This window comes from Fundulus heteroclitus, chromosome 16 (genome assembly GCF_011125445.2).
Source record: "Fundulus heteroclitus isolate FHET01 chromosome 16, MU-UCD_Fhet_4.1, whole genome shotgun sequence".
NCBI classification, from domain to species: Eukaryota; Metazoa; Chordata; class Actinopteri; order Cyprinodontiformes; family Fundulidae; genus Fundulus; species Fundulus heteroclitus.
The window spans coordinates 26,130,749-26,273,046 of NC_046376.1; the positions used below are offsets into that span (position 1 = coordinate 26,130,749).

At 42.1% G+C, this 142,298-nt stretch overlaps 7 protein-coding genes across 10 annotated transcripts; 3 read left to right on the forward strand and 4 right to left on the reverse strand.

Annotated features, from left to right (window-relative positions):
- The first annotated feature begins 10,470 nt into the window (after positions 1-10,470).
- On the forward strand, positions 10,471-49,939 carry LOC105933512 (trinucleotide repeat containing adaptor 6A). Its single transcript, XM_036148282.1, is given in 28 exon segments — positions 10,471-10,676; positions 12,088-12,139; positions 19,302-19,406; positions 25,075-25,411; positions 25,939-25,986; positions 28,210-30,183; positions 30,283-30,457; positions 30,980-31,370; positions 31,372-31,456; positions 31,573-31,704; positions 32,049-32,201; positions 34,706-34,894; positions 35,002-35,159; positions 35,322-35,399; positions 35,985-36,146; positions 36,739-36,882; positions 37,125-37,244; positions 38,984-39,109; positions 39,218-39,295; positions 39,369-39,543; positions 40,786-40,926; positions 41,164-41,334; positions 41,428-41,568; positions 41,663-41,770; positions 41,871-42,101; positions 42,466-42,536; positions 42,658-42,797; positions 44,105-49,939. Coding segments are annotated over 24 exon segments (5,538 nt in total). The 5' UTR covers positions 10,471-10,676; positions 12,088-12,139; positions 19,302-19,406; positions 25,075-25,411; positions 25,939-25,940; the 3' UTR covers positions 44,454-49,939.
- Positions 49,940-51,430: 1,491 nt separating this feature from the next.
- On the reverse strand, positions 51,431-54,324 carry ndufab1b (NADH:ubiquinone oxidoreductase subunit AB1b). Its single transcript, XM_012873101.3, has 5 exons — positions 54,110-54,324; positions 52,861-52,980; positions 52,552-52,639; positions 51,823-51,928; positions 51,431-51,743 (listed from the first exon to the last, which is right to left on the reverse strand). Exons 1-4 carry the CDS (start codon positions 54,278-54,280, stop codon positions 51,837-51,839), a joined length of 471 nt encoding a protein of 156 aa, XP_012728555.2. The 5' UTR covers positions 54,281-54,324; the 3' UTR covers positions 51,431-51,743; positions 51,823-51,836.
- A 202-nt stretch (positions 54,325-54,526) lies between these two features.
- dctn5 (dynactin 5) lies at positions 54,527-57,839 on the forward strand. Its single transcript, XM_036148284.1, has 6 exons — positions 54,527-54,699; positions 54,834-54,902; positions 55,006-55,124; positions 56,213-56,324; positions 57,154-57,256; positions 57,359-57,839. Exons 1-6 carry the CDS (start codon positions 54,652-54,654, stop codon positions 57,454-57,456), a joined length of 549 nt encoding a protein of 182 aa, XP_036004177.1. The 5' UTR covers positions 54,527-54,651; the 3' UTR covers positions 57,457-57,839.
- A 1,065-nt stretch (positions 57,840-58,904) lies between these two features.
- Positions 58,905-68,082, reverse strand: c16h16orf72 (chromosome 16 C16orf72 homolog). The gene is made up of 5 exons (XM_012859944.3): positions 67,678-68,082; positions 66,560-66,640; positions 64,628-64,695; positions 64,197-64,407; positions 58,905-61,340 (listed from the first exon to the last, which is right to left on the reverse strand). Exons 1-5 carry the CDS (start codon positions 67,871-67,873, stop codon positions 61,009-61,011), a joined length of 888 nt encoding a protein of 295 aa, XP_012715398.2. The 5' UTR covers positions 67,874-68,082; the 3' UTR covers positions 58,905-61,008.
- A 6,940-nt stretch (positions 68,083-75,022) lies between these two features.
- Positions 75,023-107,728, forward strand: usp7 (ubiquitin specific peptidase 7 (herpes virus-associated)). Of its 4 annotated transcripts, none has more exons than XM_012873104.3 (32): positions 75,023-75,249; positions 75,835-76,119; positions 80,185-80,289; positions 82,096-82,294; positions 83,078-83,216; positions 83,529-83,617; positions 83,714-83,822; positions 84,095-84,225; positions 84,378-84,432; positions 84,520-84,600; positions 84,924-85,014; positions 85,152-85,234; positions 86,926-87,035; positions 87,558-87,714; positions 89,581-89,725; positions 89,822-89,952; positions 92,531-92,665; positions 93,353-93,454; positions 93,792-93,897; positions 95,748-95,840; positions 95,965-96,032; positions 96,117-96,217; positions 97,064-97,217; positions 97,574-97,641; positions 99,299-99,407; positions 100,620-100,697; positions 100,808-100,908; positions 102,729-102,828; positions 103,081-103,200; positions 103,280-103,351; positions 104,053-104,143; positions 105,916-106,036. In XM_012873104.3, exons 1-32 carry the CDS (start codon positions 75,216-75,218, stop codon positions 106,020-106,022), a joined length of 3,549 nt encoding a protein of 1,182 aa, XP_012728558.2. In that variant the 5' UTR covers positions 75,023-75,215; the 3' UTR covers positions 106,023-106,036. The 4 variants fall into 4 exon arrangements, with proteins under 4 accessions (XP_012728558.2, XP_012728556.2, XP_021177497.2 ...); XM_012873102.3 differs by having other exon boundaries at positions 75,030-75,249; positions 87,558-87,735; XM_021321822.2 differs by having other exon boundaries at positions 75,031-75,249; positions 87,558-87,735; positions 99,305-99,407.
- A 2,279-nt stretch (positions 107,729-110,007) lies between these two features.
- On the reverse strand, positions 110,008-118,043 carry si:ch211-157c3.4 (LITAF-like zinc ribbon domain-containing protein). The gene is made up of 5 exons (XM_012873105.3): positions 117,936-118,043; positions 114,159-114,208; positions 112,478-112,576; positions 112,138-112,321; positions 110,008-111,370 (listed from the first exon to the last, which is right to left on the reverse strand). Exons 2-5 carry the CDS (start codon positions 114,202-114,204, stop codon positions 111,253-111,255), a joined length of 447 nt encoding a protein of 148 aa, XP_012728559.2. The 5' UTR covers positions 114,205-114,208; positions 117,936-118,043; the 3' UTR covers positions 110,008-111,252.
- Positions 118,044-127,939: 9,896 nt separating this feature from the next.
- slc2a6 (solute carrier family 2 member 6) lies at positions 127,940-138,274 on the reverse strand. The gene is made up of 10 exons (XM_036148782.1): positions 138,210-138,274; positions 137,767-137,822; positions 137,550-137,648; positions 135,772-136,043; positions 133,644-133,740; positions 132,134-132,233; positions 131,661-131,854; positions 131,337-131,512; positions 130,956-131,239; positions 127,940-129,863 (listed from the first exon to the last, which is right to left on the reverse strand). Exons 3-10 carry the CDS (start codon positions 137,601-137,603, stop codon positions 129,535-129,537), a joined length of 1,506 nt encoding a protein of 501 aa, XP_036004675.1. The 5' UTR covers positions 137,604-137,648; positions 137,767-137,822; positions 138,210-138,274; the 3' UTR covers positions 127,940-129,534.
- Between the last annotated feature and the right edge of the window lie 4,024 nt (positions 138,275-142,298).

Genomic DNA, 142,298 nt, shown 5'->3' on the forward strand with positions numbered 1-142,298 from the left:
ATATCGGGTAATCAGAGTAAAGGAGGCAATATATAAATCAACGGCACACGTTTTTGTTTAGGATTATTAATTGTAAGAAATGTTGACCTTTTTTAAATTTTTTTAAATTTTTTTTTTTTTTTTTTTGCTCTTCCCCTTTACAGTTATGCACTGTCTTGTATTGGTCTGTCACCTGGAATCCCAATAAAATACATACGTTTGTGGTTGTAATTTGAGACGTGAATATATGTGTGCGTTCCTAGTCAGTCAATCAATCTCCTCTCTCGGAATAGGAAGGGAAACGTAAAGGGCAACAGAGATATTTCAATGAGACTTGATGAAACTAATCTGTGTGCGTGTGTGTGTGTGTGTGTGTGTGTGTGTGTGTGTGTGTGTGTGTGTGTGTGTGTGTGTGTGTGTGTGTGTGTGTGTGTGTGGATATGGCTGAGCTCCTTCCTGCAGAAATATGATGCATTACATCTGGAACCTGCTCTGGCGTTGCCATGGTTACGCCCGTCACACTGACATGCTCCCGCAGCTCGCTGCAGCACACACACACACACACACACGCACACTTGCACAGGCACAGTGGTAATGAGAGACCCAGAGACTGGCAGCATGCCAGGGCAGCCTGAACACACACACACACACACACACACACACACACACACACACACACACACAGCCTCCCCCCACCCTGCACTGGAACATTCTGAGCTCACAAACAATTTGCATCGGGCTACTCACACTGTCCTGCCTTTTTTTCATCGGCGGGGAAAAACGTGTAACGCCAGTTGTGTATTTACTGTGAGAAATGTGTGTCATCCAAAGCCCTTTAAAGGTTTACATTTGAGAGTCTGGGGTCTCCACAACAGGATGGGGGGGGGGGGGGGAATTGGATTTTTGTGCCGTACAGTTGCATGCACCAAACTTTTAATGGAATGAAGCCTTTCGCCGTGAGGATGCAGCTCTTCGCTCCTCTCCTTTTATTTTCTCTGACACCGCTTCCCCTCCCATCAGGCCATTCTCCTCATTGTCATTCACACTTTGAAGTGCATTTACGGCCTCTTTCTGCCTCTCTACCGGCGCGAACAAAGGGTCAGCATTGACTCCGTCCAGTACAATGGTTCTCAGCTCAGTCTGCATGGTATAGAGACCCATCGCAGGATGAGGTCATGATTGCCTGCCGTACTTCCTTTTTCCTCTGGCTGAGATAGCGGCACCATTCCTTCTATCGGAGCACATTGTCAAACTCGCGGAAAATCCGCGAGGGGAATGTCAACGATCAAAGCGCTGATAAGTTGCTTTGCGCGTGGGCGTTCATTTTCGTTCATTTTCCAGACAACAAGCCCGTCAACAACAAAGACAGCTATCTGACGAAGATGTTTTGATTAGGATCCATATATGATGTCATCCCTTTACGCGTTCACCTTGTTACAAATCTTGACAAATGTAAATAGTCTTTCAAAAACTTGTAATGAACAAGAAATGGGTATAATATATCCAGAACGGTTACTGTTGGCAGCTTCAATATTTACCTTAGGTAAACTTGAAGTGGAGACAATATTACTAATTCATACTTGTGCTATTAAATAAATTTAATTTCCTTTTCTGGTTACACAAGATATTGATGAATATTGGTGGAAGCTTGTGATATTACCCATCACTACTTACTCAGCATTAAGTTATCTTTCTAAGCATTTGAAATCTTCCAGATAACATCTTGAGGGTGATGCCTAAAAAAGGGCATGGCCTGGTTCACACGGCAAGATTTAAAAATTGTCGGCACACTTTCAAAACCTGAGACTCCACACATGGCGGTAAAACAAAAAGAAAAAAAGTAGGTATAACAGGTTTGATCGTACAGTGTATTGTCTCCGGTCACACCAGCAGATTTCCCTCATGAACGTTCAGATGTCAGGCGGGAAATCTTGGAAAACCTCTCGCGCTCAAACGTGAGTTCGGAGTAAATAAGCCTGGCCAATGAGGAAGAGCGATGGAGGTAGTTTGTGGACTGCTTTTAACAGAGACAAGAGGAGACAGCGCGAACAGGGGCGCTACATTTTATGGAAGTGGGTTGTTGTGGTTTGTTTCTCCGGGTTTCCGTCAACTCGCTTTCTGACTGGCCACACGTCACATTCAACAGGCGGTGTGCTCGTTTCTCCTCGGGTGGAACAGCCCACACACTAGAGTATCAGGGCAAGACAACCCACCATCTTGGATTTCCCTGATTGGAGGTCGGAGCGGTCCCGACCTCTTCCAAGCAGACTAGATCACTCTTAACACATCGTCTGTTTGTCTTTTTAGTATATTTTCCCAGTGCCTTATAGCATGCTTTCAGATATGTGATCTTTTGCAAATTCAAAAGTACTGTAAAAAAAAATATTACATTCATAGAAACGGCCTTTTTGTTTCACAATGAAAGATTTATGTCTACATCAACACATTTTAAACCTATCGTTCTTACTCTATATCAAATCGCATTGAGTCGTTTTGTTTTTAAAATATATTGTTTTTGAATTGAACCGTAACCTTTGTATCTAGATGCGTATCGAATGTCCAACCCCAATAACTAGTCAAAATGGACACTTAGATAATTAATGGGTTGCTAAAAGTCCTGCTGATTTTTGTGGAAGAATAAATCCTACCCATGTAAAGTTCTCATCAGCTCAACACGTGCGCTGTCTTTATTTTTTTATCAGAGATCACATATGCCTTCTGAGCTGAGCCTAGGAGGAGCAACATTAAGGTTAACTGGTCAGACTGAGTCAATCTGATATTATGCCAGATGCAAACGACCCCTTTTTATTAAAAAAATCAGGAAAGAAACTGGAGCGACTTTAAGTAGCAAAGAAGCTGCTAGAAAGCAAAGGAGTGGAGTAGAGAAAATGTGTGCAGGATATAACCTGTGCGCTAAATTAACCTGTTGAGTTTTTATCGCTGTTGTTTTTTTTTTTTTGTTGTTGTTGTTTTACGTGATTCCAGTCAGACAGGCCAGTAATGGACAGAGCAGCATGACTACAGGTTAGCAAACACTCCCTAGATGGTATCATCCCAGACTTGGCACGTATTATGTTTGTGTTTTGGATGTGTTCAGGGCACACAACATTAAAGGTTACACTATATGTGTCTAAATTATTTGTTTTAACAATTGAAACGAGAGTCTGTGTTCAAAGGATAATATTTTTAATAACTATAGGCTGCATCCTGTTTTCCTGTTGTGCTTCTACGTTAACAATTTTATACAAGCCCAAGAAAAATAAATAAGTTGAGTAATTTCCTCACTGTGTTTGCATGTTTGGCACTTTCCTTATTTTTTTTTATTTTTTATTTTTATTTTATTGCATTTGTATTCTAACACTGTACATTCTATAATGTTTATTATTGTTGCTGTTATTGTTAGTTGTAGCTGAGGAGGCCAGTTTCAGCCGTGGAGTTGATGCAGAGGGACAGAGTAATGCCAGTCATAGCAGGAGGAGGAGGAGACAGATGAGGAGGGACAGGAAAAAGAGAATAAGAAGGTGACAGAGGAGGAGGAGCAGGAACCACCAAAAAAAAAAAAAAAAAAAAAAAAAAAAAGGTACAGATGCAGGGCTGGCTTGGTAATAGATGTTTTCATTGAATCATAAAAAAAAACTCAAAGGATTGCATTCTAAACCAAGAGTTTGATCAATTTCAGGTCTAGCTTATATTTGTAGGTATACCTGTAGCTAATATTTGCTACAGTTATATCTGTTTACCTGTATACCTGTATACCTGGTGGGGAGGGGGGGGGTGTTCAGGTGGGTTCTCACCTGGGGAGTAATTCAATGTAGAACCGCCACTGCATGGTTGTGAGTCCCTGCATTTCCCTGTGACCTGCACTAGACCTCCCCCACCCATGCGACCCTGCAAGGAATAGATGATGGATGGATAATAAGAACATCTTGATTATTTAATACCACAGCATTATGAACTAGGGAGAGTGGACAGATTTGATCTTAACAAGAAAGAAAGGAGCTTATATTTTGTCTTTGCACGCAGGCTAATCTTAGAGCGTCTCCTCTGACATAATGTGGACTACCAAAATGCACTTACATTGACAGAAATATAGGAAACCTCTCAAATTCAGTAATCGGCGTGAAGTCCCCAGTAGAAATGTAATGTGACACTTTATGCACGAGCAACGTGCACACGAGCCCACACTGTGAACGCTGCAGCTTACGAGCGTGCACGTCTGTACTCAGGACAAGCCTGATACTACTTGACATGCAAATCTTTTTTCTGACCTTCCGTCTGTCAACCAGTCTTTCTCATGCCCCCCCCCCTCACATAATCTCCTTGTTTCATTTTCTCTCATCTCTCTAAACTTCGCTCACTTGCCTCACTTTCCCCATTTTTTCTCCACAGAACTGAGGGATCCGGCTCAAGAATCTCATGATAGTTAAATCTGTGGATTGCTATACCGTTTTTTTTTCCTTCTCATGTGTTCTTTTTCTTTTCTTTTTTTTTTAACATATATCAAACAAGCCACTTGTTTGAGAAAAAAAATCAACGTTTAACATCTCTGGATGGGAATAATTTTCCTTTTTTAAGAGACAGACACATGAATATAATATATTCCATAATTCTTTAGCTTTTGAAGTTTCAAGGTGCTTGTAGTAGAAAAATCTAGTGGGCAAACAGCAAAAATGCAACCAACATGATGTCTTGGAATTATTGCATAATATGGATAGTGCTCTTGAGGCTGCAAGGGTGGGGACAGCTCAAGAAACATCATTTTACAGAGGGCAGCACTTAATATAGGGGTTTTAAAATGTATTGGAAGGTAGGGTTAGGGGTGGTTTAGTGTCAGCCATAGAGATGGATGCATACCTGTTGGATTTTTTATACCGGGAATCAAAGGTACAGTGTGTGAGAATAAGTGTTAATAGCTGTTAAATTGCAGAATATTATATTGATATATCTCGTTATAATATATATAATATCATCTTTGAAATTGTGCAGAGTGAGGATGCTGCCGTCAGGGCTCCAAGAGTGAGCACAGCTTGGGTTTTGACTTACAGATACCATATATGCAGGGGTTTTGAAAACCCTGCTGGGACGACATGTTAATGGAAAAATATGTGGATTTTTTTTTTCATCCATAGAGGTTGAAATATTAATACAAATATTTAAAATACACCAAAGTTTGACTGAGCAGGATTTAGTTTCATCTGGTGGCTAAATTGCAAACTACAACAAACATCTATTGATCTGTGCACGACAAAGCAACAGTGGGTACAGCTCAGGTTCTGTGAAACATAAAATTACAGACAGCGAAATTGTATGTAGGAGCTTTATGATCTGTAGGAGATCCTAGCAAATAAAAAGCGATTCATCGACTTCATCTGACCCGAATCTGCCACATTGATGATTCTGCGAAAGGTCATTTTTGTCTTGTATGGGTTCACCTGGCTCCCAGTAATAGATGGACATATGTTTCTACCCTGTGTAATTGTTTGCCCAGGTAACCAGGTTTGTTTCCTCTTGTTGACTGTGTAGTAAGTGTGTGTGGGTTTAAAGGAGTAAATGATTAAACTTTGACTTGCTGTGTTTACCCTGCTCTGCCTATCTAGGTGACCGGCTTATCAAAGACCATTATCAAAGACTCTGATCCCGATAAAGCTGTTTATTCTCTAACCTGAATAATAGCTTCCTATTGTTTTAATTTAATATGCATGGAGCCCTAATGTTGTTGTTTTTATTTTACTTTTTCTTGGCAACTTTACCTCAATTAAATAAATGTTCTATGTTTGTCATGAAATTGTTTTGTTTTCTCTATTTCTCTGTTGTTTTCTCATTCTTGTGTCATGTTTCATTCTGGCTGCCACTTTTGGTGTTCCCTATGCGAGTGTCTGAACTTTTCTCCGATGCATACTTTTACAATCTACAAGTTGACTTTATGTGAGGAGAGACCGATGCGTCACCTTTCCAAACTTGGAGTTAGCTTTGCCGTAACAGCAACATGTTTTGAGGGCATAAAAGAACACATTAACCCTTAGGTCTTTAATATATACCGACCACTGACTGAAAATGTGATCACTTTGTTCTCTGATCGACTCGGGGCTTTGAAGTTTGTTTGCGTGAATACTGTATGTCAAAGTGCCCCCAGCAGTTATCATGTCAGCACATCATGCTGTGCCCTTTCTTTTCTAGCTATGTGCAGCACAGAAAAAAAACATCCCAGATAAGTTGGAAGAGATTTCCAAAAAAAAAATCAAACTAACCATTATTAATAAAAAGAAATGCATAATTCTGGGGGAAAACAACAATGATAAACAAAACTCCTATAAACATGAATAAGAATAAAGTGATTGTGCAAATATTTTCTTAGAATCTATGAGTAAGCTAATTTTCAAAGACTATACAATTATCAAATAAGTATTAGGTATCTGATTATTGGATCTGGGTATACACTGCAAGTAAAATGTATTTTCCCCTTTCTGATTTTCTCTATTGTTGCTTTTTTGTCACTTAAATGTTTCAGGACAGAAAAACATAATCCATTGTTAAACTTACTGCATATTTGTTTACATTGCCACTGTCTACTGTTAAATCACTGCTGCACTTTATCCGGAAATCAATTGGAATTTATCCTGTAAATTACTGCAATTTATTACTGCATTTTAATCCTGTACTGTAAATTCACAGCAACGTATCCTGAAGAGTTACTGCAATTTTTCTGAGCTGTATGAAAACGAAATTTCGTTCTGTATGCACTCTGTGCACACAAAATGACAATAAAGAAAGTCTAAGTCTAATTCTAAGTCTCTAAATTGTTCAAAGTTTAAAAGATTTTAAACAGGGACATATTGTGCTTTTTAATGCCTTTCTTTTTTATTTTAAATCATTTGGTTGTGGTTTATATAAAGTGGAACTGCAATGCTTTGGTCTGACTTCCTTGTGTTGTCGCCCCATAAATGCTCTTTAAGTCCTGTTCTGAGGTGTGCAACCCGTTTGGTTACCGTCTCTTTAAATGCAGGTCGCTGAGGGTTCCACTCCACCCAGATCAGCCATTTTTGTAGTAGGCTGGGGGATCGTGTAATGAATGGTGTGAGGTAACAGACCCAACAACCAAACATTTTCACTTAACCACTTTGGCATTAAATAAAAAGGAAAGATTCCCAAAATTGGTTACCCAGAAGTCCATGACCTGGTTTAGCAGCTCCGTAGCAAAAAGATTGACGTTGTTGTTCAAAAAACCTAGTAGAGAACAGAAAGAACTGAACAGCTTGAAAAATGTGACCCAAAAAGAATATAAAGATATCTGCATAGCACCTGGAAAGACTAAATTCAAAAATGTTTGCACTACTAGAGACTGCAAATATGCAACAAAAAATGTTTAAAGTCTAAAAAAGTGGATTTTGCATGAAATGTCCCCTTTAAATCTCAAAATTATCACACAATACAAAAAGGGTTAAAATTGGTGTTGCAGTCAAGTTCAAGACTAGACAAGACAAAGACTTTGAAGGAGGCGAGACCAAGATCATGACCAAGGTCAGACTAATGGCAGATCATGCTTTTAAGCAAGACATCCAATATAAGCCATGTAATTATTTGAGCAAATGAGCAAGGCACCTTCAGGCACCTGGAAGTTGTATAAACCAGACTTTTGGGCTAAACCAGACTTTCTTCTTGGCATCCTCGCTGGTTTCTTTGAATTTTTCTATGATAATTACTTACACAGGTTGCAATTAATTCACATGTTGTGAATTAACCCGTGAGAAGCTTGCAAAGTGATGCCATCCTCTCCTAAATTGTTTAAGAGATATAGTAACCTTAGTTTATGTAAGCGTTTGACCCTTAACCCTCAGGTGGGATTTATTTCTGCCATGTATAAAATGTAAATGCTGTTCCAGTTTCATTTTTCATAAAATTGGAACAAGGATGCAACAACTGTTTTTTTCTTTTTTAACAAGCAGAATTCCTCTTCTAAGTTATTTTAAATCATCATTTTCGGGTCAATTACGGCTTAATTCCAGATCTGTGTAACACATTTGCCATCAATCTACCCGATGATTGTATATTTTAGAAAGTCTGTGTTGCAAACGCCTCGTTCATACACTACATAATGTAATCTCAGTGTCTTTGAAGCTTGGGCAAATAAAACCATTACTTGGCAGCAGTCAAGCCCTGCCTCTCGCTCTTCCTCGCAGTCAAACACACACAGATAAGAGAGTAATTTGCGAACAAGGATGGGGGTTGTTTTTACCATTGCTGTGTCAATGGTCGCTGCTTTCTGCACACACACACACACACTCACACACACACACACACACACACACACTCACACACACACACAGTAGTCAGTCTCCGTGGTGAAAGGCTTGCAGATTCCACGCACTGTATTTGTTTCTCTGTTGTTTTTGCTTTTCTCGAGTCCTTTTCTTATATAACAGTCAAAGCCAAACATGGATATCAGAGAAGAGCTTGTGATCAAAGGAGGGATTTTTTTTTTTAAATCTCAATGTTTATTTGCCACTGTGTGGCACATTTTTGACGTTCCTTTCTTCCAGCGTTCATACTTAGAAGCCAAGGAAATTCTTTATAAATAAGGGGTTTAGCTATCTTCCCATGGAATCTGTTCCTGGCAGCGGAAACGTTGGGAGCACCATCAGCCATATCTGGAAATAGTATGACTATTATCCGCAAATCTAAATAATTTTTGTGGCAACTGTGTTGGGAGGACCTTTCCAAATGCTGGATGCAGCTTCTGGCTGCAGCATCACAATGGATACTCGAGTCTCTAGCATTAGATTTCTCAAGGAAAATATCCCCATCTGTTTGTTCTCTGGTCTAAAACACCACAATAAGGAACATAGTACAGTAAAAACACAAAGGCGCAACTACATTTCATGAAGCACACGGCGTTTTAAGAAAATTCGTCAATAACATGGCAACAAAACATCTATCTGTTGTCTTCCACTTATCTGACATAAGGTAGTCAACCTAACAGGTCCAGAAGGGAACCCCAGATATTCCTTTCTCCAGTGTCTCCAACTCATTCTGGGAGATCCCAAAGCATTTCCACCCTATCCTCTAAAGTTAACTCCAACCACTTTATCCGCAAACCTAATTTCTTCCGCTTATTTCTTTGATCTCGTTGTTTTGGTCACGAGCCATTTGCCAGGACTGAAGCCAGAATCGACTCAGGGCATGAGTAAGCTAAGCAGCTGCTTAGGCCCTCTAAACCAAGAGAATGCCTAGGGCATTATAATTGTCCCACCAGTCAGGTGGACAAATGTAAAGTTTCTTTACATGGTAGTATTTGTGTGGAGCAAAACATGTAATGTTGGATATACAGAATGTTAATTAAATCAGCGAAATCAGAAAGACTTTCTTATTAAATAACTGTTCAAGAAAGCTTCAGACGTTGTCTGTGTTTTAACACGCCATTCTTCCACGCGTCAGAAGACAGCATAAAACTGTGACCATCAAAAAATATTCCATTGTCACAGTTTCACCAACATGAAAAAATATTTGATGCTATAAATATTCACCAGCATAAAAAAACATTCTTTTTTGGCTTTTTCTGAAATGATTAAAATCATATTTTTGAACTTAGAAGGTGGAAATCTGAGTGGATTTTTAATTTATACTTTCTATTCAGGTAAGTCAATGTTAATTTCTGAGCACTAGAAGATGCAACAGAACTTCTAGCAGAACCTACTCTCCATCGCTGACTGCAGGAGATAAACATTTATTCCCTGCAGCAACTGTTAAAAACTAGTTGTAGCTACGAGTAGCACGTCTGTCAAACGACCGACAGCAGTCCAGCTACATGAGCAGATAGCCCGGCTAATTCATCAGCTAATATCATTTTGTCATCTGTGTTAGTTTACAAAGAACAGAATTAAAAACTACTAATACTTTAGAGAGTTTTATACATTCTTTGTGCTGTGTAGCACAATTGAAATACCTGTAAAGATGTGCTATAAATTAAATAATTATAAATGTGATGAGAAATTTGTAATGCTATTCTAGCAGCGGCAATCACAATAACTCGACATTTCTTATAAATGATAGTATAAATGTGGTATCGTCTTTTGCAGTTTTTATTATTGTTTTATTACTATTGTGGTTTTCTTTGTCTAGAATATGTTCATAATAAAGCCTTTTCGTCATCTTGATTATAATCTTATAATCATTAATGTGTCTGAAACTTTGTTTACCTTGTCTGCTGTTGTCATTGGATTTGTTTTGATGAATTAGTGGTAGTGATAAGATGTTGATGTTTTGTTTTTTTTTATTTTAAAAGTATTGCATTTTAAAGACCAGCTTCACTTTCTTTACAAGAAATTTGCATCCCCCCCCCCCCCCCCCCTTCCTTTTTTTTTTTTTTTTTTTTTTTTTTTGTCGCTCTGTCTCACGATACCATTTGGCTACTTTTAATTGTGTTTCACTTCTCGGTGAGAGGAAGCGGTTATGTGTTTCCTGTCCCGTCTCCCCTCCTCCAGCAGAACACAGTCGGCCGCGCACGCGCACTCAGCCCCAGTGAAGTAAACGCAGAGCTCGGGGAGGAAAGCAGAGCAGAGCACAAGCGAGCTGCGAATGAAGAAAATGGCGATCACGCAGGATGTATGCTTACCCTCGTAGATGCTGCAAAACGCGTTGAATTTCTTTAGCCTTACAGTCGGCTTTCCTTTCCACTCTGTTGCACTTTATTCTTCAAAGAGGTGAGCTTGCTTTGACGGTGTGTATGTGTGTGTCCCCTTATCCGTTTGTTTCTGTCGAGCTGATGCACAGGAGGAGTGAGTGTGGGGCAGGGAGACCGGGGGGACGCTGTTGTTTAGTTAGCCATGACTGTGTTTCAACGGAGCTAGCTCATGTACAGAACGCCTCTGGCGAGATGGCTCGGTTGCCCTGCAGTTTATAGTCGCCTCAAACGACACACGGTTGAGTTTTCTTGCGGGCGGAAACTAGAAATCGGTGACATATTTATATCGGGAGGCGCTTTAACGTTAACCTTGCGCCAACTAGCACTAGTTTAACCCCTGTTCGACAGCTGTGCGAACATTTCTCTCCAAAGGAACTTTTTGTCGGCATATCAAAATGAGATTTTTTTTTTTGGCTGATATTTTTAGAATGTGTTTACGTGTAAATTAGTCATAGAGAATGTCGCGCGGTCTTCCTTTCGACGTTATTTATTTCCACAACGACTTGCATTTGAAATAACACCGGCTCGCTCGGCTGTTCGCGTCGTAGCGTTAGCATTAGCATTAGCCGCTATGCTAATTCGACGACGCAGTTACAGAGGACCGTTTGGAAATGTGTAACTTGCATCGAAACCACGGTCGCGTGAACGTAGCCTGGAAATTTTTACATTAAGTTTGTTTACATTTTTACCCGAATTTTATATCAAATTTAACTTGCAGGGCATGTTTTTTTTTCTTTTTCTTTTTTTTTTTTTTTTTAATCTGCACATTTAACGCCCTCTATCGGCACATTACGTCTTGCAACTGTGCAGCCAAATGCCCCCCCTGCCCCCCCCTCCTCCTGTAGCTATGCAGCCATATTTCAGCTGAAAGCATTCCCTGACCGGACAACAACCATACGCGTAGCGACGTTATCGTCCCCCTCGTATCAAAACACGCCGACACTCCGGGAAGCCCGTGGCCTTTAGACGCACCGAGCAAAACACCCAGGCTCGGGAGAAGCCATGTTGGTTAAGCTCTAACTCAGCAGAGATAATGGCCGATCAGGACCCGAGCTGTAACTTTGACCTACACACACTGTCTACCTTTAACGGGTCCGGGTTGTGTGTGTGTATGTGTGTGTGTGTTTTCCTGGTATGTTGTTCAACCTGCATTTCCACATGACGTCTTGAATCATGTTTCATGCTGACTGTAGAGTATGCATCCTGCACGGCTGTAGACTCTAGCAGATGTCCTCATACTGTGCCGCATTCAAGGTCTGGCCAAAACCCTGTCGGCGTGTGTGTTTTTGCTTTCAGTCGTTCAATCACAGGCAGGCGGTGTGTTCACAGCAGGAAGGTGTAGCTTAAGTTTTTTGGTTCGCAGTGGCAGTTGTTTTTTTTTTTTTTGGGTCTTTCGAAGAGTAAAGTTTTATCATTTGTGTTCGTTTCAGAGATTTGGAATCGAAAGCTGTTGCCACCAAAGAAACTGAAGCATCTTAACAGGTCGGTGTGCCGTCATAAATAAACACAGACACACACACACACACACACAGATGAAATAGACTTGATGCAATCTGCTGGGTTTCCTTAGATAGGAAACTGTTTCACCAATCTGATTTGATTGAATTTGACTTTGTGAAGTGCCTCGAGGTGACGTGTTGTGAATTAACGCTAAATAAATGAAAGGAAATTGAAAATTCACACCAGTTCATAACAGGTTCTGCCAGTACAGACTACAGCAGGTTTTGTGGTAGAATCAATTACAGAAACAATGTTATAGATGTTGAATTACATTTTTCTTTTTCGCATACCCTAATATGTATAGCTCACTTATGTTGATTTTTTTATTTATTTTTTTTATTATAATTTTCCTATTTATACCCAATTTCTTAGTTTCGTGTTGCTGTTTTATAACTGCAAAGAAACCGTTTTGTTTCCATGTACTCAGGCGATCGTGTATGAATGAATTTTTCTGTAAGTATTTTCATGAAATACGAAAATAACTGGTAATCACAAGTGCAAGATGCTCATGTATGATGAAATATGACAGATTTGATCCCTAATCAAACAAAATAGCGATAGTTGAGTGGCCTCCCGCTGTTGGAGATTATAAGTCAACCACATCTCCTTACAGTAGACAATCAGTGGATTATAGAACATTGCTTTCATTTGTAGATGATCACAGTAGGTAGGAAACATCCCTCGGTAGACGGCTCTGTTTCATCACCAAAAATCTTGACTGAAACTACCCAGGTTTGAAATGGTAAAGGCACAAATTGACCAGCAAAAATGGTTTGGGAGTACAACCACCATTAAAAACTCAAACTTTCACAAAGTCAGGTGGACAGGGCTGGGCGATATGGGTTAAAGGTAAAATCTCTGATTTTGTTATACCAAATATTTTTTATTTATTTTTCTTTTTGGTCCTCCTTTTTGTTTGACAAAAATAAACTCAAGAAATAGTTTTTAAAAGTGCCTGAAAGTTGACCTGAATCCAGAGTGCAACCTAAATACAAGCTGTGAAACGTGCCTCTAAAACAAGATGGCGGCCACTGCTATTGTAAACAATAAAAAAAATAACAAAATGTTTGCTGCTTGTTTTTACACAGTGAGCTAAAAACAAGCTTCACTTCACTTGTGTAACTTCAAGCTAACTTAAAAAATAAGTAAATGAGTAAATTAAAGTGCCTCTTCTTATGGTAAAAAAGTTTCCTTTTACAACATTTTGACAATATATTCTCCAAAACGTTTATTCTGCATTGCATGTTATTCTCTTCATGGAAGCCCAATGAGTGATTTTCCAAAAGTAAGATCTTACAAAACTGTAAATTTGAATTAAATCCATTTATTACCCATCCCTACAGATAGATGATAAATTAGCACCTGTACATTTTAGTAATGAGCAAAAAAAAAAAAAAAAACTCGCACCTGCTTTCTAGCTGTTTCTGTTGAGGCGATAAAGAACGTGTCTTTGTCCGAGCAAAGCGGGGTATGCGTTTGTGTCTGGGGTGGGACGGGACGGGCAACCCCTGCTTATGCTAGCACATGCAGTTCCGTTTGAATTGAATTGGTGGGTCGGGGTTGGTCTAGGCCGCTTGTGCTGAGTAAGCTTTGCTGTTTTAAAATCGCTAAACGAGAAGCCAGAATCCCCATGTTTTGTGTGGAGGGGTGTTTGTGCAGCTCTTTGTGCTTCACACGCAGGCACACAATGGGGCTGTGGGTCATCGTCTCATTCAAAACGGAACAGTTCAGTCTTTTTTTTTTTTTTTTTTTGTTTGTTTATAAGAGCCTGCGTTTCTTCACGAATCTTCCCCATGTTGCCAGTTTTCTGAGATAGGTTGTTTGATATATTTATCTGTGGTATTTAGTGTCTGGAGATTACTGCAGGTCTAGTTGGGTGCATTTTAACAGGTGAATCATAGTTTTTGTTGTTTAGGGAGCCTTGTAATGCAGGTTTGTTTGGTTGCTGAGCTACTTTGTGTTTAATAGTTTCCCAGCACTGGAGCATATTTTCCATTTAACTGAAAGTGCAAGTGTTGGAGACGTAGTGGGAGACGGAGCGCTATTAATATTCCAGCGTGCTGAAACGCTTTAGCCTTTTCTACTTTTCTCAGTCTTGGATTATTGCTCCCTGAGCTCAACTTCATAGTTGCGGTGGTTATTTTAAAAGTAAAATGAACATTGTCTCACCCTTTGTGCGGTAGTTTCAGAACTATGGGGAGTTCAATGTCAGCAAGGTATCTTAAAGGAGCGGCATATTAGCCAGCTGCAGTTCAAACCTGCTACCCTGCTTTGATTTGATTATGCCTACTTTTAGAATTCAATAGCAATATAATATAGCATTATGAATTAATCTTATTTTCAGTCTTTTTGTTGGACTTACTATGAATTTAACATAAAAATCAAACTTTTTTTAGCCCCAAAATGTATCCCTGTAGTTTGTTTTTTGATTAATGCGCGCAGATAGTGTATCTAACACGTACATTTTATTACTCTCGTTTTTTCCTGTTAGTTTTAGATTTTTATTTATATTTCTATGTTCTTTAATTTTTCATTTACACAAGTAAGTCACTGTTTTACTTTAATCCAACCAAGTCATTTCCTTTTTGGGAGTCATAAGGTAATTTGATTAAGCTTGTTAAAACAATATAATAACCAATTCTAAAAACTTATTTTTGACCTAAACTTAAAGGTTTTCCTGCTCGGTTGTCTGTTCCAATTTTCTAGGTCAAGTCTTTGAAATAAAAAGTGCAGTCACATTTTCCTAAAATCTAATGGCCTCAAGCTGATACGGTGGTGTTTATATTTTGATATTGCTGTGTCATAAATTGCCAAGATAAGCAGCTTTACTGCGTTGGGGCTACAAGGATCAGATAGTTGATCATTGCCCCTCTAAGCACTAAACCACACCCAGCTGGTGGTGAGATTGAAACAAGTCAGGCACAGAAGTGGAGAATTTGATGCAGTTTAGTCGTGCATGCTCAGACAGGATGTGAACCACAGAAAGGCAGTTTTGCATAAACAAGTTGTCGAGTCGTCTAGCTCTGCAGCGTCTTTGCTGTTTGACTCACTTTAGCACGATTTGGAGAAACAAACCCATGTTTTGCAAAAACTTTACGTTTTTGGAAAGCATTTGTTTTTCTGTTTGCTTCTGCTGCACATTCTGCATTTTATGCAAAACATGTTCATGGACTAAAATCTTTTAATCAAGATTTTTTTTCTTTAATGAATGTTTACGTTTTTGTCAACTTGTGCAGAAAGGTAAAAATTTGCACCCTGCTTTTATATAAAAGATTCATTGAAACATGTCAAACACTGTATTCTTTTTATGTAGCTAGATTAAAATCAAACCCTAAATCTAAAAGGTGCTCATTGCTCCCCTGGGGGGGAAAAAACAGCGTGGTTTCTTTAATTTCTTTCTTTTCACTGCGCAGCATCGTGTTGCCTTTCTTCAGGTTACCTTGACCTGAAATGAACCGGCCTCGTTCTGACTCCGGCGAGCGGATACTGTTTAGCTCGCCTGGAGACGTCACGCGTCGCTCCGCCATAAAAGCCTTTGGTGTTGGGCTGTTTGTGACCAGGACGTGTTTATCACCACCGTTAATGGAGGAACGCCTGTGCTGTTTAGGCTCTGTGAAAACGCACCAAATGCAAATCGATGCAAATGACGCGCACATTAGCCACGCGGCCACCCGGTGCCGTTTGTTAACCAGAGTATCGGCGACCCTTTACAGGTCTGTGTTTGTAAACGTGACAGGCTGCTTTCACACCAGAGCAGTTCGGTCCACTTTAAACAGGTTGGGGTTGGTTTCCTTGGCCTGTGCTCTTATTTTGGAGAGGTGTGAAGGTCAAACTGATGAGCTTTGGTCTGCCTGAAAACATGGATCTCGGTTGGTTGCATGCGATTCCTGGTGCGGTTCTTTTTATAGTGGAGTAATAAATGTACGACGAAGCGATGCATCGTTTTAGGGCATGTATGTGAACTTTTCAGTTCTTGTTGTACCTAGCTGCATCTGTTACTATAAGCACTCCCTCTTTGCTGACTTTATGCACTGCATCATTCGTCATTCGTGCACAGAGCGACGGTCTCAGTAGCTCCTCTGCTGTTCGGATGTGACGGCTTCTTACGATGGCCCCACACAAGCTGCTTTTGTGCCGTTCTAACTAATTTCTGGTTATTTTTCTCTGCAGGCTAAATATGTTATATCTTTAGCTCACCGCCAAAGCTAACTGCTTTATTCAACTATGCCTGCATGTGTGCCTGTCCCTCTGAGCAGGAATACTCCCTTATGTCTACAGGAACACGTGGAGCTAATCTTTTGGGTTTGTTGGTTGTCTAAACACCAAATGCCAGTTTTAGATATTGCAAGTTTGCACCGGTTTGTCTTCAGCAATGAGGTGTTGGCTTTTATGTTGAAAACGAAACTCTACGTTTTGTATTCAAAGAGGAATGTAGCATCTTTCCTGACGCTGTTTAAGATGTTGGTTATTGTAGCTCACGCAGAAACAGTGTTTACATCAATAAGAGTTCAAAGTTAAGGCGCCCAAGGAAGCCAGGTGTCTAGTTTTTGTTAGTATTTTTTGGCGGACAGAAAAAAAGACTTTTTATGTGAAACCATAGTGCAAATAGTGTTGTGCAAGGCACCAATTACAATAGGTAATCGTTGAAAAGAAAATTTTGACTGTTACCTTTTTATCATTATCGTCAGACATGTAAAACCAGGACATTTGTGGGGTCATAGTGAATCGAATAGACTTTGTGCGTGAATATATTGCTAGTGGGGAATTTTTTTTTTTTTTAATGTTTATTTCCAGAATGTGTAACACAAGGGAAGTCTGTTTAATTGAGTTCTTGAAAACAAGTCTTATTAGTTGTTGATGCCTTTATTTGTTCTTTTATTTTGTATGGGAACACATTCTCTTATATTTTTTTTTATTTAGATCATCATCATGATAATTATCAAAACTATAATGTATAGATTTTTTTGCCCAGTTACCGTGCTCAGAGTGTGTACAGCTTATTGAGGCGTTCTTTGAACATTAGCTGCTGTGGCCTGAATTATACACCTTAAAAATAATAATAATCTAGCGTAAACTTGTACTAATGTCATCTTAAAACAGATTCCGTCTTACCTGGCTGTAGAACAGGACAGAATAAATCCCCCTCTCTTGGGGTAAATGGCCTGCCCTGCTTTTCAGCTGTACTGGTTGGGGGGGGAAAGGCTGCTGGTGGACGAGCCATTCACAAACATACGCTCCCATAATGTGTATGTATGCACACTAGGGGGGCTCCCTTTGTCTTCCCGTGTTAAACCATCTGCTGAAGCTGTCGACGGCTGGAAGTAGATGCTTGGTGACTACTTGTGTGGGGGTTGTAAGTGCAGGGAAAAAAAAAAGATGCAACTAGTCGGATAGTAACTGATTAAAGCAAAAGAGCCGCTTCCTTCTACATTGAAAACAAGTTGACCAGAATAGCTCCTGCCACTTTCCAGCTTCAGTGAGAATTATATTTGGCTCGAACCACAGAGATTCCCGGTCCAGATCTTGGCAGAGGCAGCAATAACCTCCCACAGGCACAGACTCCCAGTTTCCAACTTGAAATGCGCTTCCCCATGTGAGTAGTTCTGTTTGCAGCACCTTGATATTTTAAACGCCGCCCACATATCCTGGCAGCCCTCTCCAAACGGCGTCCTGGTTGTAGGCTTCCTTCGTGGTGGAGCGGTGCAGCGATTTAACGCAGCGTGCAGCGCTTGGCAGGTTGACCAGTGGCTCGTCACCCATGCATGTAGCTTCAGAGCTGGTTTAATTCAGGGGCAAAGCGTTTGGTCGTTATTGTTTTCCTCATCCGGTATTCAGAGCTGCTGCTATGAAGGAGTCAATGCCTTCTGGATACGTGTTTAAATATAGATTTTACATAATGTGTGGATTTTGTTTCCAATTATCTGCTGTGCAATCCTACACGTTTTTTTCTTAAAGTCATTTGGAATAATAATTGATGTTGTGGTTCTGATGTCAGAGTTGTTTCACTGTCTCTGGGTGAGGGTGAAACGAAGATAAGTGCTGAGCAGTAATCTCATTATCGGATTAGGCCGCAGCCTTCTCCTGCTGGCGAAATGGCGCTCCCACCCGAGCCAGAACATCTAAAGTTTATCGCTCACACAGGGAGAAACAGGACCTCACAGGCCACTTAATGGTCGTTTCAGGTCAGGACGCACCGACGTCTGTTTTCTTGGCATTTTTTAATCAGTGCTGCAACCAACGATTTTTTTTTTTTTATTCTTCTCCCAATTAAACACAGCAGTCTTGGAAAAATAAGGCAGTTTTTTCTTTTTTTGTAATTTATTTACCAGTCTTTTTTGGTATTCATTGCATGGCACATAATAAAGACTTGGTCCATTCAAGCACCAAATAGTATTATGTTGGAGGTACTCCAAGTATGAAGCCCTTATTCAGTATTTGAAATGCGTTCCTACAAACTATAAAAAGGATATTATGCTTGTTGCAGTCGGTAATCTGCAAAGAATTGTCAAAAAGGAAAGTATAAAGATTATTTATTGGTGTCTGTTAGTGGTATATATTTAGAAAATATAGTCTTCATTTTCTAAACATTTAATTTAAACTCAGCAAATGTTTTTTATTTGCACCAATAAGCTCACAGAAACTTATTTATTTTTTATAGAGGGCTTTACTTTTATTGAAGGGACATAACTTTAATTTGCAATTATCAATATAAAATTGTAGACACATTTGTGGTATGAATAATGTGACATTTTTGTTATCTTTGGGCCAATAAGGAGCATGTCGTGCTTTTACAGATATAAAAAAAACAAACAAAAAAAAACATGTTCCAGTATATATTTATATACGTTTTTAGGATTTAGAGTTCAGGTGCAAAGTGCATCTAGTTGGCTGCTGGGTACTTTGTGTACTGTACATGTTTAACAAAGTCTTTTTTCATAGACGCTTCAGCTTCTCATGTCTCCAATTCCTAACTTTTAGCTTGAGGAGTTTAGTTGCATTTCATGGACTGAATGGAAAAGTTATGCCGGCGACTCCTGAAGGAAATAATTCAAAACTAAAGTCAACGCAGCTGCAGAAAAAGCACACTTCATGTGGTCGAAGGCCCGTGGTGCTGGAGACTGAGCTTGTCCTTGTCGTCTTGCAGGGAACGCACCCACAGAGGGAAGAACAGTGGATGGAAGAGAGGGAGCGAGAGAGTCGGAGAGACTGAAAAGAAAGGACTCCAGTAAGAAAGAGGCCTGGACAGAAGGTAAGGAGACAGAAATAACCGGACTTGTCCTGCTTACGGTGCGTCGCATAAACACTCCCTGCCTGTTTTAGTCACGGCGAAACAGGTTTTACATTTATTAGACTTTTTTCCCACAGAATATTAGATATAATTCATAAAACGAGTTCAGCATCTTACTTGGTGTCACCAAAAACATCAAATGGAAGGAGCAGCCGAGCGTACCTCTAAGTGCTCCTGGTGGTTTGGTTTCACCTCCCTGTCCCCGCCGTATCGGGGCTGCGGTCTCTCTGACCCAGCAGCGGAGTGTGTTTACTCGCACTGTGCTGGTGTGCGTTGCCATGCCACGCTGGGGTGTTTTCCATCTGGATTGCTCCGAGTTTCCACTCGGTCTAGTGTTACGAGGCAAACTGTCCTGGCTGCTCCGAGCCACAAAACCTCCTCTGCACTCCAAGGCTTGTTTTTAAAACGTAATTTTTAAAAACCCTGCTGCTGCTTTGCATTTCGTTTTCGCACATACCTGTCGCTGCAGTGTTCTACTTCCTGTACTCTCTAGGCTTTCGTTTCCCCCCCCCCCCCCCCCCTGCCAGGAGACTGCACGGTGCTGCTATAGCGAAGCCGTTTGGCAGCCATAGGGGCTTGCACGCACCTGTAGGCCTTTTTCACGGACGGATGTTTCTGGGGTGATGGAATAGATAAAGACAAGTTTGGGCTGTTGGGGAAAGCAGCAGATTGGTTGTCATTCCCGCCCGAGTCTTGTTTCCTTATTTACCGTTTTCGGTTTTATTCACGCGTGCGTATTTGCAAACCCGATCGCTGCTGAAATATTCTGTGTAAATTGAAACTGAATGTATGCATTTATACGTGAAAATGGAGCGTTTGGTCTATTTTATGGAGGACAGGCCCTGCAGCATGCACTGCATCGGCATTTGATTTCCCTCTGGGATTAATAGTGTTTTTGAGTTGAATAGAAAAAGTATGGAAAGGTCCAGAATGGACACTTTAAAGGCCTTAGCGATGTGAGACAAACGGCTGCTTCTTAAAAAGCAGAGCAGACTTGTGCGAGCCTGGAGGAAATTCACTCACCCTAGCATTCGAAAGAAAAACAAACATTAACATGGAGTAATCTTAAACTTTGAGCCGAGCAGATAAAGCAGAAATGTGGGCGGGCAAGCTACTGTTAAACCAAACGGATGACTGAATAATGTCCAAACCAGTGCAGTGGATGAGTCAAACCCAAAGCTCCTGCGCACATTTCCCTTGTATCAACAGCTCTGTGTGGGAGCCCCCCCCCAGAAATAAAGCTGCAGTGACAGCAGCGAACCACGACAAGGGGTCTTATCTGCCGCTGCACATAGCTAAGCTACACATGTAGCTTCGGTTCTGTGCTGTGAACACGGGACCTTTTGTTCAAAGCGTCCCGGTCGTGCTCAGGCTCCCATCAGCCACTTTGTTAAATTGAAGGAAACGTAAGAAGACGGAGGCGCTTTGCTCGCATTCTGTAACACGTCGACACGTTTTTACCCAGAAAGGTGTTTGCTTCGTAGAGGGAGACTTGTATGCTGCTCTTGACATTGATGTCATCCTGCTTGGACAAGCCCAAAGGAATGAGGAGTGGTGTTGGAACATTACCATCACAACAGGAGCCCATTAAGCGCCTGGAAGCATATTTAAGCCCATTTTTTTTTTTTTCAACAATAACATTTTAGAATGTTAAATTACTCACCACGTATGGGAGGGGTGGGAATGTTTTGGGCATACGGTAGTCGCTTTGGTGTTTAAACTATTATTAATCAAAACGGATGGGTTGAAGACGCACATTTTAAACCTTAGGTCAACTTTTCATACGCGTGCAATATTTTTAATTTGTATAGTTTCATGGTTTTGGTGAATCCAAGGATGGCTAAACTGACAGGATAGTTTTAGCGGTTTTGCCTGGCGTATTGTGCCGTGCCTTTTTATTAAAGTGACATTTTATTTTTTGTCCAGAAAGCGTGATGCTGCAAATAGATCTGTGGTTGCATAGTAACTGTTGGATAAATAAAGAAATGCTTCTTCTTGGGGGGATAAACAATGGATTGATTACATTTAAAGTATGGTGAATTTTCTTGAAATGTTTCCCAGGTACCTACAAGGTTCTTATATTAAAAATATGTTAAATAATATATAATTCTATAATAAAGTAACTATAATTCTAGTTTTGTATTGACCCAAAGATTCTGCTCACATTAGCAATTCTGCTGAAAGATCCTATACATTTCTCTAAGTGTTGGTAAAAATGTAATAACCTGCAGTCATATTCTGAGTTGGTAATAGATCACGTTGTTTATTTTTTACATGGTTCAACGTATTAGTTTAGTGAGTTGCTGGTATCTAGATACACCACAGGTTTCAAAATGACGAAAAATGCTGCGTCCTGCTGCTCCTTTCGTTAAAAGCTCGTAATAAAACGCCAGAGGAAGAATTTGCCCTTCATTTATGAACTTGGTGCGCCGCTGTCTGATCACGCTAATTTCTCCGGACACCGACTTTAATCTGACTTTTGCTTATTTGGCTGAAGGAGCATTGATTTCTGATTAAAATGAAAAATGTCTTCCTCCCATCACCCATCTTGTCAGGCTGCTGCTCCTCCTGTGTGAGCGAGTCAGTGCAGCTTCAACTCAGACATGTTAGATATTTTAAAAGAAGCCCGTCCTGACGCAGATGGGCTTCCCCCCGTATGAAAGACGCAGACTTAGCCCGCTACGCCACAGAGGGACTCTTCCTCTCCTCTTTGACTCATTTACTTGAACTTCACTACTTTGATTTTTTTCAAGAAACAAGACTGTCTGTGGAAGGGGCAGGAGCTGCCTAAGTTTGAATTTGTTTGATATTGATGTTGGTTTTCTATCCAAAATAACACTTGTATTGTAAATGACACTAACTGCCCAGCCCTACGTTACTGTGTTTGACATGTTAGTGGTTAATTTGTCTTTTTTTAAAATGTTTTCACAAAGTTGCAGAGTGTAAAAATAAGTTTTTGACTCGGTCTGATGTGTGCTTTGGTGGCGTAGGTTATTGCTTACTTTAAAAATAAAAAGCACACATCAGTTTGCCTCCCTTTGTTTTTCTTAGGATTACTGGATCGTCTATGCAGACATCATGGCAGCTGTTATATATTGCAATTTCCAAAAAAAAAAGGAATAATTTCCTTTTGTTAGTCTAACACAGCCGTCCTGCTTCTGCGCGCTCGGTGGTTGTCCACATGGGGTTTGTTTGTTCTCTTATCACGTTGGCTAGAGGAAAGACTGGTTGCTATTTGAACTGGAAATGTATAAATAGGTCTGTGTGCTCCACGCAGGCAGAAGGAGCTAACATGCTTTTTGTAACCTGATTTTTTTTATTTTATTCTTTTTAAGGAAAAAGAGGCAGAGAGGCAAATACAGACACGTCATTTCAAACACCGCTGCTTTTATCTCGAAGCGATGTATTTTTCTACAGCTACTTCTTCAGCTTTCAACAGCTCTGGTTTTCTTTGTGTAAGAAATTGTTAGCTTGAAAGGTTTCTGCTGCTTTGGCGTCCTCGTATAGCGCTGACAGCTTTAAGCCGGGTGTGTCAGAGGGCAATCTGAGATTATGTGACAATCTGAAGGAATGGTTTCCGATGGGCGACGACTCCCCTGAAACACCCGGTTGAGGTCTCTGGCGTGGCGAGTCAGCCCTGCCCTTCCCACAGGAGACCAAAGATGCAGGCTTGCACACTGCTGTTTGTTTTGTATTTAAGGTTGCCCCGCTTTTCTAATACAAGCCGAAGGTCACAGTGCTGGTGGCTCTGGGTTCCTCGGTGAACGTCTGGTCCTGCTGACGGACTCCTGCAGCCGCTGGCAGTCTCTCTTCCTGTTTCCCTCGCAGGCTCATAAACATTCCTGCCTCGTTGAACTTGTTCTCCTGCACACCTTCAGCCAGCATGACACGGCAACCCAGACAGGTTTTTGCTGAACAAGAACTCTACCTACGAGCAACTCATTCTAGGGGTAGATGGGTTACATGGAGGGGCTGCCGCAGCTAGCATGCAGGCAGAAACGTGAGAGCAGCTGGCGCGAGCTGGAGTGGCAATTACAGAAAATAAACCCCAGAAAAGAAGCTAATGTTGTAATCTGTTGTTGTTTTTGTCATATAAGTAGTGATAATCGGTTGTTCCTTCCTGGGGAAGGTTAAAACAAGACAGTTACCCTGTCAGTAACAGCGTTTAGTGCCGTTTTGTTCGCAGCGCACCGTCGGCTCCCCTCGCCGCCGTTTACTTATCCAGCAAACCTTCAACCAGAGAACAATCAGTTAAAGTCCAACAAAGCGCCGTTAATTTTCACATAACAACCACAGGCAGCGCTTACTTATAGGTACTCCACATGATCTGTTTATTTTTTTCATTGTTCTGACTAGCAGAACAATTTGTACAAAGCTCTAAGTTCAGGGTTAGCATGAGCCAGGGCTATTTTCGTGTGTGTCCCCCCTCCCCCACCGTAGCCTGAAGATTGAAGCTCTGTGTTTCCGTTTCAGCGATCGTATTCCTGCCCCTGAAGTATTTCCCTGCAAGCCACCCGTAGCGCACTGCCTGGCTGTAAGCATGACGCAGCCTGCTCCCAAGCATTCCCCGTCTACGCAAAATGTTCTCCAAATGTACTTTTCTTTATTTTAGTCCTGCTCAGATAAAACGAATAAAGGTGGAAGAACTGTGAATGTTGGAGCGTGTCAACAAAATCCCAGCCTGTTGCAGTTATGTAAAGACACACGGGAAAAAATGGCACGTGTCAATTAATATGCACTTCTTGTTTACATTAGTGTCGGGATACAGGTGAACAGATTTCTTTGTTTTGTGGGAGGGAAAACATTGAAACTGACGGCTCAAAGAACGCAGATCAAAGTGAAATTGTTTTGGGCTAAAAAGGCCTGATTTGTAGTGATTATATGAGCTAATGTTCAATTAGATTTAATCAAATGAATTGCATGCATGCAGCAGAAATGCTGGCTTTGGTCTTGTACTAATGAGGTGTAGAAAAAGCCATACGGTTGGCATAAAGATATCGATCATATCTTTAATAAAAAGCAGAGGGATTGTTGATAGTTACAGCTTTGGTTTTACCCTAAAGCACTGAAGAGGAATTCCTTGGTGAGATGTGGAGGCCTGGACGCTTTTCGCTGCGCGCCTACGGGCTTGCACAGTCATGCTTTGGCCGCCCGGCTTTGCCAGTTTCGTAACTGTCTGCTACATTAGATCTTCATCTCGGGATGACAGGAATAGTTCATCATCTTCGGCCCGTATGTAGATCACTGATGCAGCTTGTTTACACTGCAGGTACCGCCCGCCTTCTTCTGGTTTGTTTTGAATCTGTTGCAGCTACAGCAACGGTTCCTGAGTTGTTTAGCTTTGTCCTTTTAGCTCTCGCTGATGTTGCTCCTGGTCTGATAGATTATTAGGGATGGTAAATCACAGCGGAAGGGTAAATAAGTTAAAGTTATTTACCAGTGTAAACCTCTTTACAATGAAGGTTAAAATGGTAAAAATGAAGTTTAGGACACATGTAAAAATGCTTTTTGCGTTTCAGTACAGTGGCTTGTGTGAACGGAGGAATGATCTGATTTACAGTGATTACAAATATAGATGTGGATTAAAAAAATACTAATAAAGTTTTTCTTTTCTTTTTTTTTTTTGCAGAGCCAGAGCATACCTGGTCAAGACACAGACCTTAATCAAAACCACACCCCCTCCTCCCCGCCCATACGTACACACCCACACACACCTACACTGACACAAACACACACGCACACACACACACACAGTCCCCAGCAATGCCAAGGTGGGCTGATCAGCCTGCTGCCTGCTCTGACAAGCTCTGCCTCCTCGCCTCACACCCTTGAGGCTGTGCGTAACCAAGCTTTGACCACTGACCTCTCCTTCGACGTGCTGGGAACCAAGGGTCGCCTGTTCTCCACTGAAGTCGGGGGCGTCCCCCTGTCCAGCCAGGAGCTGCAGCCACCAGTGGCACTCACAGGTAAGCGGTGAAAGGTGAATGAGTTTCCAGCTTTCCCACAGCGACACCAAGCTTCATAAGTGCTGTTTCCTAAGGATGTCATTCCTAACGAGGGCCTGTTAAGTGTTTATTTGAATTAATTTTACTGCTAGTGGATGGGTGTCCTCTCGCATCTTATGAGCGTTGGGATATAAGTTGCTTTTATTGATTTCAGCAGATAATTGACAAATATAGAAAAAGTTTTATGATGCTTGTATTAAAAAAAAAACTTTGTTTGCAGAGATCCATAATTCATTAAAAGTGAAAACATGTTGAATTTCTCAAAATCTGAATAACTAGAGGTCTCTGGTAATCGAGGTGTATAAATGGACTACTAATATGCTGCTGGCTTTTCTTCTCCTGAATGTTCCTGACATTGCCTCTCTGCACTTCCGGTTTCTCGTTGAATTGCGTTTTAGCTTCAGCTATTTCTAACATCTTCTCTGTTTTCCGCCTCTGTCCCCCTTCAAGTCTGATCCTTTCCTTTCTCTCTCTCTCTCTCTTTCCAGGCATGGCTCCCATTCGGGACTCCGTCAGCCATTCCCCTAATCAAACAGGTGACACAACATCATTGCTTCTTTCTCCACTCTTTATCTGCATGCCCTTCTCCCTCGTAGTTCCCCATGACCACTGTTTGCTTAGAAATTGTTACACTGGTCCTTGACCTTGACAGAGGATGCATTGTGTTCGGCGCCAATCGGCGGAGACGGAGATAAACGTGAGAGGGAGTAATTGTGGAAGGGTGCGAGGAAAGATCTGGCAAACGGCAAGATGCGCAGACCAGGATCTATTTTTTTTTTTTATATTTTTTTGAGATGGAGACTTTAAAAGTGGAGAACGCTAAATAAAAACGGCAAAAGAAAAACTTCCCAGAAGGCCTGTAATGTTTAGCTGTTCTGTATTCAGTGCTGTTGGCAAGCTGCACCAGTTACCAAACTTGGCATGGCTTCTTTAAACAGCCTCTGTTGTTTAGGGACTTCTTCAGCTACAAAAACGGATAATTTATTAAAAAAATTGTCATGATTATGTGCACATTTACCATGATGGTTTCGTTTAAATGTGTGTTTATAAAAAATAATGACAAAACAGATAGACAGCATTGTGCCGCTGCAGCCGAAAATTAAAAACCTGTTTGTGCTTGGAGCATCCGAGAAGCTGCATTAGATGGACAATCCACCGAGCTAAAGGTGCTGCAACCACATATGGTTTTATTAGGAATCTCTTTGTAAAATTTAATTACTAACAGTTTTTATCATCGTAGTTAGATTTTGTATTAAGACAGACTAGCCCTGTCCTTTGCATTATGGTTGCAAACAGCTTAATTGTTGCATTAAAGAGTCAAATTCTCAGGGTTAGTTTTCAGCATCAAACCTGAGCTTCCTACAATAAGAACGGTAACGGCAGTAAATGTGCCTCCTGAACATTTAGTGACAGAGGGGTGTGTTTTTAATGGTTAGGAAGGCATAATTGGATGCAGTGTGTGAAATCTAATTTTAGAAACGGGCCAGATCTGAATGCTGTTGATTTCAGTCTTGGACGCCTTCACCCCCCCCCCCCCCCCCCCCCCCTGCCAACTTGTGCCTTCTCTTCCCTCACTCAGTTGCCACCCTTCCTACGCCCTCCAGCTCCTCTTCAGCAGCCAGTCGCTTGCCTCAATGAATCTTATTTAATAGCTTTGGCGTGCTTTTGTGTCCTGCTGTGGAAACAAAATGGTGGCAGCTGTGTCCAGGCTTAGGTTTGGCAGCAATACTATTCAGAACAGTTGGCAGATTAAAGCTTGGAGGGAATAGCAATATATAATAGATTGTGAATGGGGAGATAAATAAAAACCATCCAGCGGGCCCAACACACCTAGCCGATGTTTGTAGTATTAGTGGACTTCTATTTCTCTCGTCTCTTGTGGCATGTTGGACTAGCTTAAAGACTTTGAATAGGCGTCACGTGGTCGGCGAAAGATCAGTCAGTAGGTTTGTAGCATAATTAAACAACTTTTTAGCACATCAATTTAAAAACGGATTCTTTGAAGCCTGGGGAGCAATCGCTTGATACACATGTTTTACTAATCCACCCTTATAATGTTGTTGGTAAACCACAACTCCAGAGATGCTAGAAGAACTGAGGGAGAGCTTTGTAGGATTTTAAGCCCTGTTCAAGCCGGATAAAAAAAAAAAAAAAAAAAACATTTCAAGCTGGGATTAGGAGGCCTTCTCGCTGTCTGTGTTTTCTGAAAGTAGCAAGGTGGCAAAAGAAGCTCAGATCAATGGTTATTAGTCCTCTGTGATTTAAAGACAATTAGTAACCACCCTGCAATAGTCCTCCTGTGAAAGGCTTGCATAGATTTTTTTTTTTTTTGCGTAGGTCTTCTGCAGCCCAGTTCTGGCATCAGGATGAATGGTGTTATCTTTTATGCTGCAGTTTCAGACTGACTGCTCACTTCGGTTCTCATTTTCCTGTTGCGGTCATAAAAATCTGCCTGTGTGCAACAGGCTGTGGCAGAAGAAGAGTTTGTAGGAAGTCTATCCACCAACTGCATACAAACTAGAAAGTTTGACCCGAGTGTCTAGCTGTTGCCTGGAGGCGAGTTTTGAACTCAAGACGGCAATTTATGAGCAGCCAGAGGCAATCCGGACAGGTACTTGCCCTGCAGCCAAATGATAAAATAGTTTAGATAGTGGGGCTACACATTTGTTTAGGTCTTTGTCTTCTGCTGTTTTTTGAATGTCTTTTATTAAGATTAGGTATTTATTCCTCTAATTCGGCATTCTTCCTGTTCTCTCCAGGTTTGGAGCATCCTGGCTTGGATTCGCAGTATGAGCCCTCCCCCTGGTCCTCTGGCTCCCCGTGCAGCAGCGACGGCAACAGCAACTGGGGCAAAGTCCTAGTCGACGGGACTTCTGACAAATCCAATAACACTTGCTCGCCCAGCTCCTCCGTCTGGCCTCCCTCCTCCTCCTCATTTTCCTGCTCCTCATCTTCCTCTGGCTGCGGTTCCGGGTCCGATCCAGAGCTGGCGTCAGAATGCATGGATGCAGATTCTAACTCTTCAGTGGGTTCAGAGAAGAACCTCGGCCTTGCTGCGACCACAGTGATGATGATGTCAGCCAACACTTCTTCCTCCGTGTCCTCCACGGCTTCCTCCCCCTCCTCTCTGACATCCGCCATGATGGTCGGTGTGAACGGAGACAGCAACAGCAACCTTTGTCCGGTCGGAGGCATAGGAACCTTAAGCAACGCAAATAACGAAAATCTCACCGGACCCTCACACTACTCCATGGCTGGGTCCAGCAGTATTGGCAGCAATAATATGAGTAACCACAACAACAAGCTCGTCGGCGGCAACGGCGTGTGGAGCTCCCAGCCAGGCGCCAACATAAACGCCATCGGCGGCAGCAACTCTTTTATAAACGGAGGGCCCGACCCAAACATTTTAAACCCAAATGCCAACCACGGTGCCTGGCCACAGAATCCAACCCCGAACCCGGTGTGCCAGGGCCAAAGGCCTTCCCAGGCTCAGGGGATGACCTCCAAACTGGGCGTGGTGCAGGGGCCCCTACTGGGCTGGGGCGGCATGGCAGCTCCAGACAGCAGCAGTATGATGGAAGACAGCGAGGTGAATAATGGTACATCGAGCAGCAAGGTGTTAGGAGGCGTCAGCGGCGGAAACGGCGGTCTGCAGCCTACCAACCTTAACACTGAACCCAATGGACCAAATAACACTATCATGATGATGAATACTACTACTACTACTAACACCACAATGACCTCTAGTCCACCAGACTCTACCGCCTCACCCCTACTCAGCGGAGATCGTTCCTGGGGCTCCATTGGAGGAGGAATCGGGGGGCCGCTGGCCAATGGAAACCCTGCATTAGCTCCCCAGCACCCACAAGGAGAACCAGGGGGTACTGGGGCTTTTGGTACCCCTTGGGGCGCAGCTACCTACCCCGTAGACAAAGCCCCCCTTAATGTAGACACTGTGAACCCCCCGGTCTCCTCTACTGCTGCTTTTAAGAGTAATAATAACCACAATAACACTGGGGCCCCACGGTGGGACCAAGGGCCCACCAGTACCCCGAACCAGCCTCAAAGTAACTTGTCCTGGAGCGTCGGCTCTAATCAAACCCCAGGCTCTACAGGTCAAGCACCGGGAAGTGGAAACCAAACTACTATGGGCCCTCAGGCGGGGATTCCTCGGCCCTGGGGGAGCAGCGCGTCCTCTTCTTCGTCGTCGTCATCGTCGTCTTCTTCCGCCTCCAAGATGTCAAACGCGGACTGGGGTTCAGCAGCTACCGGCAGCAGCAGTTCAGACGCTGGCGTTCTAAAAGGAAATACTGCCAACAATGGGTGGAAAAGCCTAGAGGATGATGCCATGGGCATGGGAGGAGCTGGAGGCGGCGGCCAGGCTTTAGCCGGCGTCACCGGAGGCTGGGGCCGCTCCGGAGGAAGCGAAGGAAGTTGTGAAAGCTCCGGCGGTCGATCCAGCTCAGACAGAGACGGCAACCAGTCTAAAGGAGGGAACCGCAGGAAAGGTAACCACACGGCGCCAATAATATCAGCCTTAACCCGGGCCGACGTAGACCCGAGGGTTCTTTCCAACACTGGATGGGGGCAAACGCCCGTACGGCAGAACACCGTTTGGGACGTCAACTCTCCTGCAAACAATCAGGGTACTAAAGGGGATGACAGAAAGCAAAGCAGCGGAGGGTCCGGCTGGGGCTCAGCAGCAGCAGCGGCACCGTCCTCCCAGAACGCCGGTATGTAGGAACATTGAGAGCTGCTCTTTAATCTGAAATATCTGCCGTATATCTAACGAGCAGGAAAAGTTGATCGCTGTATCTTGAATGTGCCTGCAGGTTGGGGGGTTGGGCCGAGCAGCTCAGGCCCCAACAGCGGAGGCTCTGGCTGGGGCGAACAGAAACAAGCGTCAGGCTGGGACAGTAAAGGAGGAGGCGGCTGGGAGGACGGACCCACTTACAAGGGTGGGAACAGCAGTAACACGTGGAACAACAACAACGTGAAAGACGACAGGTAACAAACGCCTCAGCTTTCAGCCGCTTTGAGCCAAGCTTTCCAAACGGTTAAATTCCTCTTTCTTTAAGGTTTAATCCAAAAAAAGGTAAAAAACAAAGCAACTGGACTTGTTTTCCGTAGTTGAAGACGTTTCGCTTCCTCTCCAGGAAGCTTTCTCAATTCAAAAAGTCTGGAGTAATGTGGAGTACCAAGCTTTATACAATCGGCAAACAAAGGCCTTGTAATGGCTTAGATAACATGCAAATTTTTACCTTTTTTTGGAATGACCATGACCTGGATGACTGAGAATCTTCACCAGCATATTTAAGGTTTAATGTCTCTTTAATAAGCGACTGGACGAAAATAACCAAAACCTTTTTAAACTTTGGTAAACCTTCATCCCAGTAACCGTCTTTTGCCTCCTAGTTTTCTCTCCACCATACTGTGAGACTCTCATAAGGCCTCCTGCTTAGCAAAACACTTTTTTCACCGTTTACTTGCAATTCATCAACTTTTTTGTTGTTTTTTTCCCCCCCTTAGGTCAATGACATGGACTAATACACCCAAAGCGCAGCAGGGCTGGGGGTCCAACAGTGGTAACGGTAGTGAAGGATGGGGCAGCAGCGCTGACGGCCCCAGGACAGGAGCCAGCAACCACTGGGGGGAACCTCAGAAGGGCGCCGGCTCAGCGGGCTGGGACAGCGACAGCGACCGGTCCGGCTCGGGATGTTGGAGCGAGCCGAGCCGGACCACCACCAGCAGCAGCAGCAACACCTGGGTGGGCAGTGGAGGATCGAATACTCCTGATCAGAGCACTCCGAACCCTGCCTCCAACTGGGGAGAGCCGGCCCACAAAGCCAACCCTCAAAGTAGCAGCCAAGGCTGGGGAGAGCCAGGGAAGAACAAGCATGGAGCTCAGAGCTGGGGCGAAGTCTAACACTAAAGCTTCCAATGAATGGGGTAAAGGCCCCGAGTCCAGCATATCCAGGGGAAACCAGGCGTCCAACAAATCCCCAGGTAGGGCTCACAGGTTTCACCACTGTTACAGTTCATCGAAGTTTTAACTTCAAGTTTTGACAGTGAATCTTTTCGGAGTTATGAGCAACACGCTGGCATGTTTGTTGATGTTCCAGGCTGGCTCGGAGGCCCGATGCCTGCCGTGGGTCAGAAGGAGGAAGTTGCCACCGGCTGGGAGGAACCCTCTCCTGAGTCCATCCGTCGCAGGATGGAAATTGACGACGGAACCGCAGCTTGGGGAGATCCTGGTAAAGATATATTGAAATGCTGATTTCGATTACCCAAGATAAAAAAAAAAACATCAGAAGCTATGTAAATTGTAAATGCTATAAGCTGATCACTAAAAGCTATTTCAGAATAGAAATATCCGTTATTGTTCCTCAGTGGGGGGAATTCAGCAAAGTGAAGCATGTAGATAAACACAAAAGAAAAGTTACAAGATTTAGAAATGAGGCTTTACAGTGAAGGCAAATTTTACAACATGATAAAATCAATACACTTATTGAAAATAGCATGTTTATATCCAAAGAGACGTGCAGCTGAGTGTGATGATTAAAAATGCCTTAAAAAGAATGTGATCAACGTTTCACAGGTAAATACGGCGGGGGCTCTGTGAATATGTGGAACAGGACGACCCAGTCAGATCAGGAGGCCGTGGGCCCGTCCTCCCAGAATAAGCCCCATCCTGCACACGCCTCAGTGCAGCCTGTGCAGCATCACAACCAGGACAAAACCTCTGGCTCAGGTAGGACCGAAATGTCAACATGCATGTATGATTTATGTTTTTAATATGAACAGATTACCGCTTAAAACCAGACCTTTCCATTTCACACGAGATATTAAACAAATGCAGAAAGATTGGCTTTCTTGGAAATAAAGAATATCAAGGTACACAGTTAAGGCAAGGCTCTGTCGTCTGTTTCGCTTTAATAAGAAGGAAATCCGTCTAAGTATTGCAGAAGTGCAGATGCACCTTTTTCACCTTTTTAGAAGATTAGAATCACATGAAAATAAGTCGTAACCTCGGAAGAACAGATGTTCTTTTATGCCGAGGAACTTGCGTATGTCTCTTTGCTACATAAGGCAAACTTAAAGCACTTCATCCCTGCAAGTTTCAGCCTTCTGGTAAATTTAGTAAAGTGTTGGCAGTGAGCAAAGTTGTGCCCCTCCCTTGTAGAAGACATTGTACACTGCAAAAACAGAACTAAAAATAGGTCAAATATTCTTGAAATGAGTGTATTTGTCCTTGATTTGAGCAGGTAAATAAGACTATTTGCCAATGGAATAAGATTTTTCCACTTAAAATAGGAACAATTCATCTCCAGTATCTCATTTCAAGTGCAGGGTGTCTAATTATGTTATTTTAGGGGTAAAGATACTCATTCCATTGGCAGATAATCAAGCACAAATACACTAACTTTAGGAATATTTTACTTGTTTTTAGATGCGTTTTTGCAGTGTAGGTGTGCAGATGCTCACAAACGCAGCAACATGCATGGTTCTCAGAGACGCCTGGATAACAGATAAGCCACCGGGACACTTTCTCAGACCTACTGTGTGCTGAGAGCCTTTTTCCAAGGCTGGTTGAGTCATCCCTTTGGAATGCTAAGAAGCATCGTTCTTTTTTCTTCTTCTTTTTTTTTCTTCTCCTCTCATTCACCTCTTCTTCTTTTATTTTTTTCTCCGCCCGCCAATTCTGCACATACACTTTTAGTTGGTTCAAGTAGAAAAGAGCAAGAGAGAACATGAATGGCAGAGGAGGAGGTCTTCTGTGTTAACAACGGGAATGTGTTCGCTGTAAGGCAGCTCTTCTGAGAAAAGGGCCTGAGAAAGAGACGCGCAGTACAGGGGTTGTGAGGGTTACTAACTAAAACTGCCTTCAGTATTCATAGCCGCCATTTTGTCATATTACGCCCAGAAATGTCAGTGAAATTTCTTTTTATATTGCACGGGCTAGAAAAGCACAAAGTATTGCGGAACTGTAAAGTAAGGGGGAAATAGAAATGGCCTTAAAAATTGTAACAGCAGTGATGAGGGCATCATGCAATTTTTAGCACTTTATATTGACTAAGGAAAAAAGGAATTTGGCAAAGCACGTCTGAGCTTTACTGGTTAATCATTGTGAGTTCTTTAGTACTTTAATTGAATGCAGAAAGATGTAAATGGTTGATTCTGACTTGGAAATCGTGATTCTGTCTGTCTGGAGGCGTGCCTTTTGGGCCAGTATCACTGCACACCATACAAGGGATTGCTTGGACTACAATAAATGTCGGCTAACTATTTTAGCTCCATGCGTTCAGGCTCTCTATGCTTATATTTGGTGTCACAGGTTGTATACTTTATTGCAAAAAGGGAACTAAAAGTGAGTAAAATTGTCTTGAAATGAGTGTTTTTGTACTCAAATTAAGCAGGTAAATAAAAAAAGAGTATCTGCCAATGGAATGAGTATTTTGATCCCTTAAATAAGATAATTAGACATACTGCACTTGAAATAAGATAATGGAGATGAGTTGTTCCTATTTTTAAGTGGAAAAGTCTTACTCCGTTTGGCAGATCGTTTAAACTTGTCTGCTCAAATCAAGGACAAATGCACTTATTTCAAGAGGTTTTTACTTTTAGTTCTCTTTTTGCAGTGTTTGCCTTAAAGTGGTGGTCATTTAGTCAGGTTATTAAGAAACCACAACGTTATGCCATTGATATTCACCAACATTACTGCATGTGATATGTTTTCCTTTATCTTGCAGCCCTGGTGCATAAAAGCAATTCAAATCTCGTTTAATCCTTTAGCGCTTTATTCATGCCTGCTTCAGCATTAAATTCACCCTTAGAAATGTGCCTTTAAACCCGTCTATAACTGCATACGTGTCTACCAGAGGACCTTTGCAGCCTCTGGCTACCCCCCGGTCAGACCTATTTTTATAGGGAGGTATCCCAGGCATCCCCCCCAACTCCTTCTGTGAAGGGAGAAAGTTGCAGGTCTGTGTGGTCAGCTGTAACAGGAGCCTTTTGAACCCATCCATGTCGTTTCTCGCCATATAAAGGCTAGATATCAAAATAAAAAGGTGCACAATCAGTCTGACATTAGCACAACCCTTCCTTAGAGCGTTGTGTATTAGTCCAAGCCGGATAGAAACGCTGTCCTGGCACAACAGAGAAACGCTCCTAAATGCCAACAATGTGTCAGCTGCTGAAGAGGACACCTCAGAAGTCACGCAGTGGTTCATATGAGGCCCTCCTCCTCCTCTGCAGGTTGGGGCGAGCCCTACTCCCAGCAGAAAGACTCTTCGTCCTGGGGGGAGCCGTCAGCCGGTCCACCTGTGACGGTGGACAATGGGACGTCTGCCTGGGGGAAGCCCATGGACACCAGCTCCGGCTGGGACGAGCCCAGCAAAGATGTCAGAGAGTCTGGGCCCAGCTGGGCCAACCAGCATAAGTCTGGTGAGTGTTTTTTATTTTTTTTTTAGCTAGTATGTGTTGTGTAAGAAGTGTTTGTTTTTCCTCCCCCGGTTACTACATCCATCCCTGTCCTTCCCTGATATCTGCAGGTCCTAAGCCCATGGAGACGTGGGGTGGTGACGTGTCCATGGGCAACAGCTGGGATCAGGAAGAGGAGGTAGAGATCGGCATCTGGAGCAACAACCAACAGGACAACAGGTCTCACGACCAGAACACCTGGAACTACAGGCAGAAAGGCCCCAACAAGGTCTGTGGAATTTAACAAGCTTATTCAACAAAGGCAGAAACACTTTGGTCGTTTAGACTCGACTCAACCGTGCTGAATCAGTTCTTTATTAACCGTTGTCTTTTTCTGCCGTTTTTTTTGTTGAAAAACTGACAAGCGTCTTTGTTATTCTGTGTTTTTTAGATGAACAAACCAGTGAACAAACAAGATGAGCCTTGGATGAAACCTTTCATCGGCCAGTTCAACAACATGTCCTTCCCTGTAAGCTTCGTCCTACTCTGATCACCGTTATCCGCTTCTTTTTCAGCGCGTCACGTTTTCTAAATGATTCTAAATGACTAGAGTAACGTCTTCTTGATCAAGAGCAGGTGTTTCTTAAACAGTTTTCTGTAAGCCCCAAAATGCAGCTTGTTTAGTGGCGGGCAAAAATGTGCAAGTGACAGGAATAGCCACAGGTTACTGGGAATGTGAAGCACTGCATCTGCAGTCATTGCTGCCACCTCACCCGTTCACTACATCGGTCACTCGTGTTAACTTATCCAAACCCTAACGCAATACGTCCAGAGGCTCCTGCATGGGCTAAGGAGATGAAGGACTGAAGTCTACATTTCAGATGAAGTCTATTCTCACATTGAAAACAGAATCTTTTTGAATGTAAAGACTGGGAAAACAAATTAACTTCTTAGGGATAATTTAATTTGAGATGCACTGGAAAAACGTCACATAATTGTGTTTATTTATTTATTTTTATATTTATGTCGCTGTCTGGCCAAGTTACTGTGCCCGCCAAACACTTTGTCTTAAAGTCCTAATCGCTGCTCAATGCTTTGGTCTTTGAACTTGCAGAGAGACTCTGACGACGGCATGAAGCCAGGAGCAGGGATGGGGACAGACAAACGTATGGACATGAGCAGCATGGGAGACTACAACGGAGTCATGGGCAAGAACCCAGTTTCCCGGCACCAGTTCCACAAGGACCCTGTCATGGAGCGTTCTTACTTCGACAAGGTACTCAGCCCTTTGGTGTGATGGACGTCTGCTTAGTTGCTGCTTTCTTTGCGCCGGTGCGCCCCTCAGTGGTGGTCCTGACGTACTGCATGTCTGCGCTTCACCAGCTGGGTTTTTTTTTTCTTTACTTGTTAAATGTTGTTGTTAGTTTGAAGCGTTTGGACTCTACTCTGTTGCTGCCCAGCTTTACTTGTAGTTTTCTAAAGCATTTTGAAGTAACCTTTATCAACTGTGAGGTGTTGGCAGCGACACAGTTGCTGCTCGGTCCGTTCCTTTCTTTCTAGCTTAATCTCTCAGGTCTGTTCGCTGTCGTTTGCAAACCTCCTTTGTTTTCCACTCTGCTTTTGTTCCGGCTCTTACTTCAGTCCATTTCTTAATCTATTTTTTGCTTTGCTGCTGTCTTCTAGCGAGCCTCTTTGTCTCGCAGACCTCTGTTCCGAAGATTTATCTTCCGCCCTCCCCGTTATGCAAAATTTAATTACTTTGTTTCTTTTCTCCTTCCCTCTCTGCGCTCATTTGGCTGCTGATGTGCTTCCTGTCCCTCTGTGCTTGCCGTCCGGTCGCTGTGCACACCCGGCCTTTGTTTCCGCAGCTTTCTGCTTATGATAGCCCTGCTTCTGATGAGCTCTCCTGCAGTCAAAGCATGAGCCTTTCCCCTAGCAATTCTGCTCAGCCTATCCCCTGTTTCAACTCTGGGCCATCCCCTTCCCACTCTAGTTCTGGGGCTGCTCCTCAGGTGAGTGTGGGAGGACCATGAGGTGGTTGTCTTTTGCGTTTGAGCTTTTTTTTCCAGCCTTATAGATCTGTTCGGTCTGTGTATTACATGGCTGCTGTTTGGGCTGATTTAAACTTTTTTTATTTTCTGTTAAAGACTAGATCTTAGTGTTAAAATGCATGTGGTCATATTATGGTCAATTTGGAATAAAGTTTAGGTAGCTTCATGTAAAATGATTTTTTTTTTTTCTTTCTCTGGCTCAGAATGTAAACCCAATGTTGGGTGGCAGCAGCGTAGCACAGGGCCGAGGAGGCCCCCAGTCCCAACCCCCACCTCAGCCCAACCTTCGCAACCAAGTGCCTCCAACCATCCTGCCCGCTCAGGTAGTACAAACCAGCAATGCAAAAGACAAATTATCATTTGACATTCAGACCGACTGGTCAGTGGGTGTTTGTTCCATTTTCCTATTGTCTCTATAACATAAGAACAGACTTGCACAAATGTCTACTTAAAATAATCCAATCCCTTTTGTAAAGTCTTTTAGTTAATGGTTTAAATATGAGCAAGAAATGATTAAAACCTGACACCAAATGTAAAACTAATAGTTTGACACATCCAGTCAATAAAAGAAAAGACGTCCTGCGTGCTGACCGCAAACGGTCCAGTGATTTTACTGGAGTGTAGGGCTGAACGATTTTGGAAAATAATCTAATTGCGTTTTTTTTTTCTTAATATTGCGATTTAATGCGATTTTTTTTTCTTCTTTTTTTTCAGTTTAATTTATCATGTCTTTTTAAACATATACAAACAATAAATCAACTTGTTTCCTCGCTGTGCAGATAAGTTGCTAAAAGACCCGCAGCATCTAAACTCGGTGCAGAAATGATTGCGTTCTGCCTACAATATATTTCAACCAAAATTGCAATTTTGACTTTTCTCTGCTTTAACCACAAGCAACAAAAATGGCTTCTAAATAAAGATGTTTGTAAACAAGGACTATTTAAAGCAAGAACTTTTAATGTTTCTATTAATCAGAATATTATTCAAGAGAACAGCTTTTAGTTGATTTGGACATCAATCCTTGTTGAACATAAAGTGCAACCAACAATCAAGTCTATGTATTAAACTGATTGACCTGTGCTTAATGCTATGCATGATTATATAAACTCTAAAACAAGTAATACAATTAGATTATCTCACTGCTGCAACTGTCTTTCCTTCCATGTGGAGGCAAACCCACTTTAAACATTTTACCAACACCTAATGGACGTGTCTAATTCCCTAATTGTTACATAGGCAAAAATTGCAGACTCTGCGATTTGGAAATTGCGTTTTTTTTTAAATCGCGATTATATTGAAAATGCGATTAATTGTTCAGCCCTACTAGAGTGTAATTACTATCTAATACCCTGTGCAATAATCCTGTTAAATTATGTCACTACCTCACTGTTGTTCCATACCTGGTACCACCTTAATGCACACTTTGTACCTGAATGTACATAGTCATCTCAAATCTCTGCTTTATTTCCTTTTGCATTTTAATTTTTAATTTGATACACTGTATACATGTGTGGACCCACTGTCTATACCTTATGCACCTTCTCCCACTTTTTGGCACCTTCTTTTGATCACTAAGATGATGCGAGAAGTGAATTTCTCCAATGTAAGATCAATAAAGCTTATCTTATCTTATTATGGAGAGTTTTCAGCCAGCCTTCATTACATGCCCAAGCTCATTTTATTTGTTGATTTCGAGGTTATAGCTTTTCTTTTGTAGCTTATTTGCCTCTGCAGTCACAGTCTGTAACATAATAGTTAACATGGTCAAGACAACAAGGCAGCAATTTCCAGAACTAGCTTATCTTTTTTACTTCAAAATAAAAGTCTCAGATACAGATACCGGGTGACGAGCTTAAAGCCCTGACCTTTGCATCCAGGGCTGATTAATAGCTTCAACTTAAATCAGCAGATAAAGTCCCATTCTTACTACAGTAGTTAACGTTAGGAGACACTTCCCGTAGAAAAGAAACATGTTTTACCGTCTCGTCTGACCATGACAGGCGGGCTTTTAAAGGCAGCATGTCTTAGCTAAGCTGAATCTTCTTCTTCTTCTTCCACCCAGGTCTCTCCATCTCTGTTGAAGTACCCGGGAGCTAACGGTGGTCTGAACCCTCTGTTCGGTCAGCAGGTGGCTGTACTCAACCAGCTCAACCAGCTGTCGCAGCTCAACCAGATCAACCAGTTACAGGTATACGGCTGACGGCTTGCGTAGTCACAAGTTAAAATCCACCAGCTTTCATCATGACGCTTGGCTTGGCTGCTGATTCACATCTTTGACTGCTCCATTTGTCTGCAGCGTCTTATCCTTCAGCATCAGCAACAGCAAAAGGTCCAGAACCAGAGAGTCATGCCCGTGGGTCGTCCGGTCGAACAGGTGAGGGTCGGAGTCCCAACACAGCTCTTCCTCCTCCCTCCTGGATTTCTCTAACCTTCCCTTCTCTCCACAGACGCGTCCCATTGGTTCGTCTCCGTCGATGATGCAGCCGCCACGGCACCTGGACCCCTCCCTGTTGAAGCCGGCCCCGCAGCTCAAACCGTACTCCGATGGCTACTTGTCCCAAAACACCCCTGACCTGCAGAAGGATGCTTCTCCTATGGGATCCTTCAGCAACTTCTCCTTTGGTATGTTGACTTCTAGTCATTCCTCTGAATTACACTTCCCACTTTCTCAGCTTTCAAATAAAACAAGCTTTTTCCACATTTCTGGGTTTTTATGGATGCATTGTTTTTAAGTCCCGAGACATGGGTCTCAATCTGAAGGGGGCAGGTCAGGCAGGGAGAGCATTAATCCCTGACGCAGCCAAAAGGCCCATGATGACTCTGGAGCAGCTGCAGAGATCCACAGCTCAGGTGGAAGACTGTGTTTAAAGCTGTATAATTTATTGTTCCTTTTACAAATATGGCCTGTAGGTTAGAGTGGCAAAAGAAAGCAATAAGAAGTCCTATTTGGTATGAACCATGAGAGTGGTGCTCTGCTTCCTCTGCAAGAAGAAAGCCATTTTAAAAAGACTTGTTTGAAACTGGCTTAAAATGCCATAAAGGGAGACGAGCGGGTAAGGAAAAAGTGCTCTGGTCAGACGAGAGCAGAAATCTAACTTTATGGCCTCAGCCTGCTTCGTTGTGAGAAAAATGTAACGCTCAACATCATCCTGACCGGAGCGCACGGTGAAACAAGGCGGCGTCTGCGTTCTACTGACGGGATGTTTCTTCAGCGGGAGAAGGGAAGCTGGCCAGGGTTGAAGGCGGTGCTAAATTCAGTCAAGTCCTGGGGAAAAAAAAAACACCTGTTGGAGGCTGCAGAAGACTCAAGCTGAGGCAGAGGTTCACCTTTCTGCATTATGACCCTAAACATACAGCCAGAGTTAAAGCAATTTTTAGATCAAAGCATATTTAACCAGATAAGAGCCCCTGAGATCAAGACCTCCTTCACAAAGGTGAGCTGCTGCTTTTCCAGGCCACGTCACCCCTGTGAAAGAAGTCCTAATCTCAATTGGTCTTTTATCTGGTTTAATAAAAAAAAGACAGTCCAGTTTTAAGTCCAGACCTAAATCCTCAGAAGGACTGGGGTCAAGATGTGAAGGCGGATGTTAAGATGCTCGGTAATCTTATCTGACTGGACTTTTAGCAAAGGGGAACAGGCTGCAGATGTGCAAAGCTGGTAGGGACAAATGTCAGACGACCCGTTACTGCAGTGAAAGGTGGCAAAGCAAAGAATTGACTCAGACTTTTTCACATTTCTTTCACCTCAGAGTAGAGCTGACAAATGTGGCATGCATCCGTTTCTGCCACTCTAAGCGCTGTGAACACTTGTAGGAGCCCCTGTGCTTCATGGTCCTGACCTCTGCCTCCTTCCCTTGCACTCAGGCTTGAACTCTAACCAGAATGTAGGCCTGGACATGGGTGGAGGTAGCGCTGACGGAGGACCTGTGAACTACAAAGAGCCGCCCCAGTCCAGACTGAAGAAACTTTGGGCTGCTGACCCCCTGGAGCAGAGCAGCAAACTCGGTACGTGACGCCTGGAGGCCGTTTTGGAAATCGTACAGCAGATTGAGTTCCTGTTATTCTTTGACTCTAGCCATGAAAGTGAAACCTTACATACTCACAATCTCTGAAAACGTTATTTTTTTTATTATTACTACCCAAAAAGCTGAATTTATAGGATTTGTGGAGTTTTTTTATTTTTTATTTTAAAGCGCTGGGTTCTTGTAGACTTGTTTGTGAGTGCGTCCGTCTGTCCAACAGGTGCTATGTCGTCTGGACTCCGTCTGGACAACTCCCCCTTCTATGATTTCCTGTCTCCTGGCCCGTCTCCCCTGAGTCCTCCTGGTCAATCAATGGGCTCGGTGGGCGACGGCTGGCCACCCCGTGCCAACTCTCCCCCTCCCCATGGAAATACTGTCACTTGGCCCCCAGGTAAATGCATCGCTGCTTTAGGAGAGTCTTTTTTTATTATTATTATTACACTGTTTTGTTTGGACGCATATTGACTGGACTGGCTGTCCACAGAGTTCCGGCCCGGGGAGCCTTGGAAAGGTTACCCCAACATCGACCCTGAGACCGACCCCTATGTGACGCCCGGTAGTGTCATCAACAACCTTTCCATCAACACCGTCCGTGACACAGACCTCCTCAGGGACAGGAACAATGGTAGGACACTCACACACACACACACACACACAGTGAAAAGGACGACAGTCCAAAAACCCAGCGGAGAGAGAACCGTGTCGCTGTTGTTTTCCAGGGCCATCCTCATCACTGAACACCACGATGCCTTCTAACAGTGCCTGGTCATCCATTCGTGCCTCCAGCCACAGCGGTTCCCTCACCAGTACAGCACAAAGCACTTCAGGTACGCTTCACATCCAGCCTCCTTCACTCTCGTCTCCCGTCCTCGGCTCCACGATGAGACATCAACAACGAAGCTGAACTCTTGTCCTCTCCCGTTGCAGCTAGACCCAGTGAGTCAAAGTGGTCTCCTGGCGGCGGTTCTGTGTCCAACTCCTCGTTAGCCCACGAGCTTTGGAAGGTCCCCCTGTCTCCCAAGCCGCTGCCAGTAGCAGCCCCCTCCAGACCGCCTCCCGGCCTCACTAGCCAGAAGCCCAGCCCCGCCTCCTCTGGCTGGGATGGCCCCGCCCTTAGGCTCGGGGGCTGGACCTCCACCGAGTCCAGATACACGCCTGGTGAGACGGCGCCGAGGGTTTGGCATCCAGAACTGCCACGACCGCCTAGATGCAATGTTTGATCCAGAGTTAGAGATAGTCAGTAAAATATGTCGGTATGAGGAGAAGAATCTCCTAATGTGTAGACCGCCACTTCTTAGTCTTCATAGAGATTTACGCAATTTAGGAGGATTGTTGTTGAACAGTAAGGTTTGTTGGTAACCCATAAATAATGCCTAATTATTCCAGTTAATATAACTTAAGAGATTAGTATTTTAACACCATTTAGTTTTTTTGTTTTCATGTCCAGATCAAACTGTATTTAGATTTGAATTTTTCTCCTTTTTTTTGACATTTTGATTAAACTACTTTCGTTTATCGACAGGCTCCAGTTGGGGTGAAAGCAGCAGCTCAGGGAGAACCCAATGGCTTGTTCTGAAAAATCTCACACCTCAGGTACTCATAGTAGTTAAAGAAGTCACATTTTCATTTATGTGGTTTCTGCCTTGGTCTATTTAAGCCATAACATTATCAAAGTGCCTAACATTTAGCCTAAGTGCGTCTCTTGCTTTCCCAGATTGACGGCTCTACTCTGAGGACCCTGTGCATGCAGCATGGCCCTCTGATCACATTCCACCTCAACCTGCCACATGGTAACGCCGTGGTTTGCTACAGCTCAAAGGACGAAGCCGCCAAGGCCCAGAAGAGCCTGCACATGTAAGGGAGTCAGACGGCAGGAAAACTAATGTCAGGCCTGTGTCTAGGCTAATAACTGGGCAGGCACTTTACACGCCATCAGTAACACAACTTTAATCCACTCTGAATCTGATTACAGTCAGTCGTCTTATTTAAATGCACTAGTTTCAGTAAATGCCATTTCCAGTTCAGTGACTTATAAGACTGGCTTCTACAGTACACTAAAAATATTCATATGCCTTTAACGTTTGCTACAAGTTCCCATTTATTGTATCATTTATGTTGTATACAAACAAAATGGTACCTTAATATAGAGAAGGGGTTGGCTTTTGTATTCAGCCCCCTTTACTCTCATACCCTTAAATGAAGTCCAATGTCACCAGAGGCCTTCAGAGGTCTACACTGCAAAAAGGGAACTAAACGTAAGTACAATTTTCTTGAAATCTGTGTATTTTTTTGTTGATTTGAGCAGATAGATAAGACCATTTGCCAATGGAATGAGTATTTTTACCCCTAAAATAAGATAATTAGATAAACTGCACTTGAAATAAGATGATTGAGATGAATTGTTCTTATTGTAAGTGCAAAAATCTTATTCCATTGGCAAATAGTCTTAATTACCTGCTCAAATCAAGGAAAAATACACAAATTTCAAGAAACTTTTACTTACTTTGAGTTCCCTTTTAGCAGTGTAGTAGGTGTCAGGTAATGAGGAGGATGATGTAATGAGCAGAAAGCTGCACATTACCCTGAACACACCGTCCCCACGGTCTTCTGCAGGGACGAGGAACCTGGTCAGAGTTGATGAGAGGCTCACGCCTTCCTTTATTTACCAAGTATCATTTTCCCCATTTCACAAAGACGTGCCGCCTGCCGGTTGCCTTTGTAAAATGTGCCGTGAAAAAGGTTCAGGATGTCTGAATTTTACTCCACATGTGTGGAACTGTGTCTATCAGTCTTTAACTGTCTGAAACGCAGCGTTTGATTAGGAATAGCCTCTACCAGCCAGATTGTTGGCATTCAGAAAGCAGGTGGTCTGATCAGGATGTCCTGAGTTTTTAACCAACCAGTCGACGGTTTCACCCCGCAGTCAGATAAACGAGCAAAACGCTCAACAGGCTGGTTTACTTTAAATAAACCCGGCTGTAGAAGAACCTTTTATGATCTTTTGTGAACTGGTGTAAACGGGAGAACTCTCATCCCTGCTGGTTCTCCAGCTGATCTGTTTTAAAGGAACGAAATGTCTCAACGTTTTTTTTTATCTATTTATATTTTATTCAGTGTGTTGTGTTGGAGCAAGCATGCACTCATCCTCCGTGTCTCTGCAGGTGTGTTTTGGGGAACACTACTATACTGGCCGAGTTCGCCAGCGAGGAGGAAATTAGCCGCTTCTTTGCACAAGGGCAGTCATTGGCCACTCCCTCCTCTGGCTGGCAGGCCATTGGCTCTTCTCAAAGCAGAATGGATCAGGCCCACCCCTTTCCCAGCCACGCCTCTGAAGCCAACCAGTGGAAAAGCAGCGACCTGCACAGATCCTCTCTCTGGGGCGGGCCCAACTATTCCAGCAGTCTGTGGGGGAACCCCGGCGGCAGCGAGCCAGGCAGGATCGGCAGCCCCTCTCCAATCAGCTCCTTCCTCCCGGTGGATCACCTGACGGGGGCCGGCGACTCCATGTGAACTGCCCGGGAGAAGGGTCAGTAAGAAAAGTTGTCAATAATCAGCTGAAGAAAACAGTAGTTCTAAACGCAGCGGCACTAGTTGGACTCTTTCTCACTTACAAGATATTCAACAAAATGGGGTCTCCCCTGTGGAAGACAAGTTACGTTTCTCTTTCTGCACATATGTCCACTTTGTTTTAGCCCAAAAACATATCAGTCGGAATACTTGAATCATGCAGGCCAATTCTATAATGTGAACGGTTGGATATTTGCTTCCAGGTAGTGCTCTTTCAGACCGAAAAAAAGCTTCAGTCAAGTTCATTATTATTATTATTATATATTTTTTTTGTTTCATTCGTCATGTTTATTTGAATTCCAATTCTTTTATTTTCAAACATTATTCATTTTATTTCATTTTTTTTTTTTTCGTTTTCGCGTTTTGTTTGCTGACAATGTTGGAGTATGAGCTTTTTTTTTTTTTTTTTTTTTTAACTTTGCACTGAATGTGGTTTTTTTCTCAGTATATATAATCTGCAATATAGAGGGAGCAGCCAGTTTTTTCCAGTGTAGCTGTTTACTCATTGAGGTCCTTATCGTACGTGTGTGCGCGCGCATGAGTACTTTGTGTGTACGTGATCGCATTGTGAACGAGTATGTGTGCGCTCCTCTCTGCCTTGGCACGCCTACCTTACCGCGTTGTTGTGGAGTTCAAGATCAACAGATAGTTAGCGAATAAAACCTGACTTAGGGTGATTATCTGGTGATACATGAAAAAAAAAGAAAAAAAAAAGAAAAAGTGACATTTAAAAAGTATTGCACCGATTTTTATTTTAAAACTAAAGAAAGTTGAGCTCTGCAGTGCAAAGGACTGTAGCCGCAGCTGGGACTAGCAAGCCCCTCCCGCTCTAAGAAAGTGGGCGGGGCCTATCTAGCAAGCCCTCCCGGTCGCCCCCTAGCGGGGCAGGGAGGGAACAGCACTTTCAGAATAGGCTTTCAATGTTTTTGGAGGTGCCACACTGCAACCTCTTGTTTACAAGACTTAGGAGGCAGAACGTGTGTCCATTCTTCATTTTAAAGAGAAGATAAACTAAAAAATAAAAAAATAAAGAAAAAAAATTTAAAAAGCTGAAAAATGTATATAAAAACTATAAAAAGATATAGAAAAAAGCAAAAAAAAAAAAATACTCTTTGAGGATGAAGACGATGCGTTGTAACTCTGGGAATTCGGATCAGTGTTTTTGTTTTTTTTGTTTTCTTTTTGGCCATGGCGTTGGTTATTTAAACTATTCCTCTTGTCTGCTAAATAACCAGCAATGGTTCTCAGGAAATCAAGCCAGTTTCTCCTCGCCCCTTGTAGTTTAATTTAAACAAAAACAACAAAAAAAAAACTACTACTCCTTGTAGGAAAGGAAAATCCAACATCTAGCACTGAAAACTTATGTAAAGGTCTTTTTTTTTCCCCCCCTTTTTTTTTTATTTCTCTGCCAAATAACTGCTTTAAAGCTGGAGAAGCTCACACACTGCTTTCAATATGCTGTCTTTTTTTTTTTTTTTTTTATGGAGGGGGAGCGTTCCCGGTAAAGGGAGTGGGGTGGACGGAGGAGGGACTGTAAATCATCCCAGCGCTCCCTCCCTCCCTCCCTCCTCTCTCTCTCTCCTCCTCCACTCCATCGTTGAAAAAAACTTTGGGGGCTGTTTTAAATGTGAGTGTAAAATGTTCTGTCTCGTCACTAATGAAAACCAAGAGAAAAGGCGAAATCTGTATCTATGCATACTGTAGCCTCTCGCATTCACAAGGCCTGCCGAGAGGTTTTATTTTTCTTTATTTTCTTTATTTTGTTCCCTGTCTCTCAAAAATGTTTGAAATGTTTCATTAAGTACGACTACATACTCTTTTTTTTTTTTTTTTGTGTGTGTTTTTTGCTTTTAATCATTGCCACAAATGGTGTTTAAAAAAGAGAAAAGAGGAAAAAAAAACAAAAAAAAAAACGAAGAAAAACGTAAAAGTTTTGGTTGAAGATGTTTTAACAGTGCAAAAGTCGTCCACATTTCATTGCCTTGATCCTAAATGTGTCCGAAGATGCAACAACAAGTCAAGTGGCTTCTACCTGTTTACAAATGGAATATGATTGTATTGTTGTACTGTTTTCAGTTTTATTTTGTTTTTGGTTGGTTTTCTCTTCCCCTCCTTTGGGTCAGGGAAGGGCGGGGTACTCATCTGAAGTTTCTGACGTCATGAATATGTGTGTGTGAGTGTGTGTGTGAGAGAGAAAGAAAGAGAACAGTGTGAATGTAAATGTGATTTAAAAAAAAAAATACTTGCGTGAATATTAAATTTACCTATTAAACCAGTGATTGTTGAGTTACTATGATGCACAATTTTAGCGCGACAAGGCGAAAGCTTCAGAGCACGTTGGGCGAGAGATCAGCATTAGCGAAGCCATGGACCTTAATTTCCTTTTTTTTCTCGTGTTCTTTATTTTATTTTTATTTTTTCCCTTCCTCCCACTGTGCTCAGCTTGTTATGCGTTCGTGTTTATCCCCCTTACCCCCACCCCCCAGACACCAATATAGGGTTGTTATTTCAGAAGTACTACAAGCATTGGCTTTAGTTTCACCGTGAATATATTATACATAAAACGACTTTAAGGCGTATGTAGTGAATAAACCTTGAGTATTAGCCAGACTTGACGGTGGTGTGTGCCAGTATTGAAAGCTCTCTACCAAATAATTCAATCATACAAAAGATTAGTTTACTTAATTCCACATCTCTGTGCTTAAACTATATATATATATAAATATCTATACATTTGTGTTTTTTAGTTTTATTCTTGTTGAAGTTATCAAATGGAACATCTGAACTGTGTTTTTTTTGTTTTGTTTTTTGAGTTAACTTGAGTTGACAGATTGAACTGAGGAGCCTTGGATTTTGCACTTGGGCGAATCGGAGGAAAGACCAGGGTCGGGTGTCAGGCGGGCGGCGAGGATTTAGTGTGGTGTTTTCAGTTAGTCTAGCAACAGGGTAACTAGTGTGTGTGTGTGTGTGTGTGTGTGTGTGTGTGTGTGAGCTGCGACTAAAGTCTATGGTGCTTAGTTTTTCCTCGCCAGATTGTAGCTGAAAAGGCTTAGCAGAGCTCTGATCGGACTCCTCTGGCCCACTCAGCATCTTCAGCCATGTCGCCACTGCTGCTGCTGCTGCTGCTGATTGGTTGGTTTAGGGAGGGCGGGGGTGAAGGAGCAGGGGATGTTCTGACCGTACCTGGTGATTATGGCCGTAGATGCCCGTGACTGAAAGTAGGTTTCCTCTCTTTTTTTTAGCCCCCTTAGCCAAGAGGACGTGACTTGTAAGGCTTTTCAGGGACACGGGGTCGCGCTTGCTTCCTCGCCGGCTCATCTTGAATCGACTCTCCCGAACCCTAAGCTCATTTACAGGAGGGGAGATCCAAAAAAACTGACAGGAGAACACGGAGCAAGTCGACCCCAATCTGTCCATTTTTTTTTTTTTTTTTTTACCTTTCCGCTCGTTCAAAATACCTTTTTTTTGTTCATCCTGATTTTTTTTTTTTTTTTTAGCAATGCACATTTTCCGGCGCTGATTTCGGAGCAGTTCTGTCCTTCCTTGCTATCCTTACATTAGTGGGACGAGAACTGATCTCCGTGCAGTCCAGGGGGCTGCGCTGTTGGAGAAGGGACAAGCGACGTCTGTAAAACGCCTCTCAGTAGTAACGCTGTTTTTGTTTCCAGCAGAATCGTGTTAAGTTTTGTCTTGTTGAATCCACTGTTGGTGTGTGTGAAGACGCGTGTGTGTGTGTTTGTGTTTGTGAGTGAAATTATCATGCCAAATCGAGGAGGGGGGGGGAGGTGTTAGGGAAGGAAAGGGATCGACTTTTAGGTTTTATTTGTTTTTCTGTTAAAGCTGTACGTGTGCATATGTGTATTTAAAAAGCTGGACAATTAAATGCTTGAAGAAAAAAAATACATTTGCTAAAGGATGATGATATGAGGAAAACCACCATGAGCAATGTACAATCCCCAAAGCTGCCAAGCAGCTTCATGACAGGGCCAGAAGAGGTGAGGGAAGAAGGAAAGAGGAGGGAGGGTCGCTGGTGATTACTCTACTACTTTTTAAATATTTAAAGTACAAATAATGTGACTCGTTCGTTGTGTTTCTCTTAACTATCCTGTGACTAAATGCTATATTATACCATAACACACCCAACGGCTCCTACAGTCGATCAAAAAGTGCTAAGGCTATTATAATTTTTTATTTTTTTTTGTTGACAAGAAAAGAAAAAGGAAAAGAAAAAAAAAAAAGCGAAACAAAAACTGTGAGAATCTGCTGTCCTTGTTTTACACTTGGTATGACCACACATGTACAAACCCTGAAAAGCTTTAGTCTAACCAGCACAAAGATGTGGGGGCGGGTGGGTTTCCGGGGCGGGTGTTGCTCAGAGAGACTATGCAGTGGAGTGTTGAACCCAGGCTTCCATGTCCACCTTGGGTTTTCTTTAAATTATAAAAAAAATAAAATAAAAATAATAAAAAAATAAATAAAATTACAAAAATTGCTAACCCTTTGTAGAAACGCAGCTGAGATGGGATTCCCAATAATGTTCCTCAACACGTGCCATCTTTGAATTGTACTTCTTGTACTGCTTCTAATAATCTTAAAAAAAAAAAAAACTAAACAAAAAAAAACAACAACTTATCAACCTGATAAACCTTTATGACCTAGCAGGCGTCGGGCCAGGTGTAGCAGGAGAGGACAGGTGAAGATTTGCAGAGTCCATTTATTTTCCCAGCTCGGCCGGTGAAACTGCAAATTTTACACGACTACAATGTTTTTTATAGAGATTCTATCAATCCACAGTGTGTAGTTGGATCACCTTTTAAACCTATTATGCACATTGCTTTGGGGGAGACTGTTGAAACTATATATATATATATATAATATATGAGAATATAAGCGTACAGTGTCTATAATCATCGAGAGGACGCCGTCCTTTCCAACAAACAGAACAGGAAGTACCTTTTTTTTTTTTCATCTTCCAAATGTCTTCCTCGGCTCATCAAAGGATTTTATCTTAACTTCAGTGGAATCTGCACTTTTTGAAGGACAATCTTTATTTGTATGGGTATAAATTGACAAAAAAAAAGAAACGAAGTCGCCTGATATTACGTGGTATAGAAAACCAACTCCAGTGTGCTCTAATAATGAATGTCTCCTCTGATGCTGTCTATATGTTTGGGTTCATTTAATCTTATCCTTTCTTTCTTGCTTGGTTTGTTCTGTATTTTTATTTTATTTTTTTCTCCTTTTTAATTTTCTGGATTTTAGTGCTCTTATGAGAATCTGTATTAAGGTGTAGAGTAGTAGTTAGTAGGTCTTCTGTTGGCTGTACTCGTATACTGATTACTGTTTGTAACCCTCTGGCTCCTGCAGCCAGCATACAAAGCTGTATAACTTGGGTACAACCCTCAATAAAAGACTAACAGTGACAAAAAGCTCAGCTCCCGCCGTCTTTATTTCCAGGTCTTGATAAATGTGAAGCAATAAAAGTATGTAAAAACTATTTGTAGTTCCAGCACAAGGAAACAACGTGAAGGATGGGAACAAGTTATTTTCCTTCCTCCCCCTTTCATAGTTTACTTCCCTGCCTTTTCCTTTCTACCTCCCTCTCTTCCCTCCTTAACTCTGTCCTGCCTCCCGTGTTTGACTTTTGCTTTACTCTGTGACCTTCCTTCGTGTCCTACCTCACTCCATATCATCCTTCCTCGTCTCTCCCTCCCACACTGCAAAAACGGTTCTAAAAATAAGTAAAATGTTCTTAAAGTTAGTGTATTTATCCTTGATTTGAGCAGGTAAATAAGATTATTTGCCAATGGAATAAGTATTTTGACCCCTAAAATAAGATAATTAGACATCCTGCACTTGAAATAAGATGATGGAGATGAATTGTTCCTATTTTAAGTGCAAAAATCTTATTCTATTGGCAAATCATCTTATTTACCTGCTCAAATCAAGGACAAATGCACTCATTTTAAGAACATTTAACTTATTTTTAGTTCCGTTTTTGCAGTGCATGTGTCCTTCCTACCTTTGTCATTTCTTGGATCCATCTTGTTCCAGCCATATGCTGTGAACACGGCGTACCAAGCGGTGTATTGAACACGTCAGGGTGCATTTCTAGGGTCCAGATTCAAAGCCAGCCCTCTAAAGTTGGTGAATGTTGGTATATTTTGTGTTAAATTGATTGTAAAGGACTGAGAACTCTGGGAAGTTAAGTATAGGGAAATTTAGAGCCATTGCTCCTCTGCATCAAGCCAGTTGATCTGATCACTAATGGTTCATTAGAATATCATTAAAGAGTTGATCAAACACTGCAGCCCTGCAGACCACACAGCTCTTCAAATCCTCGCTGCCGGAGGGAACGTCACACTGGAACTCAAGGAACTTTGGTTTCTGTGCCTCTGCAGACTCTGGGACCTGAATGCAACACGTTTCCTAGGGAAATTAGGCATAACTCAGACCACTAGACGCAATTAAAGTGCTTCCAATTGGTCCTGGGTAGCTGCAGACACCAACCTATTTGAAAAGGAGCTACTTGATCAGTACTGACCTTTGAACTAGAACAGTTCGCCAATTAACATAGTTGCAATCCTTAAACCTATGGAAATACAACAGATTACAAAAGTAGAGCAACAGACTAAAATAACATTTTAGATGCAGCTTACTGGAGGGTTGTGCTAGTTTTAGAAGAGGCCTGAGCACACCACATGTGGTCCTTGGGGGGGGCTACCTGGTGACCTGTGATGGTCTTAGAGAAATTTGTGAGAGCGGCAGTCTTTGATACATCAAAGCCACTAAATCACAAAACTGTTACATCAGACCCAATCTCAGTGAAAAACTATGACTGGATCTATAAAATCCACCAGGTGTTTATTTTTACCTAGCAACGTCAGACGTCCCTCACATGAAATAAGAGCCGAGCAGCATTCACAGAACCGTACATCCTGCCTTTATTCATCTATTCATGAGAAACTTATACATCAATATCACAGGCTGGAACCTGAAGAGAGAAAATAAAAATAAAAATCAGGGCTGTGATGGATGCTCTTTTAAGAGGGTTTTTAATAACCAGGCTCCCAAGCACACGTTCATTTTTTTTTTTTAAATACAGTGACAGATGAGACAGGGCGGGCGATCCAGACGTCGCCACGATGTACTGAAGAGCTGACGGGGGGGGCTGAAGTGGAAAAACTGGTGCCGACCTGCTCCGCAAGTACTTCCCATGGAGCGGACGCCACTCTGAAAGCAGAACGTGAAAGAAATTTGGTGTCAAAGCCGTTGATAAACAGCAGAGAAGCTGAGAGCAAAGTGGACGCACCTGGCTTTGAAATATTACTCATAAACATCCTTCTTGTCTGCAATGTACTGTACAATCTCCTCTGGACTCATGAGCTTCTCTGCTTCGGCGTCTGGGATCTCAAAGCCTGCAGCAGAAACACAGAACAAACGGTCCACTGAACAAGACGGACTGGACAACAAAATATGTGGGGGAAAAAAAACATCTTAACCAGAAGAGGCGTATAGACATTAAACTCAGTGAAGGTTGAGGCGGTGAGCACGTGTTTACGATGAGCTGGAAAGAGCTAACGACTTTTCCAGCTTTAGCTCTAAATCGGGGGAGTCAAACTCATTTCCATACTGGGCCACTTTAAAGTCATTAAAAAGGGGCTGGGTGCACGTGTATAGATGATACTTCTGATTTTATAATTTCATTTCAATTCACATAGAAGTATAAAAAACATGCACAGCAACCTAAAATTAGCACCCTTTTGGCCCAGTTTATACAGTTTATCTGCAAAAGAAAGTTGATATTGGGGTGAGTTACACTTTAAACTCATTATTCTGCATCACCTTTTTCTCTTTCTGGACATTTCTGGCCCGCGGGCCTTGAGTTTGACACGTGCTCTAGATCATTTTATGGTATAAAACGAGCCGCTGCTGTCTGCAGGAAGGCAGAGTTCTCCTTGCACCGCACGTCAACCTGGATGACCAACCCCAGCCGCCCCGGACACCGTGCACTCCAGAAAGACCGCACGCCGGCTCTCACCAAACTCGTCTTCCATGGCCATTATGATCTCCACCTGGTCCAAGCTGTCCAAGCCCAAATCTTTCATGAAATGGGACGTTTCCTGGAGCTGCAGGACAAAAATTACACATTTAGTGACAACCTTTACCAGAAAGGAATCAGTCATCCAGAAGAGCACACAGTGACAGATGTGGTCAGAACTAGGATCGTTTTTAATCCAATTATATAATAAAAAAAATAAACCTGTTTTCTTGTTCCAGACCTAAAAACACTGGGATCAAGTTTCATGGCTTTCTGGACCCGTTTCTGTGAGAAACCTTTAATACTCGCCTTTTCTGGGTTGATCTTGTCGTAGAGCTTCAGCACGTACATGACGCGGTCTTTGATGGTTTCTAGGGTGAGAGGCGGCAGGTCGCCGTACTGTCGGCACAACACGACCACCGACGAGATCTAAACAGCGAAGAAGAGAAAGCAAAGGACGCTGAGGACGCCATAACTCTACGTAGGATCGCCCGTGTGCGGTCTCCGTGTTTAAGCATTTTCCGTGGGTCATTCAAGCTGCGATGGAGAGCAAGTGTCTCAACAGACAACAGGAAGGCTGAGAGGAATATAGCCAAGTTGTCTTTTTTTTTTCTTTTTTTTGTCCAGAAAATACAGGTCTGAATGTGACCACAGCACCCCCTGCTGTTCGGTCTGTACCTGCAGTCAATAGTATGGTGAATACTATTAAACTCCTAAATAAAAAAAATTAAAAAAAAGTACAAAAAGTTTTTGTTTATTATAATAGATTGATATTTTTGCCATATGAGGTTCATAGCTAGTAAGAAGTTGACTGCAGCTACGAGTCGTTGCTAATTGTTAGAGACCGTTGTTATATGTTACATTTGGACCCATATATGTATATAAAAGGCATTCTGGGTAATCTTCAGAACGGCCGTTTTAATGCATTAAAACAGAAAAACGATAAATATTACATGTTCGACCCATTTTGTTGGGACGGGAGGAGGCAGACGTGGAGATCATCTCCAGGGGGGAGAAGGTGATCCATCTTTTAATTTACATCAGATCAATTTCAGGTAGCCAGCACACCGAGGCGGTGTTTGCATTACACGATAACCCTGAAAGCTCGGGGTTTCAATAACAAACCCAAAGTGTGCATGTTGCAGAAACTAAAGTGTTCTGGTGTTCCTTCTCAACCTTGTCATTGTATAGAAAACAGGACATTTTTTTAAGCGTACAATTTCCCATCTTTTTTTTTTTTTTAAACAGGCGTTTTGAGCTGAGTTCTCTCATACAAACACAACAACACATGTCAGTGAGCCCTGCTACCAGCTAGCTTTCTGTGCTAACAAGTGACAAAACACCGCGGCTGCACCGACATATTCCTCCCCAGTGTGTCGTGAACCTGGACAGACTCTCGTTTTAAACGCGCCTCTCTGCTGAAAAGGAAAAGGCCCAAACAGAGCACGGCAAAGCCGCCTCGGAGTCTGATACCCGGTACCTTTGAAAGACATCGTTGTAGGTCACTCAGCTGCTAAAGCTAGGCCGCGGCTCGGCGCCGCGTTAGCAGGGGACTCACCCTGCTCTGTCCCAGCCACCGCGTCCTCCGGCTGTCTGCGGCGAAGGACACGGGTCGGTGGACGCCGACCGCCGGTGCGACGGCCGCTCTGAGCGCGGCGCTAACCGGGCAGAGCCTCAGCGAGGGCCGGGCGAGCGAGCGGACACACTGCTGCAGGACACGGGCCGCCATGTTGTAGGACAACCTGCTGCCGGATGAGACGCCAGTCAGAAGAATCCAGGTCAAGGGCTCCAAACTGCGCATGCGCATCATATTAACGCCAGTATATAATATAAACCGCTATTTATTTTTAGCTTCATGTTGTGTCGCTTGTTAAAGAACCACCTCAAAATCATATTCATACAAAAAAAAAAAACTTAAACAAAAAAAATTGGTACGGAACTTTATGGAAGTCTCGAGGTAAGACCAATCGATCCCAGAATGAGGCTGCGCAGAACACCGGAAGTGAAAAGGGGCTGAGCGCAGAGCTGGAAATAATAAGTACATGTTATTGCCAGCTAGTAATAACTGCTGCCGTTGATATTTTTACGTAATTACTCGCCATGGAGCTGTCTGAAATACTGTACAACAAAGCGGAGTACATCGAGACGGTAATGCGTGTGGCGATTGAGACATTTTTTGGAGCTAAAGCGGCGGCTCCTTTAACTAGCCGGTTGCTAATGTTGGAAAAAGGGCGTCGGATGCTAGAACCGGCTAATAATGCTGCTGTTGTGACTCGTTGCAGGCTTCTGGGAACAAAGTGAGCAGGCAGTCTGTGCTGTGCGGGAGTCAAAACATCGTTCTGAACGGCAAAGTAAGGAAGCAGCTTAAAAGGCGCAGATCTCACCTCCTCTATCGCAGAAAGAGAGCTGCTGTTTTTAATGCCCTGCGTGTGTGATTTCCCCCCCCCCCCTCAGACTATTGTGATGAACGACTGCATCATCAGGGGGGATCTGGCTAATGTCAGAGTGGGCAGACACTGTGTCGTGAAAAGCCGGAGTGTCATCCGACCCCCTTTTAAGAAGTTCAGCAAAGGGTAAAATATTCTTCTCGTTTTCCACAGATTCAAGTCGCGTTCTACGAGCATCTCAGGTGCTTAAATGGCGATACTGTGTTACAAAGTACACAACACATCCGTGTAACCCAACTGTCAATCCTTCTTTTAGATGTTGTTTGATTTTGGTTTTGTGTCCCAGTTACATGCCTCCCATCAGGGCCGGATTATCCATAAGGGCCAGTGGGCCAGTTACCTGACTCCGCCAGATAGATTTGCTCCGCATATCCATCTGGAAACCTTCCGTTGAAGTAATTTTGGGAAGGGGCGAAAATACTGGTCAGCTGATTGGCCTATGTTGGTGATAGACGGGCCAAATAAACCAATCAGATTCGTCGTCGCTCGTAACAGAGCGACGACGAAAACACAACCACAAGCCAAGCTACTCTTGCTGCTGCAAGTAAAGGCTCGTTAGCTCAGCAGAGAGATACTCTGTAATTCCGATAAAACTTGCTCGATAGCCGCGCTAACGCTAGTTTCATCGGCTGAAGCCGCCATGTTCTTTAGACTGAACTGTCGCGCTTCTCGTTGCGTCACACCTCAACCCGCCTCAAAGCCAACGCTGATTGGACGTTCGTTTGGTGAACGGCTCCAAATTTTCTTCAACGGAGGGTATCCAGACTGATCTGCGAGTGAAACCTTGAAGTGCCCAGGGGGACCAACCATGGGGGGGCACCACATGACACATGCTTTAAAAATATATTTTTCATAAATTTTTACATTATTTACTTGAAATTGTTAAAAAGACCATGCATTATTCGTTTTGTGAACACTGATGTCACAATAATAATAATAAATGATAAATAACTCAAGATTTTTTTGATTTCAACATTTTAAAATGAGATATTTGAATATTGCTGACTGCTCATATGCCTACATGTAGTTGTGTAAGTTAGTAAATAGTAAATTACATTACAGAAATCCCCTTGATTATGTCTGATGTTTTTGACCGGAGGACAGCACGGGTAAAGGGGGAGAGGGGGGGGGGGGGCTTTGAGGTATAGTGCCCAGGGGCACCACATTGTCTTAATACGGGCCTGCTCCCATCTGTCTCCCTGTTTCCCCTTCAGGGTGGCCTTCTTCCCGCTCCACATCGGAGATCACGTCTTCATCGAGGAGGACTGCGTGGTCAACGCGGCGCAGATCGGATCCTACGTCCACATCGGCAAGAACTGTGTGATAGTAAGTGAAGTAAACGAAGCGAGCATGCATGCAACCAAGACCCAGGGAGCAGTTAATAGGCAGAGATAAAAATTAAAAACAGTGAAACGGCCTTCAGTGTCCTGCAGTCACACGGTGGTCATGTTTTTAAAGGGGCGTGAAGAGCAGCAGAGACAAAGTCCTGGGAGGCAGCACTGAAACAACGGATTGCTCTGTTCAGGCTGTACTTTCTCCTGACTTTTTTTTTAATATGGTTTCATGTCTATTGGGGAAGAAATGGTGTTCATGCACAATCTGGAAAAGCGATGGAATAAAAGTAGGAAATGATTGCCTGGGCGCCTGTTGAAGATAAGAGTGTTCAGAAATGGCTGCATTTTCAGGCTTTATTCCTTAAACCATCGTCTATCTATCCACGCCTCCTTTCTGGTTTTGCAGCTTCTATGTTTAAAACCTGACCACAGCAGAAATATGTGCTATAAACTTTTTAGTCTGGGGGGAAAAAACGTGACTTTGCCTGAAAGTTCAGAACCCTTTTATTTGTGGAAAGCAAGGATGCATCAAGACCCCCAAATCATTCTCTAGATTTGGAACGTAAATCTTTTTTTTCTTTCTGGCTACAGTAAGGGACCGCTCTATCTTCCTTTTATTTGTTATGATTTGAGATCTAAACGGATCTTTAATGTGATTTATTTTTATTTAGAACCCTAACAAGGCAGTAACAGTGGCACAGTTAAGAGTAAAAAGGGAGATTGAGTGCATCTGCCTTGAGTTTTGGAAAATACTGTTTACTGGGGGATGACGGGTTTTAAATTCAACCAAGTTTCACAAATCCTACTTCTGCTGCATATAGGGTCGTCGATGCGTACTGAAAGACTGCTGCAAGATCCTAGACAACACGGTGCTTCCCCCTGAGACAGTCGTGCCGCCTTTCACAGTCTTCTCCGGATGTCCAGGTCAGCGGGACACACGGCAGACCATTTGTCTCTCCTTTCTCCTCCCTGGCCTGCCTTTTAACAGCATTTTTTTTTCTTTTTTCTGTCTGGTGCTCCATGAAGGTCTGTTTTCAGGAGAGCTCCCAGAGTGCACGCAGGACCTCATGATTGACGTCACCAAGAGCTACTACCAGAAGTTCCTGCCTCTCAGCCAGATCTGAGTCACACCACTGCACTTTAAAGCAGCTCTTTGTTCAGATGGGCTCCCCGTCGGACTGCAACGGACATTTGAGAGCTCGTCTTTGTCATCAAAACGTCACGTTAGGGTAGTATGCAATGGGATTCAGCCACAGACCAAACCTCAACTGACAGATCTTCAACAATATTGGCTGTAAGCCTCCACCTGAGTAGTTTTGCTTTTCAACTAAAATGGTATTCTGTATCTCACTTTGTGGAACCCTTATTTTTGCCTTTTTATTGATTCCGCTCTCGCAGGGTGGCCCTGTGTGCTTTGCATTTGTCATCTCTGAAGTTTTACAGTTGTTGCAACAAACACTCGATTATTTAAGCCTGTAAATAAATGCAAATGTCAGAAATTGTCAAACCAATGATTTGCGAAGCTTTTGTATGTTGAGCACTATGAACAGAGCCACACCTTAGATCAGAAAGTACTACAAAGCAGTCTGTTCATGTGAAAGTTCTCTGTATTTGGAAATGCAAAAATAAAATAAACAAATACAGCAACTCTAAAGAGAAAAATGGCAAGCCATTAAGTAATATGCTAAACGCGCGTTTCAGGATTTTTTAATACGGTCTTCTGGCGCCATCTAGTGGTTCAAGGCGGGACTTCAGAGAAAGTCAGACCAGCTGCTGGGGGGAAAAATACATTAACTGATGGGAGACAAAAAGTCTAAAGTTTGCGAACTTAATCTTTTGTTATTGATGCCATGGCTGCTTTTTTAATTATTGCTTACACAAAACCAAGAAATACTACGCTTACATTTTATGCTGCCTTAACTAGTGTAATATTTATGCTGGTTTTTAGAGAAAATGTGACATTTAATATTCTGGATCTTTTGTTCTGATATGGTAGAACAAAGGCAATGCAAATGCAGAAGTTACTTCTGTAGATGACAAAAAAAAAAATCTATATTTTAAACCGAAAACTAAGTGACACTTTAGTCATTTAGTGAACATCATGAGAGTAAAGTAGTGGAGCTCAACTCCTTTCTTTATTGGGACCATTAACTCTTCTGATTGGCCAGAGGGCAATACACCCAGCCAATTAGTGACTGAAGACTAATTGGCTAATTTCCAATAAAAAAAAAAATTGCCTACAGGTCTTTGTATCAGTTATCAAATGCCAAAAAGCTGTGTCACAAACACTAATCTTTTCTACAGCCATGCTGACTACCATCTCAGGTGCTTCACTGCAGATCCATTTTACCAGTGTAAACTGTTGTTGGTACAAGACGTTTTTGCTTAATTATTACAACAAATCTTCAAAAAATATTTTCAGGTAGCTTTCAAGTTCAAATACCTTTTTGTTTTGCTTAAAACAGACAAAGCTCTTCAAATAAGACGACCTCACTCTGAAATACTTCACCGGTTTAGTTCTGGACCGCAACACAGGCGTTTCCTTTGATTTATCAAACATAACTCGCACAACTTCAACTGAACTGTTTTATTGTATTTTTTTTTTTTTTTACATCGTGAACCACACATGTCATACCAACAATTATTTGTTAAGAATATAGATTAGCCATTCATCTTATTTTAGACAAGTATCCAGAAACAGCTGATCGTGTTTTGTTTTTTTTTTTGGCTCTGAAGACATCATGTGGCGTGATTCAGTCTGATGAAGGCCATGACCGACCGAGGAAAAGCAACAGAAACAAGTCAGCTCTAAATAAACCCAAGCGCTAGCAGACGGGCCAGCTCTGGAAAGCACAGAAACGACTCAACTGCGGGTGACGTCACTCAACGTTTAAAAAAGGAGCGGAAAAAGTCTCGCGACATTTCTTCTCCCCCTCCTCTCTGCTGAGAAAACGCCATCGCCTTCAGCAACAGGAGCTCCCTGCTGAGCTCTGAGGCCAAAAAAGGAGGGCTAGATGCTAAACGGCGAGGAGAGGACGTTTTTACAGGCCGGGTTCCTGCGCAGTACTCTGGCCTCTAGTCATCAGTCCGGCAGCAGGAAGTGATGAAAAAGCGGTGCCCAGCACAGGGGAATCTGATTCCTGTGGCCCCAACAAGCATTACTTAATTCTCTTGGACGCCTTCCCCCCCCAAATGTCAGCAGATTCACGCTCAATTATCCGGGACGTCGTTTTCCATCTCAGCGTTTGTCCTTTTTCTTTTTTAAAACTCCAGACAGAAGCGCGGAAATCAGCCGGTTCTTCCTTTAGCCACCAGCTGAACAGAAAGGAAAGCTTGAACTCTGAATACACAAAATAAATAAGTGCGAAAACAGGTGCAAACCAAAGTCGCAGAGGGGAGCGAAGAGACGTCTCAAGTCAGCAAAATTAAAACTTTCCAATCCCACAAAGCCTCATCAGGATTTAGAAACGGGGTTTTTACACCCGCTTCTGTTCCATTTACCTGTTCGACCCATAAAAGTTGGCCTCTGACTGCCCTGCTCTCCTCTTTCAATCTTATAATTAAAGGATCTTTCCAAGATTTATCCGCTGCAACAACCACGTTTCTTCTACACGGCTCCTTTCAAAACAAGCGTCCCCACAAAACAAGAGCAGCTGATGTGCAACAAGCGGCCAGAACATCAAGAATAAATTAAATCACTTCTCCCACAGGGATGCACACATCGTTTTACTCTTTTTTTTATTATAATTATTATTATTAATTAAAGCACCTAAACACAAGTGGGGGGGTGGAAGAGCCGATTTGTTTGCATGAGTTAGAAGTGCAAAAAAAAAAAAAAAAAATTAAATACTTATTGCAACTCGTCAGAGCTGTCACAGGAAGGGCATCAGAGAAACTAAGACTCCATCTGTATTCTTCATCGAACCGCGACGCTGATAAGTTTGTGTAGGCGTGACTCGGCTGCAGAGGATCGTCTTAACACTGGCGGCTGGAGAGGAAAAGTGACTGCGGGGCCTCAGAGATGCAGCCGTGGTCTGGATGCCGTCCGCCCCGACAGACAGCCGTGAAACTGGCTACAAGCGGGACGCTGGGGGGGGATGAGCTGCACCGCTGTCAGGCAAACAGGAAGTAACAGAAAACACAAACGGGTGGTCTGAGCAGGAGAGGGGACCCTCCTCTTGTTTTTGGCGAGCGACTCTTTGAGGCGAGCGCGGCGTCTGATGGCGGCCCTCTCTGGCTTTTTAAGGTGACGGGTGAGGATGACGGACTGAGGGATGGACGCGCGTCACAGATGAAGTGGCTTTCTGCTCGTCGGACAGCGCGGCGCGTTTCCGCTCGCTGAGAGCGCTCTGCATCCCAGAATTAGTAGGTGACCTCCTTCTTTGTCTCCTTTCCAGGGCAGCTCGGTCTGAGGAATGTGTGAGGCTGTCCAAACATCCCAATTAGTCTCTCCCTCTCTCTCGCACACAAACACACACGTATACACAGACTGCTCTGGTTGTGGATCTGTACTTAGTGTTTGGAAAGGAGACAAGGAACACAATTCAAGAACAAATGCGACTGAGAGCCTTCAGGCCCCCTGCTTTCCCTCCCAGCCCAGACGCTGAGGAGTCTGGGTCCATCCTGGGTCTGGAGGCTCCGCCGCACCCTTCGCTGGCAGGCAGGCGGGCGGCGGCTCAGATCACCCTGTTGCGTTTGTGCGTGGGCGAGTCCGTGATGACGTCGCTACACTGGGTGGAGTTCCGTTTCCTGGTGCCTCCTCCTCCTCCCCCTCCTCCCCCCGCGGCGGCGGAGCCGGTAGAGTCCAGATGGCGGGCCATCTCCTCTGTGATGAAAGTGTTCAGATCCACGTCCTGGAGCCCGTTGCGCCGGCTGCGGCACACCGGCCCAGAGCCGGAGGACGGGCCCCCCGCCGCGCCCCCCGTGGTGCTGCTGCTCCCGCTCACGTGCGTCGGAGAACCCGGAGCCCCGGAGCGCACGCTGATGCTCGCCATGGCCCCGCTCAGACCTGAGGAGGCGCAGAGGAAGAGAAAAAAGGGTTTACTCAAAGGTGACCGTAACAAACTGAGCTTTTTGTTTGTTTTATGTTGCCTCGCAAAACTATTCCCACCTCTACGACTTTTCCACACTATGTCACCAGCAGTGAGACGTACGTGCAGACTGAAACGTCTTTTTAAAAGACACGTCGCTCAGTTTCACACATAAAAGATGAAGTTTTAGCCCCTCAGTCTTTGAAAAACGTCTAAAGCTCAGTAACAGTGGATGGCTATTGTCTGAAGCTTTTTAAGCCTTACCATACTTCTGAACTGGACTTTGACTGGACCATTTTGTCACAATTTTATCTAAACCACCTCTGGCTGAATGTTTAGGGTAGTTGTCCTGCTGCTGCCATTTGTCTGACCAGTCCAACCAGCTTCCTCTGAAGAAGATGCTGCCACCACCACGTTTCCAGTGGGGAGGAGAATTTTCCACCACAGACAGCGTTACTCATGTCACTAAACTATAACACTGGTCAAAAACTACAACCAGGACTACTTATGTTGTTTTTTCCCCTTTTACATTTCTTCACTTCTTCTGTGCTTCTATGATCAACACAGTCCTGGTAGGTTTGAAGTTTGCCGTAATCTTCCTGTGCTCAGATCTCTGTGAGGTCTCCAAAGGTTGGGCTATCCTAGTATAACCCATTTATACTAGAAAAACATTAAATTACTGTATAAATTACTGTAAAACATTGCCTAGATGACCACCAGTGACACTCTCTGTCTGATCTTGGTCACCGGGGTCTAAATAAGTTGTGGGCGTGAACGACAGAAACTTCCCCAAGGGACCTCAGAAGACGCTGAAAGGACTTGAATGGATGGGAAACTATACTGATTTTCTTTCCCTTAAACCCTTGAGACCGTCACAGCAAAGTCTCATTCACGTTAAATCAGACGTTGGTGGACCCTCAGCTGCACGGCGATTGGCTTCACAGGGTCAGAGTACGGGGCTGAATACTAAAAGACGCCACACTTTACACACATTTCTCCGCAATCATTCCTGAAACTTTAATCAAGATTCTTCAGTTTCATTATTTAACCATAATAAAATATTTGGTGCAACCTTACGATATGCAATTGTTGGTTTATCAAATAAAAACCATTGATGCTCGTTGTTCTAACAAAATGTGAAAAATCAAAAAGGCGTATGAACACTTTGACCACAACATTGTAGCCTTAAAGCATTCATCTTCAGGACGAGGTGACGTCTAACGCAGCCCTGATGCAAAGAGTCACCACATTTTTTGGCTCCTATAATAGTTTCCTAAAGCTCCTGATTTAAGACAACATGTGCACCGTTTACTCTACAGCATGAGTGGCGTCAGAGACGTACAAGTAGAAAACATAAATAAAAATCTACTCAATACTTTAGTGGGTGTGATCTTCCAAGGTGACAACTGCATCCATAGCAAAAAGGTGCAAAGTAGTTGTTATCAAAGACGATGGTAAACAAACGGCCGGTCCAAAGAGTGTTTAGACACAGAATCTTAGACTTTGGACTGTTGAGCAGAGAATGTGCTGAAAATAAGTTTTTTATGTTTAATGCCCAATATCTAGCAAACACATTCAAATAAAATGTGAAGACCTTAATCTGATCCTCTAAAAAGGAAGACAGAATTGGACTTACGCCGTTAAAGTCCTTACATTTGGGTAATCATTTATATTTAGGAACAAAAAGTGTCAAATGTCCCAAAGCATAATAAGCACATGGAACATAGAAGAAGAGTATAGATTACAGATAAAGGCGGGACACCAGACAGACGAACCCACGACCCAGCGTCACTTCAGATCCAGCTGAACACGTTTACTTCAATGCAAGAAACATTATTGTCATTTTGTCACATGTTGGGAACCAAATTAGATTCCTTGGTTCTAATACCAGCCCTGATAAAAATAAAATCTGAAATATGTTTACAAATATAAACTTTTTAAAACTAACATACTGAGCCTTCACACATACAGACATGCGTCTGAAAAGGCAGAATCAAAAAAACGTGATTTAGCTTAAAGTGCTGTGTGACATTCCCACGGTGGGACCAGCCAACGCCGACTCACCCCAGCAAAACAAACTTATCTAATGGTGACATGCGACGGAAGCTGAAGCACGCCATATCACACACAGACACCGAGTCACGTGATGCACAACTACACACACAATTCAGACGCCACTTTGGTAGAAACAGATCATATAGAGTGGAAACACTTTAGCATATATCTAACATCTGTTCTAATGGTGCATAAAAGTGACCGCTGTCTGTGTTTCCTGACCCGAACGTTTGAATCTTATCGGCTGCTAACGAGCATTTAGCTTCTCAGGACGTTGGTTTAATTAAATTTATATAGCGCCAATTCATGAAACGTGTCATCTCAAGGCACTTTCCAAAGTCAAATTGAATCAGATTATACAGATTGGTCAAAAAATTGCAACATCCAGATTTTTCTAACATCCTTGAAATACCTAAATTTCATGCAGAACTGATGCACGTGCAAAATCTGGTGAGTTTTCTTGCATGTCTAGGCCTCCAAAAAAATGTATTTGGCTGGAAAATTACAATAAACATTCATATACAAATAAGCTTTCAGAACGCTGACCTGTATCAGGTCTGATGTGGCAGAATATACCTAAAGCACAGATGTTAGCAACAAGAGTTGTTGGCAGAGATCTGCATCAGTACATTACATACAGTATTTAGAGTGGAAACCCTTGGTGGATCCATCATTCACAATAAGCACCTGGCAATGGCCACTTCTGACTACCTCACACATGGCAGCAGACGTCTCTCGTATATTACGGCCGCGTCGTAGCAAGGCTGAACCCTCCTTACCGTGCAGAGCTATGGCCTCCCTGAACGGCTGCAGGTCGGTCTCCACCGATGAGCCGGTCTCTGCGGGGGAATTAGCCCGGCTGGGGGCCACCATGGCCAGGCGAGAGTTGGTCCTGCTGCTCCTGTGTGGGGGGGCTTTGCCACACAGAAAGCTGATAAGATCCTCCCTACGGATGGTTCTTCGCCGCTTCTTCACCCAAGCCAGCATATCCTGCAAAAAAATAACAACAAAGAAATCAACACCGGACTGAGTTCTGGTACGTTTCTTTTTCTTTGTCGGCAGCTGCTGTGTGATTCCAATCTGAAATCAACAGTTTCCGACATCGCCAACAAATATGAGAGGAATGTGTAAACAGCAAGAGACGCTGAGGACAAGACAGCTTGGCCCAGAAAGAGGAAAGCAAAGCCAGCAGCAACAGAGACAGACCCACCTTGTTACGTCGCTGGTTCCCTATCTGGATGCCCCGGTCACAGCTTCTCTGGTGGGCTTCCACGCTCTCTGTGATGGAGAACGTCACTGATCATCAGCTCAAAACTCTGCCGTCACTCATCCAATAATCAACAGTCAAACAGCACAATACTTTATAATGAAAGTGAACCATTACTACACGCTGTGCCTTACACAAGTATTTGCACCCCTTCAACCTTTTAACATATTGTAAAGGATTTGGTGTGACAAACCAACACAAAGCAGCACATAATAGTGAAGTTGACGTCAAATGCCATCATTTTCTACATTTTTTACAAATCTGAAAAATGTGATATGTCTAACATCCTGTAATAAAAGCCACAGTCCAAACAACCGCCTTCAGAAGTCCCCTAATTTGCAGATAAAAGTCCACATGTCAGTTTTATCCTCAGTATAAATGCAGCAGCTCAGTGACGTTCTTAAAGGTCTGTTCAGTAAAAAACAGACATGAGGAAAAAAACAGCATCATGAAGACCAGTGGAGGGTCCAGTTTAGGGCAGGGTCACGCTATAAAATACCGAAGCTCTGAACGTCTCATGGAGGTCCAGTGACTCATGGAAAAATGAAATGAATATGGCACACATGGCTGCCCACCAACACCGGCACGCCAAGCATGGAGAGCAGCGATCAGAGAAGCAGCCAGAGGAACATGGCAAGTGTGGAGGAGGTCGGCGGCTCGGGTGGGAGAAGCCGTCACTTTGTGGCAGCAACATCGTACGGTGGTGATGCTCTACTGTTGTGAGTTGAAAGGAAAATAGATAATGTGTTATAGGCTGTGAAAGACTTCAGACTGGAACAGAAGATCACCTGGTTAAGACCGGCATGGACATATCCCAAAAGACTTGCAGCTGTAATTAAGGTGAGAAATGTGTCCGTTAAAGCAGCGGCTCGAAGAGACAGAAAACAGATCCACAAATCCCATTATATGCTACTTCACAGGGCTCCATAATATATTGTGAATGTATCGTCATCACAGTATCAGTGTGAGCTGTATTCAGGGTTCTCTCCAGCGCAATGGACCGTTACGCTGAAATCAGACCGCTGCGCTCATTTCTTAAAACCCTGATCAGCTCAACACGGATGTTTGAGAGCAACAGAGAAGTCAGTACAGCTCGTGAACGTCCATCAGCGCAGCTATAAACCTCCCGGACAACATTAGCTAACGCTAGCTCTCATTAGCTTGACCAGCGGCTACCTTCGAACTGCACTACGCAGCGCTCCGCTTTGGGAATTCATCCAGGGACCGCAACGACACGCTGGCGGGGTGCCACCGCTACGCTGAAATAAAATCCTTACCAGGACCCCATAACCATAATCACAAAAGAACTCCAATAATTGTTGGCCAATAGGTTTTAAATGTTATGAACATTAATCTTATATGCCAATGTAATATTTAGCCAGCAGATGCGCACCGTACACTAATGACATTGCCCAAATTGTACACAGAGATCTATGAAGCACAGATAAGAAAGATTGCGCAACACTGTTGCTTTCTACTGGTCTAGACAGAAACTCAATCAATTTTGAGGTTGTAAAGTGACAGCATGAAAAAGTTGAAGGGGTGTGAATACTTTATCCTGGCACTGTCACACATGCTGTATAAGGACTAAACGGCATGAGATGTAAAGTCAGCCAATTTAGCTCTTTTGTAAAAAAGTGTTTCAGTGTCACCTGTGCAGGCTTTGATTTTGTGAGGTTAACTTAATCCAGCAAAAGCGCCCCCCTCACCACTGACTCCACAAAAACAACAGGAACACCTGCTCACTTCATCATCTTGGGTGGAACAGTAAGTGGAGACATTGCACTGATTGCCAGCTGTGACCACCCTAAAGTCTAAACTTTTAAATTCATCTTAAAAAAAAAAAAAAAACATGCAAATCTTAGGGACAGTTACCTTTGTAAAGGTTGGTCACTGCCGTGGCGGCGTTCTGAAATGGCACCCACAGCGACAGGCCCTGCTGGTGGCATACCCTGTCTGTGGGAGAGAAGGAGACCACGGGTCACCGTTAATTCCACAACACACCGGAGCTTTATGCTACACGCTCTCCCCCCACACACCCCCCGCGTGAGGCACACTGCGACCCGAAGCGCCGCAAGGGTCGGGCTGGGAAGCGAGGTTCGCTTTTAAACGCCATTTTGTCTGGGCTCTACGGCTGCAGAGATGAGAGGGGGGGGGGGTTGGCATAAAAATAGATGTCAGCAGGCAGCGAGACGGCCAACAGGGCAGCTGGGAGAAAGCGCCGAACTTAACTGCACCCTCAGCAGGAAAGTTTAGAGGGCTCGCGAAACGGACACACGCGACAAAAAGCACCGGACACACGCGCCGCGGTTGTGGCGTATTAACATAAAAAGAAAAGAAAAAAAACACTAGACGGGGGGAAAAGCGGGGAGCCAATATTAATCTCGCCATCTTGTGATTTTAACAGTCGCCGAAAAGCAGACCCCCCAACTCAGCAGGAAAACGCGAGTTTTCTTCTCCAACAACCGTGCAGTCGCGTATTGCCATTAAACTTGTAAAAGGTTCATTTCCTTGCTTTTTTTTAAACCCCACTTTCACACTTAGTAGCATTTTCTTTAACGCTGACAGTCAGCTGAGAATGTCGCGTAGCTACGACTGTTGTTACCATCGCCATTTTGTAACTACTTGGCTAATGTTAAGTTAGCTACGATCTATTTAAATGTCAACAAACGACATAATAGAAAAGAAACTAGTCGCTAACACTTATTTAAAATAGCTACGCTTGATTTAGCCAGACAAAAATAGCGCGTAACATTCGAGGTATGTTTAAGAAATAAATGCTAATCACTGGCAACCACAAGCCAGCTAACTTTAGCTTGAAGTCACCTGTAAACGCTATCCCTGATACCGGGGATAGCAAGCTGGCTAACCAGCTAGCTAGCATTTAGCCAACAATTTGTGTAGATACAGAGCCAGGCTGCTAACCAACTAGCAGTCGGTAAAATAGCTTGCTGAGCTATACCAGGCTGAAAAGAATGCGTTTCTTTTTTGACCTTTGTATAACTGGGCTACGGCAGTGGCGGAGTTCTGGAAGAGATGCCAGAGTTTATCCTGGTCGTTGTCGGCCTCCTCCTCGCCCGGCTCCATCTGTTCGGCTTCGGCTAAACATTGCCGCTCCCATTTTGAGAACCAGTGCTCCGGTCCGTGTTCTTGTATCTCCGAGTCCCCGTCTTCCTTCTTCTCCTCCATTTAGTGCAACGGAGCTCGGAGGAAATTCGTTTCTAACTTTTTATTTGATAATATCTGGACAACATATAGTGTTATATAATTAAATTCATAAATACTGTTGTGTATTTTTTCCTTTTTTGTCCTCTAATGTAGCACCGCTGCCTCTCCCGACTATCTCGGAAGACAAGCCTAGCAACTATTTCTCTCGACTTGCCGACGTCGGGATATATACAAGACACACAACCGTGTTATGTACTTCACCCCACCCAGTGCTAGCGATGTCAACACCCATTGGCTACAATTACACTGTGGGTGGGCTTTAGGTCTTTACGCTCTCTGATTGGCTTTCCAACACGTCCATCCGGAAACTGACACAATACAACTAGAACTTCAAAAAGAGTTTGAGTTTTCAAATATAATTATATTATATTATATTATATTATATTATATTATATTATATTATATTATATTATATTATATTATATTATATTATATTATATTATTATTTATAATAATAATTATTATTATTATATTATTATTGCAGATGAATGGACAGGTGTGATGTTCACCAACTCCTCATTAATACAGAAAAGGCAGCGAAGAAGCAGGTGGATCCCACCTCTTGGTGGCAATCCATGGGCACAACATCCAGCAGGTGAATAACAGATTTGGTGTTGTTTACTGTAGATCCTGAGATGACAACAAATATTTTATCAATTTCTAAAGAGCAGAAATGTATTTAGTGAGACAGTAATAAACAAATGTATAGCATCTGCATATGAGGATAGATAAATTACAGACCACAGATTTCAGGTTTTAATGTATTACTTAGAATGTAGTAGCAAAACAGGCCCTCCCTGCCAGCATCCTCTGTTAATTTTAATGAGTTGCAATATGTTCTTATTTGTTAGAATTTGTGTGATAGGATTTGAAAAAATTAAATTTTTAAATCCACTTTAATAAAAACTTACTGCCATAATCAAATATTTTCAAATATTAAATAAAGCCACTTTATTTTATCAAATGCTTTTTCAGTGTCCAGAGAAAGAAGAGCCTGAGAATTATGGATAATGTTATGGATCTTTCTAACATTATGAAATCCTCGTTTGGACCATTTAGGTCCAAGTGCACTACACTTGGAAGAGTTTGTTGCAGTTTCCATGCCAGAGGTTTGCTTGAAATTTTTACCACTAGGTGGTGCTTGAGCACTGTCTGTAGACCAAAACAAAACCCAGGCCCTCCTTTCTCTCTTCTCACGCGTCTCCTTCAGTGCACATATTTGTAAAGGACAAAAACGCAGCAAAACAGCATCACCTTTCTGAGGAACATTTAAAGTGAAGAAGTAAGTGACTCATAACGTGATAATGCTGTTAGCAAGAGAACATTTTGATCTGCTGGGGGTGCTCGCCGCCATGTTGCTCCAACACTGTACTGCTCTGACTGTGGTATTCTAGGGCAGGGAGGGTCTAGGCCCTGAATGGCAGCTGTTCACATGCACGTACAGGCGCTCGCATGTACATGTAAAAAAGTGACTGGAGAACAACACAGAGAGCTGCGGTGTGACGTCATGTCATAGTCCATCTGAAATATTACCTTTAGTTCTTCACATCATTATTTTTTAGTTCTTTCTATCCAATATATTGAAATTTTGCTTATTACTCCTGTAGTAAACTCATAGCTCTCGTATTTACAAATATATCGTCTGGGTTTCCCGGGTTGCGACAGTGATGTTATTAATACCCATGTCATAGATTTTGGCAGGTTACTATTTTAGAATGATTTTAGCTACATTTCCATTAGTGACTTTAACAATTTGATTTTGTATTTCTCATAAAGATCAATTGGCAGTCAGTCGGGATCTTAAAATTTTACCAGACATACTTATTTCTTCTTCCTTGAGATCAGTCTCCAACTCTTTCATTAGAGATAGTGGGAACTTTGAGATTGTTAACAAAGAAATTTTCAACCTGAAGCTTTTGGGTTATCTGAGATTTTTATATAGTTTTATATAGTTGAAATTTCTTCAATGTCATTTTTAATTCAGAGTATATGTCATCACAAATCTTGTTTAATCTCCTTGGTCAAAACCTTACAAGACTATTAATCCTGATCGATCATACCACTTTATTTATAAAACAAGTGCAACAAACACTATAAAAACACAGACAAAGCCAATATCTCACACTAGCAAGTTGAAGGCCTTAGAATAAAAGTTCAAGAGTTTACAAGCTACAATAGAAAAAAAAAAGCTCTGTCACCTCTTGCTGTTCACATCCTGCCTTTGGAAGGGAACCACCAATCTGCGAGAACAAGGCGGTATATATGGGTGCAGAAGGTCAGACAGATTAAACGGGGCCTTATTAAAGGACTTAAGGACAAACAAGAGGTGTTTAAAATGAATTCAGCAATAAACAGGAAGCCAGTGAAGGGAAGCGCAGACCTGCTAAAACGTGCTCACGTCCCAGTTAAAAATCAAAGGATGACGTTATATATGAAGTGTTGGCATTGAGCAATGGAAGCCTGACTAATGCCAGAGATGAACACATAGCAATAATTAAGACCAGAAGCAATAAAAAACATAGATTACTATCTCCAGTTTGCTTCTGGAAAACAAAGGCTCGATTTTTGATAAACAACACAAGTGGAAAAAGGCGGATCTTATCGCTGAGTTTCTACAACCAGCAGGTTTTACAGCGCACCCCATTTTCACGCCTCGTTCATAATGAAATTCTTCTTGGATGGCAGGGAAGAAATCTCAGTGTAAGAGGTTCTGTTGAGCCATTAGAGCTGAACAACATGCCTTTAGTCTTGTTTTTATTTCACTTTAGAAAGCTCATTGCCAAGTTATAGATTTACCAGTTTGTATTCACCTTTCACAATGCTGAAGCTCAAACAAAGAGACTCCGAATGGTACAAAACTCTTTTAAACTCTGATCTCAAGACCATTTTTAAACAAGTCCTTGGTGATTTATTTTAGGGTTTTCATTAATTGTCTAAATATTGTCACATAATATTGCTAACCTTAATAATTCTCTTGCTAATTTACTATTTTCACTGTTTGTCTATGCTTGCAGTAAAAAGAAAGCACACCTTTTTGAAAAACAGCAGAAATGACAGAAGAAATTATCGCCATTCATCAATCAATGTATCTGTGTAGAGCAGTTGCCTGAAAAAAAAAAGCCTCCTCTCATCAGTGTGGTAGCATTACGAAGAGTTTTATCTGAACAAAGAGCTTCTGAACCATGTTCATTGGATAGATGGTTACCCATCATGAAAATGGACATATTTGGTGAAAACCAAATAGCACAAACGCCTCATACCACTGTCGGGGACGGTGGTGAAGAGATGATTAGGACTTGTTTTGCAGTCATGGGACATGGCCGCCTCGCAGTCAGTAGTTGAAAAAAGGAGTTACAACGGCCCAGACCAAGCAATGGCCTCGGCAATTAAATTCTATGGAGGATTCCCAAAAAAGTGCAAAAACAAACTATAGAACTGTTAAGAGGAGTGAGTCAAAAATTCCACCACAATGACTGTGATACTCAGACAGAAAATTACTACTGATATGGTCCAAGGCAGCTCTACAAGCTGTTGGAGTGAAGTGAACTTGGCTTTTTCACATACCATCTTATTTTATTTAATAAATAAGAACAGTGTAGAAGCAATAATTACTATAGAACTATATGTTCCTTATTTTAGGCAATAGGATACATTTTGGAAACATTTCTTCTTTTCAAACAGGAAGAGGGAAATATGCTTCTATACTATTCTTTTTACCTTTCTTTTTTTACAGTAATTGATTTTTAAAAATATTTCATTGATTTGATTTAGTAAAAAATCTTAATGTGCAGCTTTAACAACTGAAAATCCATCTGCATTGACAAATCAAATCAAAATAAAATTTGAAATGAGCATATTTTAAACTTCCTATATAGTATATCCTTACACAAAACAGTATTCTGTATTTTCAATTCAATTTCCAATTCAGTTTTATTTATATAGCGCCAGTTCATGAAACATGTCATATTAAGGCACTTTCCAAATTAAATTTCAATCGGATTATACAGATTGGTCAAAAAAGGTTTCCTATCTAAGGAAACCCAGTCTTGACAACCAGCATCCAGTCCTCCTGAAGAAGCGTAGAGCTACAGGGAGAGTTGTCTGCATTGTACATGGCTTTGCAGCAAACCCTCATGCTGAGCAAGCATGAAGCGACAGTGGAAAGAAAAACTCCCCATTAACGGGAAGGAAAACCTCCAGCAGAACCAGGCTCAGTATGAACGGTCATCTGCCTCGACCGACTGGGGGTTACAGAAGACAGAGCAGAGATACAACAAGACAGACAAAAAAGCACAGAAGCACACATTGATCCAGTAATTTTTTCTACATTAGATGGTAGTAGTGGGTGATCTGTCTTCCCTGGATAATGTCAGCTAACAGAACGCCAGACCAGGTGTACCTACTATGAAGAAAAAGAGAGAGAGCAAAAAGTTAAAAGCTGAAATGACGACACGTAATGCAAATTGGAGAACAGTAGAACTCAGTAGAGTGAGAGAAACAAACCCTGATGTCCTCCAGTAGCCTAAGCCTATAGCAGCATAACTATAGAGATAGCTCAGGGTAACATGAGCCACTCTAACTATAAGCTTTGTCAAAAAGAAAAGTTTAAAGCCTAGTATTAAAAGTAGACAGGGTGTCTGCCTCATGGGACCAAAACTGGGAGTTAGTTTCACAGGAGAGGAGCCTGATAGCTAAAGGATCTGCCTCCCATTCTACTTTTAGAGACTCTAGGAACCACCAGCGGACCATTGCAGTCTGAGAGTGAAGTGCTCTGTTAGGAATTAAGGTTATTTGCAGTTTTCTGCTGTTTCTTTTAAATGTATGTCTAGATTTTACTTTGGTTTTTGTATTGTTGTACACTATGCTTTTGTTTTTTGTTATATTGCTGTATTTATGTTTTTTTGTTGACCCAGAGCTGCTGAACAGTGTTTCAGTGCTACCAAATAGTGACAATAAAGTTCTATTGTATTCCATTCTTGTTCAACTGAACAATGGCCCACATATTGTAGTTCCATCTCTCCTTATAAAATGTTCTTGGATCCTGCAGAAGTCTTATTGGAAAGTTTTGAATGTCCGCTAGATGGAGACATTTCCATCAAAATCTGAAGATTCGAGATTTAATCTGACAGGACAGACTGCTCATGAGTTGTTGGTAATGGTTTGATTTTGAAGAGAGAGACATGATACACCACGACCTTTCTCCCTAAAAATCATTTACCAGGCTATGTCAAGACAAGAATAACACAAAAAAGCAAGCATAGCTCCAAATCAAGACAATATTAAATATTTAGTTCCTTATAACGACACATTAAAACGATGTACACCTCCAATACTTTTCATTTATCTCTGTAAAAGAAAGTGATTTAATTGCAGATAATTAACAAAAAAATCTTTTTTAAGAACCTTTCTGTTACTTGTCAAACAACTATGAAGTAATAGAAAAAAAATCATATGGCCATGAGGTTATTTTCCTTGAATGCTGTATTCGGTTTACACCAACCACATTCGCTGCTTTTGGATCCAAACAATTCAGTTTTACTCTGATTTGTTCAAAGAACATTATTCCAGAAGCCTGGCATTTGACAACGTTCTGTCTGTCGAACATTAGTCATCTTTTTCTTCAAGCTTTCCTCCTTGCAGGCATTCCATAGGAATTTTCACAATTTATTACTTACCAGGAACAGAATTTGAAAGTGTTTTTTTTTTTAAGACAGAAAATTTTAAAAGGTCAGTATTCATTGTTTTGATTATTTTTGGCTGATTATTTTTGTATAGATATTTGATATCCAAAGATCCTGATATGTTAACAAAACCCACCGGCTCTCACAGCATGCAACCTCATTTTTTGACAGGCCTGTAAGAAAAAATAAATACACGCTAAACTATATCCCGCCTGTTACAAACATCAAACCTAATCTATTCTATTAGTTAACCTTGTTTTTTTTGTTTTGTTTGTTTTTTTAAATTGGTTCTCCATCTCCAGCAGTCATTGGATGAGATGCAGGGTATACCCTGGACAGGTCACCATTCCATCAGAGGGACACACAGGACCAACAACCATGAATGCACACGCTCTCACCAAAAGGCACTTTAGAAATAATAGTTAACATTCATGTTTTTGGATTGTAGGATATGCCAGTGTACTCAGAAAGAATCTTGCACAGGTGGAAAATACAAGGCAACAGTGCAACCAACTGTGCCACTGTGCTGTATTGTTTAAAGGTTTTTCAGTTTTTTCTTCTTGTAACGACTCACTGAAGTTAGCTATGATTCCATTTCTGGTCCAAAGCTTCAGTTTCTTGGACAAGTCCGACTTAGGATTCATAACCCTAAAGCTGCAGTTGGGAGCTATGACAAAACCGTGGACTTTGCATTTGAACAAGCACATAGTTCCCTCCCCAGAGGAGCCTATCGTGCTGCTCCAGTTGCCTGTTTTTGATTTCTGAGCAGGCGCCACTCAAGAAATTGACCGTTTTTACGTAAAGCCTGTTGTGTCCGCACCATATCTCCACACAGCTGCAGCCCACCGGCAACCTTGACCTTGAATGACGGTAGCATTGTGAGGGGGAGGGCTGTGTGCAGTAAATACACATGAGTGATCGGCATTGCTAACAACCAATCAGAGCCAGACATTCCACCTGGCTCTGATTGGCTGTTTATGACCGGGAGCGTGTATTTTTTCTGCAAATGACAGTATGACCACTGGGAAGACATAGGGAAGTTTTTTTTTTTAACAAATTATCTGTCTCACCTTTTTCTGTCACACAGTGACAGATTTGCCAAATATGTAAAAAAAAAAAACATTTACACAAAAGTGACCTACTGCAGCTTTAACTGCAAATTGGAAGTTTTGACTCCTGTACTTTGTATGAAAGTTGTGTGCTCTTCGGTTCCCCCTGCTGCCTTTGGATGAGGTTAGCAGCAGCTTGGTTTACTTATGCCTTGGGAAGGCAACGCTAATATAAAAAAGTTGCATTTGTTTAATATTGCCTAATCGTTTTGCTATCCATACAACATACGTTTAAAAAATTGCGGATAAACATTTCTCAAATAAACCGTGCTGGTTTTACTCCGACACCAAAAACGCACTATTAGTTGCATTATCTCCAATTTGTGAGGACCACGCCGGGCCAATGTGAGTTAAACGCAGACGTGCACCTCGCCGGGGATGGGCTCGTGTTTGGATCACCATGCGGATGTGACATTTCAGAGAAGAGCGCGGCCGCCATTTTGAGATTTCCCTCAGACCCAACACATCACAAGCCGCGGGAGAAGCGGGTTCAGAGCCGCCGCACAGCGTCGCATGACAGGGCAAATTCCTCTGAAAGAGACGAGAGGTTAGTTTTAAAATGCAGCGGGGAGCCGCGTTGGGTCGTTTGTCGTTTTAGGGACGTTTAATTTTTTTTTTTTTTTTTTTTTTTTTTGCGGTGGGGGGGTTGTTTATTGTCGGGGCCCTGGTAACTCTCGTCTCCGTGAACTTCCAAATCGCCATCAGTGGAAACTGGTTTGAATGGATAGCTTCTCCCTTCGTTCTTCCCCGGTCGTTGGGCAATCGGAGGAGCGGACGGACTGGGGATACCGTTGGCAAACTTGCTAATTGTCTCCTAGCAAATGAGCCTTTGTTTTCATTGTTGCAACTCTGTTACCGTTTGGCTGCCTAGTGTCAGGTAGCCGAGCGCTCGCCGCGAACGGGGTATTTTGCTGCCGAGGGTGCAAAGCCGCCGTTTCCCGGGGTTGATTTAGTTCATTTCAACGGGTCTCCGTCCCCCCCCCAGGAGTCCCAGACCTGCCCCCTTGCCTATCAGCCAGCGACGTGTAACCCAACAAAAGCGCCGAGATTGGGCGAATAGCGAGCAAAAACGTCCGCGTTTCTCTACCCGCTCCCCAGCTGACCTCCCCTCCTCACTCCCCGGCGCTGACAGCGGACAAGGCCGAGGTCGCAGCAGAGCAGGCCCGGCCGCTGAGGCTAGACCTGTCCACCCCACCTCCGCATCCCGCCGCCACACCTCAGCCGCAACAGCAGCAGCAGCAGCAGCAGCCCAGAAGCCGGTTCCCCGCCGAGCCTGCCCCGGACAAGGTCGAGGGTGACGGAGATAGCAGAGAGCACCGCATCACGACAGCAGCTGGCGACATGAACCACCACCACACGCAGCAGCAGAAAGCCGGCGAGCAGCAGCTCAGCGAACCGGAGGACATGGAGATGGAAGGTAAGCAGGACAAGGGGGGGTTGGGGGGGGAGGACATGCCTTTTGCAAAAGGGAAGAAGAAAAAAATGCTTGATACAATTTTTTTTTTTTCACCTGCCGCATGGCACATATGCGAAGTTTTTTTTTTTTTTTTTGTTGTTGTTGCAGCCATAGCGCAACGTTACAGTAAACAAGGCCCGAGGCTGGCTGAGGGTAGCCGGTTGGATTTCTGCTGATTGTGCGCTCGTTGCAGCATAATCGTTGCGAGGCTGACCTCATTTTGCGTTTTGGGCACACCGTGCTTAATCTGTCTCCCCTCCCCAAACGTTTGCGTTAAAAAAAAAAATAATTTGCGAATACAAAAAATAAAAAAACCCATTCGCTTTTGGTTGTCTTCGTTTCTAAGAGACCCCACCACATAAATCATTCATCGGGGCTCGTCGTCCGCCGCGTTTCTCACGCCGTTCGGCTTGGCCGCCGCCGCTGCTGCTGTGACAAGCAATCTAAACAAGTTTATTAGCTCATCCCTGGTTTAGATTGGACACACGATCTGCAAATTCCAGGTCGCGCTGACTGTTGATAACCTCAAATATTTGTAAACAGCGCTGTTGTGTCCTAAAAAAATCGCACGAATCCTTTTCACGGCAAATTGGATCGTCGCTTCACAGCTGGAGCTTGGCAGATAAAAAGATCCTGTCTGCGTAACCCACCAGCTCTCTCCTGCCATTAAAACCTAGTTTTCCCCCATCCAATTTGTTGTCGTTTGCGAACCGTTCGGTAGGCAACGTCGCTAGCACGACGAGGGTGAGCGCTATAGCAGCGTGTTTGAACCGAAGCCTGCTAATTACATGGTGAAACGCTCCACAATTCAACTATGTTAACGTTTTTTATTAACATACACACTCGGAGACCGTATACTAGTTCCTCTGTGTGGTTACACGGTTCTCATAACGCAGCGGACACCGCCAGACAACCCGTTTGGAGCTAGCGAATTAGCTCCAAGGCCCAGTTCGTTTTGTGTCATCGCTGGTTAGCATGCTAGTTAGCCGATGCTAACGGAGGGGGGTGTGTGGCGTTTCAAAATGGTGGCCTTTTCGATTCTGCTAGAGCGCTTGGGCCTCGGTTGCTAACCCGGTGCGCATTTTTTTTCTTTCTCTTTTGCGTTCTCCTCAACGTGTGGTCTACGGAGTTGGCAGTTTTATCGCACGTTTCACCCGGTCTGGGTTTTAGCATCCCGGTTAGTGTCGGTGCTCACAGCTAACGTTGCTAATAAGCGGCCGCGGATCATTAGGTAGCTACTGTTTGCTAGGTGGCTAACGGGAACGCAGATGCGTCAGTGGCGGCTTGTGTTCCGCGCGATGCATCCGCTTTATCGTTTGCGTTTTTTACCCGCAACCGTTTCAAACGGCAACAAAAAAGTCAAGGCCCCGCGAGCTTAACCCGCCGCCTTGATACGTGTTTCAGGTGAGACGTTTGGCGAGGCTGGGGAAGTGACTGTTGTCAGTGGTGCGGCACGGCAGGCCCGCACGGTGGTGGCGGTGGTGGTGGGGTGGGGGGTAGGCAGCGCGGGGATTTGCTGCTTCATTGTATGGAGGACCAAACGGCTCGGAGCTCTCGCCATTTTTAATGATCTGTGTTTTTTTTGTTTGATCGATTTGCAGTCGGGGCGAGCGGTTGGAAACCCGCGGGGACTCGCGTCCGTCACGCAGCAACAGCAGAGTCTCCGCTTTAATTCGGCCCTTCGTAGATGTCAACTTTAGGGTCCGGGCAGACTTGTGAGAAAACCTCACTGCGTCATTCAGCCTCGGTGATTTAACTTTATCTCACCTAAACACGCATTGATGATAATCGTCTAGCAACACGCGACCAGCAGAAGTTAGTTTGTGTTGACTGAACGTCAGCATCTGCAGTATTAATGGGTTATTGTAATAGTTGCCTCACTAGTAGCAGGTGCATTTACTAGTCAGCCTCCCTTTAGCACATTTGGCTCACTCTCTGAATCAAAGCCTCCATAAGTACTCTCAGAACAAAATGTCATGGTGAACTGTTTACATTTTTAGCTGCTTATATATAAAATACCTAACATATAGCTATTAGTCATTGTACTTGGTCCAAGTTAGGTTGCGGTTTAATCAACACGTTGTAAATCACTTATCCACATCACTGCAGGTTGCTCACTAGGATGGCAGGTGGGTTTCATATTGAGAGCAAGGCTCTCTGTTTTGGTTGGACTTGCTTTTGAGGTTTTCTAAAGGAAAAAGATTGTCTTCCCGTATTTGTTTTAATTCCAAAACACCCAAAGCCCTAAATCACATACACCTGGATGCCTAAAAATAAATTACGTTAACAACCAGGGTTTAGTATGCTATACATTTAATAAATTAAAAATTATGCGTACAATACGCATGTTGTCTTAGCAGCCAAAGCACCGCACTAAAGCTGAAAACTGGTGCTTACTGTAGTTGATGGAACGCTTTCTTAGCCGGCTCTCAGCCCGCCATCTAGAGTTAAAAAACGATAACCTTTAAATAAGGGGGTTAGGCGGCACTCCATTGACTGTCCCCTCCTTTTTTTTTCTAAACAAAAGTATCTCCATATGACCGGATTTGTCTATTCTGTGAGTATGGGGACAAATATAGCAGCTTTCTTTCAGCATGTAGACCAGCAGTGTGCAGTGACTCTTGAAGTCTCCATGGTTCTGCTAGTCTTAAAACATTTGTAGATTTATTTTGTAGACATAAGACAGGTGGTTTAACAGGTCTTACTAAAATTGGGCCCATATTTAGTCACCCCCCCCCCCCCCTCCCCCAAAACAGTAGAATCTTACGCAAAAGGGCAAAAAATGTAAAGGCTGTTGATCTCAGTGGGACCGTGCGTGGTTAAATGTGTATAAATCAGCTTGATGGCAGTTAAAACAGCATCTGCTGTTCATTTCTAGGGCATGTTTGACTGTTTAAAGCGAGCCAAGAAATCTGAAAGCTAAGAAAGTGACGGAAATAATTGTTGGCACTGCGAGAAAGTATTTTGCATCATTTATATGAAGTCGACGTTACCAAATCTTTATTTATTTATTTTTTCAGTTTACACCATGATTAGGAAAGGCAGTGGTGTGCCGATATTTATAATGATCTGCTGTGGCTCGTGGGCTAAATCACTCGGGTGTCGTTGCGTTTTCGTCAGCATGGTTTAATTTTCCTGCGATAGAATAGGCGAAGTGGTGAGGTTTGTCGCTGTCGTACGATGGCTGGATCGAGCCTTGTCGCCTGTGATTTCTATCTGTGTGGCGTTCTTAAGTAAAGCCTTTCCAGTTTTCAGGCTAGACTCGTGCAGTAAGCGGGACAGGAGTTGTCATGCACCTGACTGACGGGCTCCATTAATGTGTTGTAATCCACTTGGGGAAACCAGGTCAGCCGCTAAAGGACTGGTTCAGTAATGTTACCAGAAAGCCTGGTGGTGCGTCTGTAAACTGGGGAGTCAATTAGAAAAGTAAACAAACCCGGCAGAAGGGGAGACGTAACACACTTAGGGACGCATGTAAGTCACCGTAGCGTCGTCCTCATCAGATTTAAGTTGATCTCCCCCTTGAAGCCAACCTGATGCAGCTCTGCCACTGTGATTGTTGCGTTTCTTTGGATCACACTCTGCCAAGTTGTCTCATTCAGAGCGGATGATTAACGTCGTCTGCGAGCGCGTGTGTTTTGTTTGAAGGATGACTTGGAGCTTAATCCTTCATTATATCCCAAATTATCCACCCTACTTTTGCCTTCTATGCTCACGTTTTGTTCCATACGCTCACACACACTCTCTGTGTGGTGCAAAAGCTGGCCACACACACACACACCGGTCATGTCATGCTGCCTCAGCGTGGTTTTCCCAGCAGGGTGTAACAACGTGGCTTCAAATACTCCCATTTAGTTGTATTGTCATGACCAGGAGTTCCAAAAAAAACGGGGGTAAAAACTGGATGGAAATGTCTTTTTATGTTTCGCAGGTTTTTAAGTGAAATTACTCAAGAGTGGGAGGGAAAAAAACAACAACATATCCATTAATTGTTGTCATCTTCTTTCCCCCCCCTTGTCTCCCCAGCTGGGGACACAGATGACCCTCCAAGAATCCCGGCTAACCCGGTGATCAATGGTAATGTGGCCATGGCAGATGGACACAACAACACAGAGGAGGACATGGAGGACGGTGAGGAGGATGACTGCTCACGCTAACGGATAACTTTGGGAGAAATGTGCAGAATCAGGCTTTTACTTGCTGCTATAAAGTTTTATGTGAGATTTGCTGATTCTTATGGCGACCTATTTAAAAAAAAAAAAAAGAGAACTACAATGTTTTTATCGATGAACCAATCTGGCCTTTTCTTTATTGCTGTTTTTTTTTTACTACTTTTATAAAAAGAACTGCAGCTAGTTCTAGGTAAAGGATTTGAATCAAATAGAAAAAAAAGCTTATGAGGCTATTCCTAATTGTGCTTCAATATCTCTAACCTTTAACTTTGCCACACAGAGTGCATCAGAAAGTATTCCCTTTGTTAATGTGTATACAAGGTGAAAAAAGAGGGAAGCCTCTGTTTTGATGCATTCAATAAATGTGTTAAATACATTTTTCTTTATACATCCATCATAATAATAATAATTAATAATACACAGTATTTTCAGACTATAAATTGCACTTTTTTTCATAGTTTGGCTGATCTTCCAACTTATAGTCAGGTGCTTGTATATCAATTTTAAATGGTAAATCATACTGACCGACATGAACCAAGTAGTAAACATTACCGTCCGTGGCCACAAGAAGGTGCTCTAGGCTTGTGAAAACTATATGCTGCTCTTGTACCACTTAAAATGTATCGAAACATTAACTTATAGACAACAAAGATTAAACAGATGTCTGTATGTTGTTTCGCTGTTTCAGTCTGCATCCACGCAGCGGAGCGTTGTGTGGTGCAGCTCGAAAGGGCCCATACCACAACAGAACCCTGTTACTGTGCTGTCTGTGAAGCTAACAGCAGCTAGCGCTATTAGCTTCTGTTGTGTGGGCGGTTTACAACTTCACTGATGAACGTGAGCTTTATGATGCTCTGAAACACGCGTGTCATAATGTTAGCTAAACAGGTAGCACACCTACGCTTACGGTCTTAATTTAGGCGTAATTTTGACAGCTTTCAGTGTAATGGGCCGTTATGCTGAAACGCGCTGGTGAGAATTACCTGGGTTGTAGTTGCTGGCTTGTTATGCTAATTTACCCCAATCAACCTCCCAGGTATGTTCTATATTACTCAGTCGATTGTGGATGCAGCTGTGTAATTCAATAGATTGGTTTACCAGATTAAATGTCAGATTTTAGTCTTGAATTGTATGAAATACATTTCTAAATTATATTCTGGAGCAATTTTTAGTCTGAAAAATACGGTGTGTAGTGAATACATGGAGATAATTTGGATGTGATGAAACTGAACTGCAGGGATTATCTGTCCTGGTTTAGTTATTAGGGTCGGTTTCAGGTACAGAACAATAGCCCAAAGCTTCATAAAGTCTCAAATTGGGTTTTATCCTCATTGTGCAAAGTGACGAACTGATAGGCCAGCAGAATGTCCAAAACAAATCAATAACTCGGGTTTTTCCAAGATCACAGGACCAATTGCTACTTTGTTCTAATTGATTTTGGATAGAAATGAGTAATTTAGATGAAAAGTGTGCTCTCGGCTTATATATTTAAACAGTAACTGGACCGAACCAGCTAGCTTTGTGTGAGCCGACTAGTTTTCTGAGTGTGAACGGTGACTCACTCCCCCGCTGTCCACAAATGTCAGAGGAAATCTGCCCGTGCGTTGAGGCTGACGTCTTTTCCTCGCTGAATGAGGGTTCATGTGTGTGTAGATGAGGAGAATAAAACGATGCAGGTCCCACCAGATAAAAGCAGCTCCCCGGATGATTCCCGGTTTCATTGGTTTGTTGGTTTACGCATTTTTTTTTTTTTGTCTCCTGGCAGACACCAGCTGGCGATCAGAGGCCACCTTCCGGTTTGTTGTGGAGCGCTTCAGCCGGCTGAGCGAGTCCGTTCTCAGCCCGGCCTGCTTCGTGCGGAACCTGCCCTGGAAGATAATGGTGATGCCGCGGTTCTACCCCGACCGGCCTCACCAGAAGAGCGTCGGCTTCTTCCTGCAGTGCAACGCAGAGTCAGACTCCACGTACGTGTCTTCGGCTTAATACTTTCTCTGTTCGTATTTTGGATCAACCCTAACCTCGCCTCCTTTTTTTCTTTTTTTCTTTTTCTTGCATCTTAATTTTGCCTCGTTTAGCAGATCTAGGTTGTGTAGAAAAGTTTTTTTTTTTGGTAAGAAATCCTTCATGGTTCCTTTGTGAAGTATCCCAGGAAACTTTCTGTGGACATTCACCCAGAGGTTCACTGAGTTTTTGTTGAACAAATTTTTTTTCTTTGTTCTTCTATAACTATGTTAAGCAGCACTGATAGTTTTATCTTTTAATAGGTCGCAAAGGAGAGGAGGGTTTCCTTCCCTTCCTCCCTTGTGTCCTCCTTTGCTCCCTTCACATTCCTAGTGCCCTGCCTCTCCATCTTGTCTTGCTTTTTTCCATCTTTATTCTTCCTTTCTTCCTTTAACTTCTTCAGTAATTTCTTCTTTGTGTCCTCCTGCCTCTCCATTCAGATTGGCTTTATTCCATCTTTATTTCCTCAGTTATTCTTCTTCACTCTTCATCTTTTCTCTTTGTCTAGTTCCCAAGTTCCACATTTAAAGCCTGCCCTTCAGAACGATCTGCCATCAACTCAGTGGACTTTGTTTTGGATTTTAAAATGTAGAAAGTGTCGGATATCCTTTTAGTTTTGCACTACATTTTAATGACTGTAGGCTTTTTTTTTTTTTTTTTTAAAGCAGCTTTTAAGCAGAGAGAACGGTCTGAAATCTGTTGTATTTCACAGCGTTTGGGGAATTAATGGCGGCGCTGTGTTTCAGGTCGTGGTCATGCCACGCTCAGGCCATGCTGAAAATCATCAACTACAAAGACGACGAGAAGTCGTTCAGCCGCCGCATCAGTCACCTCTTCTTCCATAAGGAGAACGACTGGGGCTTCTCTAACTTCATGTCCTGGAGTGTAAGTATGCAAGACTAATGAGAGTTAATGCAAAGGTCGACGTTGCAGTAAAGGCGCAACGTCCCCACACAAAACCCGAATATAATCAACAATGTCGGCTTCGGTTTCATGGCTTGCAGCGTTTATCCATGTTGGGATAAAACAATATGTGGAAATGACATTTTAAGCAGCTTAACGGCTGCGTTATACATGTTTGATCTCATTATATCTAGCGCATTCATATCTTTGCTGTTTTATGGCCTTTTGAATTCAGATCATCTTGACGATATGTTTCTTTTCTTCTTCTTTTTTTAAATCCCCTTCGTATCTTAGGACGTAACGGATCCGGAGCGAGGCTTTATCGACGACGACAAAGTCACGTTCGAAGTCTACGTCCAGGCGGACGCTCCACACGGAGTCGCGTAAGTCGATTTTCCTCCCGCCGGCTGGGGTTTCGCTTGCGTCTTTTTTCTGAGCTGAGACTCAAAGGGAATCTTTGTTTGGGCTCCGCTAACCAGCTGGGACTCCAAGAAACACACGGGCTACGTCGGGCTGAAGAACCAGGGAGCAACTTGTTACATGAACAGCCTGCTACAGACGCTCTTCTTCACCAACCAGTTACGGCGGGTACGGCTCACTCCTTACGTCTTTTTATTGTCACATCTAGCTCGTCATTTTTTACCCCCCTTATAGCCACGTTCATTTGGCTTTATCGGGGAAAACTGTAAATATGTTAGATTTAGGCTTAGTTTACCACTGGATATTTGCCGTTTGAACATATTTTATCACACTAAGAAGCTCTGAATAAAATCAACCTGCGTCCCAAAGCGGTACTTTCTAAAACATGTGTATTTTTATTTATTTTTTTACCTCTTCTTCCTGGACCCTTCATTTCGTAGGCGGTGTACATGATGCCCACAGAAGGCGACGACTCGTCCAAGAGCGTCCCCCTGGCGCTGCAGAGGGTTTTCTACGAACTGCAACACAGCGACAAACCAGTCGGCACCAAGAAACTCACAAAGTCTTTTGGGTAGATGATGCATATCGAGACCTGCTCCAGGCACCTTTTATTTTTAAATTGGAGCGCTAGAACCGTGGAAACCTCCACCCTCAATGTTGGTAAAGTTTGGTTTTTTTTTTTTCTATCCTAACCGCCCGTATGTGTGTGTTTTCAATGTCAAGGTGGGAAACACTGGATAGCTTCATGCAGCACGACGTACAGGAGCTGTGCAGAGTGGTGAGTGTTCTCGTCAAACTTAAAAAAAACAAAAACAAAGGTGCAGGTGCGTTTGCTGAAAGGTGGCGCGCTGTGTTGTCCTTGCAGCTGCTGGACAATGTGGAGAACAAAATGAAAGGCACCTGCGTCGAAGGAACCATCCCCAAACTGTTCAGAGGAAAGATGGTGGTAAGTTTGCTCCCCCCCCCCACCGAGTGGCCGCCGCCGTCCGGTCACTCGCAGCGTTACGGATCACGGTCCTGCTCTTTGTTGCGTTCCATCTTAAACCGTCCAAGCTGTGCTCACACGTACCATTTTTGTTACATAAAAGTGAACTAAAGCAGATTAACACGGTGTAAATTACATGTTTGAGCAGCAGCCTAAGAATAGAAGAACGTTAAATCCAGACGTGTGACCCCCCTGAGAAAGATTATTTTTACCCGTCCTGCAGAGCACATCCTGACCTGTCTGTGTGTGTGTGTGTGTGTGTGTGTGTGTGTGTGTGTGTCCAGTCGTATATCCAGTGTAAGCATGTGGACTACCGGTCTGAGCGGATAGAGGACTACTATGACATCCAGCTTAGCATAAAAGGAAAGAAGAACAGTAAGTAGCAGCACAGTTCTGGCCTTCCTTTCTATGTTTTTAAAATGATTGATAGCCAAGTGAAAGTTATAAGTCAAGAAATTAGTTTTTTTTTTTTTTTTTTTTTATTTTGCTGTCATGAATTTGCTTGTTTTCAGTATTTGAGTCGTTTAAAGATTACGTTGCGACTGAACAGCTAGACGGAGACAACAAGTACGATGCTGGAGAGCACGGTCTTCAAGTAAGTGCTCTACTCTCGGATCAGGACCGCTCGTCGGTTTTTCCTGCACAGCCGCTTAAAAGTATTCACACGCTTGCAGAGACGAACACTTTTGTCACATTTTGAATCTTCTGTTGGGGTTTTGTGACGGACCAATATAACGTAGCACGTTCTTATGAAGCGGGAAGAAAATGGTTTTCACTGTTATTTAGAAATAAAAACCTGGAAATCCTGGGGTGCATTTATTTTCAGACCCGCTGGGCCAAAACTCTATAGAATCACCTTTTGTTGGGTTGAGATGTTTCTGCTTGCTTTGTGCGTCCAGGAGCTGAACTTCTTTTACTTTTTTTGCTAGTTGTAGCTCAGATTGTCGGCTTCACAGAAGGCTTGCCACAGCTTCTTATTTGGCCCGGGGCTTGACTTTGACTAGGCCACTTTAACACTCAATCTAAATGACTCTATTGTAGCTCTGGTCGTATTTTTAGGGTCGTTGTCCTGCTGGAAGGTGAACCTCTGCTCCAGCCTCAGGCCTTTTGCTGCCTCTAACTCCAGTCCTCGAGGGCTGCTGTAGGTTTTGGATGCTTCCTTGCACACTGGATCAAATAATCGGGTCATCAGCGGGGCTCTGAAGAACTTGGACTGCATGCTGAGGCTGCAATTGAGCCGATTGATTGAGGCGATTTGGACCAGAGACGCATCTACAGGTTGATTGAAAGCAGCCGTCGGGGGACTGGACTTGCGAATTGCGGTGCATCTGTTGCCGTCCATCTTCCTACCAGCTGCGACCTTCTTCCTTATCCCTTCTTGCACAAACGTATCGTCACTGTGTGATGCTGCCGGTACCTGTGGGGGGTGGTGTGTTCAGGCTGTGGTGTCATGCGTAGCCTTTTCCATGACGCTTTTGGATCATCTGACCAGAGCGATGTCTTCCGTGCGTGGCAAACTACAACGGAGGCTTAACATTTAATTGCTTTTCACCGCGGGTTTGTTCAGGCGGCTCTTCCGTTTTAGGTCTGGTCGGTCGAGTGCACGACTAACAGTTGCGTAAAAGGACTTTCTCCCCCGAGTTTCAGCTTTCTGCAGCTCCTCAAGAGTAGCCATGGACGGCGTGCTTGTTTCCCTTATCAGTTCTCTTCTCTCCTGGCGTACCGGCCTGGTCTTGGTAGGTTTGCAGCTCTGAGAGATTGTTTTATAACCAAACCGTGCTCCAGACTTCTCTACAACTTTATCCCCGGTTCTTCATGTGTGTTCGTCGGTCATAATGTTCTCCAACGATCTTCTGGTGGCTTTACGGCACAGCTGGACTTATAATCTGATTAAACTACACACAGGGTCGCTACTTAATAAATGGCTGATGTCTGAAGGCAGACGTTGACAAATAGCTTTCAACTATGGGAATCAAAGTGGGGGTGGAGTTTATAAAAGCATTTTCCATGTCTTTTGAGATTTTCATTTGTAAAAGTCAAAACATTTGAACCATTGATCCTTTTATGCTCACTCTGCTACGTTGTTTTGGTCTATCTACATAAAGTCCCAGCGAAGTATACTATAGCTTTTGGTTGTAGTATGACGAGATGTAATGCTGCTCATGGGGTATTTTTTAGCTTTCCTTCTCTAAGACTTTGTATTTATTTCACCCATAAACGATCACTACAACAAAATCCAGCGCCTCGTCCATCCAAGCGTCTGACGTGGGTTTGTTTGCATTGCAGGAGGCAGAAAAGGGCGTAAAGTTTCTCACTTTCCCGCCAATCCTTCATCTGCAGCTGATGAGGTTCATGTACGACCCCCAGACCGACCAAAACATCAAGATTAACGACAGGTAAAAACGAGACTCCTCTTCTGTTGGGGTTCAGCCGTCCGTCACGTCACGAAAGCCCGCCGGCCTTCCCACAGCGGCTCATTAACAGCCTCGCCGTGTGCCGCCGGCTTACGCCTTGGTATAATTTTAGAGCGTCTGCTCCATATTAGCATAGGTTAAAGGCTGCCGCTCGTTTCCAGAAAAGGCTGATGTGCACGGAGAGAAAATGTATCTAAAGGTTATTGTGACATTTTCAGAGCTCCCAGCCATCTAGGACCGATGATTTCCTTTTACTCTGACTCATCGTCACTATGGTAGCGTGTGTACCTGGCCCCCCCGAGGCCTTTATGGGTATATGGTCTCAGCCTGTGGACTGGAATCACAGTTTCCTCCCAGAGCGCCGCCATTTCTTTCTTTTACTCTTCGACAGACGTGTTGATCTCAAGTTGTTTTTGCCATCGCCTCGTCTCCTCGTCTCCTAATCGTTTCTCCTTCCTTCCCGTGACTCCTCCCGACTTTCCCCCTCCACCTGCGTTCTCACAGGTTCGAGTTTCCCGACCAGTTACCTCTGGACGAGTTCCTCCAGAAGCCGGACTCCAAGGACCCGGCGAACTACATCCTGCACGCCGTGCTGGTGCACAGCGGGGACAACCACGGCGGTCACTACGTCGTCTATCTTAACCCCAAAGGAGACGGCAAAGTGAGTGTCAAGGAACCAATCGTGAGGACAACTTTTTTTATGCACCTTTGCACCAAAAAATTCTGTGGGTGTGGGGTTTGAGGTACATGAACATGTTTTCTTAGCGTATGATAAGATAAGACTGCAAAGCTTTCGATCTGAGCTAAACTTGGTTTATTCTGTTTGATAAGTGATTCAAACAAGAAGTCTGCCTAGTTCTGTGTAAGAGACATACAGCGACACGCAGCAGCATCCACGCTTTAGTTATTTCACTAGTTGTCGTTTTGCAACCACAAACTTTCATGGGTTTTATTCAGATTTTTACCAACACAATAGCAGCAGCGCATGTTCAGGCCATCATCTGAAAACTGAGTGTGGCGCAAACGTTTTTCTAATGTGGACCATATACAGTAGATCTTGAGCCATTAATATTATTGTGGTGTAACAGAAGAAAAATGCTTGAACGCACTAGACCTGTGATATAGATAAAATAATTTTGTTGACGTTAGATTTTACATGTTGTGCCTAGAAGCCACATCTGAGAGGAAACGCACAACTTGCGGCGTTGTTTCCACTACTTCAAATGTTTCCTACCTCTCCGTTTGAGGCAGGTCGTTTACTTTTGGCTCGACATCATTTGGCGTTAGTAATTAAGCTCCACATGGAGCACGCTGCCTAGCTTATCGCTGTTATACACCTAAAGCTTTGCTTCAGTCCCACCTTTCTTTAGCGATGTTCACATGTGCAAAATTCCTTCATCGAAATCCGGGGAAAATCTGAATATGTCATTGAAGTGGGAACAAAATCAATGCGATCGTGACATGCACCAGGCTTTATTCAGAATAAAGGCACTTTATAGGTTTTCCTAAAAAAAACCAGAAGTTGTACTTCCATCTGTATAGATTTATATATATATATATATATATATATATATATATATATATATATATATATTTATATATATATATATATATATATATATATATAATATATATATTTCTTTTACTTTATTGAACAAACACAGCAAACGAACAATACACATACAAACTAGTACAAACAAGCACAGAAGCGTTTTCGTTCTGTATGTTCTGAGCGCCCAGAACCGACCCGACCAGGTTCTAAGGTTGGTTGAGACGTTGCCGCTTTCGCTAATAGCGCTACGGGCCCAGCAGCACATGCTGTTGGTCTGGTGGGTCTCTGTCCTACTCTAGGGCACACAGTCAGGGCAGGTTGCCATAATCTGAGCGACACGATGGCAACCAGTGTTTAGATGGTCACTGTTTGGATTAACGATCGACAGGAAGCACCCATTGAGCTTAATCCAATCACAATATTCCGATTGCCCTCTTTACATGATGCGTTTTTATCCCGATCGGCCCTTTTTTTTAAAAATTACGATTACTTATGCCCGTGTAAGCGTCGCTTTTGTCACGGTTGTTGACTGAAAATGGCAACGCTCCCTGACCTTAGAGATGGTCGGGACTGGTTAAACTTTGAGAAGTTGCGCTGCTGATCACAAAGTTCTGCTCATGACCGTTCTGCGTGTGTGTGAGGCTTTAAAACTACGCTGCACTCGTTCGTTACGCGGCAAACCGAACGGCCATGTTTGCTAAACACCTGAGCTGTTCCACCAGGCCCACCAGACACATGTCTGGTGGGCCTAACGGATTGAAGGGTCTGTCATGCGTACGGCGCTGTCACTATTATGCAGTTAGTCGTGTTGGTCTGGGACTTTAAATTCCCAGTAAAATGTAGTTTGTGGTTGTAACAGGACAAAATGAGAGGTAGATCTGGGGGGGTTGGATACAACAAGCTGCATGCAAAACTGTGAAAGTTCAAGCCTGTGTTTTTTTTTTTTTTTTTCTTTCCCCTCCCGGCCCGCTGTAGTGGTGTAAGTTTGACGACGACGTGGTGTCGCGGTGCACCAAGGAGGAGGCCATCGAACACAACTACGGCGGGCACGACGACGACCTGTCGGTCCGTCACTGCACCAACGCCTACATGTTGGTCTACATCCGCGAGTCCAAGCTCAGTAAGCGCGGCGCTTCCCGGGAACACGGAGCCGAGAGTTCCTCAGTCGGTTCGGTTTCCAGATGTTAATTTCTCGTCCTGCGTCTGCCTGCCTCAGGCGAGGTCCTCCTGCCGATGACCGACGTGGACATCCCCCAGCAGCTGGTGGAGCGTCTGCAGGAGGAGAAGAGGGTGGAAGCACAGAAGAGGAAGGAACGCCAAGAGGCACACCTCTACATGCAGGTTCAGGTAGGGAACCAATTTGAGTCACATCGAAAGAACTCGTTGAAGGCTTATCCTCTTTTTTTATTTTTTTTATGTGCAACGTAAAACCGTGGCTTACACACGATCATTTGAACTCTTTCTTTGGCTTTTGTTGACCAAGGAGGAGAACTCTCTCTGCATAAATGGGTCTGTGTGACGCAGATGTGCAGCAGTTTGTCCAAAAAACTCTACATGGCTGAAAGAAACGCGAAAGCTCTAGTAGTCGGCAAAAAAACGCAATTCATTAGATTCTTAAGAAATTAAAGGGATCAGCTAGTTCCGGCTGGCTGAAGAGTTGTTTTCATACTCGTCTGCTGCCTGCTAGCGGATGTTTGCGTCACCTGATTGTTTCTGTGCTGTGTTAGCTCCCATGTTCCCATCATCCCCCGGGCCTTGCTGAGTGGATCATAGGAACGTGCGGTCTCTGAAACCCTGCCTGTTGTTCCAGTCTTATGGATTATGTTCTGCTAGACAAGCCTCTGCAGCCCATGTTGTCTATGGATATGCGGCTAATTGCTAAGAGCTCTCTGGCTTATGAACTGTGGGAGTAGTGCATGAACCCTGCAGGATCAGCAGCTCTGCATCTCCAGCTACAGCGGCGTTCTCATTACTACAGGAGATGCAGGACAGGGGGAACGTTCCCCGCTTCTGTTAGGGCGGCACAATGGATCACATTTCTGATCCAAGCTCAGCCTGTGCACCATGAATATTGCAAAGGACTGTTAAGAGGCAACGTTGGCTTTTATTTATTTCCACGTGTGAGGAGCTCACTGTCTGCATGGCAATAATACGTGGAGCCTGTTGGATGGAGTCTTAGAGTATCGGAAGAGGGGATTGGACCCAAGATGCTAAAGGGCTGGAAGTGAAGAAAAAGTGGATTTATTGCTGCTGATATCATCACTGCAGTTTTTACCAAAATACCTTAAAGGAGCTTCAAGTAATACTGGCACCTGGTGGCTCAGATCCGTACTACAGCCTGCCAATCACAAGCTAATATACCGTTTTTAAATGGTGTGAAACCTTTCTGAATTTTTACTAACATTGGACAGGTATATGATGTTATAGTCTGTTTTATTTCTGGTCTCCTTCTCTTACTGGCTTCCATGTTTGCAGGCTGCTGCTTTTTTTCTTGCCAAAATAAAATGTCAAAAGCTGCGCTCTGTTTTGGGAACCCTAGGAACTGTCATATGATTGGCTCAGGAACCAGGAAGTAAACACAGGCTACACTCTGAGCTGAAGTAGTTCCTGGCCGTACCTTTAGGTTTGAAAGGAGAAAAACTTGACTAAGACATCGTTGATTGAGATGGACTATTTTGTTTATTGGGAATGTTACTTCCATCCCGGGTGACAAATGAGAATGATTTAGGTTGATTTTACAGTAAATATCTTACTTATAGCTCCTTTAAATATGATTTTAGAGAAAAATGCTAGGAGAATTTTGCTTAAGGTGATTGCTGTTTAAGTTTCAAGGGGAAAACTCGATTTGTGGGATATTTTGGGAAGTTTTGTAGCCTTTAGCAATAAGGTATCCTCATCCAGTCTGGCCCCTATTCGTAGCCTGTGGTGTTTTCTCACTGTCCCCATTCATGGAGGTATTGGTCCTTTAGGGTTTTCTTCCAGTCCAAACTAGATTTATTTCAGTGACAAAATGATAGAAACATCCCGCTTCGTAGACCAGGGCCGGATCAGCGGCAGCTTTGCACTTGTGTGATTCATTTGGAACGTGCACACGCAGTGGAACAGGTCTCCTTGGGCAGGCGGGCTGCAGGCACTCCAGGGCTTGGAAGGTGGGAGGCGTCGGGCTCGCAGCAGCACTTGCCGCTCTCTTAAAACAGTAAACCACAGACCGATCCATGTTGTTACACCAAAGTCTCCAAGAACACAGAAAAGTCACCAGAGGCGTCTGATCCTGGTCCTCTCAGCGATGCCAGCGCTGGCAAGTACCGGTCCCACCCAAATGCAGAATAGTATTGTTTTCAATACCGCAGTACCCTGGTACCAACATTAGTCCCGGGTATACAGTTGAACCCTAGTCTAAAATATAGATTTTAGGTAATTTACTTGATTTTTCTGAGGAGTTTTGATGGAAAAATAATCCACTTCCCTGGAAATGAGCTAAATGGGTCTCCGTTTGTATTGTTATATTAAGTCTGCTATTATTGCTGATTTTTCCTGCCGGAGGATGTAAATCCAGAGTTTTGTTTTGGGTTGAGTGAAATATTATTTTAAAGTCACGCTGAAGTTCGCCAGAAGCAACCTTTTCAATAAATCCTTATTTAAAATAATGCTTTTGTTCTTACTAGCCGGATACCCTGGTCATTAATTAGTCTGTTTGCTATTAACCTAAAGCAGCCAGATATTAACACAGTTTAATGATTCATTTATCACAAGCCATTGTCGTTGCAACATTCATTAATAATGTCACTTTTCACATGGTTGCCTGATCTTCTGCAGCCCTACGGAGACAAGGACGTTCGCCTTGCCCTGTTTGATGTGCAGAGTGCTAAATGGTGACTATTTTCCCATTTTTCATTTTAAATGTTGATCTTTCTCCTTCATGCAGATGGTGAAAGAGGACCAGTTCTGTGGACATCAGGGCAATGACATGTATGACGAGGAGAAAGTAAAGTACACGGTCTTCAAGGTCCTGAAAAGCTCCACGCTGCAGGAGTTTGTCCAGAATCTCTCCCAAACCATGGTGAGCCGCTCACGTTTGTCTGCACAAAACACGCCGCCGTGCAGCGTACCTTTATATCAGATGCTCTGTATTCTAGTCAGAAGCCGCTCTAAAGAAGTCGTGCGATTCAGTTTGCGCAGATGTGGGCAAACCGATTCAGCCGCCGTTACTCAGCCGCCGCCCCAAATCAGCATTGATTGAAGGCTTGTTGATTTTCCTGTTTGCCTACAAACTAAACCGCCAGACAGAGAGAAGGTGCAGGCGTTGAGTTTAACGCTCCTTCCTTTTGATCAACAGCAACAGCATCTCCATATATACTGCTCAAAAAAAATGAAAGGAGCGCTTGTTCATCAGAGTATAGCATCAAGTCAGTCTAACTGCAGGACTATTGATCTGGTCGGTCCAGTCGCAGAGAGGTTGTTGATCAGTGTCTGGGCTTCTTGGAGTAAGAGCAGCACTGAACTTGGGGAGTGTTGGCCGAGTGGTTAGAGCAACACGCTTGCACTCAGAGAACGATGCAAGTACACAGTTCGATCCCTACTGCCTGCACTCTGGGTCTCTGAGCATTAATGAGGCATCCCTTTGTTGAGAACATGTTACACGTCGGCCTGTACATCCAGCAGGGTCTTGTTTTCCAGTTGAGATCTGATGTGATTTCAAAGTGTTCCTTTAATTTTTTATCCTCATTATTTCTTTTCATTTCTGCAGGGTTTCCCACAGGACCAGATGCGGCTTTGGCCGATGCAGGCCCGTAGCAATGGAACCAAGCGACCCGCCATGCTCGACTACGAGGCTGATTGTAACAAACCGGTACGTGTTTCTGCGCAGCTCTGAGAACGGTTTTAGGGCACGTTTTCAGCAGAGGTATTTGTGATCAAATTTAGTTCAAGTCACACGCTCTAGTTGTCTTAATTTAGGAGGAAGTCTTTTTAAAGACCACAAGTACAAGTCCTTGACATTGTTACTGTACCACTACTAAGTTTTTTTTTTTAAGCACAATTCTTAAGAAATATGTCCTCTGTTATATCAGCTTATTTAAAGTACAACTCAGATTCCAGGTCTGAAATAAATGTTTAGGAAATGACCACGTTTCTGACTCAAACTATGATCAAGGGGCACATTTTAGACGTTTTGTGTTTGTTTTTAGATGATCGACTTGAGTGACAATGAAAACCCCTGGACAATATTTCTGGAGACTTTGGATCCAGAGATGGCAGCCAGTGGGGCCACGTTACCCAAGTTCGACAAAGACCGTGAGTTTCTCTCATTATCAAATGTCTCTGCTTGTCACACAGTCTTTCGTGCTGCTGTAGTAAGCAAACATTTATTTAACGGTGTCAGGGTTTCTAAGCACGTTTTACCTGGATGCAATAGAAAAGTTCAGTTGTTTGTTGTAAACCTGCCATCTTTATTGTGCATCCATTCTTACCATACACTTTAAAACTGAATTTATCAAAACAGTAAACCAATGTTTCACACACCCTCTCCTTGTTATGAATCTTGGTGGAATCCTAAATCATAACAGGTTGTGTTTTGTTCCCCAAATTCCAGTCGCTTGGCCTCTTTTGGAAGCCTGTCACTTTAAATCATAATCTTAATACCATAAATGTGTTTGTGTTATTAATTCTCAAGGCTATATCCATCTAAAACACATTCCTGCCAGAGTTGTCAATACACTAAAATTTCAAACTCGATTTCAATACTAAAAGAAATACTTCAAAATTTCAATCATTTTTGGTATCAGGGAAACATGTTCAAGGCTTTTTTTTTTTTTTTTTTTGGGTTAAGAGCAAAAATAATATTTATAGTTGCAAGAGCAAAAATAATATTTATAGTTGCTTATGCTTAATGTACCACTGTGTGCTTCCATTTGTCTTTCAATTTGCAGAAGAGACAATGCAATTTAATTACTTGGGGACAAATAAAGAATTATTCTAAAATACATTGTTTCAAAACATGAATTTGCTGCATATAAAACAGATTTTTACAATGTAAATGAGGATCTGGTCCAGCAGATATATTCTGCAGCAGCCCTGCACAATTTACATCTTTCTGGTAGCTTTGTATTATATTTTCTTTAGTGATCAGCTAAAGCAGCAGGGCAGGTTGCTACTTGTTTCTGCTCTAATAGTCAGTTCCAGTCTGACTTCACCATAACCTGTTATTATTGGCCACATTAGTCTCCAGAGCTTTTACAATGGGACTAGGTCAAGACGGGGTGCTCTGGTTTGGTTTATTACTTCACTGTTTTAGTCAACTCAGCTGTCGGCCAATCAGCAGGTTCCCGCCTTTAATACGTACCGGAGCCGACAGAACCCGCCACTGGGCTGTCTGTAATATTTAAAGCTATAGCGTTTAAATGATCTGTTTAAATTTAAAACATTTAAAGAGATGGCATTAGATTATGCTGTCCGGGAAGTTTACTACTTCACTGTTGCAGCTACAGGAGCTTTACTGCCCTCATTCAGTTTCTGTCATCAGTATAGTAGTGTCAGCCTATGTAGCATCATTTAGCGTTGTCTTCTTATGTTTTTTGTTACCAGTCTGCCTTAAAGGGAAAGTTCCTCTAAACAGTATTCTGCTGTTTTTCTTGTCAATGAAGAGGGTCATATTTTTCTAGCTCAACTTGATATGTTAGCGGAGTTAACGGAGTTATTATTAGAGCGTTGCAGTTGGAAGAAGTGTGACAATTTGGGCAAATCTGAATAGGCCAGTTTATATCGATTTTGGCTTCTTTTTCTTCTTTTTTAATCAAAAAAAGAGAAATTTGAGAGGATCTTTCTTTGTTTAAACATTTACCCTCAGACTTTATCAGTCTGTAGAGTTGTAGGATGTCTGTCTGTCTGTCTGTCTGTCTGTCTGAAAACAGGTATTTTTTCTACCTTTTTTTTTTTTTTTTTTTTTTTTGTCAGAATCATTTTAGTACCTATGACTCAGAATGCCTACCTAGATTCTTACCTATTAGTCTGAGTTGGCTGTGCTTCAGTGCAACCATTATAATTGATCTCTGATACTCAGTTGGACTTATTTCTTTCTAATTAGGTTGGTTGGTCGATATGAAAACATGTATCTAATGGGATTTTGTTTTTCTATGTTTTCGTAGATGATGTCATGTTGTTCTTGAAGATGTACGACCCCAAAACCAGAAGCTTAAATTATTGTGGACATATCTACACACCTATATCCTGCAAAATAAGTAAGTACCAGCTCCCTAGTCTGTTTTTGATTTTAAAACAAAGCCATATTGGGTCTAGTCTCTGAAAGTTTATCTTTAATAAAAGTGCTGTTTTCTATTAAAACAATGTTTCTGCTTCATCTAGGAGACTTGCTGCCAGTCATGTGTGAGCGAGCAGGGTTTCAGCAGGAAACTAGCCTTATCCTCTATGAGGTGATCTATGTTTGTGGTGTTCACTTTTGTTTTTCTCTACATTTTCACCACTTTGACTTCATCACCCTTTGATGTTTTGTACAGGAAGTAAAGCCCAATCTAACAGAGCGGATTCAGGACTATGATGTCTCTCTGGACAAGGCCCTGGATGAGCTCATGGACGGCGACATAATTGTCTTCCAGAAGTGAGTTTATGCACTGATGTTTTTTTTTTATCCTGAGAGATGTGAAGAAATTAGCAGTGTTGTTAACTGTAGATTAGAATCAGCAAAACAGTCTGGGGGAAGTGTTAAACTCGGTTTAGGTATTTATCAGATCTGGATATGCAGGGGAATAGAAAATGGGACATGGAAACGTATATTTCCAGAGTTTATCTGTCCCGTCGTCTGCAATGTCCACCCATCTTTTTGCGCATCTATCAGTCTGTCCATCTTTTTATCCACCTAGTATTAATCCATCCTGACTTTCCTCATTCCTTCCTCACTTCTTTCTTTACTGCTTAAATTTCTTTTTCTTCACTTTCTTACTTTTACATTTTCCTTCATTTGGTCCTTTGTTGCTTTGTTCTTTTTCTTTATACTTCCCTATTTATGTCCTTTTTGACAGTCTGTAGTTTTTGTGTATTTAAACCCCGACCACTGTAGAAATATCCACTTACATCCCTGGTGTTTTCAGATTTGCAGATTGCAATAAAAGCACTGAGAACTCTGGAAGTTTCAGTATGGAAAAGTTGGGAATTTTGACTTGAAAGCATGTTTGGTTGTGAAACAGATGCTGTTCTGGTTTTCTCTTTCTTAAAGTGGCAACAACCCAGTGGTCATCCATAACACTGCTTGTCATTTAGTGGGAATCTGTGCAGATCTTCGCTTTGTCTGTGCTACTTTCATTTTATTGACCGTAGCTGTTCACATAAACCCAAAACGGACATGATGCTGATAGACCGCTGGACCTCTAATATTGATCTATGGAGTTGTTGTCAGACTCACTACTTGACCTGCATTTATTCACATTCTTCTCTCGCTCCCACACAGGGACGACCCAGAGAACGACAGCAGTGAGCTGCCCACAGCCAAGGACTATTTCCGGGATCTTTACCACAGAGTTGACGTCATTTTCTGTGACAAGACCATCCACAACGACCCTGGCTTCGTGGTCACGCTCTCAAACCGCATGAACTATTTTCAGGTACAGTCGCTTGGCTTGATTAATGCTGTCTAAACAGACCAGTGACCTCTTTTCAGCACTTCATACAGTGGAAATGGTCAGAAATTTTCCCCAGTAAAGAGGGTGTTTAGCAATGACCGGGTCAAATTTATTTCTTCATTGAAAGTTTAATCCTTCTTTGGTTCTTCTGGGGCATTTCAAGGTACAGCTAGCAATTTAAAAATCCTCTGTGTGCCTGAACATGTCGAGTTCTCTGCTTGTTGTATACCGATCTTTGTTTTCTTTATCGTGTTTGTTTGAGGCAGCTGATGTAGATACTGCCTGACAGGCCTGTAGTGGTAACCTGCTTCTAACGTGTGTGTTTCTGTTTTTACCAGGTGGCCAAGACAGTTGCACAGAGGCTGAACACAGATCCAATGCTGCTGCAGTTCTTCAAGTCCCAGGGGTAGGAGGCTTGTCTCATTCGCACAGAGCAGCCACATGCTGCGTGCATGTCACCATTAGCATGCCTTTTGCTAAGTAGCTTTTTATTTCCTAGTTTACTGTTGATTGTGTTTATCTTAGATAAAAGATAAACAGGGTTTCCAGAGAGTATTAACATTTATAGTAATCTAAATTGAAGACCATAAAGGTATATAGCCACATTATGTGCTTATAAAAAGACAGAAAAACAGTTTAATCTTGATTAAAATAAAGTATTTACACCATTGTTGATAAAAAATAGCTCCAGCACTGGCCACGATGACCAGACTTATTAGACAATTTTTTTTTTCCCCCACTGGATTTTGGACCATTCTGCATTGTTTCGCAGGGAGATGCTACTAGCCATTAGCCGCTTCCTTGTTTTATCCCCTGCTGCGCATGCCATGCACAGTGTTGTACTTCCTCTGTTATTAAAAATGAACACAAAAGGCTTTATTTACTAACAAAATGAGCAAAAACAAAGCATAAAATGCCAAAATAACTATACACCAGCAGGACGTGATAGTCTTTCATAAAAACTTTGTATGCAACCAGAGTGAGTTACCGACGTATAAATAAAAAAAAGTCAAATAACGTGGCTATGCACCTTTAAAAGCCTTAAACGTCCAATTTTTCATAGTAGGTTTTAAACTAGTTTGCTCGTCTGTTTTGCTTCTTCCATCACCTTTATTTTTATTTTTTTTCTATACTGCGTTCTTTGGCCTGTGTACTTTATTTCTTATGCTGCTGTATCAGGGATCATGATCGCTCTGTGGTAGCACCGTTAGTAACGGCACCAGCAGTTAAAGTCCAGCCTCTCCCTGCTTAGCTGCAGTGGGAGATTAGCCCAAAGCTGGAGCCAAATTTAAGCACCACACTGAACAGAATTGAAATAAGGATGGCCTCTGAAAACAGGTTAGTCAGTGGATGCTGATGTGGGAGGACTGTAGGATGAAATCCTTGAACGTGATACAAATAATCAGTTTGTTTTATCACTGGCTACACACAACATCCACCAGCGATCTCTGAGCATTCCCTCGCCAACCACCACCATATACCAAAGCTATGGATGACATTGTCATCCATAGCTTTGGGAATTAAATACATAAACTCTTCTCTGCCGGCTTTTTCCTCATGGGAGAGTTCTATATCCATTGGGGGTTTTTCCATGAAAACTGGGATTTCCTATCAGGCATTGTTGAAAGGATAATGGAGCCTATTGTATAATGTGAAATAGGCTCATAACTCTAAAACCCTTAACTAGTAAAGGTACAATTATTTAGATAAAAACATTCCAACTTCTAAGTAGTAGAAAAAATGTCATGGATTACATTTGAAAAGAAGTGCATAGTTTCCAGTTGCATTTTGGACTTTGTTGCTTCCTGTTTGGTAATTTTCAGCTGTCAGAAATGTTGTGTAACCTGTCCCCCCTCCACCTCTCTCTTTGTTTTCCTCTAACTCCTCCCTGTCACCTCTCACTCTTCTGTACATCTTTCTCTCCATGCCGACTTACACATTTTCTCTCCTCCATGACTACTTCTGCCCTCTTAATCTCTCCATCCGTCCTCTCCTTCCCTTCCCTTCCTTCCCTTCCTTCCCTTTCGTCGCCCTCCCCCCCTGCCTGGTGGTGTGGTGGCCAGGTACAGGGACGGTCCGGGGAATCCTCTCAGACACAACTATGATGGGACACTGCGGGACCTGCTGCAATTCTTCAAGCCTCGGCAGCCCAAGAAACTTTACTACCAGCAGGTAGGAAAGCTTGGACGACTTTTCTTTTTTCTTTTTTATCAGAAAACCAAAGGGCCCCTCCATTGACCTACGAGGGACTTTAATAAGCAGTCCTAGAAAGTATGCAATTTGATTTAGTTTTGTGTAGAAAACAGAACTGATTATGAGGACAAAGGTAATGTCACCATTACAAAAGCCTGCTTTAGATGCATTATTAGGATGATATGTTTCATGCATTCATGCTGTTGGGTGGAGCCTTAAAAAGCATGATATAGATCAGGGGTGTCAAACTCATTTTGGTTTAGATCAGCTTTATCTGATCTCAAGAGGGCCACACGAGTAAACTGATTGCAAGATTGAATAGAACTAATAAAAGTGGACTTGTTGTTGATTTTTATATTAAATTAATTTCACTTTTACACAATATATTATGAATAACCTCAGCGTTTTTAAGAAAAGTATGTGCAATTTCAACAATACTTTTGCTCAGTTAAACATTTACTTAAGTGCATTATGCATAAGAACTGATCACAGTGATTGTACAATGTATTGATTTTAAAATGATTTAAAATCAATTGAATTCCACATCTGAAGCTCAGTGCTACCATCTGCTGATTAAAACACAGCGCCCCTCGTGGACAATATAGGAACTGCAGATTTTCAATTAAACCAAGTACATGTTTTTTTTTTTCAATAATTTTATCATTCTCTTCCTTTTATCTCCTCTTTCACCTTTTCTTTTTTCTTCTTGTTCTTCCTTTCCTCTCCTACCTTCCCATTGTAGTGGCCATATCGTTTGAGATATTCCCAGCATGAATCATAGTAAAACTATTCACATTCATAAATCAAGCAGAGCACTATGGCAAAAGCAGTACTGCTCCACAAATCTGATGAGCTCTTTTTTGCATTAAGACAACAATTCTTATTGCCTTTTTTTTTGTTGTTGTTGTTGTTGTTGTTGTTGAATAATGATAATGCATTTAGCCACCGGGCCGGTGTAAATTGTTCGGCGTTAAGTTTTAGTTGGAGCTTGAAGTTTAAACCAGTACATCTCTGTAGAAAATCACAGCCTCCTTTCACTCATCGTATTCACTACTTGTACTTGTGTACGCAACAATCCTCCTTCCAGCTTGAAACTCGGACCTAATTAACCAAGAGGTCAAATGGGGTCTCAGTAACCAGAGTGACTCTGTTACGTCTCTAATATTCCTCTTTGTCTTTCTGTGTCCACAGTTAAAGATGAAGATAACAGACTTTGAGAACAGGAGGAGTTTTAAATGCATATGGCTCAACAGCCAGTTCAGAGAGGAGGTAAACCGCAAACTTTCTACCACGGATGATGAGATGTCATTTTGTTAATCAAGAAAGGTAACATTTCTGTGGCTTGTTTTTTTTTTTTTCTTTTTCTTCTTGCATTTCAGGAGATCACTCTCTACCCTGACAAACACGGCTGTGTACGGGACCTTTTGGAAGAATGTAAAAAGGCAGTGGAGCTGTCTGAAAACAGCTCTGAGAAGCTCAGGTACCTATCACCGTCAGACGGCGTCCTGCTGGCTAACTAAGTCAGCTGCTCTGTCTTAGAAATCCCCACAGTTTATGTTTGAAGAAGAAAACAAACTTGATGATGCATTTAGCGCAGCAGGATTACTGGATTATTGGTTTACAAAATGTATAGTATTGATTATTTTGGTCATTATTGAGGTCAGGTTTGTTTGTGAGGATTAATCATTTAGAGAAACGTATCGTATTATAATACTTCTATTTCCATGAGTATTTTCTAAATTACATCTTTTATTTATTTTTTTGTGTGATGATTTGGACAATTTTTTCCAGCCCCAAATCTTCTGATCAGATGGTTTATTTATGGATCATATGAGCAATTCAATAAAAATTTATTTAATGAGTTTAAATGAAAACGCAACAAAAAGTGGTTTTAATTCTAGCCGATTTTCAATGTTTTTGTAAAGTTATGCTTGAAAATTGATCTTTTATAAAATAGGTTTTGTAAAATTGAGGATCTCAAACGTGTTTTTGCGTAAAATGAAATGCACGTAACCTCATTTACTTCCTCAATGTCCAACGTGGGCCATACAGCTTCAGTCTAAAGTAAACTTGCTCCTCTTTTTGCTGCTTAGGAAGCAGTTTCCTTAATAAAGTCGAAGGCTAAAGCTAAGCTAAGACTTGTTTTACAATTAACTGGGTGAGGATTAATTGACTGTTTTAATGGTATATGTTTCAGCTCTGATGGGGTCTGTCCCTCACGCAGTTAGCTGTCTGTGTGAGGGACGCAGGACTTGACCTGTGTGGCTCACACCACACAGACCGGGAGCTGCAGCCACTAATGTGCTCCTTCTGCTTATTTAAATTAGAAAAACTCATGATTTGTTAAGAAACTGTTTTTTTTCTCCCCTCTCCATCAAAAACGAGAAGGAAAGTCGCTCTTAGTCCAGTGTGATGTTTCAAATATAATGTTATCCAATCAGCTGTTGCAGCCACTCATCAAATACTGAATCCTCTGACATTTACTAGATTACAGGCCTCCTACACATTCCTGGAAAGCATGGAATTAGATTTTCTTTTCCAACTCTGGATGCATAATGAACAATTACAGTGGTGGTGACTTGAAAAGTGACTTTGCACTTATCTTATACTACCATCTAAAAGAGGAAAATTTTAAGTCTCCGGATAAACAAAGCGCTTTTAATTTGTATTTCTACGACGGCCCCCCCATTCTAGTTTTCCACATAATTTGCGTTTCTGTCCAACTCTTAGATCATTTTGGTCTTTGAGTTACTAACAGGAAAAATATGCGTCAAGAGAGGAAGAAATGTCTTTTATCTTTTTAAATGTCTCAGTTTTAAACCAAGTTTGATTTAGACGCAAAGCAGCCATGTTGAAACTCATTTTCTGGTGGGACTTCTGTGAACGATTACTATCACTGATCACAAACAATGACCACAAGCATAAATATTTGATGTTGGGTGATAGATTTTCGATTTTTTTTTTTTTTTTTTTTTTTTTTTTTGTATTCCAGGTATCAGCTGATTTAAGTTTGTACAGATGCCACACTGCTGAATGTCAAATGTCCAAAATCTTGTGCAACAAAGTAGAGAAATCTTGAAAATGTAGCTTGGAAAAGCCTAGAAGTTTTAGATCACAAATCTCCAAGGATACCTTAGAAACTTTTTTTTTTGTCCTGGTTATGAATATCTATGATGAGTTATTTTCTCATAATTTAACACGAGTGTCCAGTATTTCACAGTTAGAAGTGTTTGAACAGCTGCTTCTGCACATTAAGCCCCTTTCTTCTCCGTTTCTGCCCCCCCCCCCCCCCTCCTCCAGGCTGTTAGAGATAGTAAGCTATAAAATCATCGGGGTTCACCAGGAGGACGAGCTGCTAGAATGTTTATCTCCTGCCGCCAGCCGCACCTTTAGAATAGAGGTAAGTGCGTTCGGGGAGGGAGGTGTTTTATTTTTAGCCGCGGCGCCTCCTTCAGACACCGAGCCTTTGACGCATCTGGTTTTGGTTTGCTTCTTTAGTCTCAGGTTCTTGCTGCATCGGCGCTGAAAATATTCCAGTAACAGAATAAAAACACCCCGGAGTGATTAGCTTTGAATGAAACGTTTCTACACGCGGCCCCGCTTCCAGCACAGCTTATAGCCTAACCTCTCCCACGTTCTCGTCTTCCTTCAGGAGGTCCCTTTGGACCAGGTGGACTTGGACAAGGATACTGAGATGTTGATCCCAGTCGCTCACTTCCACAAGGAAGTGTTCGGCACCTTTGGGATCCCCTTCTTGCTAAAGATCAGACAAGTACGTACACACACAGTGCCGAGCGTCTGGTTGTTTTCCCCCGCATCAAATCACGGCAACTTCTTCATCCTCCCTGCAGGGCGAGCCGTTTAGGGAGGTGATGAGGAGGATCCAGACCATGCTGGATATCCAGGAGAAAGAATTTGAGAAGGTACGGCATCATCCTTGGGTTCCCTCAGCGATGCACATACCAGATATGTGAAAAGGCAGCACAGCATTTCTTTAACACTGATTTTATTAAAATTGGGTTGTATGTATGGAACATAAATATTAGGCTATATAACCCGGGTCTGGGCAGTATAGAGTTGCTTCATCAGCTGAACCGACTCGGTGTTCTGGCCCACAAAAAGGCCGGAGGGAGCAGTCCTTACTACCTTTCCTTCCTTTGGTTCCTTTTTTTTATTTCCTATTGTTCCTACCTTGTCTTTCCTTTGTTGTCATACCTCCTTTCACTTTTGTATTATCCTACTTCCTTGTTTCCTTCACTCCTCCCAGTTTCTGCCTTTTCCATGTTTGAAGTCTTCCCGCTGTAGAGGGAGGGTCATAAAGTCACGATAAACTTTAGTCTTTGGTATTTTTTATGACCGTTGAAGGCTAAGAGCTCAGGGAGGTTGAGGCTGGAAAAGTCTGTAATGTTCACATGAAGAATGTAAACGTTGTAGCTACAGGAACCCTGCTACCAGCAGCGTGTGCTCCTCTTTTCCTCTGTGGAAGCACGCTTAAAATTTGTTGCATATTAGGTTTTCAATAAATGAAGACCTAATGTCTTTTCTGTCCTAATGGTGAAAGTGACTTTTGCCTTTCGCTTTTCTCATCTTTAAATCTTCCATTTGTGTTTTTTCCTCCCTCCAGTTTAAGTTTGCGATTGTGATGATGGGCCGGCATCAGTACATCACTGAAGACGAGTACGAGGTCAACCTGAAGGACTTTGAACCACAGCCAGGTATTTCCTGCCGTCGACACAGCCGTCGCGTTAGCTTTGCCAGCAGCTGTACGGGAAGTGCAGGAGGCGGCTGGAGTAATAGAAATGTGTGGATGTGCAATAATCAGACTGCAAAGGTCTCCGTTTCTGGTTTGAGGTCATTGAAGTTCAGAAAGGATTTCCTCTCGATAAGAGGGAGAGTTTTCTGCAACATCCAGCAGTCTAATGCACCGGCTAAAGTCAATAACAGATAACTGCAGCTGTGGAGACAGCCAAACTTTAGCCCCGTCCTACTTTAGTCCCCATATTTATGGGGACTAAAGTAGATTCATTTATTTGCCGTTTGCTCTCACTTCTATGAAATGTGCCATATTTTGTTTAAATCTGGTATAACCACATGGCGTTTCCATGGTTTCCCGTTCGGGTTGAACGGGAAACATTTGGGCCCACTGACACCGGTCCGCACTATTATTTGATCCACTTTCTGTGACAAATGGGTTTAGTTAAAAACTAAACCAGCTGTTATGTCAATTATAAGCAAACGAAGAGCTGTGATGGTTTAGTTAAACCATAAAGGGTTAATATTTCAGGATTTCAAAAAGTTATTTCATAAAGCGGATGCTTTAGAGAAGAAGTAGACGGAGGTGGTGTTCCACCAATAATGTTCCTGAATGAAACATGAGCTGGGAACTGAACATTTAAGTGAGGCGCTCGCGGATGGAAAAAGCTGTTGTTCCTAAGAAGGTATTTTTACTGTTATTTCAATTTGAATGACTTCCTTTATCTTTGATTTAATGCATCATGACTTGAACTTTTGTCAAATTAATTGATACATCAGGGGTCACCAACCTTTTTGAAACTGAGAGCTACCTTGTGGGTGTTGACATACGAAGGGCTTCCAGTACGGACCTTTGAACTCCAATAGTCCGTTAACCTTAAGTTTATGCAAAATAACACATTTCTCATGCTTTGTTATATGTATTATCATTTAAAATCTATATAAATCCAAGAGTGAATAAAAATTAAGAGTAATGGAATAAAATAAAGTTTTAGATGGCAGCTCACTGGCAGCTAGTGTTGGTTTTAGAACAGGCTTGAGAACACCACATGTGGTCCTCAGGGGGCTACTTGGTGCCTGTGGGCCCCATGTTGGTGACCCCTGTGATAGATTTTATTTTGTTATAAATAGAATTGGTTAGCCTCGGCCCTGTCGCATTTGGGTTTTTACTGGCGCTGGTTTAGGGGCCAAAAAAGGCGTAGTCTCTGAACGTTTACAAACCGAACAGTGGCATCGAAGATCATAAACTGTACTTTAAAGTATCTAGATTTGGTGAAATGTAGTTCAGCCCAGATTAAACAAGATCAAAGATTTTTAAAATGGAGTTGACCTGATCCGAAGAACGATGGGACAATCTGAAGATCTTGACACTTCCTGATTTGTGCATCATACAGACGGAAAAAAAAAATCCCACCAGGGTAAATGTATTTTATTTATACACCCTCTCTGTTAGGTAGTTACTCTGACTCCAAACACCTGACATGTTCTGTTACCACTATGTATATAACTTATCTACTGCAGGAAAGAAAGTCCCAAACTATCTCTTTAAGTCAAAGGCTTTTTTTCCTCTTTATTATAATGGTGAAGCCTAAACGAAAGGTTGAACCTCGCAGCGCGTCGAAACACATTTTCCCAGAGCTGCACTTGATTCACATCCCGCAGACGCTTTGGTGTCCGTTCTAATCAGGCGGCAGTAGAGGTGCTTAACCTCCTCTCCGACCTCTCTCCTCCGCAGGTAACATGTCCCACCCGCGGCCCTGGCTAGGGTTGGATCATTTCAACAAAGCTCCAAAGAGAGGTCGCTACACATACCTGGAGAAAGCAATCAAGATCCACAACTAAAGCAGCCTGCGCCCTCCTCTCCGTTCTCCTCATCCTGCTCAAATCCTGCTCCCCCTCCCCCTCCTTTCCCACTCTGACACCCCGTAACCACAGACTGTAACCAACCGTGTGTGTGTTTGTGTGCGAGACTGTTTGGGTGTGTGTGTGAGTGGGTGTGTGTGTGTCTGTGTGTGCGTGCGTGCGTGTGTTCATCACTCTTTAACACCTGCCTGGACACCTACAGCTCTGCACCGGCACTACATCTTCAGCGACACGGGATCTCGCTGCAGCTGACAGATTATTCTTCAATGGAAAAATAAACTGCACCAACCATCTCCTGACTGTTGATTTTGTTGTACAATTTCGTTTTGTTTTTTTTTCTTTTAGTTTCTTCTTCTTTTTTTTTTTTTTTTAACGGTCTCCCATTACTTTTGAGGCTGTTAAGTTCCGTTTGGCTTTTCTACCTGTGCACTTCCTGCTTTTTGTTGCCTGTCTGGAAGTGGGAGACATAAAATTGGGTTTTTAGATGAGTACCAGAAGCGGAAATAAGGATTCCTGCTCCTTTTCTTCCCCCACTTATGTATTTTTTTCTCCCCCCCCCCCCCTTCTGGGCTAAAGCAGGGTTGTTTTAAATGAAGTTGCTTTGAGAGGAACTGTACCGCCATGTATCGAAGTAGATAAAAAAGATGTTTGCTCAGAGCTTCGTGGTAGTTCCTTCTCCCATCCTATAGTGCAACAAAAAACAGTATTTCCAAGTTTACACGATCCTTTCTCACTTAGTTTGGTTGGCGGACAGTAAATATGTTATTACTTTTTTTGCAGATCTTGTATAATAAAACTTAAAAGAAAAAAATCTGCGAAACGGCCACTGTTGAAAATAAATGGAGAAAAACCAGAATTGTCTCTTTAATCTTGAGTTGGCGCTCGCTGTCGGCTGTAACTCCTCAGAAAACACACACGCACCCACATCCCCCCCCCCCCCCCCCCCCCCCCATCTCTCCTTTTTAATAGCGTTCGTCACTCATCCTCCCTGCAGAACACAAACACGCACACCTTCCCTCCTTCGCTCCATCATCTTTTTCTCTCGATTCTGTCGCCCCCTGGCGGCCGAGAGCAGGATGTGCATTGTGCTTGGTCGAGCTGCAGACACTTAAAGCCCCTACAGGTTTGAGGATTGTGTAGAGCCAAAACCAGCATTGTAAGAAACACTTTAAGCCCTAAGAACCCCCCCCCCCCCCCCACCACCACCACCCTCCCCACCGTCTCTTTTGTTATTTTCAAGCACAGATGGAATGCACCCCTTAAAAACGCATCGCTGGCTCTGTAAAGACGACATTTAAGAATTGTATATTTAAAAATATGAACGTGTAAAATTTAAGAGAAACGCCTTTTCTTGTTGGGTACAGAAGGAGCCAGGTGTTCATATTTCTTGTGTGTAGTTTTTTTTTTTTTTTTTTTTCCTGATGTACCATTGACAACTTTTTTTTTTTTTTCTCTTCTGTTACCTACAGATTTTTTTTTCTTGGGGAAAAAAAAAACTAACTGCGTTGGTTTGTCTCGTTTAAAAACTTCAGTACAAAGATGACCTGCAGAATCACCTTGATTTGATCTTTTCCGGTTGAAAATCATCAGTGTAGCAGCAGTGTACGACAACTATTCCTGTATATTGCCTTTTTGCTGGAAAATGTATGTTGAATAAAATTTTCTATAAAAACTGAAAAAAAAAAGAAAAAAAAAAAAGCAACTCGACTGCTACTTGTCCTTACGGGGCAGCTCACACATAGATACAGCACCTTGCAAAAGTACCTGTACCTCTTTATCACATTAAGTGAAAAGGATTTTTTTTATTTTACTTATCTGCAAAGTGTGGCAACAGTCTGATGTCCCCAATTAAAATTTGCTTCCCCCATGGGAGTCCACGTGCGTTTTGTCTAACCTCACTGTGAACGGATGCTCTCCGAAGGCCTCAGACGTTCGTTCTCATCATGAAGATCAGGTTGTGCAGTGAGGTTTAAAGCAGGATTAGCCTGGAAGATGAAACAAGATCCAAGGCTTTGGACGTCTCTTGCGTCTCTTCTGTATCTAACACGACTTACAACCACACCAAGATGCTCTAAGCAGGCTGTTGGTTAACCAGAGGAGGAGCTAAGAGGGTCATGGTTACTCTGGAGGAGCTGCACTGCAAAAACGGATCTAAAAATAAGTAAAATGTTCTTCAAGTTGGTGTATTTGTCCTTGATTTGAGCAGGTAAATAATATTATCTGCCAATGGAATGAGTATATTGACCCCTAAAATAAGATGATTAGATGTTGTGCACTTGAAATAAGATGATGGAGATGAGTTGTTCCCATTTTAAGTGCACAAATCTTATTCAATTGGCAAATTATCTTATTTACCCGCTCAAATCAAGGACAAATACATTCATTTTAAGAACATTTTACTTATTTTAAGTTCCGTTATTGCAGTGTGGAGAGGTTCACAGTTTAGGTGGGATAAGGTCAATAGGACAGATCGTCGTGGACTCCACATATGTGACTGTAATGGAAGGGTGTGAAGACGCATAGGCAACAGCTTCAATATTTTGGCCTACAAGCAAAATGCTGGATCCCCAAAAGGAGCCAAAGTGGTGGCAGCGTCAGCTCATGCAGAGATTAGGGAAGCTGGCACCACCCCGGCAAGGAGTAAGACAGTGGAAGCGTTGAGGTTTACAGGGTCCCACGGGTCCTTGAAATCCTTGAAAGTTTGTGAATCTGAAAAAATAAATTCAAGGCCCTTGAAAGTTCTTGAAAACAGCAAAAAAAAAACACCTTGTCCTTGAATTTTTTTGTGGGGTTGAAAGTTCACACGAATGACGACTCGTGTGTCATTATTTTACGACCACACGATCTTTTAAAATTATGTTGATTCCGCAGACTTTTAATTTGCAAAAGTACGTTCGCTCTTCTTCGTTAGTTGGTAGGCTACGGTTTAGGCCTACGTGCGTCCAATAGGTTACATTCACGCAGTGTTGCCAACTCAGCGACTTTGTCGCTATATTTAGCGACTTTTCAGAGTCAAAGTCAAAAACTAGCTTAATCAAAGATGAAAGTAAGTGAAACAAATTGATATAATTCTGAACATCTCAATGCTTGCACTTTTTTCCATAAAATTCCATGAAGCGGTAGGCTAATGTACATCTTATATGTAATGTAGTATGGCATAGCCATGTACTGTGGATATAAATGTAGGCTATGAATATGATCAATATCAATGTAGGCTATAAATTAAGTCCACTTTCTTGCATTGCTTCTGACCCAACAACTTCTATGCCGTTTAGTCTTTTATTCAATTTGCATTGTATTAAAATATGATAACCTATTCAGCGGTCACAGTAGGTAAATGCTGCCACGTGTGGTCCTTGAATTTGAGGAAATTGGTCCTGGAAAGTCCTTGAAAGGTCCTTGAATTTGATGTTCACCAAGGTGTGGGAACCCTGGGTTTAGCTGCAGGAGGGACAGGTGCACTTCACAGAATAGATGGCATCATAAAAAATGAAGTCGATTTCCTGTCACAAAGCCCGGATCTGAGTCCAATCGAAACATTTGTGGGATGGCTGAAAGGCGCCGCGTGAGCTCGGTCACACACCACCCTCTGTCACGAGGAAAGGGGCCAAAGTTTGAGTTAATTATTGTGAGCCCCTTTGAGGAGGACACCCAAAGCGTTTGAAGTGAGGCTGTCTAAAAGGTCGTTCTAGGGAGAAATGAATGCTGAGCTTTAAGGACGGAAAAAAAAAGCAAAGATTTGGTTACTATTACCAACCTTGAACAGGACATGCCTAGTTCAAGGTCTAGAAATGCCTGCTTTCAACTGCGGGTACCCGTGGAAGTCTGATTGGTTTCCTTGTCTCTATAAACTCTCTAAACAATGACCTCGGACAGAGGCCAGCAGGCAAGCACCGTCCATTTTACACACAAGCTAGTTCAAAAACGCTTCTCCACAAACAGAAACACAACAGGGAGCTATATGTCATCGATATATCCTTTTTTATTTTTATTAGAGAAACAATATTTACCAGCAGACAGTAGATAACGGAAGTCCAAGCGTGCTCAGTTTCACCGAGGGATGAATCCGAGGCGAAGCATGTTAGCTAGTCGTTCAGAGAGACAGAGGATCAATCGTGTAAGCAGCCAGTCAGGTTTGGACACAGGCTCTCATGCAAGGGTTTGTCTTTATTTTTGATTCCTGCTTCTGGGAGCTCCCCGTTTCAGTGCTGAGAGCATAGAAAGCAGCAATCAAAGCAAAGGGCCGCCATTTTTAAAAGGGCCTTTGGAGTTGTTCCACTACTCGTTTGCTACAGAACCCAATTTAGTTTGGTTCATAGTTTTGATGTCTTCAGTTTGTATCTACAGTGTGGAAACGGAAAAAGAAAAGCCATTGAATGACGAAAATGTGTCCAAACTTATGACTAATAGTGTGTCTGTGTGTGTGTGTGTGTGTGTGTGTATATATATATATATATATATATATATATATATATATATATATATAATTTAATTTAATTTACCTAAATCTGCTTTGAGGAACAGATTCCAATGATTATTTGGTGTGTAAACTTTAGTGGAATAATAAAAGTGCAGTGTTTTTTCAGTATACATGTGTAAAACGTACAGGTTAGTTCAAAAGGCAGAGTCTCACAGGCGGAAACCTTCAACAAAACATGCCAACACGAGCGTTGTGTGCACTGACTCTGCTCCAGCAGCTACTCTCGCCTCTACCCTGTGCCTTTCTGTACCGTGTTGGGTGGTTTCATTGGGTCGTTTTGTTCAAAAGTCCCTCCAAGCGGCGACATGATTGGTTAAGATTGCGTAGACCCTATCAAACACAAATAATCTGTATACAAGTCTTCATTTTTTACCAGCATAACGTCAGACCTACCAGAGGTCACGATGTTTAATTTACCGTTTCAAATATCTGGCAATACAATCACTCCCGGTTTATTTGTTAATATTCTAAAGCAGAACAGAAGTCATTTTTTATAATGTCTAATATATATATATATTTTTTTTGTTGTTGCTTTGAGTAAAAAACAAAAACAAAGATTCGTCCATAGAAATAAGCGAGTCAGTGTCCAAGAAACGCTTGAGTTGCCTGTTGGCCGGTCCTCGTGGATGATGGGGGGGGGGGGGGGGGTGAGGAGGGATCCGGAGGCAGACAGAGCTGACAGGATGGTGCTTATTATTTCTATGGGTCCATCTCTACCCCGGCTGTTTCTCATTTGCAGCACTGCTTCTTCTCAATGTGGAGGACTCTGGTGCAGCGGGGGCACGTGTGGTAGGCGTCCTTGAAGCTGTCGACGAAGAACGGGATCAAGCAGCAGCACAGGAACAATCTGCAAAAAAGCAAAACAAAAAAAAACTTCAGATTTGACTCGACCTGACTGTTGCGGAGGCACAAACCCCTGTTTTGTTGTTGTTGGGAGGGGTTCATGGGATATTCCGTGAAGTAGTAAGTATTGCCTGTTCTTCATTGAAATATAACTCAAGCTCAGTCAGGTTATACTTTGTCTTGCAGAAGATTTTCCTTTAGGTTTAGATTTGATCTTTGACTAGGCCGTTCCAGCACAGGGCTGCACTTCGATCTGAACCATCTCCTTCTGGCTCTGCCTGTATGTTTAAGGCCGTTGTCCTGCTGGAAGGTGACCCCCCCCCCCCCCCCCCCCCCCCGGGTTAAGTCTTTTGCAGCCTTTATAATTATATTTGGCTTCACACATCGTCTCAACTATGTCGACCAGTTTCCCATTCCCTGCTAACGAAAAGCCTCCCTTTAGGCACCATTTTATTATTTTTCTTTTTTTTCTTTTCTTTTTTTTTTTACTGTATTGGTGGCTTAAAGGAAGATAAATACAAATTTAAAATGAAATCCAGGGTGCAAAAAGGTTCCCATCTTTACAATAGAGTCCAGAAATTGAAAGCATCCGTCATCCCATCCAACAATTAAAACCTGAAGCTTTCATTGAAGACCAAGGTGGAGAACGTTTGAAGGCAAAGGCCTTGAAGGTAATTCTCTTTGTATAAATACGAACCACACATCTTCACACCAATTTTTTTCCCCCCCTTATCTGGGAGCAGTTTAGTGCACATGTCGTCGTACACTCACCCACAGCAGATGAAGAGGATGCACATGAGCCAGGCGTACGTCCCTGCTTTGTAATGGACGTTGGTCATGACCTGCTGCTGGCAGCTCGAGCATGTCGTCATGCCGGGTGTATGGCCCAGAGTTGTATCGTGGCTCACATACTTCTTTTTGCCTTCGCCGCCTTCCCCTCCTCCGCTGGTGAAAACTGAACAGGATGGGTAAAAAAAAATAATAATAAAAGAAAAGGAAGCAATGTTGACTAACAGCGCTGATGGAAAGGTTTCTTATTTAAAACCATGAAAACAAAAGAGCACGTGTCTTTCTACGTTGAGAAGAGGTGCGCCATGATGTGTGAAGCTACCTTGCGAGACCGAAGAGGGAGCAGCGACCTGCTCGTGGTCAGGAGGGGTGAATGGGGTGTGCACGTGGTAAACCTTCACGCCCGAATCCTGAGTTCCACCTGGATCAGACAAATGCAGGAGGAAGAAGGAGGGCGTTAACACCCAGACGTTTTTGTTTTTGCTTGTGACAATGAGCCGCGCCTTGCAAAAAGCATCACCCCCTGAACGTTTTGCCACGTTACTGCGCACAGACCTAGGGTGTTCCAAAGGGACTTTATACCATAAGCAACACAAAGTAGAACAACTATCAAGTGGAAGAAAAAGTATAGATTATTTTGCAAAACTTTTCTTTCCCCCAAACGATATTAAATGTACTAAGAATTTGCATTTACCCCCCCCCCCCTTCAATTTATTGAAACATTTCTAACTGCATTCAAAGCTAAAGCTATTCCTCGAGTACGGTTGTGCCTTTGCAAATCTGGAGACTTAAATTTTTACCCAGCATTATTTTCGAAAACTATTTTCTAAGTAATGCCACAGATTGTCAATGGCATCAAGGCAGACTTTGACTAGGCCATTCTAATAAATGAACTCGCCTGAATGTAGCTCCAGGATATCCTCCCATCAACTTGGACTAGTTTGTCTGTTGTTTTTGGGGATATGTAATTCAATTCAATTGTATTTATATAGTGCCAATTCATTAAGCATTTCATCTCAAGGCACTTTCTAAAGTCAAATTCAATCAGATTATACAGATTGGTCAAGCATTTTCTATCTAAGGAAACCCAGTTGATTGTATCAAAGTCTTGACAAGCAGCATTCACTCCTCCTGAAGAAGCGTAGAGCCACAGGGAGAGTTGTCTGCATTGTTAATGACTTTGCAGCAATCCCTCATACCGAGCAAGCATGAAGCGACAGTGGAAAGAAAAACTCCCCTTTAACAGGGAGGAAAACCTCCAGCAGAACCAGGCTCAGTGTGAACGGTCATCTGCCTCCCGCAGTACGATGCTGCCACCATCATGCTTCACAATGGGGATAAGGTGTTCAAATTCAGTTCACCTTCTTCCACATGTTTCATGTTCATTGCACATGGCATGGGGAAAGCTTTAAAACGGGACCTTGTTCAACAACGGCTTTCATTTTGCCTTAAAGGGCAGATTTTGTGGCGTGCACAACTAGTGGTTGTAAGGTCAGCAGTTTCTCCCACCTGAGCTGTGGATCTCTATGGCTCCCCCCATAGCTGCCACGTGCTTCTCTCCTTGCCCGAAGTTAGTTTAGATGGACGGTAAGGTCACTGTAGGTGTGAACTTGTACCATACTCTATATTTTCAGATGAGACGTTCTAATTCCAGGATATTGTTTGACAAGCTAACGCGGCTTTAAAACTTCTCCACAGCTGAGGCCTTCACAGAACAGCTGGATTAACACGGAGGACAACGGCACATACGGGTGGACTCTGTAAACAGGTTATTTGACATTTAAAGACAAACGGCGTGCAGTGGACTTTATTTAGGGGCGTCAGAGTAATGGAGGGGTGCCTTTTACTTGACAATTACAGTCTTCTTTGTGCTGGTATTTATAAATAAACATAAAAAAAACAAGGTTTTTGGTTGCAATGTGACAAAAATAGGGAAAAGGTCAAGGGGTATGTGACCGTTTTGCAAGGCGGTGTCCATGAGGGTGTGTGTGATTGAAGCATACCTTGGATGAGGTAGGGAGGAGGGTCTGCTGTTCCACCTTTGCTCATATTGCTGCACAGAAAGAAAAGACATTGCATTATTAAGAAGGGCCCCTTGAGACAAACAACGTTGGTGCTCTGTTGATTGTTCCCGTTCAAAATCATGCGGTAGGATGCCGCCAGCCGCCTAAAGGGGGAGCCAAACCCCGCTGGTGAACGTGTTCCTGCTCCTGGTTTCTACCATCCCTACTTTTGCTCTGACACACACATGTACAGAGTCCCCGGTGATGACTTGGTCAGCTCAGGGCTGGTATATGCTCTGCATTGTGTGCATGCTTTGTGTCTGCATCCCCAGGAAACGCCTGGGTGTGTCCCTGACTGCATGTTTCAGGTGCGGCCAACCACTGAAACTCTTCCTGAACAAAGAAATGCTTCCCATGCACAGGTGATGGGAGGCAGCAATCTCTGTTTTTTTTTCTTCTTTTCTTTTTCTTTTAAAACATTTGTTAGCCTACTGTGGTTAACGAGAAATGCCACATCTCCTGCCTTTCCAATGCCATCTGCAATATTAGATCTCGAGGTTCCTGCTCAGATCACAGCTTGTCCATCAGTACCACATGAAATGCGCTCCTCTCTGTGTTTTATAGAAGACTCAACTGTGCAAACAACTGCAAAAATCAATAGTAGCCAAAATTGTGCCTGTAGAAAGTTCTTTATTATGCTAATAACCGCCATCATTACATTTTTTTTTTACATATAATCCAATTATCAAAAAACTGTGCATTAAAAGAAGACAATGTTTTTTTTTTTAAATGCACGTGCAATCAGCTAAAATAGGTTTAGATAATTTACAATTAAAACACCTTTTTTTCTCCTATTTTTTGCTCTGAATGCATGTGTTAAACAGATCTTATTTGCTTCTCAGTGAAATGCTCTGAAATCTCTTTAGAATACCCCCTCCTTGTTCTTTCCTGTCCCCTTTAAATAGCAAAACATCTTATGATTGGCCAGCTGATTTGCCATAAATGGAAACTAGAAATGTTTTCCAGTGGTTTTGCATCTGTGTCTTTTAGGAAAAAGATTTTTGATTTCCTTTTTGTTTGGTCTTGCAGAAATTGTGCAGTGGCAAAAAGGCATCATGCAGTCTGTTACAAAGTGAATCAAAGAGCCACAGAACAGCTTGTATATCGCCTTTAAGAGGACCTTTAAGTAAGAAATTAGTGTTTTAATTTGCTATCTGCTCCAAAACATTGTGTGCATGCCACATTATCTTTTATGAGTGCCTGCTGCTGAAATTATTAAAAAAAAATAAGTGGGAAGTAGTCTTTGATATAGGTATGAAAAAATGATCCAGTTCATAAGATATCAAAAAATTTAAATATTTTTGCAATGTTCCAGCTGTATTCAGAGGCAATACTGACCATTTATTTTGGTGATACAGTTCACTGGGGTTTACGCTTACATGGGTTCCTGCAGGTAAAACTGCTGCTTGCAAATAAGCGTGCGTTGTCCTCCGCCTTTAATCTCCGAAGGAATGATCAGGAAACTATTTTATCCAAGAATAGATCACCTAAATGTGCAGATTATTATTTTGCACTGATCCAACTTCAGCTCAAAACGTACTAAAAAAACAATTGGTTTGTTAATCACGTGTTTACTGGGGTTTGAGTTGGCGAAGCGTCGGATTTTCTCACACAGAGGGCCTGCATGCATCCTTCAGCCAGCAGAGGAATGCTACGGGGCAGCATGCTTCTCTCTCTGTCACAGACCGAGTCAGGGTGTGTCACTCAGATCTGGTGATGGCAAACCCAGACACGATCGGTTCATCACGACCTGCCCCTCGTCCGATTTGCGTCTGTTTACGAAATCTTAATGTTGCAACCTCAGCGTACACTTTTATCAGAACAGCTGTACATGCTGACGGTAGAGGACTGAGTCCAGATCTCAGATATCTGGCAGCTTCGTTACCCTCGGGCTCTGTTCCTGTGGGGTTTTTAAAACAGCTGCCATCCGTTTCAGGTTTTTCAAGTATAACAGTTGATCGTGTAAAAGATATCTCTCTCAGTTTTCCGAGTCGCAGATTTTCCTCTGGAATAGCTTACCTGTCAGCCACATGGAAAATCTGACAGGTGATGGAGAGGACGATTAGGTGTGGTGATCAAAAAAAGTCTACTTCGCCATATTGCTAAGGTGCTTTCAGGCCACTCTCAGACGGTTAGATTAAAACAATCCATCCTCTGATAACTTTAAAACAAGTGTGAAACAAGGGTGTGGACAGTTTACTGGGTTACACGCCGAGTCCTAAATCACCGTACGTGTTCTTGAAACAAGAGATAATTGAAAAACCAAACAGGTTCTAACCAAGCAGGTTTTTAGGTGACCAGATTAGGAGTTTGGGCACGACCTAAAGTCCCAGCTCTCTCGCTTTGATCCTGAACGGTCCTGTTTCTCATGCTAATCCCATGAACCGTATCGGAGTCGCAGGCGTGGCGTGTTACCGTGCAGTTTCTGTGCCACCTGTGCTGGTCCAACCTGAATGAGACGGTGCTGGGAAGTTAATTTTCGATCAGCTGATGGAGGTGGAGACAAGCGGTAACATTAAGTTCCCAGGCTGACCCCCCCCATCCCTGCAGCTGTCTATCCGAAGTTTGAATTTGGGCCAAAGAAAGCACACAGAGGCATTTCCAGAAACAAACAAATCTGTTCTTGTTGTTCTTGTTTTTTTCGTTAAAGCCTAAAAATGTTTGTACCGAGAAACTTCACAGAACGCAGGCTGTTTAACTAATCTAAAAAAATTATATAGCCCACTGCGGCCATGAATGGTGAATAAAACCAAACGTTCAGTCAGTGCATCCCTAGCTGTAAGCTAAACCTATTTGGAAAAAGGTAAAATGATCATAAAACAGTGTATTTTTTTTCCCTGATACAGGTACACTGTCAAGAACAGCAGTGCTTGATAATAAAGTTTTCACCTCCAATTTAAAAATTATTTAAAAAAGCTCATTCTCCCTGCTCTTTGTCTGCTCGAGTTGATGACATCAGAAGAGGCCCAAGCATCGATCTGATCAGCTGCTGTGAGTAAACGCCATACACAGATTCCCAAGCATGCAAGTGACATTTGCGTTTCAAGGGATTAGCCTAACCTGTTTGAGTCTTATGCCTTTTGTGATGTCACCAGAAGCTGTGAGTGTCGAGGACTGTTTTTTCAGAGCGTCGATTTCACAACGACCTTACACTAAACAGCGAGACAAAACAGAAAAAAACGATTATGATAGCGTGCTTCATTGGGTGATAAACTGGATATATACTGAGTTTGACTGATTTTACACAACAGTCTTGCTAGTAGCTTTAAATATACTGTGTAAAGCTTTCAATTTATTTTCCCCGTTTGAAGCTAAGAAAAGAAAACTTCCGAGTTTTGATGTTAAACTTTTTTTTTGGTTCTGTTGAAGCCAAAAGTTATTTTTTTTTTACGTTTGCTGGTTTTATTCATTCTCAGTCTCACAGTCAGAGTGTGTAAGATATGATATTTCGGGTTAAAAAGGGTGAAATCGCTATAATCCAATATCCAAGCAATAAATACCACACAGCAAGAACTTTAGTGGAGGGCTTCTGATGAGAAGAAAATCCAAAATCTGCAGGTAATCATCCTCCTTTTTTTTTTTTTTTTTTTTTAACCAAATCCAAACTCCCTCAGTCCTGAATCAGACCCATTGTCTCCTCATACTGTATGATCATTAATAATATAATAAAATAATGATTAAATTAACAATAAAATGTAAATATTCCTACAGTCTTACCTTGGCGGTGTGTCGCTGAGAGTATGCAGGCAGGTGTGCGTGTGTGTGAGTGCGAGTTGCTCCTGCGGATGGTGACTTGTGACGGATTGAAGCTGAGCTCATAACCTGCCTCTCCTCTACCTCGCCAAGCCTCACCTCTGACCTGCCCACAGGCTCCGCCCTCACCATAATAACAAAGAACAAGAAGCCGTAATGACTCACTCAGTGGTTGTGATGGAACAGCCTGTGCTGACCGTGTTTTTTTTTTTTTTTTTTTTTTAAGTAACCTGCTAGTTGTTTCCAAGAGATTATTGAGGGAGTGTATACGTTTGTGACTTTCTTTCTATACGATTAACCAGTTTCTCTACAATGTCTTGTTCTGATTAAGCAAACGTCTCCAGTCAGAAACAGATCAGAGTCGTTTCTTAACTGGAATTTCACCCAAAGGCCACAGAGGAACCGGATGACACATATTTGCTTTTTTTTACTCTCAAGAATCCGGAGAATGTTTATGACCAAAGACAAACCCTTTTGGCAAATTACGGGTTGATTTTTACAAGTTGCTGCAAAAGAAATTGCTTTGATTCAATGTCATCAGTCATGCTAAACAGGATAAACTACAATTTTGTTTTGTTCAAAGTGAATAAAACGAAAACATGACTGTACACCACCTCATCTGCCTGAGCAGGACTGCAGAGATTTAAATGTTGATTCTAAAGATCAAAACTAATATCAGACGCTGCTAACCAGATACAAATATCTAATATCAGACACACTTTGATCAAGAGAAATTAGTTTTACTTTAGCTTCATTGGAGGATAATCAGCGATCCGGTGGAAGAATTTGATTGGTCATTTCAAAAAATGTACAATGAAACAAGCATTTGTGTCTTGCTTGGAGGATATTGACGAGGACGTCATGTTTCTTTACATTTTATGAGATCAAACAGCACTTGGGTGGGAGGCGGCACATGCTGCTTAGTGTCTCTTGTCTCTAATGCAGCAAAGGGGAGTCACCCATAGAAATCTGCACAAATCCTTTCTCAGCAATGTCTCCACTCCAGCCTGTGGTCAGTCTCCCTGGTTATCAACTTGTGTTCAGGCAGATCGTTGACTGTAGTCTACCACTACTTCAGATATTCACTGTAGTGAATCAAGTAATATTATGGTCTACCAAACGCTGAATCCCTGCTGTCCTTTTGCAACGGCATTACCGCACATAGAGAAATTGCTGTATGTTGATTAAAATTCAATATATTGTGGAGCTATTCGTGACACAACCCTTTCGATTCACATCTCTGATTGCTCTCAGGTCATCCAACTCCAATTCTTCAGGTCCCACATGTTCTCATTAGCATCTAGCGTGCCCCTGGGCTCACACCTAGGGCCCCCTTCTCCTTATTGCCATCATTTTTCCTCTTGGCATTATTTTCTGTAATTTCAAAAAATCTTTTCCACCTGCTTATCTTAAATAAAATTCACTTCCTAAAACTAAACTGTGACAAAACAGAAATCTGTTTTATCGGGACTATATCTGCCTTATTCAGGGTTGACAGTTTATCTCTTTCATTTTATAGTTGCCCCCTCCCGCAATGCAAAGATATTGGTTGTCATCCATGAAAGCTTATTATGATTTAATTCCCACATTAATAACATACTCTGCATATTTCCATCTGTGCAACATTACACCTTCAGCATTGATTACTGTAACTCCTCTTCAGCCTTCCTTTCAGACCCTTTCAAAATCTTCAAATGACCAATCACCAAATTCCTCTCATTGTACCAGTCTCTGCAAAGGCTCCTGGTTTAGGTTAGGATAGAATTGAAAACCCTTCTTCATATGTTTAAGGCAATCTGACAATCTGCTGCCCTCCACTTTACCCCCATCCCACCCCTCAGGTGACCCTCCTCCACATTCCTCACTATGACCTCAGGCCTGCTCAGCACCACGGGGAGCAGAGCTTTCTGTTTGCAGCAGTAATACGGTTGTTTCCAAATGTCTGAGCTGTCTCCGTCTTCTACAGTTGTGCAGTTGTTCCCTCTTTACAAGCCATCTGTTTTTTCCCCCCGTATGTCACTGTAAGTTATCTGAATCTCTTTTGAAAACTGCAGAGCTGCGCAACAAATACTAGTATTGCAAGGATGATATATTTGCTATGTTCAATATTAACACAGTGAAAGAATGTTTGTGTTACAGTACTAGCCTCATTAGTAGGGATGCATGATATAGTGGCATTAACATGCATATCGGCCAATGTTAGTAATTTTTTAACATAAGTAAAACTGGGTATATGTTTATTTCCATCTATAGTTTTCCTTTGGGCCAGTGTCTAAAGATGGAGTGGGGGGGGTGGTCATGCGGTTGTTGTTAGGTCATGTGACAGTGAGGCATCGTAGACAGGATTGTGGGTTTTTTAAATTAAGCAGAGATTTAAAAAAGCAGTGTGTAAGTCTGGACTATAATACGCATTAAAAAATGTAGTTAGCATAATTTTCAGTTGGTACAAACCTGTACAACATCTGACCATCACAGAAATGTATTTTGGTAAATGTGTGTACATATACACGCACATATCACATAAATATCGGACATATCAGCAATAATAAAATTGGATATTGATATCGGCCTACATTTTCACATCGGTGCATCCGAACTCATGAGCTTACAGTTTGCATCCCAATCTAGTATTCAGCCGGTTGGATGGACGATAATCGCAGTAGATGCCTAACAGGTCTATAAACGTCATAGAGTCTTCTTGAAGCACCAATGGAAGAAAAAAGAGATGAATAAAATGTGGATTCTATGTTTTTATGTTTATTTTTATATAACCAGGTGTGTGCTTTTTTATGCTATGTGCATTTATGAATAAGCTACCAAATACCTTGAATTTCCCTCTGGGATCATAAAAGTACCTACCTGGGCCCACCAATGGCGCAGGGGTAATGAGCACGACCCATTAACAGAGGCCTCTCTCTCAGCCTCCTTCCTGTCAGCCACTAGCGCCACAAAAAAATGAAAGTAAAACAAAAAATAAAGCACCTACCTTCATCACAATTATTTTAGATTTTTCACGAAAAACACTGGCATGTCAGGATTTTCTAATGGTGCTTTGAGAAAGCTTTTCCCCAGGACGGACAAGAAAGCTGCAGAGTCCATGGGAAGACTGATGAGATCCAAGAAGATAGCCTGTTAGAGGCTCCAAGACACCTAAGACTAGAGTAGAGACTAGACTAGAGTCGATCCTTTCAGCCTGGCCCACGAACAATGGTTTAGATCAACACAGATTCATGTGTTGTGAAGGCCCACAAAGAACTAAATCCAGTTGGGAACCGGATGCATATATTGAAACCTGATGTTCACAGATGCTCTCCATCCATCTGAACGAGCTTCAGCCAGCATCATATATTGAAGTCTGTGGTTTTAATATCCAAAAAATGGCATAAAAATCATGGGGTAGTAATAATTTTTGCAAGGTTTTTGTATAGTTTGGTAATATCGCAACAATTCGCAAGCCCTTCATGATGTACTCACCCAGCCCCATTCCTGGTTGGTATATGCTCATACGATGAAACCAGCACACCAGAACCAATGGAGGTGTGGGGTTTGGTGTATTGTTACGGGCAAAATGTTTCTCAGACATCTCCTTTATACCATTGTTTTTAAAACGACGGTGGTGGCAGACCGAGAGGACAGTTCTCCAAATGTATTTTGTGTTTCATATACTAAGCCAGGCCAACTTTATTTATAGCACGTCAAAGACAGCAGTCACTGACCAAAGTGTAATATTTTGTGGGGTGGGGGACCTTTCTGCTATGTCTTGACAGCAGGGAACATTTCTGGTTACAGCTTTGGCCGGGGAGAGATTGTCCAATACAGAAATCAGGGACATCTGCTCACCCTATGCTACTCAAAAGGAACAATTCAAAAAAATGAATAAAAGATAAGAATTTCAAAGCAACACATGTTGATTATTTACATTTTTAAACCTTATGACCGACTAGTTGCAAAGTCAAAAAAACATACCCTTGAGCCACAGTGTTGGCTTACTCCTACGGTCATATTATAGCCCTCATGTTGCTTTGGTTGTTACACAGTCAGGCCGGGCCCTGCTCAAAAGTGAGTTGTAAAAGCATCTAAGGGCGAGATGCTTTTGTGGAGCCATGACATCCCACCTTGAACCTGGAACCCCTGGAAATGTTAACGTTACAACCCCCCTAAGGTCCGACGAGCCAAAACCTCTCATTTTGTGTCTTATATGTGACTGAGCAAGGAGCTCCACTGAGAGACGTCTTTTATACGAGAGGATAAATATCACCAAGAAAGTGTCGACATTAAAAAAAAAAAACTACTTGGAAAGTTTTTTGTGCCTGTGCTTTGGTTTGTACAGAGTGTTTCAGCGTTAGCTTACATGATACCCAAGAAGATTAGTGCTTTCTTGGAAGCTGAAAGGACCAGGCCAGCTCAACCGCATTTTTCATCTGTTGGTCACTGCTCTATAGATTATCACAGATGCCCTTGGATTGAATGTCTCGACTTGTCTACCTTACAGGTGTGTTTCGAGAGGGTGTATTAGATTTAGGGTAGTTATTCAGCTTCAAAACATTAGCCTGACAAAGGAGAACCAATTTATCGGTCACAAACCACACCCCAACCGAACACTCTTAAAAACTAACGATACACGGCTAAATGATCAAAGCCATGGCAAGATTCCCATTTCATTTTGCTTTAATGAGGCCAGACTTTAAATGTTTTAAGTCTAACTCAAGTACTTGAAAAATGAAAGGACTATTCATTGATTTAGGGCCTGTCGAAATGTAGCCGACACAAAGATCTTAGCCCGAATCATGAAGCAAAGTACCTTTTCAACGACATCTAGACACAAGCAGACGTCTTCACGTGATCACATGTTGTTTAGTAGGGATTGCACAATATGCTGTCTTTTAGATGCATTTGCTAGAAAATTTCTGCTTATAGGCAGGAGGTAAATTTCATTGTCCGTACCAGCTTGTGCAGCTCCTCATAAATGATCATATGTGGCCCAAATATTGGCTCTTTTTTCCCTTTAAGCTACTGTACTGCCAGCATTATAGCCCCATTCCCAGAATTAAGACCAAAGGCACAACTGACAGTTCAGGCTCAGTGTTGAGGAGGAGCACAATGGTGATTCTTTGACTTTGAAATACAAAACCGACTGAGATTTGTGTTTGAGCCTGAGCTCAAAGTGGACCATTGCTCACAGTAAGCCTATTGTGCTGGAGCTGCTTGAATTGACTAAATAAAACGCATGTACCCAACACCAGGTGGATAACTTATGTAGGTCTTAGCTGTCTCAGGTAGGTATTGAGAAAATTTGCTCAAACTGTGCAAGACTTTTTAGACCCCTAAGGGTCCCACTTTGTCCTGCATCAAGCTACATTGGCAACGAGAAAGCGGACATAATGTAAAGTCTAATGTCATAATGTCTCGAGCAAAAGCTTTGCCGTGGCTAACCCATAAATGTTGAATTTATTACTGTGCATTCTGCACAAGGTCAAAATAGTGTCACATGCACATGGAAAAGCTAAAATTAAGCCGTTTTATCAATAAAGCATCGCCTCACTCCAGGAAGAGGACATTGATCCGTCTATCTGTAGCACTTGGCTACCTCAAACAAAAACGAAACAAAAAACAAAAATCACAGCTTATCATGCATCTCTGCATAGGAAAGTCTAGTTTGTGCTGCCTTCAAACCATGTTTTGGTCCAGAATAGGACTAGATTAATCTGCCAGGTTAGTCAAGTCAGTGCAGGCAGATCGACACTCTAGCTAAATGCTTAAAAAAGAGAGAAATAACTCCATGTAATGCTTGATTTTTTTTTTTAAAACTATAAGTCCACTTTACCATCAATGGTTCCCTTCCAACATTTGTAATGTATCTGTACCCCTGAACTTTTTTCATTTCACACTAGTGGTAATCTTGATATAATCACAAACTGTAATTTTGAGAGTAATCAACACAAAGTAACACATTTGTAAGAATTTTAACAGAGTGCTACAAAGTGCCGTGTGCATCTGTATCAAGCCCCATTTACTCTGAAATCCTTAAATTCAAGTCCATCTAATTGCCTTCAGAGGTCAGCTCATGAACAAAGTCCACATCTGTGTAATTTAACCTCGAGTCGTTCTGTGAAAGCCTCAGAGGTTTGCTAGAGGACATTATTGAACAAGCAGTTATTGAACACATCATACCCATTGTGAAACAAGGTGGTGGGAGCGCTATGCCGTGGGGATGCTTTCCTTTAGAATCAGAATCAGAATCGAGTTTATTGCCAAGTAGGTTTACACTTACAAGGAATCTGACTTGGTGTTGATGGTGCAGACATAGCAGGAACATTTAGCAGGAACAGGCAAGTTCATGGAAAGATGAATGGAGGGGAAAGTCTGGGTAATCCTGGATGAAAGCCTTTTTGTGGCTGCAAAGGATTTGGAGCTGTGTTTGCAGTGAATGGCGATTCTACAAAGCATCAACTTAGCAGGGCTAAACACATATTCAGGAGACCCCCTTTTGGATTTTTATTTGCAGACATTTTCAACACTATGTCGTTTTCCTTTAATTTCTGAAAACATAGACAATAATATGTCTATTTCTCATAGAAAATGCCAATAAGATGTTTAGAAGTTAGAGGTTGTACCAAGACAAATTTCATAAAATTAAACAGAACACATTTGTAAGGCACTCTAAGAAGACTAAATTGTATGAAACTTGGTATTCAGCTTGTTTTCAAGTTATACATTTCTCCAAATCACTTCCGGAAGGATCTACAGCAGATGGGGTGGCGTTGGGTGTTGACTCTTTGTGACGTAAGATGGGTGGGGTGGCTGAGACTTGTTTCGACGAGCCAGACGGACAACATTCCTCGACAAACCAACCCCCATGTAGTTTGACGTTCAGCCTTCAAAACGCTGGTAGGTTATCAATAAAACCTTCCGTTCACTCGCCGGTCCAAGTTTCGAATCCCAAACAACAGCTTTGCACTGTGTAAATCATTGACTGCTGAATATAATGGCAGCAATTATGAAGACGGAGGTTTCCTCTTTGTCGAAAGATGTCATCAGTCTTAAGTTTAGGTATAAATAAATAAAGGTTCCTCAAAGAGTGGTGCGATCATTTTAAATTTAGTTCACATTACAAAGATTAACACAGACTGATGATGTTTTATAGCCTTTACTGTTAATTATATTTTACAAACGCAGCATTGAGATCATAATATTGGATTACATCAATAAAAAAGCAGCACTTTTCATGCATAAAGTAAGGCTTGATGAAAAGTATGTTTAATACCAGCTTAAAGTTTAATTTTTTTATTTTTTACGAAGGATACATTTAGTCTGACAAACAAGCCTTGTAATAAATGTATATTCTAATTTATTGAACATGACTGTACATTTTCTTTTTTTTTTGGAAACTCACACAATAGTAAAAATTGCATTTAACATTGCTTCCAAATAAGTTCTAACTTGACAGTAGATCACAACAGACACAGAAAAAACACCTGTGACAACATTTACGCTGGCAGAAAACACAAAACCAGTATCTCTGCAAAGCAGTGAATACTTCAATCCTCGGCATTCTTGAAAGGCAGAAAATGCTTTCGACTTTTAAGTCAGTTTTGTCACGTAGACGCCAGCAAGTGTCCTGCAGACTTAAACCCATAAGTTACTACAAGTAGCTATTTAGAGCGTTGGGGGACAGAGAATGAGGAAAATGTTTGCCGGAAATCCGTATTTGTATTATATATCAGACTCAGAATCTGTATTGGCCTAGATTGAGTGCAATATCAACGATTTTGATTTTGGTTACAGCATTCACAGCGAACAGACATTTGTTATTAATATTTAAACAGCAGTATTTGCATGTGTGAATGGCTTTTTCCATATGTGACTTTTTTGTTGCCTCTCTTTTATCAACTCTACCAGCTTCCCTGTACTTGCCGAAGAAAAGCGTGACCCACAGCACGATCCTGCTCGAGGCACGATCGTGGATTGTTCATTTTACTTGACACACTTTGGCCTGTGTCAAATTGCCAGTTTGAGTTCAATTGCTTTCTACTCACCACTCCTCAATAAAGGCCAGAACTGGGGATACACATTTGTGCTCTGTTTTTTAAAAAGCAACAACTTTGAGACCTTCAGAGAACAGCTGTATTTATGCTGAGATTGAATAGCACACAGGGGAACTCTGTTTAGATTAGGTGATCTCTAAAGGCAATCAGGTGTGCTTTGGATTTTATTTAGACATATCTTTGTAAAAAGAACTGAATAAAAATTCTTGCCAGATTTTTCAAAGTTTTATTTGTAAAAACATGTCAAAAAATATTTTTCCTTACAGTTCACTGTCCCCTTTGTGTTTGTCCATCACATAAATCCTAATAAATTTCCCAGGAATTTGTGGCTATAACATCACAAAATGTAAAATCTATCAAGAGGTATTGATATTTAATGTAGGATCCTCTGTTTTTGGGTGTCAAAGCTTTTCTAACCTTATACCAGGAATCTGGTTATGTAAACTCTTCTAAAAAGTTTGGTCAATTTGATCTGTTAATTTCTATTTTATGGGCTTTGTCTGTTAGATAAAAAGTGTATTTTAAGATCTCTAGGTAAACAGTGTCAGAGTCTAAAAGCACAATGATTCCTGTATAAAGGAAAGCAGAGTATCATCTGCATAGCGTCAGACCAGATTGGAAATGGCAGATTCCTGAGCGCTGAGCATTTTCCGCCAACATACAGCCATGGCCACAGCCTACCCATGTCCTAGATTAGTAGATACGTTGCCTTACTGACAACGAAGAACATACTCCAAATTTTCATTGCATTTCCTGTCACTTCATTTTGTTCTTTTGGGAAACTCGGAGTGAATGTCTGTCATATTCTTGGCATTCGTCGGTACAAACCAATTAAGGCATTGGGCAGGTAGAGGGGTGGAGAGAGAGAGATGAATGTAGGCGTGGCCAGAGGTATAAAAATAGTCTGTGACTCAGCAGGTATAAAGCTACAGCGACTATCTTTCATCAGCTCTTTTTTGGCATTCGCTTATGACAGTAACTTTTCTGTCTCCATTCACTTATCTCTGTGTTCAGAGGTGCATTTCTCTTTCACCTGTTCTATAAGGTTTAGGAGAGAATTGAAACTGAACACACAACATGAGAGTCTGCTTACATGTTACTGATATGTGGCGACAAATGTTTTTTGTTGCATTATTTAACACAAGGAGATTTGTTTATTTCAACTTCTAATAGTTAAACATCTAATGTTAAGGTTACTGTTGTAGCCAGCTCAGCTTGTCAGCTTCTATTGGTGTGATGCTGAGCTACCCCAAGGCTTTTGTGACATGTCTCGAAGAACCGCCGACCTTTAGAAAAGAAAAAAAAAATAAAGTATTACAGCAAAATCCACTTTCTAACATCGCACACAGACCCAACAACCTTAAGCAATGCTATTCCAGAAATGTGTCCTGTCTAACAGGAAACATTCCAGTGTTGTGTTCTTGGTCAGTGTGGAGTAAGAGTCCTGACAATGAATAAAAAAAAATTCTTACAATACTTAAGATGCTTTTATTTGTCATTGTACATACAACAAAATTTCATAGATCAGATGGCGAGTTAGCCTGAGCTGCTGCGACTGAGCACAGGACCACTAATGGCTGACCCAACCAGCATTTCTTTTTAGTGGTAGGGGAAACTGGAGCATCTGGAGGAAACCTACACAGATAAGGGGAGGCCCACTGTGTCCGTGTAACCACTGTACCACCATACCACCACAGTGTAAGTATATATATATATATATATATATATATATATATATATATATATATATATATATATATATATATATATATATATAAAACACACACTTGATAATCCATATATCATCATACTGACCAATCACACCAGCTTTTGTTTGAGTTGAGAATGAACATTAAAATGTATTTATATGAAAAATTATGTATATAATAAATACTTATATTTCTATATATATACCGTAATTATTTGAGATAAATACGTTTTATTGTTCACCCTTTACTCAAACAGAAGCAGCTGGAAATGGTCAGTATGATGATAATTCACAAGAGGAGGGACTGAATCCATTGGCTGCTAAGCATCATTATCTTTGAGTCACACTCTAACCTGTGTCACAGGGAGCTGACTGTGGTCAGCCCAGCTAATCCGGTTGGTATCAGTTTTATTCAAGTACATTTTTTTTGTTGTTGTTTAAGTCTCCATCCTGATTGGTTGGCATGACAAATTATGACTACCTCAATTTACACTGCATGTTCACATTTCTTTACACCAGTTTTGTTTTTCTGAAATATTTGTGCAGTGTTTTCTTTTAGTCTATCCGAATAAATTAAATTCCTTAATTTATCACAAAACATATGCTAATTGTGGTTCAAGCATCTTTACATCACACCTCTCATCTGTTATCTTTTATTCCACAGTGTTATCCTTTTCTATGTATATTTGTTGTATCTGTTGGAAAAAAAACCCAACCAAAAACAAAAACCTTTAGTATAACAGCATAGCCGTGTATTTTAAGGGCAGACCATAAGTGACACAAAATGCATATTATGACTGATATCAAATGTTACAGTAATATCAAAGACAATAATGTAATAATGTAAAGGAATAGAAAGAAGTCAGTCATTTTCCCTTCCATACAGCACTATAAGCTTCACTATTAAGGCTGTATTTACATCAGCCTTTTCTAACCAATATGGCCATGTTTTGGTGTGCTTGACTTGAGTTTTTGTAGTTGCCCCAGCGCTTTGTTAGATCCCCCATAGAAGTCAGGTGTGTCAGTCAACTGTAAAAGCTTCAATATGTGTGAGAGATTGTAAACGCAGAGCTGGATTCTAATTATAGCGTACCTGGTTTCTGCCTGCTGCTTACAGGTCCATCTCCCATGCATTGTGAACAGTGGGTTCACGATGAACCCACAAATCTGTCTTTGATGGAAGAGCAGCAGGAAGACGAAAACACAGCGGGTTGTCGCAAGCCAAAGGGGACAGACCAAACATGTGGCTGAGAGCAAAATGTAACTTTTTTGTCTATATGACAAACACTGTGTGGAGGAAAGCTAACAATACATCGTCGTGTACGCAGCATCCCCGCTATTCCACATGGTGGTGCCCGTATCGTGATGTGGGGTTGCTAAAGGGCAGTGACGCTGATAAGTATTGATGGGAAGACAGATAAATACAGCTAAATCCTGGAGGAAAACCTTTTAGAGGCTGTTGAAGACTTTAGATTGAGGCAGAGGTTTATCTTTAATCAGGACAAGGACCCTAAATATACAGGTATCGCAGCACTCGCAGCTGTAGTTGGAGTGAACAGGGGTTCTATACAATATTAAATCAATACGAATACAAGTGCAAGGCAGACTTATCTAAACACAGCTTTAAACCATTGCCTCCAGCTTCAGAATGATGCACTGTGTTGTGTAGGCTTGTAATTATTGTTATAAAACAGAGAAGCCTAAAGTTATATTAGACCCTCGAAGTGAAATGTCCCACACTAAACTTTTATTTTCCTCAACCTTCAGATCAGAAACCGCTCCGTTTTGATTCGGTTGACCCATCTCCTTTTCAACTGGTCAGCACGCTAGGATGATTCTGTCTGATGGTGAAGGTGCGTCCGGTCCTAAAGTAGTTCTCTATTTCCTCCAGCGAGCGCTTGCGAGTCTCTGGGATGCACACGGCGTTGAACAGCAGGCAGAAGACGCACACCACGGTGAACATCAGGTAGGGCACGTACAGGCCGTAGATGTCCACCAAGTGGGTGAAGGCGTGCGTGAGGGCGAAGGCCGTCACCCAGCTTACGGTGACGCACAGGCCCGAGGCCACGCCCCTGGCCACCAGCGGCAGCACCTCTGACATCAGCAGCCACGTGATTGGTCCCCATCCCATGGCGTATCCTAGGAGACAGCCAACAATGTGATGACAGAGCACAAAACATGCATATAATGTTTTTTTTTTGTTGTTGTTGTTTTGTTTCTACAAAACAGGTGTGACGACATGACAACCAGTTTCACCTGCCAGGGTTTAGGACACGGATACGAACGTGAAAAAAGGCAATAGTTAATTGAGCTCCGGGAGGTAAATATAAAACTAACAGTAAATACATTTCAAAATAAAGTTCCTGAGCTGGCATGCTGTCGTTGACGTCGGTATTTGATTGAAATACAGCGTGTGTCTCATACAAGTTAAAAGAAACTGAAAGAAAGCAAAATAAACTGTCTGAACACTCCTACAGACATTGCTGCTTATTGATGCTTTAGCTGTTTAGTGAACAGGCTGGTTGACCTAAATCCTTCTTCTACTCTGATAAAAGAACCTACATTCCCCCAACCTTGCCTTTTCTGCCATTTCTGCCACCAGTTATCAATGTTTTGGTCCGTTCATCGAAATGTTGTGTTTCCATGAAGCTAATATGTTTCCAATACACTGCTAACCAAAATTTGATATGTAATGTAATAATAATTTACTTTAGTTAACATCATTGTTTTTAATATGCACGTCAAACATCAAGAACGGCAGGTTCTAAATGAGGCTTTTAACCTGTTAAATATCTATTTACTAATTTACAGAACCCAAGAATGGACATTCTTCCAGTAAACATTTTTCATGAGGTTATTTCAAGGTAATGAGAAATTCATTATTATGAGGAAACTATTGTTAACTCTTGATAAAGAGAAAAATGCGGACACATTTATTTTAACATCTAAATCAGATTTTTTTGACCTTCCTACTGAACAAATTGGAAACAAATTTCCACTGAAGCAAGAGATTTTGTCGTTGCTACTCTTCCTGGTGGTCTTTTTGGCAATGTGTGGATTTGTAGTTCAGTGTTTTGTCTAAAACATTATAACTCGAGACGCTTGCTTTTTTTTTTTTACGTGTCTCGATATCAGACTTGGGAATAAATATATAGAGTCTGAACATAGTTCGGAAAGGACCGCTTGTAAAACATTTTAGCTTAACTCTCAGTTCTCTGAGTCAAAACCCACCGAATATAAACACCACGGTGCTGATGAGAGGGATGAGGCTCACAGCCGTCCCCTGGCTGGCCTGTAACGTGCTGCCCAGCTCAGCGTGGAGGCTGTGGTTCAGAGTCGTAACGTTTACAGCGGGGCATGGTGTGGTGTGGGAGATCATGGTCAGCGTCAGGGAGGACAGAAACATCAGCATGCTCGACGCGTACAGCAGGGCTTTACGTCCCGCCCGGTCCATCAAACTGGCTGCCACAGCGACAGAGAAGAGGCGGACAACTCCCACGGTGGCAGCGGCGTACCTGAAGGGCGCAAAGAAGGACAGGACGCTGCTTTGAGTCCAACATGACAAGAGCGATCCGTATATTTTAGCTGCTGTCCAAAGCACCGCCGTCCAACCTGGGCTCCAGGGAGACATTGCTCTTGGCAAAGATGGGCTCCAGGTAAACCAGAATCGGCGTGATCCCTGTCATCTGCTGCAGGAAACGCATCCCAACTGAGATCAGGATAGGCCGGTAATAGATGGGCATGGCCAGCTGAGACCAGGTTATTTTAACCTGCGTATTAATGCTGTGCTGTGGCATAGAGACAAAATAGCACAATCATTCACGTACACTTGGGCCGACAGCTCAGGTCGGTGTAAATATTATGTCCACCAGCTGAGCCTTTAAAACCTCACTGATTCGCTTCCTGTTGTTTAAAGCTAAATTTAGCATCTTCTACCTTTATGGCGCTGAGCTCTATGTTAGTGTTGTAGTTGCTTCCTCTCAGCCAGCGGAGCGCCTTTTCTGCTTTCTGCTCCTGGCCGAGGGAGAGGAGTCTCCTGGGCGAGGAGGGCATGAACACCAGCAGGACAACCATCACCACTGCCGGCACGGACCCTGCCACTGCGAGCCACCGCCATGGTACCACCAGGCCTGTATGTCGTAGGTTAACACAAGCAAGGCATGAAGGATTAGTGAAGAGACATAGCTGTCATACCGTTCTGACATGTAACCGAGAGTGTCTCTGTGTGACTCAGCACGAAGAGAAAAATGCAGGTTGCACGACCTGTAGTGCTTCTACTTGAAATCTGAAAGATGCCCCTCCTTTGAGTTTTTTTTTTTTTTTTTTTTTTTTTTTTTTTTTTGGTGTTTTGTAACAAAAGCAGCTCAGTGTGGATAATGTGAGTACATATATATATATATATACATTACCAAGGGCATAGAGTGTCAGGGTCCCAAACACAGCTGTGATCTGCGGGCAAGAGCCCAGGGCCCCTCTGACTTTTTTGTGGGAGATCTCTGAGATATAAACCTGTTGCATAAAACACACAAAACACCTTATATAGTTGTGTGTACACACACACGCACGCACGCACGCACGCACGCACGCACGCACGCACATTCATATTATTAAAAAGTAAAATAATTTTAGTAATCCAGTTAACTAACGTAAGCACATAATATAGATTAATTACTCACAGACTAATTTAAAGCCCTTATTTATGTTAAACAGATTATTTTTTTGTTTACATACAACAAAAACACGACATTTAGGTTTAGACTATTACATCAAACTAATAATAAGAAAACATTTTAATACAGAAATGTGGGCTTAACGAAAAGTACTTTTATTAAGCCCAGACATTTGCTTAAAGGTTGTTATTTTCAAAAGGCACTTTTAATCTGAAAAGGGGACTCTATGTTCTAGTATATATATATATATATATATATATATATATACATACATACATATATATACATACACATGTGTGTTTACATAAGTGGGAGCTGCATGTTGAATTAAATGATGGTTTATTTAAGTCAATATTTAGGCCAGCAGTTCAGCAGGGGAAGCACAGGAACCAGGGACCAGGGCAAGGGTTGCATAACGGAGGACCTGACAACTGGGTGTGGCTAAACTGACAGAATATATAGGGGAGGAGACGGGAGGAAGAAGAGGTGGAGTAAATTACACAGGTGGGAGGAGCAAGGCAATTAGGCAGAAGGAGAGAAAGAGCAATAAACTGGCAGGCACAGAGGGAGGACCGAATCTAACAGGGGAAACATGAAGAATGGCTAAACCTGGGGAAATAACCTAACTAAACCTAACAAAGGACAGGCAGGCGGAAAATAAAGAGCTAACATAACTACTACAACCAAATCTAACAGATACAAAAACAAACTACTAAAATAATAGAGAGCAGAACTAACTAACTAACTAGTCAAAATAATCTACAGATAACAAACAATACTGAAAATAAGTGCAAAACCTCAACAGAACTGTAGGATCCAGAGGAGCCTAAAATAAACAATAATGAACAGAAACTGACTGCAATAGGAACTGAAACTAACAGAGTTCTAGATAGGCAAGGTGGAAACATATAAACCAAAACCACAGGATCCCCGGGAACCTAACACTGAAATAACCAGAGTCCTGGGAATTCCGACCTGACCAGCAGGTGTTTTAGTGGTAGGGGACCATATTCAGGAAGCAAGATTAATTGAGATTGATTCTGTGTGCCTCTGTTTTGAGATTTTCTGGTTTCTTTCCACTGGAGTGGATTGAGTGGCTGAACTTTATGTTCCTTCTGGCCTAGGAGTGTTTTGGGATCCACAAGAAGAAGCTAGAGAGCGCTGCTGGGAAAAGGGAGGATTGGGTTACCCTACTGGATCTGGTACCAATAGGGAAACTAGAGGGACGGAACGGATCCAAATAACTTACTGGAATTGATGCGGCGGTCATTCCCCCCGCGACACCGGTTAGAAATCGACCCACATGGAGCATCCACAAGTTCACAGCTCCTCCCATCAGCGTGTATCTGAGCAACACATGTACAGTCCTATATTACTAAAACTTTACAAAGGAAAACATAGTTCATAAACGTACAACATCTCCTTGCCCAGGTTTAAGCAGATGAATGGCATTTTTTCCGGTGATCAGGAAACCATTACAAATAGGCAGATAGAACGTTATCAGATGCTTTCAACAACCTGAGTATTTATTGTAATGGTGGCAGAAGTGTTGTTAAGGATACAAGCTGGAGTGCTTCTTGCTGCTCTAGAGCTCAGCTAACAAGCATCTCTTGAGCCATCATCTGCTGAGCCAGAATTTGACGTTTGCTAGAGCATCTGTCAACCTGCCAGCTAACTCCTCTGTGTTGGGTAGAAATCTATTGTACAATCTGCTTACATGGTAATATCACACTGTCCACACACAGGAAATGACTTATTATTGTACCTACTGAAGAGAAGTGAACCCAGCACAGACCCTTGTGGGACACCGGTCGATAAATATAGGGAATCAAATGAAATCTTTTCAGTTTTGTCAGCTTAGAAGCAAGAGAAACGACAGGTATTCATGAAACTATGAATGTCTGATAAAAATTTCAACCAAGTACCTTTTGAAGTTGTATTTCTGTGTCAAATAATTTTAATATTGGTACAACAGTGTGTGTCAATGAATTAGGGGGAAAAAATCTTGTCAGTAATCAATGGTAAATGAGGAATGACTGAGGATCTCATGTCTTCATGGATTGTGTTGCCTATTCAATAAACACCAGTGCCCATATTCTCAGAGAGCTTCTATCTTAGCGTAAAAATTCCTACCTGGGAGTCTTAGCTTAAGAGTGATTCAGATCGCTGCTGAGAGCCACTTTGAGTAAGTAGACGACAGAAATTTTTATCTTAGTGAGGAGGTGTGGTTGTACTCGGTGCTAGGTGTGACTAGGTGTGACACTGTCCTCTGAGAGTTGTGATTGATTGCTAGAACAAGAGAAAAAAAACTCCAGAAATGCACACCTAGTGATCAAAGGAGTGAAATTAACCAATTAGACTGGACTAAGAAACGTGTGACATGATGGTGAAACTTAGCTAAATTAAATAATTGTCACGCAGCGTTAAAATGTTTTAACACACCTTATTTACATCATCATTATTTTGATTTGCTTGTTATGTTTACTTGCCATACTGCTCATGTTACTACTTCATCTATTTGATATTATTGTGTACTCACCTTTCAGCATTTTACAGTGATTGCCTGCTTGTTTAAAGCGGTTATATTTGTCAAATTGACTGACATAAAATCTGTTTAGTAGAAAATGAGTAAAATCTCTGTCCACACAGCTCTGGAAAGAGAACTTTGAAACACTTTGAAACGTGCATTGCCACAAATCAAAGCATCTTTTTCTCTGCCTTTACACACCAGTCTGGAAAGTGAGAAGTGATCAAGTATGGCGTAACGCCATAATCATGCGACAATTAAAAGCCAGAGAGGAGATTGTACCACACAAGCAAATGTCTAGATAACCATTTAGGCTACTGAGATCATCATGTACAACACTGAAAATACTGTCTCACCTCTTTTATCTTGTCTACTGTGTATTTATGTATATATTTTTCTGCAACTTTTTCCATTTCTTCTAAAATATTTATTATTGCTATAAAACAAATCCCTGTACTAGATTATTTGTACATTTAATGTAGTTTGTATCAATGATTATTCAATATTTTTTCTGTTATTTATTTATCCTCAATAAATAAGTCATGTTTGCGGTACTAAGTACTAATTACTAAAACCTTTCCAATGTCCTATGTAAAGGGTATACATATTTTATGCTAATGTAATTGTTTCTAGTTTAAATTATAAATTCAAAGCATCATTGTTTGTACATTTATGATTTTTGTGTCAATTAATCACTCCTTATATTAGGGCAATTTGGGCCTTGTTACTGTATTTAATTGGTCAAAAAGCTCAAATTCATTGTTTTATGTCCTGTATTTATACATAATCTTATAACACAGGAGTGCACAGAGTTGTATCTCAGTGACTGTAGGTTTATGGTGAGACCCACCCTGCCGCCGAGGGCAGCGCTGACATCATGATGCTCATCTTCCGTCCAATCAGGTCGTTGAGCAGCATAGCCCCAAGCCCCCCGGCGGCTGCACCCAGGGAGTAGATGGACCCGAACCAGGCAGCCTGGTTGGTGTCCATCCTGAGCAGGGGGTCTGCATCGGGACTTTTAAACTTTGGAAGAACGGGGGACGAGTAGACCAGGGAGTAACCAAAGCTGAAGTTTCCCAGAACTGCAGAGAACACGGCCAGATACAGCCTGGAGTTACTGATCTGAAATGAAGACAGACGGAGGTGTTGAAAACAAGTAGAAGACAAAACTACATGATTTGACACTAATCTAAAAACACAACGGAACACTTTAAACATCTCTGGGTTATTACCCTAAAATCTCGCAACAATTCTAACTAGAAAATCAAAGTATTTAAGGTCATCCCAAATATGTTTGCTTTTAAGCATTCACCTATAACTGTATGCTGTCTTTGAAATGGTAGTTCTGTGGTATCAAGAAATTATTAAAAACAACATCAGTTTGCACAATACCTGAAAGAATTACTATCTAATGCACAAAAAAGTTCAATACCTTTTTACGCATTCAAGAGAGCCCTGCTTACTTTAATACACGGCCCTGCTCTGCATTTAGATTCCTGGATTTTTCAAACTCTATACACAGGCTTCAATGCATTTTATTAAGATTTATTGTGATAGAGAAGCATAAAGTAGTTGATAATTGTGAAAGATAAGGAAAATGTTAAGAGGCTTTCCAAACAGCGTCACAAACGACAATCCCGGAAAGTGTGTTGTGCACTTGGTAAGAACACATAAAAAGAGGTCCAGCTCACTCTGCCCCAGAAGCAAAGTAAGTGACTTAGCAAACGTGTGGAAGAAGGAAACCAGATGAAAATAAATTGTAATGTTTTGGCCAAGATCCAAAGTGCAGTGTGTGGTATATGTGGCAAGTTTGTTAAATGACCTAGTCAAAGACCAGAGCTAAATCCATATAATTAGTTAATAATAATATTTATTATTATTATTATTATTATTATTATTATTATTATTATTATTATTATTATTATTATTATTATTATTATTATTATTATTATTATTTTACATATACTCTGTCCAATGTCACTTTGCTTGAGATATCTGCAAAAAATGTCAGTGCTCAGATGTGCACACCCCAAAATAATGTGTTTTTTGCTGTAATTGCAAAAAACACAAAAACAAAACTGTTTTATCAAGAGTTGACTCAAGAGCATCTCAGTGAAAAAAAAGAAGGTATTTTTCCTTCATATTCATGATATACTTACTCCTCTTTGTTGCTCAATAAAATCCCAACTAAATACATGGTAGCCTGTGGTTGTAACACGACAAACTGCAAACCGGTTGCTTACTTGTTAAATAATTTTCATAGGTGCTGTACGCTCTCGGGTCAAAACAAGAAAACAGCAAAACGTTATTACTTTGGTCAAATAAATGTTCTTCAGCTCTTGAACCCAATTGAACCCTTATGCCGGGACTTCCTCGTGTGGCAAGGGTTGTTTTAAGGTTAAAACAAAAGGCCCTCTATGTTTACAGGTAGACGTGATTCAAAAGAATCGAACTTCACCCAAAACAGAGGAGTTCAGGGGAAATTGTGTCTTTGGTGGAGCTAGACATTTCTGCAACAACTTAAACAAGATTTGTAAAATGTATCCACGAAATGACAAGGGACATTTGATCATTGCTTGCTTTGGGTTCCTGAAGGAAGGATTTAAAAAAAATGAAGCTGTTTCCAACCTGGGATTCAGATGTGGCGGTCCTTCTCCTCAGCAGTGGCGCCTCTTCATTCATGTTTCTCTCAGACGGCTGTGCAGAGGCTCGAAAACTATAAAGGTACTGTTTGATTTCTGTGGTCTCTTTCAGGATCAGTAACCTTAGCTTCCTGTGAGAAAGCTGAGCTATTGCATAAGCTTAAAAAAATCTAAAAAACAACAGCGAACTTCCAGATACTTACACAAGATCCCTCGTGCGCCCCCTGAAACCTGAAGCAGCCGAGCCTCCGACTAAAGACTAAAAAGCAAAAAAAAAATCAACCACAAAACATAACTGCCTCCTCCAAAGCTTCAGGTTGTTCTTTTTGTGGTCAGCGTGTGGGTCATGGATTTACAGGATGACTCAATCAAACCGATGTGAAGAACCACAGCTGGTCAAAACAAAACCGAAAGTGGAAAAATATGTGGACGTTAGGAAAACCGAACCAGACTCAGTTTCACTCTTCAACCGTAAAAAAAAAAAAAACACACGACAAAGCAAAAAATAGTCAGACCTGTCACCTGAAAGTATTTCAGGTACATTGCACCGGGCAGACAGACCCAGTGAGTGGATTAAGAGCAACAGTTATCCACTTCTGCTTTGCAAATGTAAGTGAAGCCATGCCTAGTGTGTGCAGATCATTACCAGGAAGCGTGTGAAGCCATGTGATTCCTAGATTGGGCCATTCAGACAGAAAGCAGAAGAAGAGAGATCAGGATCCTCATCAAACTGACACGGGGAAGGAAAGTACACGCTGTTTCAACCTCAGCCCACACACCAACTTCACACAGAGGAACCGACTCATAGGCCTTTGCAAAGCCACTCACTTTTCCCAGCCGCTAAATTCCTTATATTTCGCTGGCCGTGTGTGTGATAGGTCAACTCAACACGGTGCACGGTTGGGAAATGGAATTGCGATAACACCCAACGTGGGCGTAACGGAAGCTGGGTGTGCGTAGGGCATCCCCACTGCATTTCCCCGTATCTCTGTCCCGTGCGCTTTTTATTTTCAGCCGTTGCAACCGTTGTCAACCTGCGGTGCAACCGAGAAAATCTGGTAAACAGGATTACTAACGTTACCCATGTTACATCCCTCGCCGGATCATGCAAGGTGTGAACCATTATACCGAGGTATAAACCAGATCCTCTTTAATTTCTCTGCCGGACTTGTGCTCACTGTGGTTTTCCAGATATTTAAAAGAAGTCTTCATTGCCACAACAGAAATAGCTGAGTCAGGGAGGAGATACCTACCCTGTAGATTTGTTTGAGGGTCATGACTCGTTGTATCAGCTCAACCGGAGCTGGGTGGATAAAACTTTAAGTGTTTTAGAATATAGTTTAAAGAAATAAAGTCGGCCCCCTGGTGCTGAACTGTGGCTGTCAGTGTATAAGTTCTTTAGCCACTAAGGAGAGGTGCAAGAGGACGACATATCACTCAACAGACCTCTGGAATATGCTTCCCCTCACCTCTGAGATGATGCTTACACCCCTGCATACAGGTGCGAGTTAAATTTCTACTCGCTTTGCTCAGAATAGCTTGAGCTCAGCTAGACTGAATGCAAAGGGTGTGTCAGCAGCCTCAGTTTTTTTGGTTGCTGCAGATTCTCAACTGGCTTTAGCTCTGCACTTTGTTCTAAAACATACAAATGCTATTCCATGGCTGTATGTTTGGAGGCCCCAGTCTCCAGTCCCCTGCAGCATCTGACAGGTTTTTCTTCCAGGAATTTTGTGTTCAGGACGCTTTGTTAGTTTTCTTACAACTCTTCCCAAAGAGCAATCTGAACGTGGGCCTCTCGGCTCCTTCTCTGATGAACGCCGCCCTGCAACATAGAGGTTTTTGTCTTTTCATCTTTCCAAATGATAAAAAGGCTTGTATGAATCTAAAGATTAAGAACAACTAAGGAAGATTTGACAAAGAATATCCCTGTTATTTTAATTAGTGCTGTGATCAAAATTAGTAGTTGACCTATTGACATTGTAATAAGAAATGCCCAATCCTAAATTGCTTAGTAATCTCAATACACGCTAATAGTCTAATTTTGAAATGCACAAAAATGACTGAAATGATTTGAAAAGCTCCAGAGACAAACATGAGTGCTCGTCTCATTAATATGCAATGTGCCTTTTTTGTTTTATTTTGGGAATTTAACTACTGAAGAGAAGTGAACCCAGCACAGACCCTTGTGGGACACCGGTCGATAAATACAGGGAATCAAATGAAATCTTTTCAGTTTTGTCAGCTTAGAAGCAAGAGAAACGACAGGTATTCATGAAACTATGAATGTCTGATAAAAATTTCAACCAAGTACCTTTTCAAGTTGTATTTCTGTGTCAAATAATTTTAATATTGGTACAACAGTGAGTGTCAATGAATTAGGGGGAAAGAATCTAGTCAGTAATCAATGGTAAATGAGGAATGACTGGGGATCTCATGTCTTCATGGATTGTGTTGCCTATTCAATAATCACCAGTGCCCATATTCTCAGAGAGCTTCTATCTTAGCCTAAAAATTCCTTATTATTATTTACTTATTTCTCTGCCCTTTAAATTACTGAGAACCTAGAAGCACACAGACATGAAACATTTTTTTTAGGCTGTGACTCAGACTTGCGGAGGGATCCCTTCATTGCGCAGTAGACGGGTCATTACTATGACTAAGTGAAGGACTTTAAACATCTGCGACACATCAGAAGAAAAAAGGCTAGTTATTAATACTCAGAAAAGTTCAAAGTTGTTGTGAACTTTGAACTTTAATTTGTAAACCTAATTTATTTTTATTTATTTAATCTTAATTTTAACAGATATAATGTCTGAAAACCAGTTCTTATTTACAACTGAAGGCAACTCCCATTATTGCTATGAGGATGACAGGAAACTCCAGATTTTGTCATGTTATTTTTGGCAAAATTGCCAAGATATGTCATGACATTTTTTAAATTGTCTGAAGTTACGAAATGTTAACTGCTGAGTTATTGATATTTTTCCATGGTCCATTTTCCTGACTCACAATCTTAGGGACCTGGTCTGCAACTTAGCTATTAGCTTGATGACCAATGAACATGGCATCAGTTGCACTTCAAATTGTAACAGTGTTTTATTTATTTTTTGTTCTGTCCCTATCAAATAAACGTATTACCAATAACAATGCTCTGCACATTTTAAATGCAATTCATCTGTGGCGATAATGAAAACAAGCGGTTTCTGAGACCAGCAGTCATTGTGTAATGAGCTCTTTACAAATGAAAATGTTGTTTTTTGTTTAATTTAATGTGTGTATATATATACACTTCAAATGTGCCACAAAGATTGTGTTTGAAAAAAGTTTAAGATTCTTAAAAAAAAACTTGAATAACCCTTTAGACATCTTAGAACAACACTGAATAAGTATTGCAGGTTGTTAAGCTCAGGCTGACTGAGAACCTGATGTTCAAGCCAGAAATGATGCTGCACTTAAAAAGGTTTTTTTTTTTTTTTAAAATCAGACTGCTCACAGCAGGAGATGACAAGTAGAAAAGACTGGAGATAGGTCTGTGAATCAGGCTTAATATTGGTTTATGCTTGACGCGGAGCACATACGTGCCGCAAGGAAAGGAGACGTGCAGCATTTATGCTCTGTGCGGCTTTCCTGCTGAAGATCCTTAGAAGTATCTGAATAGTTGAGTGTGGATATGATGATATGATGAGTAGCTTGTGTTGCTCAAATATGTCATATATGACTTGCCATAAAATGATAAGTAAGTAAAGTAATTGACACCACGTTTGTTAGATTCTTTTAAGCAGTTTTTCCTTTCTTCCATTGTCCATTCATTCGGACAGAAAGAAGAACTGCTCTTCTGCACTTCGGCTCTGTAGCTAAACTGCATAAAGAACCCCTTGTTGCGCTTTAAAACGACAAAAGAAAATTCTCATCTAAAACAAACAGAAAAGTATTATAACTCTGAGGTCAAAAACTAAACAATCTTTTCCTATGTATTTTCTCATTTTCGTCAACAGATGATGACCCCAGCATTTATTGGCCTTGGGTTTGCTAAAAAATAATAATTGGCAAATAAAGCTTGTAGTGATACTTATCCTTAACCACCTTCATCAGCATGTAGGTACGAATTATTTTTTGTATTTTTCTGCTCATTTATAAGGGTTTTGTGGTTACAGCTGTTTTCTCTCTCTTTCTTTAAAGGTTAAAATTTGGCATTGATTTTAAATCAATATTTCCAAAACATTACTCCTTTCACAGGGACAGCAGTGGACTGCACCATTTGAAAAATATCTAAAATGTAGCTTTTATATTACCACTTGAAGCAGCTCTCTGAAAAACACTGACCTAAAGGTCTGCGTTCATATGTCTGTTGGATGCATTCCTTTTATTTGAACAATCAAATATATAGAAAAATTTCTAAAAAATATATATGGTTATAATAATACATCCATCTAAAATAAAATGTGGTACAGTCAGCACCATAGACATTATAAATGTAGACGCCTCGTTGGGCGGGTTCTGCCAATGCTGTGGATGCGTCAGGGCGTCCGCCATGTTGAATATGGCAAATCTGCTGTTATACTCAAACACTTAACCAGTATCAGAGGGACTTTAATCTCTGAATATACTTTATATTCGTAATATTTATATTTTTGTAATATTACAAGTTTATTTTCTTATTCCTTTGGCTTCATTCTCCTGACTTTATTCTCTTAAGAATAAAAATAATTTTAAGAATCTGACCTGGCCCTATTAC

Coding starts and splice junctions, on each gene's coding strand:
- ndufab1b (XM_012873101.3), bottom strand. CDS start 54,280: ATGGCGGCCCGTGTCCTGCAGCAGTGTGTCCGCTCGCTCGCCCGGCCC. Junction 52,981..54,109: donor GGTGGCTGGGACAGAGCAGG/GTGAGTCCCCTG, acceptor TTCGCTGTTTAG/ATCTCGTCGGTGGTCGTGTT. Junction 52,640..52,860: donor ACAAGATCAACCCAGAAAAG/GCGAGTATTAAA, acceptor TTTGTCCTGCAG/CTCCAGGAAACGTCCCATTT.
- dctn5 (XM_036148284.1), top strand. CDS start 54,652: ATGGAGCTGTCTGAAATACTGTACAACAAAGCGGAGTACATCGAGACG. Junction 54,903..55,005: donor ACATCGTTCTGAACGGCAAA/GTAAGGAAGCAG, acceptor CCCCCCCCTCAG/ACTATTGTGATGAACGACTG. Junction 55,125..56,212: donor TTTAAGAAGTTCAGCAAAGG/GTAAAATATTCT, acceptor TTTCCCCTTCAG/GGTGGCCTTCTTCCCGCTCC.
- c16h16orf72 (XM_012859944.3), bottom strand. CDS start 67,873: ATGGAGGAGAAGAAGGAAGACGGGGACTCGGAGATACAAGAACACGGA. Junction 64,696..66,559: donor AGTGACCAACCTTTACAAAG/GTAACTGTCCCT, acceptor TCTCCATCACAG/AGAGCGTGGAAGCCCACCAG. Junction 61,341..64,196: donor GGAGGCCATAGCTCTGCACG/GTAAGGAGGGTT, acceptor GCGCCTCCTCAG/GTCTGAGCGGGGCCATGGCG.
- usp7 (XM_012873102.3), top strand. CDS start 75,216: ATGACAGGGCAAATTCCTCTGAAAGAGACGAGAG. Junction 83,618..83,713: donor GACGCTCCACACGGAGTCGC/GTAAGTCGATTT, acceptor TCCGCTAACCAG/CTGGGACTCCAAGAAACACA. Junction 93,898..95,747: donor ACCCAAGTTCGACAAAGACC/GTGAGTTTCTCT, acceptor ATGTTTTCGTAG/ATGATGTCATGTTGTTCTTG.
- si:ch211-157c3.4 (XM_012873105.3), bottom strand. CDS start 114,204: ATGAGCAAAGGTGGAACAGCAGACCCTCCTCCCTACCTCATCCAAG. Junction 112,322..112,477: donor TCCCTCTTCGGTCTCGCAAG/GTAGCTTCACAC, acceptor CATCCTGTTCAG/TTTTCACCAGCGGAGGAGGG. Junction 111,371..112,137: donor ATCCTCTTCATCTGCTGTGG/GTGAGTGTACGA, acceptor GCTTTTTTGCAG/ATTGTTCCTGTGCTGCTGCT.
- slc2a6 (XM_036148782.1), bottom strand. CDS start 137,603: ATGAATGAAGAGGCGCCACTGCTGAGGAGAAGGACCGCCACATCTGAA. Junction 136,044..137,549: donor CCGCCACATCTGAATCCCAG/GTTGGAAACAGC, acceptor TCTTCATTTCAG/ATCAGTAACTCCAGGCTGTA. Junction 133,741..135,771: donor GCGCTGCCCTCGGCGGCAGG/GTGGGTCTCACC, acceptor TGTGTTGCTCAG/ATACACGCTGATGGGAGGAG.